The following is a 144,179-nucleotide window of genomic DNA, read 5'->3' on the forward strand; positions in this document are numbered from 1 at the left end:
GTTAAAGTGCTTCTGAGGCTCCAGAAACCCCCTGGGACAAATTGAATCGCCGCTGAGACCCCCTGAATCGCCCCTGAGAATTTATTAAACTTCTTGAAGACCCCTGAGCGGTCTCTGGAATCTCCTGAAATGCCCCTGAGACCTCAGGTACCGCTTGAAATCCCTTTGTTGTAGCGGGATTTGAGGACGTCGCCTTCGTAGTTCGCGCCAAACATGAAACCCAACTATTTCTCTATTGAATCTCCCAAAATTTCTATCTCTCTACCTCAATACGATAACACGCCTCTATTGAAATGTATCAGCTAATTGTTTTCGATATGAGATGCACCTTATATAAAGAAGCCGTTGAAATACATACCAGTTCAGTTGAAATTGTAAACCTAAACCGTCTCGCGAAAACTATTCCCCATCCGTTGAAATTCCCCTGGCTCGCCGGCATTTTTTTTGGACCTCACGGAAACACCCTTTATTCACCTGAAACGCACCCAAGACCTCCTAAAACGTCCCTGAAACCTCCTGGAATGCCTCTGAGATCCCCTAAAAGGTATCCAGATGAAACCCCCTTGGATCTTCTAAAACAACCCTGAGACTTTCTAAAATCCTTTGGATCGTCCATGAGACGTCACTATTACACATTGATACTCCCTAAAATGCCCCAGAAATCCCCTGAAACGTCTCTGAGACCCTTTAAAGCGTCCTAGAGGCCCCAGAAAACCCATGCGACCCCTTGAATCGCCCCTCCCTGAGACCTCCTAGAACAAATTAAGGCTCGCTGAAAGAACCATGAAGCCCCGCTCATATTTCAAGTTATTTTAAAAGTTACTGCCTTACACCTACTTCCCCTACATTTTCTAATGCTCTGCCTCTTTTAATGCAGGGCATAAAAAAGTGCATACATTAAAATTTATAAGACTCATTTATTGTGCCCAGGACCACTCCGTTTCTGAAGGGAACAGACACAAGCTCCCGCCTGCTGGTCTTAGCCGCGGCAGGCGATTGGAGTGGGCAGTCAAGACCTCTTTTGGTCCCGGGTCTCAGGGCGTTAGGCGTGGGGAATCTTCGGAGTGCGAGAGTCCTGATTGTTAAGGAAAATGCGGTGTACAAAGGGGTTTATTGCGGTGACATGCGGGTTGATCAATGGATTGGTTGCGGCGCTGGTGGCGAACTACGGATAATCTGGGCGGCCGCCGGGTACGAGGCGGGCCGGAGACGACTGCGGGGCTTGATTAGGATGCCGGACTGTCGGGGTGGCCTTCGGGCACGTGGCGGGCCGGAGAATACGACGATGGGGCTTGATTCGGGCGACGGACTGTCGGGGTGGCCGCTGGACAGGCGGCCGGCCGGAGAGGTCTGCGAAACTAGCTACTGGCGACGGCTCGTAGTTGTGCCCGCCGGGCTCGTAGTTGGCCGGAGAAGGTCCCGGTGATTCTAGCGACTGGTTGTCGCGAAGACCGCCGGGCACGTGGCGGGCCGGAGAAGATTACGGAGCTTGATTCTACAGCTGGTTTGCCGACGGGCACGTGGCGGGCTGCAGAAGACCATGGCACTTGCCACTGCACTTGATTTCGATGGCAAATAGTCCCTGTGGCCGCTTGGCACGTGGTGGGCCGAACACGGCGGCGCTACTGGCTTCAGGTGACGTGACGAATCACCGCCATGATGACGGTGACCGACTTGGTCGCAACTTTCACTGGACCCCAGGGTCGGAGGTGATCCTGCTAGATGACCCAGTAGCGATCGGAAACGATCCCTCGGGATGAACTGGTAGTGTGTCGGTGGTTATCAGGCTCCGCATTGCAACAGCGGTGGCCGGTCGGTAAGTTGTCGACAAACGGGCTTCCGTTGTAGTTACCGGTGTCCGCTATGGACGATTCGGCTGGGGATGATGACTTTTCTCAGAATCATTGTCCCAGGAATCTGGACCTTTAGCACTACCAGAAAAACACGATCTCGAACTTGGGCACGCATTAGCACGCATAAATCGTAGCAGTATTGACGCATGGGTAATTGTGCGTTTCAGTGAGCAGTATCACAAGTGGAGCAGCTGAACAAAATTCAAAAGTTTCCAACTGAGTACCGTCTACCCTCGTTGGTTTGACCTCATCTAATCCGAACACTTTTTAATCTGACCCCCTCTAATCTGCACATCGTTCAAACTAAAAATGGTTCAAACGTCATTCTGCTCATGGAACGGGGTGAAACGGAACGCAAAATCAAAACAAAACAGCAAAAACGGTTACCATCAGTGTGTTTTTCGATGTCCACAGGGTTACTAGAAGTTCAAATTAAAAAACGAACCTCGTTGGTGTCGTTCAAACCAACGGGGGTAGACGGTACTCAAGCCCTACGCCGCACATAACTTGGTGGTCACGACCCATGCCATGCCGCAATATTATTATTATGGATATCCATGAATTTAGAGACGTGGATCGTGACCACTAAATTGAGAACCTTTGACAAATCTAAGGTTCTCTTGGGTATCAAAACTAAGACCGTTCTGAAAATTCTCATACTTTATCCATGCTCCATTGCTGGTTCTGCTGCACAGAATGCCCAATTTTAAAATCAGTGTACCCACTTCCTCAAATTTCCGGTTCTCGAGTTAACAGGTCTGTTCATAGTCTTTGGAACCACTGGAACTCTAGGTTTACATTGCAAACCTGTCATTTCTTACTACTCTTGATCTTGACTGTGCTACAATCATGATGCCATAGTTCCATATCTTACATTCGCGGCAAACAACATGTTTTATTGCAATAGGTCGTTGATGTCTACATAAATGATTTTTTTCTAAAGATTTTTCCTTTCTAGGGGAAGCTTTTATCAGAAATGGTGCATTACGGAGAATACCATTCTTCGGCATCTCATATTGGAAAATGTAGTTCCCGATCAGTAGTAGAATGTCAAATAGGAAAAATACAACTTCATTCTATAAGGATATTTATTCGTTCAATATGAAGAATTTATTATATTACAGTTATATGATAATTAAAAGTTTGTATTATTATGTAATTTATGTGCAGATTTATTGCCAGGGTTCATGCAAATCATTGTTTATTAGTCTATTCTTCAACTAGATCGTGTTTTTGAAGATGTTCCTCGACCCATCGTGGATCGAACTGACAAGTTTCAGTATTTCCGTATCCACACACTCTAAACTGAGGATAAAAGATGTGCCCTGGGGGACACTGATTTACCGTGGGTTGACCAAGAACACAGACGATAAATTTAGTGCAATCCCTGGGATGTGGCATGGCATCGATAACAACTCCTCGGCAAATGCCTGGCGGAAGATCTCCCGGATGAGGTGGTCTCGTGGGCGCTACAGTGCACACTGGGCCACGAGCGGGATCTAGCAAGTAAAAACCTCTAGCGTTTTGGGAGTGCATTTTTTTGAGTTGGTGTCTTCGGAGACTTGTATTTATTTTACCTGTACTTTTATGTGGTGAAGAAAATTAGTTGGTAATTTTGCCGCATAGGTGGCGCTGCGATACTAACTTGTTTGCTTTACGTCCTAGAGGTTTCCCGTCTTCTGCAAAGTTGTAGAGCGTGCAAAAATAAGTAAAGTCGCCGAAGACATCAAAGTTGTTTGACTTCAAACAACAAAGTTATACCAAAAATTACTATTTAAATTACGTGCATTTACGTGAAAATCACGTTTTTATGACTATTTTGAATGTTATTAGCAAATTCATCAGTTTGAGCACTTCACACGTGTTAATCAAAGTAGCCTGCATCTGATGATACCAGCTTTGCAATTTTTCGGGACATTTAAAATGTTTTTTTTTGGCAAAATAGTAAAAATTACTATGATTTTCACTAGCAGCTTTTTTTTTCAAAAAGTTGCAAATTTTGGCAAAATTTGATGCTTGCTTTAAAATATACCACTCAAGATTTATTAAATCTGAAAGTTTGCCGAAGGTATAATTTGGTGTTTTTGAGATATCTTGTTTTAAATGTTGATGTTTTTATACCTAAATTATTTTCAAAGAGAAGCAATTCTTTATTCCGGAGTTGTCCTACCATTAGATCCGCACGAATCACTTTTATATTAAAAGTTTTATGTTTACCCAACGCCTCAACTACTTGGAATTGACGTTTTATGTTCAATTGCGCATCAATGTATTTAATCTGCAGTGCACATAGTGAAAGGAAAAAAATATAATTTTCAGTTAACTCAACGTACATACCGTAATCCGGGGTCAAATTGATCACTTTAAAACAACTTTTGCGCATAACATCAGTGGTAATTCAAATATTACCAAAAGAATTTCTGTAAAACCAGTACCCAGTGGATCTCCATGGAACCATGTGTTAGAATTTTGTTCAACAAATTTAAACTTTGAGTTAAATAACTCCAAAAATAAAAAAAAATAGAAATGCCACTTTGGGTCGAAATTGATCAGTATACAATTAAGCATCAGTTGAAATGGAAAATTTCCTTCTCCGCTTAATTTTGCTCTTCTAAAACCGAATATAGCATCTAAAATCTTATAACTAGTGAATGTAATACAGGTATTCTTCGATATAACGTACCCTCGATATAGCGTACCCTCGATATAGCGAATTCGATATAACGTACATTTTGCTTCGATATAACGTACAACATTGAAAATTTTTATTTTTTCCAGGAATAACCCTCAGATAAACTACAAAATCACTCAAATCATTGTTTTATTGCAGCATTAGCCTTTTCACCCAGAATTAGCGTAATCTGGGGAAAATTTTAGTGTACGTTATATCGAAGCATGAGTTTTTCGAGAAAACTTATGATTTTCATTGATGGTTTTGTGAATTTCACCGAAATAATTATTTAGGATTAATTTCACGTCGAATACATCAACACTAGCATAAAAAATATAAAATTTTTCTCTGCTTCGATATAACGTACACTTCGATATAACGTACAAAGAAAATAATTATTTGTACGTTATATCGAAGAGTACCTGTACTTAAAATACAAAATTAAATTTAAAATTTTTATCTTAAACGCCGAAAGGTAGGCAATTTAATTTGAAATAAGTGATTTCTATTACAACAAATGACTATTTCATCATAAAATTAACTTTTTTAAACTATTTCATGTTCAGAATAGCTACATTACTACCCCACCAAGGCTCCATAAAAATGTTAAAACAGATAATTTACGGGAAGTCCTATTAGCAATCGATTGTTTAGGTGCAATAATTTCAGCCTAATGAGAAATATATTGCAAATTCCTAAAAAAATAAGGTAAAACTAACTTTTTTCTAAAAAAATAAAAGTCTGTACTCATCTCTAGACACCCACGAACCAGATGACGTAAAAAGTTCAGGATCATTACAACGCTTAAGAGTTCCTTGTATGGAATTACAATGTAGTACCCGAATGATCAATTTCACCCCGCTGATCAATTTGACCCCGGTTTACGGTACTACAAATGTTTAGATGGATATTGATGAAATTATGAAAATAAAACTTAGCTCATCAATGCCGTGTCATTAATTGACACAGTTACTTAGTTAGTAAAGCACTTTCCTATTGTATAAGAGTCATGAATTCATATCTCATCTTGGGCTGAGGATTTTTTTTATAATTCAACCAATAATTTATTCGTTTTTACGTACGTATGTACGCTGAGTTAACTGAAAATCATAATTGACCACACGGATTGACATAACGAAACTTTGCACTTGCGTGAGTCGCTCACACAGGGCCTAAAACGATTATAATTTCTTTCTTTCAATAGACCAATAAATATATGAGCACTGATGATTCAATAAATTGATGCACAAAACAATTGAACACAAAACGTTAATTTTAAGTAATCAGAGCGTTGGGTTAACATAAAACTCTTAATTGAAAAGTGATCCGTGAATATCTACTGGCGGGACAACTCTGGAATAAGGAATTGCTTCTCTTTGAAAATAATTTAGGTATAAAAACATCAATATTTAAAAACAAGATATCTCAAAAACACCAAATTATACCTCCGGTAAACTTTCAGATTTAATAGATCTTAAGTGGTATATTTTGAAGCAAGCATCAACTTTTGCCGAAATTTGCAACTTTTTGAAAAAAACTGTTTGTAAAAATCATAGTAATTTTTACTATTTTGCCCAAAAAACCATTTTAAATGTCCCCAAAAATTGCAAAGCTGGTATCATCAGATGCAGGCTACTTTGATTAACACGTGTAAAGTGCTCAAATTGATGAATTTGCAAATAACATTCAAAATAGTCATGAAAACGTGATTTTCACGTAAATTTTACTATCTTTGGTATAACTTTGTTGTTTGAAGTCACACAACTTTGGTGTCTTCGGCGACTTTACTTATTTTTGCACGCTCTACAACTTTGCAGAAGACGGGAAACCTCTAGGACGTAGAACAAAAAAGTTAGTATCGCAGCGCCACCTATGCGGCAAAATTACCAACTAATTTTCTTCACCACATAAAAGTACAGGTAAAATAAATACAAGTCTCCGAAGACACCAACTCAAAAAAATGCACTCCCAAAACGCTAGAGGTTTTTACTTGCTAGATCCCGCTCGTGGCCCAGTGTGCAGTGGTAACATCCGGTCCAGGAGTAGTTCCACTACCCGGAGTCCAGCACACGACGTTTTCCGGAAAATCACAAACTTCTCGTTGATAGTCGAATACTGTCCCTTCAGGGACGCAGGTAATTTCTTCGTCGTGTTCCTCGTTCTTACACACGAAGAAGTTTGAACATTCAACAGACGGCACCAAAGCTCCATCCGGTTTTCCTATGCACAAGTTTGGACTGGATGAACCCCAACATACGACGTTTGAAGGATGATCACAAACACCACGTTGATAGTCGAACAAGGTTCCAGCGGGAACACAAGTGATTTCTTCACTTTTCAATCCATTTCGGCAGATGATGAAATTTGAGCACGTCTCCGACGGGATGATTCTTCCGTCCTCTTCAACGGAGCACCGATCATGTTCATAGCATTCGACATATTCCGGGTGATCACAAACTTGGCGTACATGATCAAACAGGGTTCCTTCAGGTCTGCATTCGAGTTCTACTTCCAAACCATTTTGACACGTTACAAAGTATGCACAGTCGTTTATAGATGGAAACAAAGTATCATTTGGCTGTCCTTTGCACCGATTACGAGTTGGGATAGGCGAAGGCGTCGTCGAGTTGCCTGGCCTTTGCGTTGTCGGACGATGGAACTCGTCATTCACAGGAGCGAGCGAATCCGCTTGGATGCCTCCACTCAGAAGGAGCAATGCCCCAATTACAATCAAGCGGCTCATGGATGATTTTTTTTAATCTGAACTTCCAACTAAGCGGGAAAAACGTGAGTTATCGTTTTTATACAATGCCGAAATTTATAATCTACGAAGAACCACTGGAAATCTTTCCGGTGAAAGATATAGCTGCCGAATGATAGGGTTATCGCCGAACCTATTTAACAAAGTGCTTACGGGCACATTTCTCTAGCGACTCTGTTTACAACTGATCAGCTTACAGGCCTTGAGGTCGGTCAATTATCAGCCAATGATTATGATAAGATTGAGCCTGCATAATTTATGTCCCTCTTAGGCGCTATTTGCTTATCGAGATCCACTCGTGGCTCATTATGTACCTACTGTAAGTTTTACCAAAACATGTCCCTCAACGATTTGTATTACACATCAGAAAGCTATGTTCTGTCTCGTACGTCATTCGTCTAGAGATAGCAACTATACGATTTCCAGAAACTTCACGTGTGTGAATCTGAAACGAAGCCAACGCAACACAAGATAAGGAAATCGCAACTTCGGGGACGCTACGACGCCAACATGTGATTCGTATTTTGAATAGCTCGTGCCACTAATTTGTGGTGATAACGAACGCAAAACAATATCAACACAGATATTGAATTTGGCTAGTGTAAACTTTGAAAACTGTGATACCAAAGTTTAAACGACATTGAATTCATTAAAGGAACACAAAACAAGAATCTAATTGGTAGACGCCATTTTTTTTCTGATCGAAACAGAATCTTGTTTTCTTGACTATGAACAAAATTTGAGAAAGTAAGTAGGGTAGGAAATCAAACTTTGAACTAGTCAAATTGTAATCTTAATTTGAACCATTTCGAAATTCATTAAAACGACGTATTTTTTAGGCAAATATTGTCCCGAAAAAGATGGTAAACAGCTTTCCGTAATATAACCTGATAACATGGACTTTAAAAGCATTGAAAAATGCGTTTTTGTCATGGAAAACAGGCAATTGAAAAATCACTGAGATTCCACCCATTTCCCCTCAGAGAAAGCACATTTTCGGTGCACTCGTACAGCTCATGCATTGTATCACACGCAATAAGTGAACACGTCAAATGAAAGCTTATTTATCGTAGAATCGACCACCCGAATAATATTCCGCATTATTTGTCATAAAATTATCAAATTTAAGTAATTCTTACTTGGAGAATCTTATCTTGAATTGAACCATTTGAAATCTAGATTTGAACTAGTGAATGGGGGCGAGCTTCCAGTGTTGACCTGCAGACTGCGCTAGTGGTTGCTTTGTTTACTCTTGAGCGATGGAAAATTCCAAATTTAGTTTTCGAATTCCTGAAGGATTCCGAAAATTCTGAGTTGAAATTCCACTGCCTAATGAAAAAGAGTTATGAGAATTAGCAGATCCATGTGATTTTTAGTTGTTTGGCATGGAATTGGCTGTTGCTGGAATTGCTCGAGCTGCTGCCGCCACTAGTTCAAATCTAGATTAAAATTGGTTCAAATTATGATTACGATAGTTCAAATTAAGATTAAAATCACTATTGACAAATAATTGAATTTCTCAATGAAATTTGGTGCAAATGTTAACTTTATGCCACTTTACGGAAAGCTAATACCCGTGGCTTTCATATACGTGAGACCTTACCGTAGTAAATTATAAATTCATAAATTTGGTTCAATTCATGATTACCTACCCTAGGTTGTTACCTAAAGTAATTTCAATAATAATAATAATAATAATAGGGGTATGTACTCACTACACAGATTAAATTGCTGCGTAAGCCATGATTTTCTGCTTATTTGAAATGTTTCATGATTTTGCGTAGAAATATAATTGCCTTGGTGATCACGATGTTTAATCAGTTTAATCAGTTTACGCTGTTTAGTGATTCCCCCTAATAATAAATATACACTGAAGTTTTTTTACGACGGTTATGGTACCGTGTAAAAAAAACCGCGTTATTTCGAAAAACGTCGTAAAAAAACCGCGTTATTTCAAAATCCGTCGTAAATAAAAACGCGTTATTTTAAAAAACGTCGTAAAAAAAGTCAAAAAAGTCAAGTTACGTTGGATGTCATCCTGACTATTTTGCGCGTGTTTTTGAAATAACTCGGTTTTTTTACGACAGGTTTTGAAATAACGCGGTTTTTTACGACGTTTTTTAAATAACGCGGTTTTTTTACGCGTAAAAAAACGCGTAAAAAAAACTTCAGTGTATTCCAATTTCTTATGGAAATCTATTTGAAAAACAGCTATCCAAGGCGTCTCCAGTTAGCCTAATGGTTAAGGCTATGGATCGCCAATCCGGAGACGGCGGGTTCGGTTCCCGTTCCGATCAAGAAAATTTTCCCGACTCCCTGGGCATAGTGTATCATTGTACTTGCCTCACAATATACAAATTCATGCAATGGCAGGCAAAGAAAGCGCTTCAATTAATAACTGTGGAAGTGCTCAAAGAATACTAAGTTGTAGCGAGGCAGGCCAAGTCCCAGTGGGGACGTCGAGCCATAAATAAGAAGAAGAAGTGCGGGTGAAATAACGGAAGGATTCCCTAAAAAAAATCCCAGAGGTAATCCGGAAGAAATCACGGAATCTCTGAATGAATCAAGAAGAGCATTCCTAAAAGATTATTTTTGGGATTTCCTCAATAGGACTCAATACATTGAATACATCCGGGATTCTGTTAGGCATTTTTCCTTGTATTTCAGGATACCTCCATGGATTGCAGGAATCCTGAGTGGAATTTTTGAAAGAATTCTGCAAGGAATCCAAAGAAAAATCCCAGGAAGAATCAATGAAATAGTTCCTTGAGGAACTTCCCTGAATGAATTTTGGGTACAATCTGTCTAAAAATTCCACGAGCAATTCACCTGAAAGGAACATGAATAGAATCTTTGGGAGAAATCCCAGAAGCAATCCATGAAACAATCTTTAAAAGAATCCTGAAGGCATACCAAGAAATCTCCCTAATCAACAAAGAAATCCCAGGAGAAATCAATAAAATAAAAATTCCTAGGGCGAATGTATTGATTAGTTGGAGGAGGAATCCCTAACAGAATCCTATAGTAATCGTGGAACGAATCTCTGGAGTGATACACAAATTATGTCACGCAAAAATCCACCTTTTTAACACCCCCTCCCCCCTATGTCACACTTTTTCTATTGGTCCTCATAATTTTTCGTATGAGTCGTCACGCTTTGCAAAACCCCCCTCTCCCCTAAGAGCGTGACATAATTTGAAATAACCCCGGAGAGAATCGAGAAACCATGAAGTCATTTTGAAGGAATCCCAGGAGATACCCCTAAGTTATACGTGAAGGCATATTGAGTAAATTCTCTGAAAAAATCTCGAAAGGAAGCATTTTATTGCTCGAATACATATATATATTTTTTAAGTTTTGATTTATTTATGTATTTTTTAATTTGTTTATAGAATTTTTGTTGTTTTGGTTTTTTTTTCTCTTTATATTAACGCGATTTTTAAGCGAGGGGCCCATACTTATTGATCTCCATGGCTTTACTCTCCTTTCGAAAGAAAGAACTCACATTTTGTGAGTTTGCCGCGAGTGGGATGCGATCCCTGGTGATGATGAAAATGCAATGTTTAATACTACGCGATAGTCACGTGCTTTAAACACCCCACCAGGTCCGCTGTTGTTTAGTTTCCACTTCAATTTTTCATTGTAGATTTTAAATGGAAGATCATCACTTATTTATGTGTCAATTATATTGAAGTCCGGGTGCAAGCATAATCTTATATAGTTGTTGTTGTTTGCACAGAAGAACTAAATTATATTGCATGATAGATAATAATAAATACATAATGACAAATCATGAAAAATCACAAAAAGTCAATTTTTACCGTCTTCAGTCAGTGGCTGTACAGTAGGCCGTCCCTTATTTTGCAAAATTTAGAAATGTTATAAGTTCGTTAGTGGAAAATGATCGTTTTAGCTAAGAAATGATCGTGTCAAAATTTGAAGTCCGTATCTCAAGGCTAAGTGGTCCCTCAAGGGGTTAAAGTTGTCAAAAATTGTATGGGACCAAAAAAACATGAAATTTTTTTCGACAAAACAAATACGCTATTCCACTAAAACCGGTGATTTTAGGACCCTATAGGGCCAAAAATGTGCTTAGATTTGCGATATCTCTACTCGTTTCCAAGATATTGACAAAAAAAACAACTAAAAAATCAGCATTTTTGACCATTTTTTTAGACTCCGAAGGAAACTTACCCTATTTTGTTCAATAACTCAAAAACGAGTAGAGATATCGTAAATCTAAGCACATTTTTGGCCCTATAGGGTCCTAAAATCACCAGTTTAAGTGGAATAGCTTATTTTTTTTGTCGAAAAAATTTCATGTTTTTTTGGTCCCATACAATTTTTGACAACTTTAGCCCCCTTGAGGGACCACTTAGCCTTGAGATACGGACTTCAAATTTTGACACGATCATTTCTTAGCTAAAACGATTATTTTCCACTAACGAACTTATAACATTTCCATTTTTTGCAAAATAAGGGACGGCCTACTGTACAGACTAGACAATGGAACACCCAGTATGGCAGTGTCTCGTTTGGCGAAAAGTTATTACCGACCTCAGCGGAATCGAACTCACATTCCAAAGCTTGCGAAACGCCTAGACCAGGGTTTTTTTTGAGGTTGCGACCCCCTTTAAGAATTGTCGAAACATCTGGGGCCCTACGAAATTATTTGGAAAAAAAATTGAATTAAATGAACGAAATCGAGTTTTGTTTGGGTACAGTGACGTCAGAGTTGATGTACACGTCCTGTAGTCCCATGTACGGGAGCCACATTGCGGGCAAGCTCCCAGGAGCACAGTACATTTTGAGACTGAAAGTTGTGCGCCTCATTTTCCTCAAGATGTGTCTCATGAGCTTCGTCTCATGCGCTGATTAAATTGGAAAATTTCACGACAAAAACTTCCTAAACGAACGAGAATTGAAACCTCAACCTTTGCATTGAGAGTCCTTAGTCGTAACGCATACACCAACCAGACACTTGTGTTGTGTACGGAAAAAAGTTGTTGAGGTTCTTTGTTTGTTTTTTACCTTAGATACCAACAGCTCACACAGCGCATGAGACGAGCTCCCCGGGAGCCTAGCTCGCACTCACCAGATTTTCGTGAGCCTCCTAACAGCGCAGCACACTGCGATTTTGAGGAGCTGGGAGACAATTTGGTGGGAGGCTCGGTGTCACATTTATGTACACATGAGCAATGGGAAACTCTGAGTGACGTAGCCAGAAATTTACTGTGGGAGGGTTTTTCGACGATCAATGATACCTTTTTTTTATATTCGACACTCACATTTCGTAAACATTGATGTCATTTCAATTTGAGTTATATGTTGCTGAAAAATAGCGGCGCAGCCGAAAATTTTTCTTCTGAAGGCGTTTTATACTGAAAATTTGTTCCTAAAACTGTGGCTTTTGGGGGTGGCGGTTTACAAAATTAAAAATTAGAATAATTCGCACAAAATCGAACAAAAGTTTAACAAGTTTTTTGGTAACATCGCGGCCCCCTTGGACTGGCTTCACGCCCCCCCAGGGGGCCGCGGACCACCGGTTGGGAACCCGTGGCCTAGATGACTAACGCCACTTATCACACGGACACACAACCCACGAAAAAAAAAAACAAATCTTTGACAAAAGTTCGAAAGGACAAAAGGCCGAAGTGTTAAATTTGAAGAGACAAAAGGTCGAAAAATTATAGCAAATTCGACCATTTGTTACAAAACCAAAAAAAAACGCGTTCCTTGTGAAAAAATAATATCCTGGCATCTAGATGCACATCCTAAATAGGGTATGAGTGCCTTTATTAATCTAATGCTCCCTATTTCATCCTGTTCGACAACAAGCTATTACGACACCGATGAAGTATGATTAAACAGGGAGTCATATGCTTAATAAAGGAACCGATACCCTACATGTGTTTTCGAACGATATGAAATCTTCATTCGAATACAAAATCCCCAGCTGGACAAATTGATGACGTTTACTGTTCTTGCTTGTTATCCGTTGCTGTTTCGATTTTATGCTCAACTGGACCGCTTGTAGCGATATGACACCTCACCGGGGCGATGAATTGCATAATCTGCGTTGGTCTATAAATGGACAACTATAAAATTTAGTACATACTTCCCATTGTTATCACCAAAAAGGTTCATATTGGTCGGAAACATAAACGGAACTAATTGGTGGGAACCGAATCGATTGCCGGCTATAACAATTAATAGCACACAAATTTTTGACCGAAAGTAGCGGATGGTCCGCTTTGAAATATAAAAGTCCATTTTCTGGCGATCGCGCGACATATTTTTCGAAGTGGATCGCCATGATGAGAGGTAACGTTTTATAATTTACCCTGACCGAAAATCTAGCCATAGAGGTATAACTCTACTTTATTTTTAGTTCTAGGATTATCACTTCTGGCGCTGTTGGGGTTCGTATCCCTAGGAAATGCTGAAAAACGTAATTATGATGAAGTGTGCATTGGAGCGCCCAATCTTTCATACGTGGCGAGCAGAATATCCTGTGAATATTACTATGCTTGCATAGACGGTGTTGCCTATGGCTATAGTTGCGAGGATGGCGAGTGGTTCTCAACGGAAAGACAACAGTGTGTTCCTCCGAGTGAATCTGATTGTGATATTGATCAGGCACCAGAGCTACCGACGGCTCCTCCTGCAACTCCATCGCCAATGTGCGATGGTGTTGAAGACTATCGTTACGTGAGGTCGTATGATAATTGCCAGTATTACTATCAGTGCATTGATGAGATTGCTTATAAGCTATCATGTCCGAGGTACTTCTGGTTCAATGTAAGTGCTCTACGCATTCTTTTCTCATGGATAAGAGATTGAGGTCCGTTTCCAAATATTTCAGGAAGAACAACAGCGATGCGGAAATCGGTACGAGTTCGACTGTGATCTAGAAGTTTCCACAACCTCACCACCTCCACCACCAGATAACCGATGCCTTGGACAACCTAACTTTGGACTCATCTATGACCCCGATTACTGCTACAGGTTTTTCAAATGCATGAACGGTGTAGCATACCCCATGATATGTTGGGATGGTTTGTGGTTTGACTATACGCGTCAAACTTGCGTAGAACCTTCGGAGACCGACTGCAGTGCAACAACACCGCCACCCAATCCTCCTCCCGTTCCGAATATCTGCGAAGATGTAGAGGATGAACACAGCGTTCTTCATTACCGGTGAGTTGTTTAATGCGGAATCATAAACAAGAAGTTCAACAAACATTATTTCATTCCACCAGGTTCTGCAATGCATACTTCACCTGCGAAGATGAAGTTGGAACTCCAGGCATATGTCGTGATGGTCTGTGGTTCGACGAGGATCGCCAGGAGTGCGCTCACGCAATGGATGCCTACTGTCCACATGGATTGGTCCCGCCAACCACTCCTACGCCGGATGTTTGTAGAGGCGTTGAAGATGGCAGATTAGTTGCATCCCCGGACAGTTGTAACGTGTACTATGTGTGCGCCAACGAAATCGGATACCGAGCATACTGCCCTCCTGATCAATATTTCGACGAAGAGAGGCAAATGTGCGATGACCAAGAGGATGTGGTTTGTCTTATCTAGGTTATCAAATTGTAAAAAGAAGTTCAATTGGGATTTGGAGTCTCTTTGATGTGCCGGTCAGAATAAACTCATTGATGGCCCGATAAAATAAGTTTACAATCCACTGTTTATGAATCATTCGCTTGAGTTGTAGTATAAATACTATATCACTCAAATGTTGATCCTTAGTGTAACATTCCCATCTAATGATGAAGTTAGTACTTATCACAGCCCTAACATTACAAGCCATTATCCATGTGGCAACAGGATTCTGTACCGGAGTGCCAGATTTCTCCTACGTACGCAGTAAAAATGCTTGCTATCTATACTACAGCTGCATCAATGGAATTGCGTATCCACAAACTTGTTCCGATGGACTACACTTCTCGATGGAATTGCAGCGTTGCGTAACTCCCGAAGAATCGGACTGCGAAATTGAAAATCCGCCAGAGCTTCCAGAAGCACCCACCCCAGAGACGTCACCCATGTGCGTTGGAATTCCCGACTACCGCTACGTAGAGGAACCATCGAGCTGCGAGTGGTATTACCAATGCATCGATGAAGTAGCCTACATGCTGTCGTGTCCAAAACATTCTATATTCTCCTATGAAAATCAACGCTGCGGAAATCGATATGAGTTTGATTGTCATCTGGATAGTGAATAAACCATTTTATGAAAGATATAAGCTTTTTAGCAATGTCAAATTCAGGGTTTAACCATTCCTGTAGCACATGTTGAGAATAATTTGTATAATAAAGCTTAGATATTTTGGACTCAAGTGACTCAAATCTTTATGAAAGTTGTTTTTACCTGCTTTGACAAACTTCTGAAAACTGGATTCATCGAGGCGAGTATCGAGCTCTTCAGCTATTCTATGCAGCCACATGCCAAATCAGTATGTAAAGTAAATCACGGATGACACCTGAAGAAAAAAGAACAGTAAAGAAATATCGCGGTTGAGCGAGCGAAAACACGAGGAGCCAGAGCCGTAGTCTGTCGATACTATTAGGTTCTCAAGAGGGAAGTGAAACTCTCATGAACAGACTCTTGAGAAAGCCGCAAATACCGGCAACATTCGTCTCTTCTATCAAAACTTACATCGCCTTAGACGATGCCCACCAATGCGTGAGTTAACCCAAATTGGCAACTGCCTTCATAACGCATGAACCCCACCAAATCGGTTTTTAAATGACAACCTACCTTCCCTGTGAACAGTGGATTCATATATTTGGCAACCAGACCCAACCGTTGCACATTGGTCGGGCTCCATACAAAGGGGCGGCCAAAACTCTCAAAAAATGAAATTGATATTTTTAAACTTTATTTCACCTTAAAACAAAGTCAATGTATTGTACTTTTATGATTCTTAATTAAAAGCATACCAGCTTTTGTATTTCAATGACATTTTCACTGCCAAAGTGGCCTAAGTCAAAAAATTGAAAAATGAATTATTCGAAAAAAGTAAAATAATAATATTTTGAGAATGGAATATATGTTTTAAGTTATCCAGCATAAGAAAGCTTGTTATTGGACTGTTTGAATGCACATATTGTGCAAAATTAATATGTCACAAAACTTTTCAAATTTTCATATATTGTACCTTAAAAATTTTGGTAATTTTTAAGTTAAAAAACGGTTCGTGTCGTCACGTGTCGCCGCAATTTCGAATAATACATCCTAAACATCATGCTTGGAGCTGCCTAAAAACGTTTAAATATTTTGCAGAAATTTGCAGTTTTTCAAATTAGAGCTATTTAAAAAAGTCATGTTTTTTCATATATTTTACGTTATTTTTCCATTTTTTAATGAAATAAAATTTATCTTTCCACATTTTTCATACGTCTTGAACAAACTTGATTGGATTTGATCGAAAGATGATCATATATTAAAATTCTAATTGATTTTCTAACAAAAACGCAAAAAGTATGGGGTTTACTGATTTTTACCGTTTTTGAAATTATTGAAATTACGTAATTTTTGAATACCCCTTTTTAAACACTTAAAATAGTATATAACATATCTAGGCAACCTATAACTTCGATTGAACACATAAAAAGAGTTTTGGCCGAACTTTATCTTTTTCCGACCATTGTGCGTTGAAATCGCGGTTTATATAATTTTCTTCGTGATTTCTATCTGACTAACAAAACAAGACAGCTTTCTATAAGTAAAATATAAAAAGTGATTATCTTTGATAATGTTGGAAACTGTTGTTCTCTCATGCATTTAAGATTGCGTTTGTCACAAATAAGCACATATTAAAGATGAAACTGAATGCTAAATAGGCGAGATTTGATGTGTCGAAAGATTCGATTGTCCAAACGAACCGAAGAATGGTGACTTTTTATAACTGAACATACGAAAACTTCCTTGAAATTTCCAATGGAAACGTGCATATGGCATCGTCAATCCGCAAGCCCGGAGTGGAATAAAAAATAGGTGACACTCAATTAATTAAAGCGTCAGCAAATTTACTGACTGCATGGCTCCAATCAAAACTCGTCCGCAAAAACGTGCTTCAGCAATTCTTTCTGGGATTTCTCCAGGAATTTCTTGGCGAACTTCTCCAGGTGTGCCTTGAGATTCTTCCACCAATTTCTTCAGTGTATCTTTTAGGAGTTCATTCTTGGATTACAATGGGAGTGCCTTCCGAGAGTTTTCCAGGAGTTCCCTCAGAAATTTCCTAGTCATTTCACCAGGAAAGCTTCATCCGTTCGTCAGAAGTTCTTCCCCAGGGATTCCCCCGGTAATTCTTTCCAGGATTGCTTCGAGAATTCCTTCCGAGATTCTTTGGAATTCCTTTCGAGATTCCCGGAAATTCCTTCTGAGATTCCCCGGGAATTCCTTCCGAGATTCCCTCGGGATTTCCCCGGGCATGTCTTTTGGAATTTCCCCGGAAATTCCTCTCGGGGACAACTCCTTCCAGAATTCCCCCGGCATTTCCTCCAGGAATTCCTGGGATTTCCCGGAAATTGCTTTCGGGATTGCCATGGGAATTCGTTCTAGGACTCCCCCGGCAGTTTCTTCAGAGATATCTTCAGAAATGCATTCAGGGATTTCTCCATAAGTTCTTTCAGGGATTCATCAATGAGTTCATACAAGGAGTTCTGTCATGGGTTCTCCCAGGCATTTCTTCAGGGGTTCCTTCAAAGATCCCTCCAGGAATACCATCAGAGATTCCTCAAAGAATTTCTTCAGGGATTACTCTAGAAATTTCTCCAAGGATTTAAAAATTTGAACGAAACACTTGAGGAATCAATTATCAACATTCAAGGACTTTCGTTCAATCGAATCTGGTAATATGAGGAATAAAAAATGATATCAATTATTTGCTTCTCTGTACTTTGTTTACGATATGACCCAAGCAACCAAAAGTTCGGATAAAATAGCATGTTTGGGCTTAATCAGCTATTCGAAAGAAAGATTAATTGCATTCTATTCAGCTCACTTTTTAAGTAATTAGCCGAACTAGATTTCACAAAAAGTACACTTGTGTTGCTGAAAGGAACGCTATTCAGCTTAAAAATAAGCTTCGAAAAAATGAAAAAAATAATGTGTTTAGTCCTCAAAAGTAATTTATTATTAAGAGGACATTACCCAAGTAACACAACTTGTTTTATATTAGTTTAAAATTCACTATTCATACTTAATCGACTGTTTTTTTCCTGAATTATGGACTTAATATCGAACACTTATATAATCAAAACAGCGCAAAAAATGGCGGCTTATAAAACATCTTCATCAGTTGTATAAGGTGTATTGCTATACACCAATTGAACTCCAATGGTACGTTCTAACCAACTCTATAATATTGATTGGTTAAAACCAAGTTATTTGATAGTTGTTGAACTTGTAGAATGCGATTATAATGCAATTACATTCTTAGGTTAGAATGAAGCTTACTTCAAGTTATTCAACCTGTAAAATACGTTAATATTACATTCCATTTCAACTCTTGTAATTAAGCTGTTTTTATTGTTATATAACTTGGAAAATCCACTTATACTACCTGTTGCTGAGCCCGACGGTACGTTAAGTGGAAAAAAATACAGAAAAAAAACAATAACAAAATGTTTTTTTTTTTTCATATAAATGCAGTTGGCTTCTGAATCGTTAAAAGAATTTCCAAGTGATGGAGTCGACATGATATATTTATAATTCGGACAGCAAACTAAATAATGGGTTATACTTAGTGGCATTAGTATTGTTTTATTTGCGCTTCAAGATTTATGGAGAAACTTTTAATTTCACTCATGTATAAATCATGCGCCACTAGGTTGAATTCGAAAGTGTGACCCAAATATGCTATTTGATCCAATTTCATGATTTTTTTTTCCATAATGCACTCGAAAACGCAAAATGGCACATGATGGATGGGGCTTACAGTGCCATTTAAAATGTTTTGAATAATATTCTATTTTCAATAATAATTATAATCAAATCTATGACTAAAAAAAAGTCGTATACTATGAAACATTTTCCATAAGATGATAAATGAATCTAAATAACAAAAATGTTATTTAGTTCGTAACATATTCTTGTTTGTGTACTCATTTATTTACTCGGTACTGTAATTTGTTTCATTTCTCTAATGAGGTGAAGACAGAAAACATTTCAACCCGGTTTGTATTTCGATTAAAAACTAAGTTGAAATTGCTTCGAAATTATGTCTTGCGAGCAACTATACAACAGTTTGAGCAACATTTTTTTTATGACGTTAATCATGCGCCTTGATAACATCTTTTCTACATACTTACATATTAGTGTATTTGGCGAACATAATTACAACGTCAAAATAATTATATTACAACAGGTTTCTTGGCCTGGCTTTATCTGTCATAATGTCGAAATTCTATCAACAGATAATGTAAACAAACCGCTCTGCTGATGGTCCGGAATTTCTTTGCTATTTTATAGGTTCCGCGAGATTGTAAATTTACAGTGAGCGATCTTAACGATTATTCCATATCCGGTGCCATTCCTGATCCGTTCGCGTGTTGGAAGGATTGACCTGCAGTTCGGCAACGACAAACAACGAATCACCCGAGATTGGAGCTTTGGAAGTCTCCGTGGTTGATGTGCGTACATAGATTCGTCGAAAGGTTCCTGGAAATGCTAAAGGAGCATAGCGCCGGTGCAAGTCAATGTGGTGATCGGATGTTTTCCGATTTGTGAATGTTGAGTTCATCATCGGAGTAGGATGTTTTACGATTAATGGGAAGGTGAACCGGACGAAGTGGCAACCGCTGCTTTTCGGGCAGGGCGCTTGATTATTCTTGGAAATTTAACCAGATATCAGAGTGTTGAGCGTGTTAGAAATTCTCAAATCCTGCTATAGACATGACATGCTTATTCTCACATCTTTGCGGTGGCCTTCCTAAATGTAACAGATAGCCGCGGAATTCATCGGATAGCGTTGATAGCTTCATCAAAACCACAAAGTCTCATGCAGTGGGAACATTAATATTGGCTGTCAAAAGTGGATGATGATTGATGGATAATGCTCTAAAAGTGTTGAATAATTGTATTATCGAAATATTTCTTTACGATTTAATGCCATTGGTAGTTGTTTTCTCTTTGTCATTTGCCAACATTAAAAAATCTTTAAAATAACACAAGATGTTTTCGCATGCACTTATAGTGCAATTATATAGCATCTTCTGATGTTTTGATTTTTGAAGATGTTTTCTGTGTTACTTGGGTAGTTCATGTGGAATTCAAATTGACTAATCCCTTGAAATAATTTTCGAAGTTTTTTTACTTACTGAGATTTGAACTCGGATTCTCCTCGTTGAAAACCGGTGCCTAACCACTACTCCATGTATGTGTTGTTAGGCACTGTGGGATTTTACTCAATGTGCTGATATCATATAGTAGAGCTCAATCAGGTTCACGTGTGAATTTTCTCTGAACTTAGAATACTTTTTGAAGTCGAAAGTTCGAAAGAAGTTCACGTGAAACTTCTTGTGAACTTACACAGTTTGACATTTTTAGTTTGATGTGTTTCGCAGCTCAAAGTAATAAATTAGGGCCAGTGTATCGTCTTTAAGAAAAGATTATGAGTTTCCAGCTTGGTTTCCAGTGACTACGATCGCGTCGATTACACAAGTTTACAAAATAAAACGAAAGTCGTGAACTTCTGTCAACGACCAAAATTTTTGAAGCACTATTTAGTGCTGATTTCGTAACTGACCTTCAAAAAATTTTAAGTAGAGCAGTTTTTGAGTTTTAGCTCAATATCGAGTTTTGAAACTTTTCAAAATATGTAATTTACTAAAATTCAAATATATTACGTTTTGTTCAACCAATTTTAAATCTTTTTCTATAAATTAAAAGCTGAATACAATACCATTCGATCATCTGAATACAGGCTTTGAGTCAGATTGATGAAATTCAAGATATTGGCGAGTTTCAGGGACAATCTTCTTAAATTTTAGCCAAATTCCCAAAAATTTTTGAAGAAATGTATTTTTTTCAATAAGAAAAACCCAACTTAAAAATTCTTTCTCGACGTTTATTTGACATATCATATGTAAGCAAGTTACAGTAAAAATTTTAGCTCAATCGGAGCATTGATTACGGAGAATGAGATGTTTGAAGTGAGCGACTTTGCTTAAAAATAGAACAAAAATCGATTTCAAATCATCAACCTTGTATGGAAAGTCGAAAAAAATTCCGCTCTACTGTAATTTTTTTCCTTCGCGTTTTCGAACTCAGGGCATGATTCTACACCAAAAATGATCATCAGCTTACCGAGTTCAAAAATGCTGTAAACTAGTGTTACCGGCGCGCTGCAGCGAAAAGTGAGACGGGGTTGGAAACATCCAGCAAAGCTGAAAAAAAAATGCACAGCCAAAAAAAAAAACTCCGGCGGAATCCGAGGTGGAACAGTTGTCCGCTGCGGGGGCAGCCTTTGAGCCACACAATACGGATGCTTTGCGCTGATTACCAGTAAGTACGTTGAAATATTAAAGTGAAACAAAGTGTACTTGTGAAATTAACACAAGCTGTGGCTGCTGAGCTCGATTTCCAAGTGATTTAATTGAATGAGAACTTCTCCTGAGCTCCGCTGTCGCCGAAGTTCAAGTGAAGTTCACTTTTGGTACGGTTAATATTTATCCGAACTTTGAGTAGTAAGTTCAAAACAAGTCCGAAACAAGTTCGGAACGGAACATTTCAAGTTGTTGTAATATGGACAAATGAACTATATTTGAGTTTTAAAGGGACGAAAAAGTTCAACATGAGTTCGGTTAATATTTGATTGAACTCGGTTTTAAAGTTCAAAATAAGTTCTTTCTGAACCTTTTTTCGACTTTAATGTCGTTTTGAAGGGATGTCAAAAGCTTGTACATGTACTTCCAAGTTCATAACTAATGCATAAGGAACTTTTTGGAGATTTAAGTTCAACGAAACTTGAATTGAACCAAACTTATACTTCTGAGTTCGTTCTTCAAGTGGTATCCGAACTTTTGGTTGCTTGAGTATTCTGTGAACTTTTCAAGATGTGGTTTTTCTCCGTTCCTGAGTTATGACCAATTTTATGTTAATTTTCCAGATGTGCTATATGAGCGGTTTTTTTTTAAATCATAACTTTTGAACGAAGCATCGTAGACACAATGTTTTTTTTTTGTGAAATCCTAAGCAAATTTTCTCAGCAATCTAAAAAAAAAATAAAAATACAAAATGAAAATTGTTTTCCACAAAATATTCCACTGTTGAGGAAAATCGGTTGGAAAAGTCGGAAAAACTATTTTCGAAGTCTGAAGAAATTAAAAAAAAAATTGGGTAGAGAATTACATAAGCTATATTCTGTGAAAATTTCAAGGTATAGTTTTTCTCCGTACCTGAGTTATGACCAATTTTGTGCAAACTAATAATCAAGACGGTCGAAAATCAACCAACATCTGGACCATTTTCAGAAAATTGGTCATAACTCAGGAACGGAGAAAACCACATCTTGAAAATTTTGCAGAATATTGCTTATGTAATCCCCTCACAAAAATATTTTTTTTAAAGATTTTTTCATAACTTCGAAAATAGTTTTTCCGACTTTTCCAACCGTTTTTCCTCAACAGTGTAAAATTTTGTGGAAAACAATTTTTGTTTTGTTTTATTCAATTGCTGAGAAAATTTGCTTATGATTTCACAAAAAAAAAAACATTGTTTCTACGATGCTTCCCCAAGTAACACAACTTGTTACAATACTGTATTATAATGATTCATACAAACGTCCATGTTTTGTTCTGAATATGGAAAACTTATTTTCGTACACTTATATCACCGAAAAAGCGCAAAAAATGGCGGATTATAAAACATCTTCGATGTTACTAAAGATGTTTTTCAATACATTCTTATAACATAAAATTAAGTATCGCATATGTTCTCAGCAACATCGTAAGAACTTACTTTTTGCTAGCAAGAAAATTATTCTTTATCAATCGCACACTGTTGAAATAATGTGACATGTGATATTTGGTAATGGCTCAAAATAATTGTCAAGCCTTACATTTCATTTGTAATGCACCATCACGATGTTTGGTCACTATGACTTAAATACATGTGCCATTCAAAATTTATGGTGAAATAAACACATTCACTTTTCATGAATTGATTCGCCTCCCATCGGATTGAAAACAAGAAGGGAGGGTTTTGTCATTTCTATGGTTTTTGTGAGATTTTCGAGTACATTTTCAGATATGCAACATTGTGGATTCTTGACACAGTACCTTCAGAATGTTTTGGAATGCTATTTTCAATTATAACGTATTATTTATGTGCTTTTACACTGTAGAATTTGTATTCGTTATCATTAAGGCAACTATATTATGTATTACATTGAATGTTAAAATTTTCCCAGATAAATAATTATTCAGAGAAAAACTTGTAGATAAACAAACTGCTATACAACTATAAAAGCGTTAGTGTCAAATCTTTGAGCAGGCACTGTAATTTGTCTGGCCTGATAGGAAAGTATTCAAAATATTGGAAAAACGTTCAAATTACAATTTTTGTACATCTCAATAACATGTTTATCGAGTACTACTTGAATCGATTGAAATACATTGAAAAAACATCTTGGCAACGTACTTGCAACATCCATTTTCAAATAGCATATAACGATGTGATATTTGGTTCTTGATACCTGTTTTGAACATCAGTGCAACAATAACAAAGTTAGAGTGCAGATCGTGGGATCAATCTAAATAAATTCGTGTCTAATTTTGCGGTATCAAAAATTATGTTTCTAAGTGAGTTTTAGTCGTCACGTAAGTACTCAAAGTGTCCGCACAACATAAAATATGAGTTTTGGGTGCTATCATAGTAAAATGTTGGTGTAGTTTTATGTGCATAAGATGTATCATAAATTTAAGTGAGTGAGGGGAGACAGAGATCTGATAACCTTATACATTAACGTATTGAATACGTAAAAATAACGTATTCGTAAGGGTATGCGGTATGGGATTTTTTCAAAGCGATACGAAACGAAACGGAATGAATTTTTTTTTTTTTTTTTTTGGGACGATGCGGTACGAAACGAAACGAATTTAAACAAGTTTCGTGAGTTCGATACGAAATTCGGAAGAGACGAACCAGCCAAGGGCTGAAAGTCTCTCTAATAAAGACAAATCAATCAATCAACGAAATTCGGATTCACTCGGTATTTCTCGAAACGAAACGAAATTTCCGTAAAAATTTCGCGGAATATTGTAGGTATAATCTTTTTTTGTGAAAATTGGTACTGTGTGCTTACATTTGTCTTTATCATTGATATGGTTGATGCTTTCTAAAACATGATTGACTACGACTACAGAAAAGGAGCAATATGGTATTCATGGTGCAATTATTTTTATTTCTTTTTATTCATGAATTTTAACTGAAGCTAATTCTCCATACTCAGCTGTGTTATATAGCCATTCCTTTTGGTATCAGTCGTCAATCTACCGTCACCTCACTGTTAACCTATAAATGACCGACTTTTAACCTACTTCCCAACTAACAATCACTTATTTTACAAGCACCTTAACGATGGACTAATTCAGTATAATGCTGAATAACATTTGATAATTTTCAGGCACAACCTTTGTATAAAGTATAAAGCATAGTTTAAAGCAAAGTGTTGTGTACCAACTGAACTGTTTGTTGTTAAATTGTTTAACAACTACAGTAAGGACCCGATTTTCTCAGCCCCATTCTGCGACAAAGTTTTTGCTCTCATTATCTTACGGTAATATTTTAACCATTTTTTTAGGGTTGTTCATCAAACTATAACTGAGATGCAGAACGTAGACGGAAAAAAGTTTGAAAACTACTTGATTTAAACACAGCAACAAATGTGTTCCGAGAAGGGGCTGACAAAATCGGGTCACTTATGTATATAATAAACCTGTTATTCAACTCTATAAAAAGAGAACACCAATAAATTTATTGCAATTTTTTTCAATTTCCACGAGAGTTTATCATTGGCACTTATGCTGAGAACAACTTTTGTGAAATAATAACTACACATAAATTTACATATATCAAGATTCAAACTAGAGACCCGTCGATTGCCAGCCGCATGACTTCCTATCTGCGCCATTCTAGAGATTATGAATTGCAGCGTTCAAATCAAACCATAAACTTCTCGTGGTTTAATAATGATCAAACTTCGACTCCTATTCAGCAGTGGTGAATTAGCACAACATTATGGTTAACAACACATTAATTCAGCTGCTGTTCAAGAAAAAACACGTGTTTTTCATCCTGTACTCTGAGTCGAAGTAAGATGAAACGAAAGCGCTTATTTGACTTGCGCAAAACAAATTATACAGTTGCAAGTGCTAATTTTTACATGAATTTAACAAGAAGCAGAAAAAGGTCTTGTTAAATTATTTTGTAAAGGAAATATTGCGAGTCGAATAAAAATCTTATTAAACGCTTGAAAAGTGTTTTACATTATCATTGTTATACCAATACGAACATGAGCTACTTTTTCAATTGAAAAATCATTTGTACTGCATAATTTTAGTTCAGATATCATTACTATTATAAAGCAACAGTTCAGCATGCATGCGTGTTTGCGGCTTGCGATTGTTAGTTGGGTTACGATCAACTTACGATTTCAATAGGTTTGTCGACGTTTTTCATTTAATTTTACTTAAATACACATAAAATTTTCCTGAAAGTCCGCTGAACATTGTTTTTGGCATTTTGTTCGAGCTTCCTGTCAAAATTTACACTATAACCTCTTTTTATGCACTTTTGATTTATGCAGCTTTTTTATGCCCTGGGGAAAGCTACTCATAAACATTAAACAATATTGTGTATAGGAATGTTTAATAATGACGGGAACTATTGCAAAGGTGACTAGGGGGTGTTTTTAGGGAAGAGCAAAGGAAGGTTGCAAGGGCGTTTCAGGGGGCCCAAGGGGTCTTAACGGGGTACCAGGAGTTTTCAGTTTCATATTTTGGAAGTCTGAAGGGGTTTTCGAAAGAATTGCAAAGAGTTTTAGAGGATTTTCTACGGGTTTTGTATGCGTTATAGGTACGTTTTAGAGGGTTTCCGAAGGTCTCGCGTGCGTTACATGGGGTCCGAGTGGATTTTAAGAGGGTTTCGGAGGCATTTCAGGAAGTCTCAGATCATTTTAGGCTGGCGTTTTTGGGGGTTTCGGAGCTTCTCAGGTGCGTCACATGGAGCCCAAGGGGGTCCGAGTTGGTTTCAGGGGAATTTTAGAGGCATTTCAGGATGTTTCAGAGTATTTTCGGCGGGGTTCAGAGGTGTTACGGAAGCGTTTTCTGGGGTTTCGGAGCCTCGTAGGTGCATTACATGGGGTCCAAGCGGGTTTCAAGTGGATCTTGGAGGTATTTCAGGAAATTTCAGAAAATTTTAGGACCCCATCACACTATCTTTTGAAACGCCCCTGAAATACCCTTTGATTTAAAGGTGTTCTTGAAACCCCCTAGCCCTGACCCTTAATGCCTCGAAACGTCCCTGAAATGCAATCAAACCTCTAGGAACGCCCTTAAAATTATCCTGAAACACCCTGAAACTCTCATAAATGACTCTGAAATACCTTAAAGCGCCCCTCACACATTCACTTTTCATGAATTGATTCGCCTCCCATCGGATTGAAAACAAGAAGGGAGGGTTTTGTCATTTCTATGGTTTTTGTGAGATTTTCGAGTACATTTTCAGATATGCAACATTGTGGATTCTTGACACAGTACCTTCAGAATGTTTTGGAATGCTATTTTCAATTATAACGTATTATTTATGTGCTTTTACACTGTAGAATTTGTATTCGTTATCATTAAGGCAACTATATTATGTATTACATTGAATGTTAAAATTTTCCCAGATAAATAATTATTCAGAGAAAAACTTGTAGATAAACAAACTGCTATACAACTATAAAAGCGTTAGTGTCAAATCTTTGAGCAGGCACTGTAATTTGTCTGGCCTGATAGGAAAGTATTCAAAATATTGGAAAAACGTTCAAATTACAATTTTTGTACATCTCAATAACATGTTTATCGAGTACTACTTGAATCGATTGAAATACATTGAAAAAACATCTTGGCAACGTACTTGCAACATCCATTTTCAAATAGCATATAACGATGTGATATTTGGTTCTTGATACCTGTTTTGAACATCAGTGCAACAATAACAAAGTTAGAGTGCAGATCGTGGGATCAATCTAAATAAATTCGTGTCTAATTTTGCGGTATCAAAAATTATGTTTCTAAGTGAGTTTTAGTCGTCACGTAAGTACTCAAAGTGTCCGCACAACATAAAATATGAGTTTTGGCGGGAACTATTGCAAAGGTGACTAGGGGGTGTTTTTAGGGAAGAGCAAAGGAAGGTTGCAAGGGCGTTTCAGGGGGCCCAAGGGGTCTTAACGGGGTACCAGGAGTTTTCAGTTTCATATTTTGGAAGTCTGAAGGGGTTTTCGAAAGAATTGCAAAGAGTTTTAGAGGATTTTCTACGGGTTTTGTATGCGTTATAGGTACGTTTTAGAGGGTTTCCGAAGGTCTCGCGTGCGTTACATGGGGTCCGAGTGGATTTTAAGAGGGTTTCGGAGGCATTTCAGGAAGTCTCAGATCATTTTAGGCTGGCGTTTTTGGGGGTTTCGGAGCTTCTCAGGTGCGTCACATGGAGCCCAAGGGGGTCCGAGTTGGTTTCAGGGGAATTTTAGAGGCATTTCAGGATGTTTCAGAGTATTTTCGGCGGGGTTCAGAGGTGTTACGGAAGCGTTTTCTGGGGTTTCGGAGCCTCGTAGGTGCATTACATGGGGTCCAAGCGGGTTTCAAGTGGATCTTGGAGGTATTTCAGGAAATTTCAGAAAATTTTAGGACCCCATCACACTATCTTTTGAAACGCCCCTGAAATACCCTTTGATTTAAAGGTGTTCTTGAAACCCCCTAGCCCTGACCCTTAATGCCTCGAAACGTCCCTGAAATGCAATCAAACCTCTAGGAACGCCCTTAAAATTATCCTGAAACACCCTGAAACTCTCATAAATGACTCTGAAATACCTTAAAGCGCCCCTCAAACCCCTTGCTAGGCTCCTGAGATTGCTTGAATTGCCCTTTAAGCCCCTTAATTATATTAAAATGCCCCTGAATTCCCCATAATCCCATTGAAACGCAAACAAATCTTGACAGAACGCCCTTAAAAGGCTACTCAAATCCCCTAAAATGATCCCTTAAAACGTTACTGAAACCCCTTGTGACCCCCTTTTTTGACTCTCAGGGAACTTTCTGGAAACTTCCTTAGCCCCACCTCAAATTCCCAGGAGTAAGACCTGTTCTCGCGAACTTGATTCCCTTTTAAGCCCAAACTTAATTTATGCATAAATTTCCCTCTTTTATGGCTTTTTTTTCAATTTATGCAGCCCCAGCCATGTGTAAAAAATAGATTCCAGTGTACCTTCAATTGCTTTTACAAGTCCCTTCATAAAGTTTTCCGGGATTTTGCAATTTTGTCAAAATACTTCTTCCAGAGTCGAAAACTTCTATATCAACTGCGTTTTTTTTTGTATTTGCAAAGATATTTTTCCAAAGATATCTCTTGGGTGCGATTCGATTTCTAATAGCATCGTTTCCCAAACTTGAGCCTTGTCTATTGTCATCTAGCTTTTCTTAGAACAATCCAGATGCGTTTCGACGTGGTTAGAATCTTTATGGCATTCATAAAGTTGGCTTAGAACATTAACTATCTTCTATCCTATATTTTATACTTTATCCTATCACTTCAAATATTTCGAGATATTGTTGTAATTTTTATCAGTAACTTTAGGTGACGAAGATTTTTAACCGATCAGCATTCACACTATATAGATTGTTTTCGAAATTATTTGGCAATTTCGCGGAATTCCGTTTTGTTTCGTCAAAGTGTAGTTTTAGAAGGCGAATTTTTTTGAATTTGACGAAACGAAACGAAACTCAAAATCATAAATTTTGCTTAGTTGAATTCCGTGGAATTCCGCGGAATTTCGTTTCAAGGGGTATTTGGCGAAACTTTTCGGTATACCGCATACCCTTACGTATTCGTAACATATGGGAGCCTAAAGGTTATAACTATGTGCTGATGATGTTTTACATATCATCTTGAATTGAAAAAAAGACAACGATACACAAATCAAGTTTAATCAACGTTATATTTACGTTGCTGTAACGTGTGGTGAGGTTGATAAGATTTTTATGTAGCTTGTTAATGCCAAACATAGTTTAAACCTGATTTCAACATAAGATGTGTACAGATACGATTAAAGTACTGCATTAAAACATCTTTTTCAAATTTCATTTCCAAAGATGTTTTCTGTGTTACTTGGGTCGTTCTTGAGTATTGATTTTTCAAAGTAGGTGGTGTCTGTGGAAAATGTCGGTTTCCGCTGGAGTTTTCCGGAAAATTAGCGACCCTGATTTTTTCAGTTTTGCTTTTGTTCGTATAAATATGAACCCTACCTGTAAAAAAAATCATTGAATTCTGAGAACCTTGGTACCAATTTGTACGATAATACAAAAAATCCCACGCTGTTTGAGCCGCACGTCCTTTGTGAACAGACGCTCGGTCTCTTAATTTAGCTGAAGTCAGGCTTTACGATACGAGTAAATGTTTTACAATATGTATTGATATGTTTGCTTTTCTTGTTTTTTTTTTTTTAATTCCAGGTCATTTATATTTCAGTATTGTGTTGTTCTTTGCTGTGCATGCATCGCTCCTGTAGAGTGACGCAGCAAAATTGATCGCGTTCACTATTGTCTCGCGAGGAAATCAAAACAATAGATGCGCGGGTGTTTAATGTTCAGCATTGTGTTGTTCCTTGATGTGTATGCGAGTGTCGAAAAATAGTGTCGCGCGATCTGATTTGATCCGTTATTATGCGTCAGTATTTTGCCTAAACTAGTGCGGTCCGTCACTGTTAGTGTCGGAATATTGTTTTGTTTAATATATTGAGGATGGTGACAAATCCTAAGCCCCAAGCCTATTGGTTCTCTGTGCAATTTCGTTGACTCAGGACAATCACGGAGTAGCAACTACGAAGTGTACGGTCACCAATGCTCATGCTCATGCTCAGGGCATTTATATTTTAGGTTATAATCTTTTGCTTTTAACCCTCCTTGTGCATTAGGGTCATTTTTGACCCAAAACGGGTACTACGTCAGCGAGCTGCTGCCAACGTGATGCATAAGGAAGGTTGAATGAAAGTTGTTAACAATAAAATGACGTCATATATTTTCAAGGCGCATCAACCGGTGGTAAAAAGGCAGATATTTTGACAGCCACAAAGCGTTCTCAATGATTAGTCACTGTCGCGTGCTGTTCGCCAAATTGATCCCGAGCAGAGAGGAATATCAAATTAATAACTACGAAATTACAAAACCTGTTTTTATATCTCGTTTTGTTATTATTGTATTATCAAGGCATTACGTTTCCATAACATATTTTGTTAGACAATCTTATTTTGTTATGACCAAGCTATTGGTATATAGCCATTAAATAACATTTCAATATTATATTTTGTTGTGGAACAAGTTTGGTTATTATTGTATTATTGAAAGTGTACAAATACTATCAAAACTATTTAAAACAAGTTTTGAAATAAATCCTACGTCATTCAACAACATTATTTAAAGTATTTCGCGAGTTATGCTTACGGTATCACATTTGATAAGAGGTGTGGTATATTACGTGCCATGGAGGTACTGTAATGTGTACAAAACCAAGTTCCTGATGGGCGCCGCGAGGAAATTGACTGAGTTGTAGCTGAAAAGTTCCCAAAATATCAGCCACTGCCCAAGCGGCGCAGCACCCTACATACCTACATCAAAACGAGAAAATAGCAGACGATATTGAAGGTGGGATTTGCAAGGGATGTTCCAGATTCCGCCTTTGACATGAGAATTTCAATGATATAAATGTCAAACTTATTGAGTAAACTTGTTTGAACGAAGCTAATACAGACAGCTGAATCCAATATTGTAGATGGTTTTGAATGGGATTTTTCAGAAATATTTTGTATTTTCACATGTTTTCCCTGTCGTTACAAAGGATGAAGTCGGATCTACTTATTTGTGCTAAAAGATTGCATGAATAGTTAAAAATACGCCTATGAGGGAAGAGAGAAACTGAAGTTTCCTTGACTTCCTTGGGCATAGAGTATCTTCGTGCCTGCCACACGATATACACAAGCAAAATGGTCATTGGCAGAGGAAGCTCTCAGTTAATAACTGTGGAAGTGCTCATAGAACACTAAGCTGAGAAGCAGGCTTTGTCCCGGTGAGGACGTTACGCCAAGAAGAGGAGAGGAGAAACTGAAGTTCGCAATGAGTGTTCCGCCATTCTCACATGCTGGTCTAAATATGTATACACGCAGAAAAATAAATTGTAAACACAATTAAATTCTAGTTCAAATCAACCGATTTTTCAGTTTACTATAGCGACAAACTGATTTCTAGTTTAAACTGAACTGTTCTATTGTTCGATAATACAATTATTTTCATTTGTCGAAATTTTTGACAGTTTGTCAAAACAAACAAAGATATGGTATTTTTAACATGAAATAATGGATTGATTCAAACGACTGCACTTTTGCCACTACCATACCCGGAATGTGATTGTGTTGGTGACGGCAGCAACTGCGGCAGCTCGGAAATCTATTTTTAGATCGTCGGTAAGCGGATGGGGAGGAGAACGACTAAAAAAGACCAAAAAGTCGAAACCGATCAACTTTTTGTGGATGCTGTCGTGAGTACCTGCGCGTTATCCATCACGGCCAAAGCTGCACTTGGAAGTTGGCGTGATGGATTTGCTGCACTTTCTTCGTTGTGGCGATGTTGGGGTAAGCATTTTATCGAAGACGGCTAATAACAAGACAGCCAGCTCCCACCCTGTCGCAGGCGACATGGTTGGAACGCCCTCAACGATTCACAGGAACATTAAAACATGATTGTGTGCGTGCACATGCTAATACGTACACGTAAATTGTAGTATCGCACGCACACTCATTCATGATGTTTTTCCCTGAAGTCGTTCGCGGCGCTAGTGTGCTTGTAGCTCCCAAAGTATATGGAGCAAGAGGGTAGATGTCTGTCTTGTTATTAGCCGTCTTCGATTTTATAGATGTGTGAGTGCTTTCGGACCATGTTTATGGTTTTTATTTTGTTGAAACAAATGAAATTTTTGACATTATATGAAATGATGGTAATCGGTAGTTTTTATCGATAACCTCTAAATGAAAACAATTAAATATAACTATGGAATAAGTAAATTCTCAGTTTTATTGTTTTAAATAAGCGCCATTTTTCTGCGTGTAGCATTCTCAGCAAACACGAAGTCATATATGATGTAGAAAACGATGCTAATGTGGAGGCCAGATGCGTACATGCTTTCATTTAACCACGGCTAAAGCGTACGCATATCGCCTCCACTTAAGCATCCCATTCAACATCATGTGTGATTGTTAGATGTCATAACTAATTTTGCTTTCGGAATGTTATCAATAACTCTTTAATATCAAAATTTGTTATTGATTTTTTCCCCAAATTCACTGTTATTAAGTTGTTATTGACACTAACAAAACATGTTATTAAATTGATTTTCCTGGAACAAATTGTTGTTATGTGACTTGTTATTTTGCCGCTTATGACAGACAAGTTTATAACTCAATATGTTATGTTAATAACATAAAAATAACTAATTCCATTATGCAGTTATTTTGCCAAAATAACGCATTTTGTTATGCTGTTGTTATTCTCTTCTGCTCGGGATATCGAGGAAAGTCCATTAATGAAACAGATTCCCATTAAGATATTGAGGCACTTAACGATAAGGCCAACACTTTTATTTTTCGTATGGTGTAGTTGAGCGGTAAAGATATAAGCACTAGACACTTGTTTTCTTATTTCATTTTTAATAATTGACGAAAGACGAATCGAACTGTTGGCTGCGATGAAAGGTAATTAATTTTTTGGTATTCTGCAGTTTGCACTAATAAAATCAAAACACAATTTAACAGCCCTAATAATAGTCCATTTCGGACTATTGATGCACTTAACGGCGGCCAGATTTGTATCAGATAATGTAAGTAATATATCACATCATAACGTAGCCAAATTTTCAGAATTGTTTCTTTCCAGATATGTCTTGCTATGCCAAATGGCCAAAAATTGCCAGTGACAGATGATTGCAGTTCTTATATTGTCTGTGACAACAATGCACAAAGTATTAAATATTGCCCGAATGGATTACTCTTCGACCCACATGTTCAAGTGTGTAATTGGGCCAGTATGGTGAAGTGTGGGCAAACACCCACAGTTCCCGTAACGTGGCAGCCAGCAACGACCACTACCGCCCCAACTCCGGCACCTACCACAACTCGTCCAACGACAACGAAACCACCCACCACGACCACGAGATTAACCACTACAACGACGACCACCACTCTGCCCCCTCCAACCACAACCACTGCTGCTCCAACCCGAACGACCACTACGACGCCTCGTGCTCCTGAGAACAGCCCATATCCCCAGTGTACCAGCGACGGATTCTACTTTATTCCTCACCCATCGGCTTGTGAAAGTTACTACATTTGTGCCTACGGTATGCTGATTCTGCACAGTTGTGGCCAAGGAGTATACTGGAACTCGGAAACCAATCAGTGTGACTTCCCGGAACGTACGAACTGTTCAAACCTTCCCAACCCAGCAAAGCCGGAAACGTCCACGCCTTCAATCGGCACGACTACACCCTCAAAGCTACCTAGTAAAAACCCTTTCTCGAAAGCAAAGAAACCAAAACCTAATTAATGTTTCAATTGCAGATTGCAGAAGCACCGAGATCTTCCATCCAAGTATCGAGGATTGCAGCAAGTACTACATTTGCATCGGTTCGTCGCCCATTTTGATGAGCTGCCCATCGGATTACCTCTGGAACGCCGACATCTCTCAGTGTGACCGCCCGGAACAGGCACGATGTGCCACTTCATTCGCCTGACGTGCAGATGTGTATTGATATAGAACTTTAAATAATTTATTCCAAGATGTATAGAATAACTAAGTCGTAAGGATTAAAATGTTATACTTTCCTTTAACAACTGTTCGTTTCAGTGAACATGTTCAAAAAAGTTGTTCTCATTATCTCTAATGAAAGATTGCTTTTTCATAATTCCAACTACAGTTGTCTGTGACGGATTAAGTTGTACAAGGGTGATTTCTCAGTTATTTTGTTTCACAAAGATGAAGTGAAATTTTGATATGTTTCTGAGCCAGTAAGATAAACCAGAGTCGTTGAAGATGTGTAGAAAACCTTAATATGGAATCCCTGTGCTCTCAATCCTGATAATACATTTTCAAAAATGTTCTTTTATGCTTGAAATGTTTGCTTCTTTGGAGACACTTGTGATATTAGCGTTAGCGTTAGCGTTAGTCTAGTTACGGTATACTTCGTAGATTGGATACTAACAGCATTCATGTACCTTTTGCTAATCTTGCTCGGATTGCTTTTCGGAACAAGGGCGGGGAGTTAACTTTGCTCCAATCTTATGCAAGAATACCAAAAGCACAAATCGGCACCAACATTTCAAAAAGGCGTAACTGCATTTGGAAGTGATACCTTCTTTCAAAGCTGTAGGTCGTACTGCCTCCCTTACACTCAAACCACCGTGGTTGTTGGAAAGAGGAGAGTTTTTCCCATCTGGTACTTGTTGTGAAAAACATGGAAATCATAACACATGATCCACAGCTTTAAAAGAAGGTGATGATTCCAAAAGCAGTTACGCCCTTTTGAAATGTTGGTGTCGAAATGTAATTATTCCCGGCCACGTCCATCATTACCGTAACTTGGGATAGGGGAAGGAAGTGCTGATGTAACACTTATTTAAGAGGCCTCCGACTCAGTGACACTCTCATAAGTACTATGGAGTGGGTGGTTGGGAGATGTATTATGTAGGTCAAGGATTCGCCCGAAAAGCTGGCGATGAACCCCCGGCATTGGTTGTTTACTTGGTTAAAATTTAATCTTTTAGGCCGGCAATCAAAAGAGATTTTTTTCTATTTATTGTTTAAATAACTATGTTTCTGCTCAGTGAGAGGCCCAAGCAGAACCGATCCCTTCAGGGACATCGGAACATTACAATAAATGTTTGAAACGCGTAAAAAAAAGAAAAAAAAAATGATGGCGAGAAAAAAAAATGTTGGCGAGAAATAAAAAACGCGAAAACAAATCTCATTTTTTTAAAAAACAGAAAAAAAACACGTAAAACGAGTTGAACGAAAATAAATTCAAAAGATATTTTTTCTATTTATTGTATAAATAAGTATGTTTCAGCTCAGTGCGAGGCACAAGCAGAACTGATCCCTCCAGGGTCATCGGAACTTTGCAATAAATGTTTAAAACACGAGGAAAAAAATGGCGGCTCGAGATATAACAAAAAAAAAAGAAACAAAAAATCGCGCTAAACAACAACAAAAAACATCTTAATTTATCATAAAAAAATAGAACAGGATCTCGTAAAACGAATAAAAAAAGTGGGTGATCCGCAAAAAAAAAATCATTTTTTCTTTAAAAAAAAACACATTTACAACCGCGACATTACGACACTCGGCTCGAAGCAAAACGACGCGGACGTGATCTACCTGCAATCGAATGATATGGTGATCTTGATCCTTCAAAAAATAAGAAGGATGTTTCGTCGTCCCGACCGCAGGGTTGCCCGTTTGTACATCTGAAATAGAAAATAGTATTAAATGGTGATAGGCTCACAACAGTTACATAATTTTCAGAAATAGATCTCTCTAGACATAGCCAAAAATTACCTGAATGTTTTATTAACATTCAAAAATTATACAAATGTTTTATTAACAATGAAAGACATAATACAAAAAAATGTAGACCAAATTGTGATCTTGAATTTTTTTCTGCATTTAAATTAACAAAACTGAAAAATTACAAGATCAAAATTTGTTATGGTTAGATTTGTTATGGTAGATCTTACGCCGTAACGCACCATTATAAGGTGATCTACCCACGTTACGGGACCGCCCAATGCTAATTATGCTGTGGTACGCAAACCCACTGACTACCGCCATCTAGTGAGCAAACGTCAAACAGTAGCAAAAACGATGCGAGAGCCATGAGCGAGCGATTTGTAAACTACAGAATATTTGAATAATCCGTTAAAAAGGGAAACGATGGGAAGTGAGTAGAGTGAGACGTCTGTTTGTCTGTGGCTATATCATATCGTCATTCTACTCCCGATGTATCTGCAGAGACCAGGGATGGAAACACTCGCTTGCAAAGAGTTACACTCATTTGCTGTTTTCTCAGCTAAGAAGCGTGCAATCATGTAACAATGTATGGACCACTTTTGCCTTGTGGTTTTGTCTAAAAGTTTGTTGAATAGAGTAGGGATCGCACACGACACGAGGTGAGTGTAATTCACATTCACCTCGTGGAGAGTTTCCTTTGCAGCTCCCCCACGACTCTGGTATGTGAGTGCGACCCTTACTTTATTCGGCCAACTTTTAGACAAAACCACAAGGCAAAAGTCGTCCATACCTTGTAACATGATCGCACGGTTCTGAGCTGAGAAAACAGCAAGTGAGTGTAAGTCTTTGCAAGTGAGTGTTCCCATCCTTGGCAGAGACGCGACAAAAAACGAACGCTGGATTCGACAGGATTCGACGATGCCGCAGAACGTGAATGAGAGTCTACAAACGTTGGTAGATCGATGCCTGGGAGCACCTAGAGGAGACTGCACGAAGATCACGAAACTAGTGTCGAATCAATTGGATTGTAGTTTTTTATTTTAGATTACATTTCATTTAAGGTGGTATTGAAATGGAAATGAAAGAATTGTCACCGCCAGTGCTGAAAATTTCATTTCGTCATATCTAAATTCAATCACCTACAGCTCATTTTAGAAGCTGATCCTGAGAATATGGTATATGAATAACTTTTGCGGCTAGACCAGTTCTGCAAGAAAGTCACGGAAAAACCACTATTTTTCGAATATTTAAGGTAAATGTCACGGACTACTTAAAAAAAATGCCAAATGATATTCACGGTGAATATCATTTGCATTTTTCGAAGGTAGTCCATGACATTTACCTTAAATATTCGAAAAATAGTGGTTTTTCCGTGACTTTCTTGCAGAACTGGTCTAGCCGCAAAAGTTATTCATATACCATATTCTCAGGTTCAGCTTCTAAAATGAGCTGTAGGTGATTGAATTTAGATATGACGAAATGAATTTTTCAGCACTGGTCACCGCTCCGCAGAGGGCGCATGAGACTCGGAGACAAAAAAGTAGTAAAAAAGAAGAGTTGCTTTGGGCATTGGTCCCCCGACCCAATGACGTGACCCATAGCAAAAATCTGGTTCGATAAAAGGCGGAACCACACGCTTAGTTATACGAGCCATCCCAGACAAAAAAGAAATTTCAGTTTCCCAGAGAAAAATGTAGTATAGAGAAGTGTACTTACGTATATTGTTGGACTTATCCTAATCTTAGCCTACAGTTGGTTGTTATGTTGAGTGTAGTGTTCGTGTCCGCGTGTATCCCACGACGACAGCATATCTCGGTCTGTCCGGACAGTTGAAGAGGGGAAACACCACCGGCTCCATGCCGCAACCCCGCTGCTTGGCACGCCCATGGCGCGATCACCACCACGACACCACCTATTCATGGTACAAAGCACCACCATGATGTTGGATCCAAAGAAAATGCCTAAACAGGCATCAAAGAACACAAATTAAATCTCTGGTTCACTTTTTTGGGCTAGTAGGCTAGCTTAAGCCTTACCGATCTCGAAGAATTCTACTCTACTCCCTAAAGCACATAGCTGATCTTGGAGTACTCATGTTGAAGTTGGAGATTTCCGCTACGCTCTAAGGAGTGAGGAAACAATAGAACTTATATGTAAACCACATATTACTGTTTTGCACCACTGCACCAACTTACATCGGTCAGACCCGAACTCTATCCACAATAAAACTTTCAATTTTTACACGCGCGCGGTAGTTAACCGATAACTGATGGCTCTCGTTGATCCTCACAATTATTTTATTAGTATCAGAGATGAGTGTGATGAGTGGTACTTAATTGAGTGGTGCTCAAGATCGATCAGTCTAGCTGATAACGGGAGATCATCCTCGATTTTATCAGAGAGTGAGGGTCTCCAATTGGGGTTCCTAATACCGGTGCGTGGGTTTTTATGGCGAACTACGTTAGGTGATGTCGGGTTGAATTTAAGTGGTGTTGAAGCAACTTGCGCCCAGCGGAGCATACAAGGGGCATGCGGCGCGATCGACCGACAATTTGCAACGATCGATCCGATGATCATGTTGTGTTGTTCGTGTTGTATCAGTGTGATTATTTGACATGGCAATATATAACTGAAATTCCTATTTTGGTTGGCGAGGCTGGGAGCATCATAATCGGCTCGACACACGAGAGCAATGATTATGTACCACAGCCATCAAACCAAAGGAGCAGGTTACAGAATACGGCTCAAATTCCCATTTTTAACATACTTTCCCAATGAAAACTAATTGTTCGACAGATCATACTTATTGGAAATTTTACAAGGAACCCGAATATGTAAACATATTTGAGGCACAGAGAACAGACATTTAAGCTCGAACAAAAATACGTCGAAATCGTGTGTAAAGGATTTAAGCGTACCTCAACGCCACCAACGCACTATGGGGCGGCTCCATACAAACAGGTGGCCAAAAATATTTTCGCGTCAATTTTATAATGTCTTGCTCCTATTCGTAGGGTTTATGCCTGAAAATATGAAAAACATGTTGAACGGGTTGTTTCAACACGACAGTTTTAAACAGCATGAAATTACAAGGACATTGCATACTTTTAGGCGTTTAAGGATTTCTGTTTCTTTTTACAAAATATATTCCAATTCGTAAAAACGCGCTTCGCTAAGAGATCGACGATCAGATTTAGACTGTACTAAGATTGATCTACCGAGAAAAGCGGCCATGACGACCAAATGTTTCCTCAGAGGTATTTAATGGCCAATAGGGTGATTTTATATAGCAATATCCCAATCATCGCCGGCAACTTAATTGGAATTGTTGAATAGCAGCTAGTAGCAGCCAAATTTTATTTCAATGTCTCCCAGGGATTCTGAATAAAGACATAGAAACAGTCCCGGAGCAAAACTCAGCGAAACTTTTTTTTTGTATGGAACGGATTGTTTGGGAAAAATTTGAGTTTTTTAATGTGGCATCGTTTACTAGTTTTAAAATCAACATTTCTACGTCTGATACGTCATTCGAAAGGTTTATAAGCAAGCTTTTAGAAACTACTTTAAAAGTTTAACATTTTCCATTTAAGCCGAAGATATGCGAAGTTTAACATTTCGTTAATTTTACCAAAAATTGGCAATGGTCTCATCCTGCTGCCAATATCTTGATAAGTATCGGGAATAGCAAACTAATATTATGGGGTTTGCTGGTCCAAGTGGTCTACTTTCAACTACCGAACCTGAATCTCAAATTGAATGAAGTCAATTTTCAATTTTTGGCCACCTGAATCCCCTTAACGCAACGGAGACTGTCCCACAAATAAAGTCGATTTGACCCCCCGATGGCAGTGTTCATCGTAAAAATACACTAGCCCACAAAACGACACGAGCGCCAAACGTCCAAAAACGGCGAGCACTGAAACCAAAAATGACAACACAACAATGTAAGTGATGGGATGCTAGCGCCACGCAACGGGAGCATAACCACATACTCTGATATAGTTTTACAAAAGGCAGAAAGCAAAGATAGACGTCTGTTCTCTGTGATTGAGGGTTAACGGTCGAATTTACGAGTTCTAGTGGAATATCTGACAGAAAAAGCGTGAAAACCTTGCAATGTCACGGAAGAATGTGTCACTTAACTGTTGCGTTGGTTTCGTCCATCGTACAAGCTGGTAGATAGCAAATTTCGACGTTTTTTTTACCGGGTTACGTTGATGTGCGGATTGATACAAGTACGGATATAGTAGTTTACGCAACAAGGTGCAGAATGAAGATTTTTACAGCACGAGTTGTACATTTATCCAACGAGGCTTGCCGAGTTGGATAATTACGACGAGTGCTGTAAAAATCGAGTTCTGCACCGAGGTGCGTACAACGTTTTTGCAATTTCATAAATTACCACTTAAGGATAGTTTTTAACAAAACCTTCCCATCAAACTGCACACTGATGTGCATAGCCAAAGTCTGATCATACCAGGTTATGCTGTGCAGTTGTCACAAATTTTCAAACCTGCGTCCAGAAAGCATCAAGAAGTTGATCAAAACTGAAAACAGTGCTGTAATGGTTCATTACGCAACGCAAATCAGTGCTGTAATGAACCATTACAGCACTGCTAATTTGGTGTGGGAAAGAAGGCCTTTTCTCGATAGGTTTGCGTGAAGTAAAACAGCCTATTACGATGAGAAATTGCAAAAAATACTTTAAATAGCAGTATAAACTTTCGGAGCAAAGGAAAGCGGTTACACAACTCAAACACAACGACAATAGTTCAAAGAAAACACTATTACTAATACGAGAAAAAAAAACTCAAAAATGTTATTAGGTTCTGCTTGTATTACATATATCACAGAATTTTTGTAACAACTTATGAAATCATAAATCCAGAGGAATTCATTGAGAAGTTTCCTAAGGAATTCTAGTCCAGTATAGTCCAGGTTACACATGCACAACCATTCTTTGAATGATCCTAAAAAATGATAGAATCAACTACATCTACCATTTTTCTTGCAATTATCAATACTTTACAATCAATCTAGCGCAAGCTGACATTCGGTTCATCAGATTTGTATAGATTTGTATATATATTCAAAGTATAGCTTCGTAATGTCTTCACCTTAAGTGATGCAATAATTATAAGATAATTGTTTTTTGGATCTTTTTTAATATTCTAGTGTAAGATGGAAAAGCTTTCAAAGAAGTGCATATTTGAAGCATTATCATTGCGATAACAACGCAATCACAGTATTTTAGGAGAAGATGGGGCAAAATGGGCACTTCCAGTCAATGACACAGATAGAGGTGTGCCCCATAGTATGCATCTGTAAATGGAACAAAATGGTTGGTTAGCCGCAATCAGTTGGAACTATTTTTTTATTTCAGAAAAACCATGTTCATAAGGGGATATTGGGGCAAAATGGACACTTTCACGCAATTCCGGTGAATGAAACTATCACCATTCGATTCCCTGACCTTTTTCCATTCGGAAAAGTAGGGCTTCAAAGATGGCAATCATGCGCCTGCCATCTGCAACCATGCAACCCATACGAATGGGGGCAGGGGGTTATAAATTCCCAATTTTAGCTTGTCTTACTTAATGAATGAATGCTCTCTTCTGCGTATTCTCTGGTATTTTCCTATTCTGCTTCCCTTTAAGGGTTAGAAAACCGGTACAATCATCATGTTCCGAACTTTCAGAACCAAACAAAATTGCCATTACAAAACAGTCCATCACATGAAGAAACCAAATTCGTGGAATTTATGTGTGCAAATATATTTCGTAAAAACAATGCACGAATGCCAAAAGTCACGGATGTTGTGACGCATTTTTATCACATTTTATGATTCTGGATAACTGCTTCAGGCTTGCTTATCTGTGCAAACTTTTAAATTTGCTTTGCATACGTTTCTTATGCATTACAAAGAAAGTAATTGAAATCTCGTTTTGAATGAATAACAAATGTATTAAGTAATCACAACCCATAATGTCGAAAACGAGTTTATTATTTATTTTATTTCATTGAATTAACGTCAAACATTCTTACATCTTCTATTATCTTCTTAAAATGGTTGTGTTTAATTAATGAAAACAGCGATTAAAAACTAGAAAACATGTATAAACTTTATCAGTTTATGGTGAAAACTTTGAATTAATATTAAACATAAACCCAAGTTCAAAGCAAAACTTCTTACACTGCTATGAGTATTAGACTGGGTCAACAAAGTCGATTTTTTGGAACAAAGCTTTTTCGATTCATTTTAGCGTCCATAGCAACTGTACAAAATTTGGGAGCGATTGGTTGCTTCCCCGTATTCCGCATTGCGATTGAAATTTGTATGGAAATTTGTATGGGAAAACACGCTTTTTTGCATTTTTCTCATAAATTGAAATTTTTCGTCTAAAACGATCTAACTAATGACGTTAAAGTATAGCCTAAGATATGCAGAAAAACTTTGCCGAAGACCGCAAAGTGATTCGACACTTGTGAAAAAAGTTATAACGTACAGATTGCCAGGTGGTGCTTAACATTTAACATGTAAAGGAATAACATCAATAATAAAATCTCAATTTTTGGCCTAAGTTACCAGGCGAATAACTTTTTTCACAAGCGTCGGATCACTTTGCGGTCTTCGGCAAAGTTTTTCGGCATATCCTAGGCTATACTTTAACTTCATTAGTTACATGGTGTTAAATAAAAAAAATCAACTTATGAGTAAAATGCAAAAAAGTACGTTTTCCCATACTAACTTCCATACAAATTTCAATCGCAATGCGGAATACGGGGACGCAACCAATCGCTCCCAAATTTTGCACAGTTGTTTTGGACGCTAATATACATTGAAAAAGCTTTGTTCCGGGTTGATACGATCAAATTTAAAGTTTCTCCATACAACGTTGACCCACTCTAATGAGTATTCTTGACTGCATGAAATTATTTGAGATAAGTGCCAAGCCAAGGGAGAGAGATACTCCAGTGATATAAATTGAGGGTGAATATCGTCTGCGTTGCGTTAATCTGCATACAGACTCCATTCATAAAATCTCAAGATGATTCAAAGTAAGTTAAAACTGCAGTTCAGTTCAAGTGATATGTAAGCAGTTCCTTTCTTTCCCTAGGACTTTCGTTCATCATTATTTTGAGCATCATAAGCAGAGCAGCTTTAGCGAATGAATGCTCCGATGCTGGCCTTGCAACAGTAGATGGATTTCTGCCACACAAAACCGAGTGCTCAAAATATATTAGCTGCTATAAAGGCCAAGCGTATGAAGTGTCCTGTCCCGCTGGATTCAACTTTAACCCGGATCTGAAGAAGTGCGACCCCAAATACGTATGCGTTGTGAACAACTGCCCGTCAACCGGGATCGTCAAGTTACCGGTAAATGGATCTTGCACACAATACACCCTTTGCATTGGGGGCGTACAATACCCTAAGGAATGCCAAATCGACTTGGCTTTCGACTCGGCCACGGGAAATTGCGTGCCGGCTGCGGAACTTCAATGCATGCAAAACCAGTGCGATCCTGCAGCTGTGCCTCCGCAGTTCTACATAAACTCATTCGATTGTATGAAGTATTATATCTGCGATGAAAAGTACGAACCGATTGAGTTCCAATGCGCGAATGGTACTATTTTTGATGCAACGGTCAATAAATGTATTTTGGGAGCTGCCTGCCCTGCTGCTTAAATTTGATTTATTGAACTTGAATCTGTTACCCATTTTACTATAGGTGTCGCAATGAAATAAAATTTAGTGAGTGTTTCGCTAGAAAAGGTTGAATTCCACCATGTTGAAGAACTGGTTTATAGGATTTATTTAGGAATCAAGCGGTAGTGCAAATAGTTTGGTAATATGTAAAATCCTTCACGATATGTTACGCCAGCAACACAGATTGCTCGATGGCTAGGTATGCGGAATGCGAGAATAAGTCTCGACTAGACCGGCCCACATTTGTATGGCGAGAAAGAAAAGTTGGAAAAATTCACGGGGCACCCTCTAGAATCGTGCCATCGGATGAGAAGAACAACCTGTGAAAGATTCAGCTCAATCGGTTTAAAACTGAGCTGGCGCAAATGAATTGAAGGTTTGTATGGGATTTTCAGGCCAAATATATGGGAAATTGGATGACCTACAGTCTCTCACTCAGTACGCCGGTTCAGCGAGTTCGATTTAGCTCAGAATTGAAAGAATGGTAGTTGATACTCTAAGGAACAACTTTGTAGAATACCATATTATGATAAAACTTAATTTAGTTGCGATTTCAGCTAACGAAAGCAGGATGAGGACATCTTCCCCCGTTTACTCTCGGTTGTTACATGCAGCACGTGTGTGTCGGTCGAAGCTTGCGCGCAAATGAATTGAAGGACAACATAGCCGCCTGTGATGTAGAGCGCAAGTTTCGAACAGCAAACACGTGCTGCATGTAACAACCGAGAGTAAACAGGAGAAGAAGTCCTCATCCTGCTTCCGTTAGCTGAAACCGCAAATAAATTAAGTTTTATCATTATATGATCTTCTACAAAGTTGTTCCTTAGGGTATCAACTATTATTTTTTCAATTATGAGCCAAATCAAACTCTTCCAACCTGAATGCTGAATAAGAGACTGGAGGTCATCCAATTTCCCATACATTTGGACTGAAGATCCCATACAAACCTTCAACTCATTTGCGCCAGCTCAGTTTTAAATCAATTGAGTTGAAATTTTCTCAGATTACTCTTCTCATCCAAAGGCACGATTCTAGAGGGTGCCCCGTGGAATTTTTCGACATTTTTGTATTTGGGCCAGTCTAGTCTCGACTCCATAAAAACAATTCGTTCTCACTTGTAGTGTTCAAGATGACCATAAATTGTAACTACAGAAACAAATCACATCCTGAAAGATCAGTAGTATGAGACCGTTCGAGCTTGGTTTCAGGGACGACATGCCACTCGGTAATCAAAGGGGCTTCGCGGTTTACGTATGAAAACTTAAGAAGATTTACATTTTTCAACAATTTTTGGTTGAACACATGTGTGTTGTGTGTACCAGACAAAGTATGAGGCCCATTGGCGTAGCTAGCTTTTTCTTTCTTCTCACTCATTCTCCTTAATAAACAAAAGAAAAAGCGGGATGAAAAAGGGAGCTCGTGCCCCCTCTTGCATCCTTATCTTTCGAGTGTTTGCTTATTAGAGTCAGTAAGAGAAAAGAAAAAGCTAGCTACGCCAATGATGAGGCCTTGTGCTCCACAATGCTGCTGCAGACTCAACGTTGTTTTGACCAACACGGCTACTCCTGCACTACCGTCGGAATTTCGCTTGGGGACTGTCCATTCATTACGTAAGGGTTTATTGGGGGTGGGGGGGGGGAGGAGAGGTGGATTTGGAAAATTTTACGTGCTGGCTCCGACAACACGGACAATGGGCGTGTCATGGGATATCTTGGTCTTGAAGGAATGAGCGAAATAGGTGAGATGTTTGCCTGTTGACAACGACCTGTTGATTGGAGTTCGCTCATTTCCCATACCCAAGTAACACAGAAAACATCTTTGAAAGTTATATTTGAAAAAGATCTTGTAGTATAGCACTATAATCGAATCTGAACACATCCTATGTTAAAATCATGTTTTAACTATGTTTGGCAATAACAAGTCACTGAAAAATCTAATCAACCCAACCACAAGTTAGAGTTACGTAAGTTGAACATTAATTGCACTAGGGTTTTGTATCATTGTCTTCCTTCAGTTCAAGATGATATGAAAAACATCAACAGTACATAGTTATAACCTTCGGGCTGCTGTATGTTAAGAATACGTTAAGTTTACGTATCAAGTACGTTGGTGCATAAGTTCATCAATTCGCTATATCTCTTCTCTCATTTGAACATTTTTTTTATGAAAAATCCATTGCACTTGAAGCTTTCCATTTAATCCAACACAATATTTAATGCTTTGCGATTGTTGATTGCCTGGAGTTAATATTTCATTGTCATCCAGGCACCAAATTTGCTTAATGGGTATAAGAATAGTCTCTAACATTCTTGGCGATTGCGGAAGTCGCTTTGGTCCTAATGGGTCAGTAGAGGAAAGTCACCATTGTACTTCACCTCAGTGTCAAGCCTTATATGTATGTTATCTAAAAATCACTTCGGGTACTTACGTGACAGCTAAATCTCACTTAAAAATACTAATTTTGACTCCGCGATACATTAAAAATCAAAATATTTAGATTGGAGTAAGAAATTGCACTTATACTTTGTTATTGTTATACCTATGTTCAAAACAGGTATTCAAAAACAACAATCACATCGTTGTATGCTATTTGGAAAAAGATGTTGCAAAAACGTTATTATGATGTTATTTCAATGTATTTCATTCGATTCAAGTAGTATTCGACAAACATGTTGTTGTGATGTACACCCGATGTTATTAAAACGTTATTCTAATATTCTGGATTCTTTCCTATCAGGACTTATTTATTACAGTGCCTGCTAAAATGTTTCACACTAATATTTGTATATATAGCCGTTTGATCATGTACAGATTCCTATCCAAAAATATTTATCTAAGGCAGTTCAAACATTCAATGAAGTGATTTAATTTCCTTATATATATAACGAATACAAGCACATCTTTAGTACAATGATTAAAAGTAGCATTTCAAAACTTCCAGACGGTGCTGTGTCATGAAGCCACCATTCTGCATGTCTGAAAATTTGTTGAAAAATCTCACAGAAACCTCCCTTCTTGTTATCTATCTGATGGAAAGCGAATGAATGCATGAAAGGTGAGTGTGCTTATTTCACCATGAATTTTGAATGGCACATGAATTTAAGTCATAGTGACCGAACATCGAGATGGTAAATTACAAATGAAATTTAAGGCTTGAACATTATTTTCAGCCATTACTAAATATCACATAATAGGTGTCCCAATTATTTGCAGTGTTCATTTGATAAATCGTGATGTTTTTGCTACCAGCAACTAAGTTTTTATGATGTTGCTGAGAACATATTCGATACTTAATGTTATGTTATAAGAATGTATTGAAAATCATCTTTTGTAACATCATGAAGATGTTTTATAAGCCGTCATTTTTTGCGCTTTTTTGGTGATATAAGTAGCATAGCATAGCATAGCATGAATACTTGCACAAATCTTGGATGGAGTTGCAAAGTTGAATATTTCCATTGACATTGCAACTATCTACAATGTCATAGATTTACTCAGCTCCACACACCTGGCCATGTCCTTGCAAGCATTTAAAAATCCCTTCATCAACTTAGAAAGAGCCCAGAACTGAAGCATCTTCCAATAGATGAAAGGATGTTGAAAATAGCGAATTTTCAACTTATATTCAGTTAAAAGTAAATATACTGAAGTAGAATTATTTATAAATAAATAATATTGGAAAGATCTCACCAATTGTTGTGGGGTTTTTGTGTGGTTCAATGCCGATCATCTAATTGTCTTGATTAATGTTCTTCTCTGTAAATAACAACACAATACTCAGCAAAGAACAACAAAATACTGAACACTAAACACCCGCGCATCTATTGTTTTGATTTTCACTCGAGACAATAGCGAACGCGATCGATTATACTGCCATACTCACCCCCTACAGGAGCGATGCATGCACAACAAAGAACAACACAATACTCGCGCTTTTTCGGTGATATAAGTGTACGAAAATAAGTTTTCTATAGTGAGAACAAAACATTGTCGTTTGTATGAAGCATGTATTATATTCATTATTATAACAAGTTGTGTTACTTGGGTACTAAAAACCAAATCGACTAAATCTGCATCTCGGATCTAGCGACAGGTGAAAAGACTCAGACGATGATTCAACACACGCCGACTATAAGATCCAGCTGTGAAGAGATCGTTTATTGATGTACACTCAGGCAAATAAACCTAAGATTATCATAAGGTCTAACTTATGAAATTGCTTTTAAACAATTCATAACGGCTAGAACGATTTTCATAAGGTCGGTCTATGACGCAGAATCGACTCACAGTTTGGCTTTTATACACATTTAGCAACACGATATTCTCAAGCGTCGATAGGTTGGGCACGAGCTGAGTGATCTCAACGTTCATGGATCGATTACAGTCTGCATCATTTTGTGATTTTTCTGCTCTTTTCATAAGTTTATCTTATGTAATTATGTCATAATAAGCATGATCAATTTTCATAAGATATTCTTATGGCATCCATACTTTACAGTTATGGCTAAATTTCATAAGGTATTTTGATGAATTTCGATAGTTTACTTCGCTGAGTGTACTTGGAACTCGTGGATATTCCGGAAGGTGGCAGCGTAGAAGAACAGTGAACGGCCATCAAGAATGTCTTTATTTGAAACAGCGAGAATAACCCGGATGATCTGCACACTCAACAAACAGTTTCGGTCACTGATGCATGATGCTGAATGCTGGTGGTAACTGAGTCAAACGCTGGAGGATCAAAGTAGGCAGTGACCGCGAGTGGAAGTGTTTTTGTTTTTTGATGCTTTTTTTCGTGCTCGGCTCCCAGAGTCGATCACATATCCCTTTCGGGACGCAGCGCAAAAACTGAAATTTCCATACAAATTGCTCAACTTTAGCTCTTCAGCACTCTTAGATTTCCCAACAAAATACCAATTGTTATCCCTCATTTTGAGGAATTACTCTTAATCTTTCGATTCCTAGCTTTGACTACTTGATCAATAGAAAATAACAATATTTGAAAGATGAATCTTTTTCATGTTTTTCGTTTTTTGTCCACTTTTTGTTCAACTTGTTGTGGTACATCTCACATTCAACGTAAACAAAAATTGTTTGTACACATATAAGTAGGGTCTTGTACTATTTGGGCAGGTGTTCATATTTTGGGCACTTGCCACTATAACTAAGTCAATTTCAAACGGATTGATTTGAATTTTTGTATAGAGTTAGGCACGTACAGTATCCGACTCTATACAAAAACTCAAATCAATCTGTTTGAAATTGACTTAGATATAGCGGCAAGTGCCCAAAATGGGTACAGCTGCCCAAATGGCACAAGAAATAGTTCAATTACTAAAATAGTTTACAGCATATAAAACAAGGGCTAAACAGATAAAAAATATGCAAACCTGTTATTGTTCAACAGACAGCACAATTGTGCTGGTTCGTCACGAAAGGGATATATCCGCAGAAATGTGGGGCGATCTGAGACGCAAGGGAGTTCCGGATAAAATCGTCAACTTCATCGAAGCGCTTACCTTACCGGTCAGACTAAGGCCTGAATGCCTTCTGCTATACGTAGGAGTCGTTTCCGGTCTACTCGGTTCATGGCTGTGTTCGTCCTACACTTGATCGACTCACCTAGCTCGTTGCGCATCACGTCTTCTTACACCGGTCGGGTGACTCTTGAGAACCATTTTAGTCGGGATGCTATCCGACATCCTGATGACGTGACCCGCCCCCCGTAGCCACCCGATTTTCGCGGTGTGGACGATGGTTGGTTCTCTCAGCAGCTGATGCAGCTCGTGATTCATTCGCCTTCCCAAGTCCCGTCTTCCATCTGCAAATGATACGCATGTCTTGCATCTGTAAATGATACGCATCACCTTGCGTTCGAAACCTCCAAGGACGCGTTGGTCCTCTGCACGAAGGGTCTATGCTTCGTGCCCATAGAGAACTACTGGTTTAATCAGCGTTTTGTAGATAGCTAACTTCGTGTGACGGCGAGCTTTGTTCTATCGTAGAGTTCTGCGGAGTCCAAAGTAAGCTCGATTCCCGGTCACAACGCATTTCTGAATTTCTCTGATGGTGTCGTTGTCGGCGGTCACCAGTGAGCCCAAATACACAAATTCTTCAGCTGCCTCAATTTCATGACCGTCGATAAAGATTCGGGGTAGCGGGCGTAGGGTTAGGGTTCCCTGGAACCCTTTGCCTTCATGTACTTTGTCTTCGACACATTACCTCTTCAGGACGCGCGCTGTTGTAAAAAGTCCAACATCGCCAAAAAACCTTGCTAATCGTATGCAGCGCGAGCGCGTTGCAGTTTTCGTTGCTTGATGGCGCACGTCCTGAAAGGTTACTAACTCATCTGATTTAGTCGGTTGTACATTTCCGCCATCGTCTCAAATTTACAAGCTACAATATCAATATCATCATCGAAACTACGCAGCTGAACGAACTTCGTAAAAATCGTTCCACTTATTGTTTAGGCTTATAGTTAGGTTTTGATCCGCATTAGAGAAGTTAGTCTGTACTCTCAGAAAAAATGCAACAATGAAGTAATTGTAACCATCAGTAATAATAGATCATGTACATAAGCCCATTCATCACACAGTACAATGCACCAAAGGGTTCAATAGTCAGCCAAACAGTATTTAACCACTGCCATGTTCTTGTCCAAATCAGTATCAAGTATCAATCCATTAGTATTAGAGTATCAATATAGTTTTTGTATCGAAGTATCCGTCTATATCGTATCGTGTTGCAAGTCCCGCGCCCGTTGTAATGATTCCGTCCTCGAAATACAGCTACTGTGTTAAGTTAAGTACTTGTGTAGTAAATCAGACAGTCTAGCCTAGTTCCGTGTAAACCAGACCCGATTATTCCGACCAAAAAACGAAGTATTTAGACAGACCGCGTGCTATTCAGTGATTATCATTTGTGGAGCTCCAGTGATTACAGTCTGGTTTTTTTTACCCGGGGGATACGTACCGCGTAAAAAAAAACTCAGTTCAAAATCCTAAAAACCGCGTAAAAAAAGTCTCACCATTTCTCGACGAATCATGCAAAAATAAGACGATGATTTTTTTTTTGTATGGAGTTTTCATTTACGCGGCCGCGTAAATGAAAACCGCGTAAAAAAAACCTGACTGTAATCAGATACCGACAGATCAGTACAGACGCTATTCTGTGCGACAACATAAAATGGTCCTTCGAGCCGGATAATGTCGGTATGTCGTTCGTCGCGGTCCGAGAAGTCGAGTAGTGCCAAGTTTCGGGTCAGAGAATTCCAGTAGACACATTGACGATATCGAAGAACAAACCGTGTTCTATCCTGTGGAGAAAGAAGATTGGATTCACGTCCAAGAAGACGAAAACAGTGCAATTTCGCGTGATCGAAACCCTCAACGAAATTTCGGAACAACAACAACTGGTTGCATCCGTACTGCAACATAATTCACCGTCCTCGCCACTGTGAAAATTTTCTTGTGAAAATGTGTTTGTGAGATGTGAAGATTTGACTGTCCTGTCCTCTTCGAAAAATACCTGTGTGGACAATAATTGCAGTGAAGTGAATCGATATGCACGCATTGTGTGTCCTCCATTAGTGCTTCTATTACCAAGTCCATCGTTATGTGCATTTACCCCAAACCACGAAATCAGCCATCTTCCAAAGTGCACATAATTCCGACGTTTCGACTCACTATGATTAGCGTGCAATAGTAGCACCGACGAACCGACGTGACAGTGGTGTTTCAAAACTGTCCCCCCCCCAATTTAACGGTCAACCAGCGAAGCGAGCGAACGCTTCTGTCAAATCAGCGCAGACACGAACCTTTTCCTATATCAATACACGGGGGTTTAGAATCCAGCTATCGAACCATCGCGAACCGTTATAGGGGTGGCGGTAGTGTTTGGCTATTTTTCATCATGGCGTCGGGGACAACAAATTTGAATTTATTTGTTCTAGCTGTCACGTCGGTTCGTCGGTGATTGTAGCACAATTCGCAACATGCAAAAGTAGGGAATCGCGCCACTTGGGCGGTGGTTCTATATTCGTCTGTTTTCCATTATAACTCAGTCAAATTTGAACCGATTGGCACAACTTTTGGAATGTGGTGAGATAGGTATAGTATCTACCCGTGTACAACATTTCAAGTCAATTGGTTCAAAATTGACTGAGTTATAGTGGCAAACAGACGAATATAGAATCACCGCCCAAGTGGCGCGATACCCTAGCACAAATCAACTGTAGTGGCCGTCAGCGGCGAAAAAGTGACAGCTGACTGACGGCAGGCAAAATCATGTGTCAAACGGATCAGCTCCGGATGACTGTGCAATCATTGAGTTGATGCTGCTCAGAAGTGAATATTATTGCGAGATTGTTCGTTCGGCAAAACCAAACCGGTCTGAAACGATGGAACAAATTCACGGCGCGAGTGCAATTCCGTTGGAGGAAATTTGCGATCCGAATTCGTCCTTCCTGAAAGCGGTTGTTAAGTGCGCGGATGAATTGGCAGCCGGAATTTCCATGTCAGAAAGGGAATTGCGTTTCTCGCAAGCCCTTTATGAGCTGGTGAGTGAATTTCGTGAGCGCGTGGAAGAAGATTGTCGGCAGCAAAATCTATCTGTTGTCGAGACGAAGAAGAGGTTGGGACCAGTGCAGTGTCGTACGCTAGCTTCAGTACCATACAACCTTTGATCAAGGCCTACAAAATTCAGCGGAAGCCTGAAACGAAGTCGGTCCAATCCCAAACGGACTAATCGGTTTCAAACTCCAGGAAGGAAAGGGAGTCAGCCAACTCAAATGCGCCACCAAAGCCGCCGAAGTGCTATTTGTGTGCAGAACGACATTTCATCTATCGCTGCAGCAGCTTCAAACCATCACCTGTGCCACAACTGTATGAATCATCGTCATACTACGACCGACTGTGAGAAGCCTCCACGATGCATCTTCTGCGACGGAAAGCACCATGCAGAGCTGCACACGGGGCTGAACCAAGAAGCAGCTTGATGGAGTAGGTTCAGGTGTCGGACACAGCGCTGCTTAGGAGGAATTACGTCGAAGCTGCTGGGAGGAGTCAGAAGAAACAAGAAGAGAACAAATAGGACGACGAAAAGAAAGTGACATTGATATTTTGACGTAGGACTACGTCTTTCTTTTCTATACCGGGTGTCATTCTAAATTTTCAGAAATCGGCCGCGTTACGTTTGAAGTGGAGATTTTGAGTGTTAATAACTCGGCCATTTCTCGTTGAATTTTCAAAATTTTGGCTCCAATCGGTTGCAAATCTTTACACCAATTATGTCCAATATTAACATTTGCTGATTTTCAATAACAAACTATTGAAAAATTGGGAAAAGTAAACCCATGTTTATTCCAGCCAATCACGAACGAGCACATTTTGGATGCTCCCGTCGAATATAAAAGCTACTGCTTCTTCGCATCTTCCCTCATTTGTCTTTGTCGTCTCGAGGTGAACGCATCGAACGAGAGCTGTCGACTTTCTTCGTTTGCGTTTTCGCTCATTATTCTTTGACGGCCGTGTCGGCTCGGTGTCGGTGGTTGTCGGCAAGGGTGCGCTGGTGCTGTTGCACATTCGCCTTCTAACCGTCTAACGCGGCAGACCAAGGAAGGAATACTTTTCATCGATTGCTCGGCGGTGGTGGCAGAGGCAGCAGCAAAATTCACCAAAGAAAGATTCGGCTCAACGGATGTGCGAGTTGCGTCGCTTTTCCTCGGGGCTCGGTCCTTTCACGGATTGATTGACGGTGGCGTATTGCTGATAGCATGAGGAAGAATATCCAGGTCAGCAAGCGGCGGGCCAATTCTCAACGGCGTCCAGCATTCAACGCGAATAAAATCAATGCGCATTGGGTGGCATGATGAATTGATTTCAATTTCTACCTAAAACCGTCCAAAATTCAAACGGTTCTTTTCAGAACCATCGGAAATGCTTCCTAGAGAGTTAATTGGATAAATTTCCTGCATCGACCGAGAAAGTGTAGTGAAACCAAATAGTAAAAGATTGAATTCTTGGTGGTGGCTGAGCAACAGTGAAGGCGATCACTAATCTCATCCACGGCAGCAAGCGGCGAGCGAATTTTCGACGGCGTTCAGCATTCAACACGGGGAAATCTAACACGCATTGCGTGGCATGATAAATTCATTTTCAATTTTCTGTCTGAAATCGTCCAATATTCAAACGGTTCTTTTCAGGACCATAGAAAATTATTCCTCAAGAGTTGTGAATCAGATTTTATTCCATCGCTCGGTAAAAGTGTGGTGCAACCGAAAAGTGAAAAATTGTATGCTTGGTGGCCTCGCAACAATAATGATGCCGGCCACTAATGATTCCTCCAGGAATTTAGCAACGCTTTATCCTATCCAGACCATTTTTGTGAAACATTGTTTAATTTAACCATTTTTCGAATTAAAATAATCTAAATCTTCCAATATTTTGTTTACCGTCAAGGCACCATTCACCGTGGATTTAAGAGGATTCGGGGCAAATAAGGGCTGTCATTTGACACCAGTCTTATAAACATTGTTGGCGCCGCTTTTAATTGCCTTCATTATAGGTTAAAATTGAAGCAATATCCACAGAAGTAGAAAATTTTTCACAAAATTTGGTGATATAGTATAATTAGTAAAGGGTAGTAGGGTCGCCCAATTCCGTGGTAGGTCACCATTCACCGTGGTAGTAGGGACCCATTCACCGTGTATGAGAAATTGTATTCTACTTTGTTTAAAAATGATCAAAACAACCCAGCCAAGGGAATTTTCTTCGTTTAAATTCATTTCAAGTAATGACTTGCAAGATTTTATTAGAAAAACGAATTTTCAAATTTTCGATTTTCTCTAGATATACGGGACAATATGGGGCACGGTGAATGGAGACCATTGATTTTTAGGGTACCCATTTACCGTGCCTTTTTGGTTTCAATTAAAAAGTACGAGTAATCGTACTTTCTCGTTAAACTTATTTCGGTAATGCAAAATACATACCTCATATGAGAATTTAATTGCTTCTTGGTGGAATAAAAACGTTACTACATTTAGTTTATCGCTTAAATCACCTTAGCGCAGTTTTCGTTTTTTCACCATGAATGCAGTGAACGAGCAGAAACCCGCTTCATGTAAACACACTTTAGTGTCAAAATAATACTTTTGAATGTTTTTAATGAGCGTTTTGACATGGTAACAATACATTAGTGTTGTATTGGTGAAATTGAAGGGAAATTGTCATATGGTTCAATCATAATATGAAAATAATGAAAAAATATTCGAAGGCACACGGTGAATGGAGCCCCCACGGTGAATGGCGCCTTGACGGTACTTTATTCGTTAAATGAAAATTGTCTCATTTCTCGGTTGATTAACCGTTTCAAGAATCTGGTGCATGCGGGGCGGGACATGCAAACGAAATAAACTGGAAAGCCAGTCGAATGGGAGGAGCTTCATCTACCAATCTAGGGACATAAGGCGCCCTACACACCAGTCAAACGGTTTGACCAACATTGACTCCGCCCCCAGGTTGATGTTAAAGTTGGTGCTAAGTTTGACCGTGTGTGATGCTGTTTGACGAACTGATTTGGCAGTTCGTCAAACCGATTTGACGGTTGACGGTTTGGTCGGCAAAAATCAAACCAGTTTGATTTTACTCAAACCAACGGTGGGCGGAGCCAATGTTTGACGAACCGATCGTACCGTGTGTAGTGTTGTTGCACAAACATAGTGCGATTTCAAATGGGAGATGATGTTGGTGCAACCAAAGTGACATGTTGGTGCAACACGATTTGGCAGTTCGTCACGGTTGCAGAAACATTCGCTGGTTCGACCAACCTGGGGGCGGTGGCAATGTTGGTCAAACGGTTTGAGTAGTGTGTAGGGTGCCTAAAAGCTGTTCCCCCTGATTTCTTTCGTCATTTTCGTTGGATCAGTCAGGCAGGGTGCATGTCACCTCCACAGCTGTGCAGTGACACATCAGCCCAGCCGCAACTCTCGGCTAACGTGCGGATAGCACCAGGAATCTCATCCATGGCAGAAAGTGGCGTACCAGTTTTCGGTGGCATCCTGTATTTAGCAAGGAGAAAACCAACACGCATTGCGTGACATAATGTTTTCATGCCATTTCGTTCTTAAAATCGTCAATTAATCAAACGGTCCTTTTCAGGACCACCGAAAATAATTCCTCAAGAGTTGTAAATCAGATAATTTCATTCCATCAATCGAGAAAAGTGTGGTTCAATCGAAAAATGAAAGATTGAATTCCGGCCACTAATCGTTCCACCCAGAATTTAGCACCGCATTGTCCTATCAGAACCATTTTCCGTGAAACATTGGGGAGCGTCCAGGGAAGGGGGGGGGTCAGAAAAATGTGACGATCCATACAAAAAATCCAGAGGTCCCATGCAAAACGTGTGACATAGGGATGAGAAGGGGTTGAAAATGACAAACTTTTGTGTGCCGTAATTTAAGGACGATCCCTTGTTTAATTCTAGCATTATTGGAATTAAAATGATCTAAATCTTTTTATATATTGGTTACTTTATTTGTTAAATGAAAATTTCTCTCATTTCTTGGTTGAAAATCGTTTGAAGCGTCTGAAGCATGCGGGGCGGGTCATGCAATCGAAATAAACTGGAAAGCCAGCTGAATGGGAGGAGCTACATCTGCTAATCTAGTGGCATAAAAGCTGTTCCCTCTGATTTCTTTCGTCATTTTCGTTGGATCAGTCAGGGAGGGTGTAGGTGGATATCACCTCCACGGCTGCGCAGCAGCACGTCAACTGCGACGAGTGAGAGCACCAGGAATCTCATCCACTGATCACGGCTGCGGTGGGCCCGGCAATGGAAGTTACCTCCACAGTGTTGGAGTAGAGTAGTGTCAGCCCCCTGGTCGAGTTTGTAAAAGATGAGAGTAGTCAACCCCCTGTGATGACAGATGTTTATGTAGTGACGAAATAGTATGCGTATGAGAAAAACGACGAAGCATAATTTCTAATGTATTGTATTCATGTATATTTGTTTGTTATTAGTCCGTACTAGATCTTTGTTGACTACAGTTGTTAAAACACGCAGTCCGAGTTGTTTGAATACCTTTCTCGTATCACGAATCCCGGGTCGGTAATTTCCACTGCGCTGAAGTTCCCAACAGGTTTTGGGCTCAGATTTCGCGAGAAAGTGTATGCAAGTGTCCGATCGAAGAGATTCTGTGAATGGTGTTTAATTTGCGTTCGAGTAAATTGAATTGAATTTTCCCCCGGCGGGTGAAATCACACGAATGTTCAGTAGCGGGAAAGCCGGGAGAAGTGTCGTTGGTGAGAAGGTATAGGCCAACAACGAGATGGAATAAAAGTGTACGGACAAGTGAACTGCGCGTATTTTTCTGATTGAAGAGGAGCGATCGGCGATTGCGCCGATAAATGAGTCGAAACGTTTCCATTATTTCCATCATATGGACATTTTTGTGGTGTGGTGGTAGACTATCAGCGCTGTGAGTTTGTGGTGAGACTGTACGGACGTTGTTGACTTCAAATTGCTTTTGTGTGGAAAGGAACAGTGCATTTTTGGAAGACCGTTACACAGTGGTTCAAAAGGTTGAATTTGTGAATACAAAATAATATTGTGAAATGGCAGAATTAAAAGTTACATTCGACCGGTTGAATAATGACAACTGGTCAACCTGGCGGTTCCGAATGGAGCTGATGCTGATGAGGGAAGACCTGTGGATGATGGTGAAGGATCCCAAGCCAGAGCAGGCGGATGTCACTTCTGCTTGGACCAGGAAAGACGAGAAGGCTCGTGCGGTGATCGGATTGGCGTTGGAAGACAGCCAGTTGATCCACATTATGGAAGCGACTACGGCAAAGGAGATGTGGGAGAAACTCAAAAGTTACCATGAGCGAGGGTCGTTGTCGAACAAAATTCATGTTCTGCGGCGACTTTGTTCGATGCGACTGGAAGAAGGTGGAAGCATGTCGGATCATTTGGTGGAGGCCACGAAATTAGTTCACCGACTGGCCAGGCTGGGAGAAGCGCTGAAGGATCATCTGGTTGTAGCGATTCTTCTTTCCAGTTTACCGGAGTCATACAACCCGCTTGTCACCGCTTTGGAAGGACGTCCGGAGGAGGACCTTAGACTGGAGTACGTTAAAGGAAAACTTCTTGATGATTGGCGGAGAAGAAACGAGGACCGGGTTGAGAAGAGTGCTCCTGAGAAAGTCATGAAGTCCACAGTGCAGGGTGAAAAACCGAGAAGTTTTGTTAGAAAATGTTATTACTGTGGGCGTTAAGGTCATTTTCAAAGGAACTGCCCCGTTTTATTGGAGGAGATGAAAGCTAATTTGAAAAAGCAGGACCAAGCAAAAACGACAACTGTACGGAAACTGGACTCGGATAGCAACGGCGATAATCGTGGAGTGTGTTTCAGTATGACTACCAGAAGAGATGCAGATATCGCTGAAAGGTGGATCCTTGATACCGGATGTACGAAGCATATGACCAATTCGACAGCGAGCCTCGGTTGGTGGAATCCAGAAGCTGAAGAGGTCATGCTAGCGGACGGAAAAACGGTGAAAGCTAAAGGAAATGGACAAGGAATCATTGTTGGAGTTGGACTAGATGGCGATCCAGTTGAAGTGAAACTGAAGAATCTTTTGTATGTACCTGGATTATCCAAAAATGTGCTGTCAGTGAGCCGGATTGCAGAAGAAGGTTATACGGTAGTGTTTGGACCTAGCGATTGTAGAATAATGGAAGGCGAGAATGTGATTGCTGTAGGTAAGAAGAGCGGTGGTTTGTATTACCTATAAAAGTAGAAGAGATTCTTGAGCGTCGGCTTGAATTCAGGAGGAGTAAGTTTTTAGATGTTGTAGGAGACCAGTAAGGTCCAGTGGGCTGCACTAAGGAGGAGTGTTGGAGTAGAGTAGTGTCAGCCCCCTGGTCGAGTTTGTAAAAGATGAGAGTAGTCAACCCCCTGTGATGACAGATGTTTATGTAGTGACGAAATAGTATGCGTATGAGAAAAACGACGAAGCATAATTGCTAATGTATTGTATTCATGTATATTTGTTTGTTATTAGTCCGTACTAGATCTTTGTTGACTACAGTTGTTAAAACACGCAGTCCGAGTTGTTTGAATACCTTTCTCGTATCACGAATCCCGGGTCGGTAATTTCCACTGCGCTGAAGTTCCCAACACACAGCTGAGTAGCTGCGCACCAACAACCCAGCGACAACTGTCGGCTATCTATCTGATAGAACCAGGAATCTCATTCACGGCAGCAGGCGGCGGCGGCAGTTTTCGATGGCTTCTCGCATTCAGTGTGGATAATTTTCAATTGTCTTTCTAAAATCAACCGTTATTTGAACGGACCTTTTCAGGACCAGAGAAAATTATTCCTTAAGAGTTATGAATCGCATAATTTTCCGATATATTCCAAAGATCGGTAAAAGTGTAGTGCATCCGAAAGGTGAATGGTTGAAAGCTTGGTGGCTCAGCAACAGCAAAATCGATCACTAATCTTTCTACACGAAATTTAGCAACGCGTTATCTTATTCGGACAATTGTACCAAACATTGTTTCATTCTAATATTTATCGAATTAAAATGATCTTAATTATTCAATACTTCGATTAGTTTATCCGTTCGATTAGAAATTGTCTCAAAGAACGGTTGCAGTCGTTTGAAGCGTCTGACACAATGTGGGCGGGTCATGCAAACGGAATAAACTGGAAAGCCCGCCGAATGGGAGGAGCTTCATCTGCTAATCTAGGGGCATAACGGCTGTTTCCTCTGTTATCTTTCGTCATTTTCCTTGGATCAGTCAAGGAGAAGGGAGTTGCCACCTCCCAGCTAGGCAGCAGCACACAAACTCAGCGATGGCTCTCGGCTATCGTATTGTCGAATGAGTTTCACGTTAAACATCAATTGAAAAGATCTATCTAATGCCGTTCAATTATCTAATAATTTTATCCGCTCGATGAAAATTCTCTCGTATAACAGTAATTTAACCATTTCTCTTCAAAACGAAATAACTCTTGAACTAGTCAACATCTTTCCAAGTAACCGAATCAGCTGAATAACAGCTTCTCGAACTAAAGTTAGCTTAAGTGATTTGTTTTACTCTTATACAGCAAAAATGTTTGTTGGGTTATTAATGCGTTCAGCGAAAGCGATCACACAACAACTTTACTCAACACATCAGTCCACCATTTGTATTATCATAACAACAAGCATTGTATTATTGAAATATAAAAGTCGAAATCTCGTTCCAGCCTTTGTCCTACGTCAACATTGCGGTTATGTCTCAGACATTACCCACTCCTAGTTTTTAATGAATTAAACATTGAACTTGAACTTATATTTGTGTTTTGTTGTTTGTTAAGCATTCCCTGAACTCGTATCTGCATTCGCGGATAAATTATCCCCAAATCTGTTCCGGCCATGGTTCAACATGTTCCATGGAGAATCTCGACGAAATGGTGTTCGTCGGACAGCATCCAATACCAGGCGGTGCCCAGGGCACCCGCGGAGGCCAGAAGGCCTCCGCTTACAGGCAAGTCGTTGTTATTTTGGGTTATATTGGATAAAAAGCACCCTCTCATATTTTTCAGAGTTGAGGTTCGCTTCTGGAAGTCGAAGCAGTCCGCTTTGACTTTCATTTGGTTTGGTTCACATTGAATGAGGACACTCTTCGGGAATAGAGCCGGTCCTACAGCCAATCTTGTTAGCAGACAGCAAGATTCAACAGCTCCCAGAAGTATCGGTTTTCGGACATTGGATTCAGCTCGAGATTCAATCAAACGGAGGCTGGATGTTTTCGATCCAGCAGAGACAAGTCTGTTGGAGCCCTTGGAGTCAAATCCAGTTCAGGCATAACTGGAATCCTTGGGATTTGTGAGGAATTCAAGTTCGTCCGAAGTTCATCGTACTCAACAGCAGGGGCCTACATAGTCGAAACCAAAACATGACGCTGAAAGCGAGCGCCAATCAGCATCGGACGGACGCCGACGACGGGAACATTCAAAACAACATGCATGCGCTTCGCTTCATCCGCTCTTCTTGTCACTTTCTTCGACGCAACGACGGGTGGCGGCTCATTTTCACACCGACTGGGATTCGATTGAAATTTTCGTCTAAAATGTATGTTTGCTTAATATTTTTATGGGTAATAAACTGTTTCAGTAAAATATGCATAGCATACATTAACATTACACAGATTTGACGGTTGTTACACTCATTAATTCAGGCCAAACATGTCTAAAGGTCCTATCTGCAGAAGAGAGGCTCTCTTTGGTTTCCCTCTCTTTCGTTAATATCTCAGCTGTTTATTTGTATTATTATTGTCTCCTTGCATTGAACGATAGTCAAAACAATCGTCTTTTGATTTGTACTGCAAAAATAGTTGAAAAATGTACCATTACATTGCAATAATTGAAAGAGAAAGTGAATAAAGAGAGCCTCTCGAATGCAGATAGGACCTATTGAAATGTTTGGCCTGAATTGAGTTATAACAGAGAAATTCATTCGATGTCGAACGAGCGTGCGTGAGCTTGTGAGTGCGAAACAAAGTGGCATCTGCGACGACGCAGCAGCGTCGGTTCATCGGTGACGATGACAGTCGGGCTGAGCGACGACGACGGCGCCTTGTTTCCATTGACGATTGAAAACATTGTTTACAAACTTCGCCTGAAAATTTCAATTGAAATTGAAAATGTAGGGCCCTGCTCAACAGTCGACAGCTCAGCTATTAGTTACTTCAAATGTGTTCGCTTTGAGCAAATCCCTTCTGATGTCAGTGCACCCGCACTTTACAGTCTTCGAGATTGTTGGTCATGCAATGCCAACATTATCCGAGCCAACGGGTAAAGGTCCGTTGGTGCCTCATACGCATACAGCCGCAGGCCAGCGATGAAGATCGTTGGAGTGTGAGGATTTGTTGGGAATAGTTCGCGCCAGCGGTTCATCATGGGAGACAGCTTCACAGACGTGAAGTATTCCGTCGGCTCAACTAGTGCCTCACTCGGAGGTAACAAAAACTAGTCTGTGTAACCGTTGGTTCCAAGGTAGTCTTGTGGCTCCTCCACAATTATTAGATTTTTCCAATTTCCTTTCCTAGATATCCCCTCAATACGCCCCTGGTAAATATTTCCCATCAAACTTCGGGTCTGTGACACTCATATTAGAAGTGGTGAGAGTATGAGTGTGTCACACTCTCATAAGCAGAGCTGTCATGTTGGGAGTGTCACTGAGGTCGAGCAGTTAGAAAATCGGGGCAAAACATTACCTCGCCCTTTTTGTTCTCGCCGATAGATGGTGCACACCTCGTTAATGAAATAGGGTGTGACACAAAAACTAATAAAACATAAATGTTTAGCATAAAACAATTGTTAAATGTTTGTACCGTCACCTATATAAACCCCAAGTTTCGAAGCAAACGTTCTCTTTGTGCTGGAAATGCTGAAACGTAATAGTAGTGCGCGCGTGTGTAGTTTGTTTGTAGAAATTGAGGTTAGTGTTATTTGTATAAGAAACCTCACTTTAGTGGAAGAATTATTAATTAGTGTTTTTTTTTCTCTTTTTGTTAGTTGTTAGTATGTCATGCACAATATCGAAAAGTGTATTAAGAATAACTGTTAGTACGTTAAAAGCCAGTGTTAGTTAAACAATTACGTTGGGTTAGTGAGTTAAAATGTTAAATGTTTCCTTAATCTAATTGTTAAAATTGTTATAGTTTCATGCAAGACAAACAGTTAATGTACGAAGAACAACCAATTTAAGAAAAATATCCACAAGAAAAGGTAATTAAGTTGTAAACACTATGAATGAAGATTTGGTGCGGTTAGTTTTGAAAACGTTCAGAATGCTAATACCTGGTGGTTAGGTCCAGACATTGGGCCTTTTCTTTTTATTTGTGGCCTTTCTTTGCCAGAAATTTGGAACCGCAAGCAATCCGGTTCGAAAGTGCGTGCACAGTGAGGAATCCAGCCAGCAAAACCCGCCATTGCGACGACCAGTACCCGCTATAGTTCGTCTACAGTTGCAAGACGCCATCTTGCCAAACGAACCCTGTCGGAGCATGGTTCCGACTCCGGTTGGCCAAATCTCCGACCATCACCATCCAAACGATGAGCGGACTGATCACCCGCTCGTCCATTTCCGTCAAGCCAGACGAAATGAAACAACCGCCATCCAACAGCAGCAGTTCCCACACCGTTCATCAACAACCCTGAAACCGCAAGTAGAACCACCAAAGAAAATGTGACGTCACAATAAATTGTATATATTAGTTAGAAATTGTCTTGAGCCCAGTTCTTTCAAAGAGTGAATTCCTTTTTAATTGTTTTTCCACTATTTTTGTCTTTTTCCGTATTTCCGGGTTAAAAAGTAACCATCAAGCCTCGACGTCCCAGTATCTCCCCATTAAGTGAAAGTTTGTTAAAATCTTGTACCATTTTTGTGTCATTTGCTTTATCCATTTTTGTGTGTGTGTTCCCTTTATTGGCCATCTTAACTATTACTACTCCTGCTCATATCAGTGCTTCCAACAGTCAGCCCTCCCGAGAAAATGCTCAAACCACAGTTACGACCCTGAAGATCCCTTACCCCTTAATCCCTGAGCTTGCAGGTTACAAATTGGCGCCCAACTAAAAATGATTTTGAGTTTTCATTTTCCCTCGGAGGGGGCGGAAAAACAGTGCCCTGTTTTAAGAAAATTTCCTTCGTTCTTCTAACGAAGATTTTGCTAAGATCGATTGTGAACCACAAATTGTTATTTGGTAACCCCTGCTTCGGTAAAGGGCACCGTAGAATAACCAATTTTGTACCACAAAGCGCTCGAAAAACTGTTAGGAAATATTTTAATACGCGTGATTCAATTTAGTAAATTTTCAATTGCTCGAATCCAATTGGATCCGAGGAACACCGTAGAATAACCAATTAGACCCCGAACGGAATTACTTCGCGGAAATCCGTGATTCTAATAACTTCGACATGAAAATCCGAATCGAAGTCGATCCAACGCACGGTCGGCATATCACGCGACGGAACAATAGATTTCTTCGGTTTCACGAATGAAACCAAACGACAAACATACACTTGCGGGCAGTTTCATCACGATGAAACGGTTAGTGGGATGGAGCGTTCGACGGAGAAAGAATCGTCTTTTCGAATCCCCTAATCCACCGGTATTTCGCGGAAAATTAAAGCAGCCATTCGTCGGTATGGAATGTAAACAACCACTTCAATCGCAACATCGATTCGCGGAGAACCGAGAACACCCGAAGGTTCAAGTGGCAAACGAGAAATCTGCGCATGCGTGAGAGACCGATTCGTAGATAACCCGACTAAAACTAAATACCAAATTAGGCCCCGAAATCTAAAAGTGAAATTTTAAAATGCTTTTCATTTTTCAATGAATGATTTGTACAAAAGGAGGCATGACATTTTTTTTTTTCAGAGAAAAACGCGTTTCTCGAAGAATTACTAAATTTATTCAGTTTTCTCCTGACAAGATCAGCGAGGTTATTAGCATTGAATGCTCGGGTACCGAACCCGAAGTTAATCAATGATGAAGTTGAGGGAGGTATCGTCATGAAGCGGACATCAGCCAATCTCTGTGGGAGTGACGGCTATGCTCTGCGGGAATCTCTCGAACCCTCTCGTATCGATCGGGACCAACTCGAAGGAAAGAGTTGGCGGTTTTGCATATCCCATCGCGTTCCATATTCGGTACAAGGTCAGCAGTTGATCCTGAAACCGAAACTGATCAATGAAATCTTCAGATCAGTCGTTATGAATGAGTACTCACCAATGAACCGTCCGGACGCGGGCATCAAAGAAGCACGAAGCTTGCTGAAAATAGAATAACAAATTAGTAGTCAACTCTAGTGTTTACATAATATTACCCTTACCTGACAAACCTCATTATCGCCTCCGTAGTTTGAAGAATTTCCTTGGGCCGATTCCCCTAACAGTTAGATGGAAGCCGACCGGTAAATAATGATAGCGAATTCGGACCCGCTTTTTCGGAAACTTTTTGCGCGGATAACATTTTGTTGTTTCTTTTTAGTCGGGATAGTCGCGGGTAAACGTCGAACAACTCGGTTTCGCGGACCGTTGTTTTCGCGTCGAACGTAAACATTAGCCAGTGTGACAAGTCAGTCGATCCCATATACCCATGTATGTGTAATGAGTTACCACTTGTACATCTTTATTTCCTCGCCTGGGCGAAGAAGATAATTAGATTTTGAAAAGTGTCAGACAGCAGCATCATGAATGCGAGAATCAGAAATAGAACATGTAAATCAAAATGAAAATTCTCTTTCATTTTCAGGAGGGTCGACGGGGCATTGTAACCGTTGGTTCCAAGGTAGTCTTGTGGCTCCTCCACAATTATTAGATTTTTCCAATTTCCTTTCCTAGATATCCCCTCAATACGCCCCTGGTAAATATTTCCCATCAAACTTCGGGTCTGTGACACTCATATTAGAAGTGGTGAGAGTATGAGTGTGTCACACTCTCATAAGCAGAGCTGTCATGTTGGGAGTGTCACTGAGGTCGAGCAGTTAGAAGATCGGGGCAAAACATTACCTCGCCCTTTTTGTTCTCGCCGATAGATGGTGCACACCTCGTTAATGAAATAGGGTGTGACACAAAAACTAATAAAACATAAATGTTTAGCATAAAACAATTGTTAAATGTTTGTACCGTCACCTATATAAACCCCAAGTTTCGAAGCAAACGTTCTCTTTGTGCTGGAAATGCTGAAACGTAATAGTAGTGCGCGCGTGTGTAGTTTGTTTGTAGAAATTGAGGTTAGTGTTATTTGTATAAGAAACCTCACTTTAGTGGAAGAATTATTAATTAGTGTTTTTTTTTCTCTTTTTGTTAGTTGTTAGTATGTCATGCACAATATCGAAAAGTGTATTAAGAATAACTGTTAGTACGTTAAAAGCCAGTGTTAGTTAAACAATTACGTTGGGTTAGTGAGTTAAAATGTTAAATGTTTCCTTAATCTAATTGTTAAAATTGTTATAGTTTCATGCAAGACAAACAGTTAATGTACGAAGAACAACCAATTTAAGAAAAATATCCACAAGAAAAGGTAATTAAGTTGTAAACACTATGAATGAAGATTTGGTGCGGTTAGTTTTGAAAACGTTCAGAATGCTAATACCTGGTGGTTAGGTCCAGACATTGGGCCTTTTCTTTTTATTTGTGGCCTTTCTTTGCCAGAAATTTGGAACCGCAAGCAATCCGGTTCGAAAGTGCGTGCACAGTGAGGAATCCAGCCAGCAAAACCCGCCATTGCGACGACCAGTACCCGCTATAGTTCGTCTACAGTTGCAAGACGCCATCTTGCCAAACGAACCCTGTCGGAGCATGGTTCCGACTCCGGTTGGCCAAATCTCCGACCATCACCATCCAAACGATGAGCGGACTGATCACCCGCTCGTCCATTTCCGTCAAGCCAGACGAAATGAAACAACCGCCATCCAACAGCAGCAGTTCCCACACCGTTCATCAACAACCCTGAAACCGCAAGTAGAACCACCAAAGAAAATGTGACGTCACAATAAATTGTATATATTAGTTAGAAATTGTCTTGAGCCCAGTTCTTTCAAAGAGTGAATTCCTTTTTAATTGTTTTTCCACTATTTTTGTCTTTTTCCGTATTTCCGGGTTAAAAAGTAACCATCAAGCCTCGACGTCCCAGTATCTCCCCATTAAGTGAAAGTTTGTTAAAATCTTGTACCATTTTTGTGTCATTTGCTTTATCCATTTTTGTGTGTGTGTTCCCTTTATTGGCCATCTTAACTATTACTACTCCTGCTCATATCAGTGCTTCCAACAGTCAGCCCTCCCGAGAAAATGCTCAAACCACAGTTACGACCCTGAAGATCCCTTACCCCTTAATCCCTGAGCTTGCAGGTTACATCTGAGTATCCAAAGGAGCGCAACTTGCAGTATCGAACCTACCAGTCACAACATTCGTGCCCCACCGAAGATTTGTGAGCATCAGTTCGAGCGAAAAAAATCCATTCGAAGAAGTTATCAGCGAGAAGCTTCTAGTGGTCAAGTGTCCAGTCGACAAACCATTCCGATTCGTCTAGTCAGCGAATACAGCTCCAAAGTCCAGCAATCCAAGAACCTGAAAATCGTCGATACTCGAAGCAAAATCCGTCAGCAGAGAATAGAGAAGGAAGGCGCCGCAGAGGGCGTTCATCGGAGGCCTGAGGGCCTCCATCCAGGCAAGCCGTTTTGTTGTTAACATGCCTTGAACATGTTGAAGAAGCCTTCTCTCATTTTATTGACCGGACCGAATTGTCCGAGTCATAACACCGCCAACCGAGTAGGACTTCAAGCCAAGCAAAGTAGCAACCATTCCGAATTCAGAGCAACGAATCCGCTGCAGTCCAAGCACGATATAGCCAGATGAAGTTCCTGAACCACAAGCGAAGAACCGTTTCTTCCTGAAGCCTGAAGATCAACCTACGAAGGATTCAACAGCAGATCCCAACCGTATCGTACGGAGTCCGGATGAATCACGTCATCAATCAAGTCGAGCATGGAGGCAAGGCGGTTCCAGCAAAACCCCGTCGTCACGTCCTCCCGGAGCAACCGCTCCGGGACACAGATAAGTAGAAGTTTCCAATTTTCAATCTGCTTTCTCCAATGTATTCTAATGCCATTCGACATCTGCAGGCATGCATCGATCCCAGGGCGTTGACGAGACTGGAGCCAGCCATCTACCCATCCCATCCACCGAAATATGCGATTCTGAATTCAGCGTAGGAGAATCCGTGAAGTCAATCTGGAATTTCTCCACTTAGCCAGCGAAGTGAGGCTGCAAACCGCAGTGTACCAGACACAAGTGTAATCCAGCGGAAGGAGTCCGTTGGAGTATTCTATCCACCGTTGTCGTTGCTATCCAGCATGCACCACCATTGAAGGCCGTTGCGCCCTACAGATCCAGATCGAAGAACACTCAACGAGCAGAAGCAGCATCTTCAGTGCAACGAACAGACATCTACAAGAACCATCAACGCGTCATTCAACGAGTGACTACCCGTCAAGCAGATTAGTAAAATCGTCCAACAAGGTGTCAGCAACACCTGCTTCTACGACAGACTATCAGTGCAATACTGTAGCTATAAGATCACATGTTGAGGGTAGTTGTTGCAAGAAGTAAGTTGCATTTACCATCAGTAGACAGACACCAGACACACTAAAAATCGAACCATGTTACTGTTGAAAGACTTTGTCAAGATTTTCGCCTTTCAAGGCGGGGTGTATGTTTAGGCTTGAATTGAAGTTAGGTTTTGATCTGCATTAGAGAAGTTAGTCTGTACTCTCAGAAAAATGCAACAATGTAGTAATCAGGCTTGTCCGCACTGAGCACATGAAAATTCTGCTCTTTTGATTTACACCACCAAGACCATTGTATTTATGCAATCTTCCTATCTTACCTGATAGAAGGATGTTTGAATATCCTAAATGTCATTTCGAACTGTCAAAAAATCGCACCGCAGTGCTGCACTGAGCGTGCAAAGAGAAATTCACTGGAGTGAATTCACCCGGGTTAAATTCTCTTTGCGCACACAGTGTAGCACTGCGGTGCGATTTTTTGACAGTTCAAAATGACATTTAGGATATTCAAACATCCTTCTATCAGGTAAGATAAGAAGATTGGCTAAATACGATGGTTTTGGTGGTGTAAATTAAAAGAGCAGAATTTTCATGCGCTCAGTGCGGACAAGCCTGGTAGTGATTGTAACCATCAGTAATAATATAGCATGTACATAAGCGCATTCATTACACAGTACAATGCACCAAAGGGTTCAATAGTCAGCCAAACAGTATTTAACCACTGCCATGTTCTTGTCCAAATCAGTATCAAGTATCAATCCATTAGTACATTAGTACATATTAGTGTTACAAGTCCCGCGCCCGTTGTAATAGTTCCGTCCTCGAAATACAGTTACTGTGTTAAGTTAAGTACTTGTGTAGTAAATCAGACAGTCCAACCTAGTTCCGTGTAAACCAGACCCGATTATTCCGACCAATAAACGAAGTATTCAGACAGACCGCGTACTATTCAGTGATTATCATTTGTGGAACTCCAGTGATTAATCAGATACCGACACTGTTTACCCCCGCTCTCCTTATTACACCTTCTAAGGCGATGTTAAACAGCAACCACGAAAGACCATCACGTGTGAGCACGTTGTATTCGCGACATTTCTGCAACACCTGACGCATGACGAACATCGAAGCACAGTACGAGACTTTTATACGCAGAATCCTGCATAGCGGGGCTTTGTCCGATTCCACTGGAGTAAGTCGCTGTATGAGGCCAGGATGTATATATACTATCAAACAAGGCATAACTACTTAAACGCTATCGCTAACGAAAATCTCACAGCATTGCTTCAAAGTCTGAATGAATGCCCCACCCCAGTAACTCATTATCACCGACAATATAAACGCTTTATGCGTTGAAATATGGTCTCGGTCTTTCAAAGGATCAATGATACGAATTTACTTTCTAATAAGTGCCAATGACGTTATCAAACATTTCATAGATTGGTTCCATGTTTTCAAGGAAGCATCCAACCTTCAGTTTTGCACATACGCTGAAGAATTGAATTCACGTCATGTTATTTTCAGATTACATAGCTATCTTTTTACACAGGTATGACGAAGGCTAATCGATTTAACTATCAACATGTAACTATTCAGTCACGTACAGTTTTCAAACCAATACTAATCCTTAGTAACTACATCACCAAGCGGATAAGAATTGAGTTTTATCGCATGACTGTGTTAACTAAAGCCAAATCATTTTGCTAATCTTCTATATGTCGATAAGAGTGTCTGAGATAAACTTGGTATATATTGATGTAATATATCGCCTGTTTGGATTCAGTCTCAATTCACTTGTTTTTGAATAACAATGGTTTATAGTAAGCTTTGCGCACCTGCTTATTGTTTGAATTATAATCAAACTTGTATTTTTTCAGAACTTGCAATATTTGTTGCCCTGGCTGCCCTGGTTGGCACCGTATCGGCAAACGTATGCACTGACGCTGGTCTGACTACCACCGATGGGTTCATTCCACACCCAACCAATTGCTCCATGTATATAAGCTGCTATGGAGGACAACCGTTTGAAGTTGCCTGTCCCGTTGGATATAATTTCAACCCTGAGCTGCTGAAGTGTGACTCCAAGTATGTGTGCGTTGAGAACACCTGTCCTCCAACTGGAATTGTATATCAGCCTGTCGAAGGATCATGCACTGACTATACTCTGTGCATTGGAGGAGCAGCATATCCACAACAGTGTGAAGCTGGTCTATCATTTGATCCGGCAACTCTAAAGTGTATCCCTGCCGAAGAAGCGCAATGCGTGGATAACGAGTGTGATCCAGCTATTCCGCCACCGCAGTTTTTCGTCAATCCATTCGACTGTACGATATTCTTCATTTGTGACGAACATTTCCTTCCGGTTGAGTTCCAATGCGCCAATGGAACCATCTTTGATACAGCTGTCAATGATTGCGTTTTGGGTGACACATGTCCGGTAAGAAGGATTTTTTGATAATTCATTTTACTTTTTTCTAAATTGGACTGCATTTCCTAAACCAGTTAAAGTTACACTGCAATATTGCTACTTAAAAAATTGCAGTTTCCAGTATGGATGATGAGCGAAAACTGACTGTAAAGGATCACAAAATATTAACTAACGAAATATATTTTCATTTCTTTCTTCCAGACAACCGAAACAACAACTACAACCGTTGTTGATACTACCACAACTACGGGAGACACCACAACAACGGAAGAGACTACAACAACGGAAGAAGTCACCCCTACTCCGTAAAAAAATGTAATGAACTAATTTGAATGTTCGATTATTAGGAAATAAATATTATGTTAGGCAGCAACTTATAAGCAATATTTCACATACTGAACTCTGTGATTATCGTTTGATGAACGAAATTAAACCTAACACAATCGCCCATAGTCTACCTACGTAGCTGTATCCAGATGTACACCTTTTTGAATAAAAATAACTGAAAAGTCTCGCAACCAGAAAATCGCTTCGCATATCCTTGATATTTTCAATGGTAAGTAACTCATCATAGAATAACAAATTTTACATTTGGTCAATTACGTTATCAATTGTTGAGAAACTCCATAAAGCTTAGTTGTTACAAAGTCATATTTTCGTTGTTTTGGTAACTTTGATGCACTCAAAAATATAATTTAAAGTCTAGTTTACTAAAGACTATTCTAGATAAGACTGGACTAAATATAAATATTAAAAAACTTTTGGTAATCTAAACATCGAAAATGTTATTTTTTTAAAACAAACAAGATTCATGGAATCCCTCATCAAATGATACCAATGGCTATAGAAATGAAAATAATGTTAGTCTATGATGGTTTACTCTTTACTTCAAATGTTTTTTCACATACTCCAAGCGACACACATGTCTCAAAAGATTCACGGCAGCGCAGATTTTGGTTGCGCAGAAGCCACTGGTGATTTCTTCTAACATGTAAATACTTATTTATAAAAAGTAAGTCACAGTAACTTCAGCGCAACCAAAACCTGCACTGCCCTTACTCTTTTGTGGCATGTGTGCTACTTGGGACAAAGTTGAAACTTGGAGAAATCCCAAAAAATACGCAGTGCTGAGCACCACTGTTCTAGACCATTACTAATACTTGCAGTACATCGGAGATGTAGTACAACCATAGCGATCAAGCATATCGTACTGCACTACAGCGTAATTTTATATTGTTATTGATATATGTTTTCTCTTATAAAGTAAATATCTTCTACAACCAATCTTTCTTTTCTTCGGCTAGACTTTTTGGTGTCAAACAAGGACCTGAACAATTGTGCTGATTCGCTTCAAGGCGGTCGATGTTCCATAAGAAACTGCCTACTTTTAGGCGTTTTATGGAATAGAAGATTAATTGAAAATATTAAATAATCAACTCTGCTTAGTTTATAAAAAAAGTAGGCATATAATTTCTTTTCAGGGAACACGAATTTAGTTTGTACGGATTCATCAAGTCATAGAAGTGAAGAAGAAGAAATGAATTAAATCAAATAGGTCCCTGTTCCACTCAAATTTTGGCAGCGTTGATTTAAATTTGCAGTTTTTTTTTATAATAATCTAAACGTAGGCTTCGTACGGAACACCGATCTTCTTGGGGACGGACCAGCAAAATTGTGCTGATCTCACCTGTGCCGCCCAGAAATCCAGTGCGTTTCAAAAAATTGCCAGCACAGTAAAAATTCCTTAACTATTCAACATCCCAATCTTACTTACCTTACCGGTCAGGCTAAGGCCGGGGTGGCCTCTGCTGTACATAGTAGCCGCCTCCATTCCACTCGGTCCATGGCTGTTTGCCTCCAGTTCCGCACTCTGCGTAGGGTCCGCAGATCGTCCTCCACTTGGTCGACCCACCTAGCTCGCTGCGCTCCACGTCTTCTTGTACCGGTCGGATGACTCTCGAGAACCATTTTAGTCGGGTTGCTATCCGACATCCTGATGACGTGACCCGCCCACCGTAGCCTCCCGATTTTCGCGGTATGGACGATGGTTGGTTCTCTCAGCAGCTGATGCAGCTCGTGGTTCATTCGCCTTCTCCAAGTCCCGTCTTCCATCTACACTCCGCCGTAGATGGTACGCAACACCTTCCGTTCGAAGACTCCAAGGGCGCGTTGGTCCTCTGCACGTAGGGTCCATGTTTCGTGCCCATAGAGGACGACCGGTCTAATCAACGTTTTGTAGATGGTTAACTTCGTGTTACGGCGAACTTTATTCGATCGTAGAGTTCTGCGGAGTCCAAAGTAGGCACGATTTCCTGCCACAATGCACCTCTGAATTTCTCTGCTGGTGTCGTTGTCGTCGGTCACCAGTGAGCCCAAGTACACGAATTCTTCAACCGCCTCGATTTCATCACCGTCGATATGAATTCGGGGTGGCGGGCGCGGTGATTCCTCCCTGGAGCCCTTTGCCATCATGTACTTCGTCTTCGAAACATTAATGACTAATCCGATTCGCCTGGCTTCACTCTTTAGTCGGATGTGCGTTTCCGCCATCGTCTCAAATTTACGAGCAATAATATCAATATCATCGGCGAAACCAAGCAGCTGAACGGACTTCGTGAAAATCGTCCCACTCGTGTTTATTCCCGCTCTTCTTATTACACCCTCCAAAGCAATGTTGAACAGCAAGCACGAAAGACCATCACCTTGCCGTAACCCTCTGCGAGATTCGAAGGGACTCGAGAGTGTCCCTGATACTCGAACTACGCACATCACTCGATCCATCGTCGCCTTGATCAACCGTATCAGTTTATCCGGGAATCCGTATTCGTGCATAATCTGCCATAGCTGTTCTTTGAAATCGTTTGAAATCGATGAACAAGTGATGTGTGGGCACGTTGTATTCGCGGAATTTCTGCAACACCTGGCGGATGGCGAACATCTGGTCCGTTGTAGCGCGTTTACCCATAAATCCAGCCTGATATTGCCCCACGAACTCTCTTGCAATCTGTGATAGACGGCGGCATAAAATTTGAGAGAGTATCTTGTAGGCAGCGCTCAGTAGTGTGATCGCGCGGTAGTTCCCGCAATCCAACTTGTCGCCCTTTTTGTAGATGGGACACACGATACCTTCCATCCATTCCTCCGGTAATACTTCCTCCTCCCAAATCTTGGTAATGACCCAGTGTAGTGCTCTCACCAGTGCTTCTCCACCGTATTTTAGAAGCTCGCTTGGTAGTTGATCTGCTCCAGCGGCTTTGTTGTTTTTCAACCGGCTAACCTCCTCCTCAATCTCTTGAAGGTCCGGGGCCGGAAGTCTTTCGTCCTGTGCACACGCCACCTTCGGTACTTGCAACGTCGCCATTGAGGTGCTCATCGTAATGCTGCCGCCACCTCTCGACCACCTCACGCTCGCTCGTGAGAATATTCCCGTGATTATCTCGGCACATGTCGGCTTGTGGCACAAAGCCTCTGCGCGAGCGGTTCAGCTTCTCGTAGAACTTTCGTGTGTCCTTAGCGCGGTACAGCTCTTCCATCGCTTCGCGATCTCGTTCTTCCTGCTGGCGCTTCTTCATCCGGAAGACTGAGTTCTGCCTGTTCCGCGCCTGTTTGTAACGTGCCTCATTCGCTCTCGTACGGTGTTGCAGCATTCTCGCCCATGCTGCATTCTTCTCGTTTTTCAACTGTTCACATTCGCCGTCGTACCAGTCGTTTCTGTGATTCGGAGTCGCGAAGCCTAGTGCTGTAACCTAGGTACTACCTATGGCGGATCGGATGTCCCTCCAGCCATCTTCAAGTGTAGCTGCGCCAAGCTGCTCTTCCGTTGGTAGGGCCACTGCTAACTGCTGCGCGTAGTCTTGAGCCACTTCTACGTTACGAAGTTGCTCGATGTTGAGCCGCGGCGTTCGACTTCGACGCGTGGTGATAACTGTCGAAAGTTTTGAGCGCATGCATACAGCGACTAAGTAGTGATCCGAATCTATATTCGCACTGCGGTATGTGCGGACGTTGGTTATATCTGAGAAGAATTTACCGTCGATTAGAACGTGGTCGATTTGGTTTTCTGTTTGATGGTCGGGTGATCTCCAGGTGGCTTTGTGGATATCTTTGCGGGGGAAGAAGGTGCTTCGGACTACCATACCACGGGAGGCTGCAAAGTTTACGCATCGTTGGCCGATATCATTCGATACGGCGTGCAGGCTGTTTCGCCCGATTACCGGTCTGTACATTTCCTCCCTTCCTACCTGCGCGTTCATGTCGCAGACAACGATCTTCACGTCACGCGGCGAGCAACCATCGTATGTTTGCTCTAACTGTGCGTAGAACGCTTTTTTCTCGTCATCGGGTCTCCCTTCGTGTGGGCAGTGGACGTTGATGATACTGTAGTTGAAGAAACGGCCCTTAACTCTCAACATGCACATCCTTGCGTTGATCGGCTGCCACCCGATCACACGTTGTCGCATCTTGCCCAACACTATAAATCCTGTTCCCAGTTCATTGGTGGTGCCACAGCTTTGGTAGAAGGTAGCCGCTCGATGCCCGCTTTTCCACACTTTCTGTCCAGTCCAACAAAGTTCCTGCAACGCCACGATGTCGAAGTTGCGGGGATGTAGTTCGTCGTAGATTATCCTGTCACATCCTGCGAAACCTAGTGGCTTGCAATTCCATGTTCCAAGTTTCCAATCGTCCTTATTTCGTCGCGTGGGTCTTTGCCGATTGTATCGAGTCGTATTTTCTCCTATGTTATTCGCAATGGGGATTTTTACGGGTGGCTTATTGGGCCTACGCCAACACTCCTGTCTCGCCGGAGGGCCATCGTGCCAGTTCTGTTTAACGTCCCAACCAACACTGGGACGACCACGCTGATGGGGCTACCACCTTGGATCTAGCTGGGCGTGGTGCAGCGTTTCTTACTCAGCCGCTGGATGCCAGAACAGACGCTGTTTGAGCCGCACCTCCTTGGTGAACAGACACTCGGATCGTACCTCCTCAATCTAGCTGAAGTCAGAAGGACAACAGTGCCCAGGCTGCACTACCAGCTAAGCACACAACTCTTAGCTGGCGGTCTTTGTCATCGCTTGACCCGTGGAAGCATGAGGTAGGAACTTGTGAGAACCAGAGCTATATTGGACGTTCTCCTTATCGACTCACCGTTTTGCAGCCCAACAACAACAACATGCATCCCAATCTACATGTCAGAAATGCCTTTCCTCTGAAATCGCAATGCTGTCAGTGTTGGTTTCAGATCCAGAACAAACCCACCGGGAAACCCAAATAAAAAAAATAGTGTACAGAAATCTATCGCGAGAAATCCGCGGAGTTCAAAGAGTTTTTTAAAGCGCGGTTCGGTCGAAAACATTAAGCGGTACGCTGCCCTTGAAAGCAAGTTCAAGAACTTGATCAAGGCGAAGAAAAGCGGCTACTGGCGTCGGTTCGTCGAGGGTTTGTCGCGCGAGACTTCGATGAGAACTCTTTGGAACGTCAGAAGAAGAATGCGTAACGCGTCGTCGGTTAACGAGGATCGAGAAAGCTCTGCTCGGGGGATTCTCAAGTTCGCAAAAAAAGTTTGTTGAACTTGTTCAATCAGTTCCTGGATAACAACGTCGTTCCGGATGATTGGAGGCAAGTGAAAGTAATAGCTGTTCAAAAACCCGGGAAACCCGCGTCGGATCATAATTCGTACCGTCCAATCGCGATGTTATCTTGCCTACGGAAGTTGTTGGAGAAGATGATTCTCTTTCGATGGGGGGTTCGACAAATGGATTGAATCGAATGGCATGTTGTCTGATACACAATTTGGTTTCCGCAGAGGCAAAGGAACGAACAACTGTCTTGCGTTGCTTGCTTCAGAAATTCAGCTTGCCTTTGCTCAAAAGCAGCAAATGGGCTCAGTGTTTTTGGATATTGAGAAAGCTTTTGATTCAGTTTGTGCCGATGTTCTTTCTGACAAACTACACGGAAGTGGCCTTTCACTATTTTTTTTGTATAATTTGGTGTTTGAGAAGTAGATGAGTTTTGCTCATGACGACTTGACAGTTTCACGAATTAGCTACATAGGTCTCCCCCAGGTTTCATGTCTAAGCCCCCTTCATTTATGTTAGAGACATAGATGATTGTCTCATGGAAAATTGCACGTTAAGACAGCTTGCGGATGACTGTGTTGTTTATATAACGGTATCAATAGCAGTCGATCTGCAAGGACCACTACAGGATACTTTGGACAATTTGTCTACTTGGGCTCTCAAGCTGGGTATCGAATTCTCTCCGGAGAAAACTGAGATGGTTGTCTTTTCTAGAAAACACAAACCGGCAAAGTTTCCGCTCCATCTGATGGGTAAGACAATCTCTCATAGCATTTCTTCTCAATATCTCGGCGTCTGGTTCGACTCCAAATTCACCTGGGGGAAGTACATTGTGTATCTGATACAGAAGTGCCAAAAGCGAATCAACTTTATGCGAACTATTACCGGAACATGGTGGGGAGCACACCCGGAAGATCTGATCAGGCTGTACCAAACAACCATTCTGTCGGTTTTAGAATACGGCAGCTTCTGTTTTCAATCCGCGGCGAAAACACACTTGCTGAAGCTTCAACGGGTTCAGTACCGTTGCCTTCGGATCGCGTTAGATCGCATGAACTCAACTCACGCTATGAGTTTAGAGGTACTCGCTGGTGTACAGCCTCTGACACACCGCTTTGCGGAGTTATCGTTCCGGTTCCTCATCCGATGCGAGGTTGTGAATCCATTGTCATAGAAAATTTCGAAAAGCTGCTCGAACAGAATTCTCAAACTCACTTTATGAGTGTGTACTACTGGTATATGACGCTGGAGGTAAGCCCATCTCCGGTTAACACCAATCGTGACAACTTCTCGGACTTCGACAGCTGCTCAGTGGATTTTGATCTCTCTATGAAGGATGAGATCACCGGTATTCCGGAATCTTTTCGTTCCGTGGGTATTCCACAGATTTTTGCAAGTAAGTTCGGACATGTTAGCGGGGACAGACAGTTTTTACAGACGGTTCGAAAACCGATGATTCGACCGGTTTCGGTGTCTACAACAAATTTCACAGCGCCACCTACATGCTTCAAAAGCCATGTTCGGTATACATTGCTGAGCTAGTGGCTATATACTACACCTTAGAGTACATTCGCACTCTCCCACCTGAGCACTACTTCATTTTTACCGACAGTCTAAGTTCTCTGGAGGCTGTTCGGTCAATGAATCGGATGAAGCACTCAGCGTACTTCCTGAATGGAATACGCCAAGTATTGAGTGCTTTGACCAAACGCTCATACACCACCACCATAGCTTGGGTCCCTTCACATTGCTCCCCAAGCAACACGACTTGTTGCTAATCCATTAACAGCAACCTTAGTGCAATTTATTCACTGTTCGTATTACGGACGACAGAACACAATTGCTTCTTCTTTGAAACCCAAAAAGCGCAGATTTTGAATTCTTATGCAACATAAACGAGGAGGAATGATAAAAAAGATGGGAAAAGATTTTGTCCAGACTCGAACCATGGACACTAGGAGTATTATCTACTCACCTTACATACTACACCAAAAGCTCTGTGAGAGAATCGATGCTCAACTCACCATAAAAGGTACTGAAGTTACTTGTTACTTTATTGCACCTTCTTTGTCACAAGTTAGAGAACTGTCACAATGAAAAGACGCTTAAGTTTTCTGTAACGCATATGGAACCTAATCTGAACAAACAAACCAGAGTTAGATGTTTCATGCATGTTTCATAACACATTTAACGTAAGCTGACTGTATTATCACTTGCGAGCAATATGTAAGCTCCGCCTCCACAGATCGATGTCAAACACGTGGTCATTTGTGATTTTTATGAAACAAAGCCGCAACTTTATGGATTTCGGAGTTTAAATGCAACTCAACTGACAAGATGGAAGTTTCGTGTGCTTTAGACCAAAGCATAGAGAGCCACAATCTGCATGATGTTGCAGGTGCTGCTTGGGTCGATTCCGGGCAATGAGAAAGCGGACTCGCTGGCTAAGGTGGGCGCTAGCGAAGGTGCTATTTACGAGCGTCAAATCGCCTTCGACGAATTTTTTGCATTGGCCCGTCAGGAGACCTTGATCAGCTGGCAACACAAATGGAGAGATGGAGAGATGGGTAGATGGTTGCACTCCATCATTCCACAGGTGTCGAAGAAGCCATGGTTCAAAGGGTTGGATTTAAGCCGCGATTTCATTCGTGTAATGTGTCGGTTGATGTCCAACCACTATTTGTTGAACGCACATACCTTCCGTATTGGGCTCTCAGAAAGCAATCTCTGTGTCTGGTCTGTGGCGTGGCTTACCAGGGTATCGAACATCGTGAGGTCAGATCTGAGCTGCATGAAATTCTCCAGGTCCGAGGAAAACAACAGAAACCCGTTAGAGAAGTGTTGGCAGACCTTGATTTGGAATACAGGGTGCGGCAGGAAAAAATGCGAAAAGTTCAAGGCACTATTACACGCTAAATATGGGATATATATGACTATGTTTTCATGACAGTGTATCAGTCAATGTCTATATTCTAGCACTGAAAAATAAAAATGAACACATTTGATGTTTAATATGCGATAATGTAGGCCTAATTATCAAAGATATCAATAAACTGCGCGCCCAATGGTCATTAAACAAAATGACTATAACAGTAATAAAATTAGCTCAAATTCGATGAACAAGCAGACCACGCTGATCCAGAGCCATGTAGTATCACATAGCAGATGAAATAAGTACATATATTTGATGATATTGTAGAGAAAATCAAAAATTTTGTTTTATCAGATGCGAAATTTAGCGACCTGTGTGATTTTATGCGGTTTGAAAATTCTGGTTGTCTTCATCTTCAGGCGTCGCCCTGTAAAGGTGAGTGACCAAAATGGGATTTTTTTTAATTAACTTTACAGAAAACTAGCCTATTATAGATCATGGAACGTTGAAACATAGATTGGTTAATGTCAAATGGACGAACATGAGGTTTGAAGTTGAAAAACACTTTCGTATTTTTTCCTGCCGCATACTGTACATGAATCTCATATATCAGTTTTTGAAACGTGTTGATGTCAGAGTTTGATGTACGTTCCTTGTTCACGTTGTCCGCCGTTTGGTTTTGCTGTTCGCCCCTGTCTGTCGCCCCCCCCCCCTACCGTTTGTCTTCTTGTTGTCGTTGTCTTCCGATAAAGCCCTTTTTTGTTCCATTTCAGATAAGGACATTTTGTCCCATCAATGTTTTTAGTATAAGTTAGCAAATAATTTAGTTTAATATCAGTTGATACATACTTAAGTAAATTATTTCTATCCTATTCTTTCGAAATCATGAAGATTGATACGTCGCTCGGCATGTTTTGGTTGCAAATCAGAAATGTCCCCTATGACACCCTCGTGGAACCTGTGCTATATGTTCCGGGGTGGCCATATTAGTTGATACATACTTCAGTTTATCGTTTCTGACTCAGTCATTCGAAATCATGAAGATTGATATGTCGTACGGCATGTTTAGGTTGAAAACCAGAAGTGTCCCCAATGAGGCCCCGCGGAACCTGTCACGGGGATCCGGATGGGCCAACTTATTCAAAGCGGGTTATAGCAGTTGTGTTTCACTGTTCACGACAAAACTTTCGCTGAAAATCGATGGTTTAAACTCAACAACACATGAAATAATCACTTGTAGCCATTTTGACAACCTCCTGACCCCAGCATAATCCGGAATATCGCCGGAATTGTTCCGGATATTGCATGGCCACCTGAGTATTATAAACAAGCATCAATTTATGATTGAGGGCGACTTGAAAATTGACGAAATGCCAGCATTTTGATAATGAGTTGTCGGGGGTTGGGTACGTGTAGGTTGAATAAACCTCTTGATAAACCTCGAAACAGGCTCCCCAGGGCCCATTCCGAAGGCCACCATAGCCACACGAAGCGGGTTTGAAGGCCTATTTGTGTCCTACCGGACAGCAACCATCTCCCTGGAAAACATTGCCGAAGACACCAACATTCTATCTAGCAAAGCATCTGATCTACAACTAGATGCCTTTAGCCGTAACGGGACACCATTTAAATTTTGCAAAACATTGTTTTCACGCGAGCGTAACGCTGCGCTCTCTAAACTCAATCAAGAATATTTCCAAAACTTTACATTTCTCAGTAAAGCTCACTTCGGCAATCTTTTTCACATCAATCCAAAGAAGAAATGTCTAGAAGACTCTATTATTCAAAACCTCATAACAGAGCTGATATACGCATTTCAGTTTGAAAATTTTAAAAAGATGATTTCTGCGATGGTGTCCCGTTACGAAATGTAACATGTTATACAAAGTAAATTGGAACCAAAACCCCATGAAACAAGTATTGCATCAGGAAGTATATCCAATAAGCTTGTTATAAAACCTGTTAAACCATATGGTCATGAACATTATATTCGATTGCAGACGTCGTTTGTTCACGAAAGTTAGTTCCTCGCGGTGTCCCGTTACGCTAGAATGTGTCAAATGTAAAAAATATTGTAAAAAACAACAAATGATTTCGGCTCAGTTATGCCCATGAGGCGCCCGAGTCTTCCAAATAAACGAATAAGTAAAAAAAACTCAACTAAAAATCACTTCGATTTGCACTACTGTATAAAGCAGTACGATTCAAAGTGAAAATCTATTGATTTTGTAATGACTGTTTTGGGCATGAAAGCAAATATAAATGTTAGGTGGTAGAAAGTACTTCGCTTCGATATATAGCTCTCTAACAGATGTGAAGTAGTGTAGTGAGAAAACAGATGATCGTGAATCTCAGGGTCCTGGTATCGAATGTGGGTACGGTGAAAACTTTTTTTTAAATCTAGTTTTGAAATCAAAACATTGTCAACAACGAATTGAAGTGAAATTCCATTAAAATTGAAGATGCTTTAAATGTTCTTTTTCGAATGATATTTATTTAATAACAAACTGTTTGGACAGTAGTGCGAATTCGATTGCCAATCAGTTTATATCAGAGTGCAGATTTTTTACAGTGAGTTTGTCTTCACTGTTTCGCACATATTGTGGCACATTTTGTAAAAAATAATAATTGAGGCTGAGGCACAGAAATACAAGTATAAGTAATAACTCGATAATAATAAAAAAAATATGATCACATAACATACTACAGTACGGACCCGATTTTGTCAGCCCCAGTTTGCGTCCAACTTTTTGCTCCTATTATCTAACGGTCAAGTATTGACCAATTCATTTAGGATCATCATCAAACTACTGCTTCAAGGCAGAACATACAGGTATAAAAAGTATGAATATCTGTTTATTTTTTTGAGGGCAGCAAAACATGTATACCGGAAAGGGGCTGACAAATCGGGTCACTTATGTATAAAAAGAGGGCAGTTGAATCCCCCCAATGGCCTAATGTATTAAACTAATGCAGATAAACAGCACAGCTGTGCTAATTCGTTCCGAAAGGGATATACGACTTCGTCTTGGCTGGGTAGTACAGGTTCAGCGAGCTTGTTTGGTCATATTAACCCCAGCATCCTACCATGGATTTATTGTTCGAATCACTGTTGTTTCAAAGAAGTATTTTTTTGTCCGGAAGAAGGTATTCCACAGCAGACATGCGCATTGTAGCTAACTGATATGAGGGGTATTTCATTTGTTTCCATTTCTCCATTCTCCATTTCAACAGGGCCGTTAGTTTGCACGTAAATATGTACATCCAATGAACTGAAAGAAATCTTCCTTGAACCTACAGTAGAAATTTGTTGCACGTGGTATCACCGAATTTAAGCCCACAAAGAGTTCTCGGCTAAAGCATACATTTAGCTAATAATCTTCCAATAAACAAGTGTAATTTCACATAACATAAAAATTACGCTAGGCGTAAAATGGGCGGCACCGTATATTTGACTGAATTATCCCAATCTTATAACAAATCACACTATTCCCCAAAAACCATACATTTTACGAAAAAGATTACAAAAGCAATGTTAGATGGATGAAGTGCATTCATTGAAAGGTGGATTCTATCATTTTTGCATGTAGTTTTAATTAGAAACTGTAACCACTACTTGGTGGATCTTGTTTTGTGCTGGTCGCTGTATTCAGTAATTTGGAAGTAAATAAATATGAAGGCGGTCGAGAAACATCTGTGTAGGTAATTTCATGCAGTCAAAGACGCGATTCGTATTAAAAACTCTTCATCCTCATGAAATGAGACAAGAACTATACGTAAATCACCATCCAATGTAACAAGTTGATATTTTATCAGGAATTTAGTACTTTGTTAATTGTTTACAAATACTCAACTAACAATAATTGACTATAGAGCAGCCGACTATGAATGCGGAGAAAAGTGAATGTAAATTAACGTACGACGAACATCAACGCTTTTACTCGAATATTTTGCGTACTTGGAGCAAAATTAGCATTTTTCTTTTGTATTTTGACGGTTCTTTGCCTTTAAACAGACATGTCCAAAGGCTTCTAATAGTAAACTGGATTTGTTTCGGTACTTCTCTTTGAGAAAAACCTTGCAGCAAAAATAAATCTGTATCTAGTTAAATATAATCCATGTGTGTGCAGTTTATTTCTCCTTCTTTGCACCTCCACAAGTGCTAGGTATACCGATATGGCATATGGTCACTAATCATAACAAAAAAATGTGCAAGAGAAGGTGGGGTAAAATGCACTCTTTATGGAATGTTTCGAATTTAACTTAAAACACATACTGACAAAGCACATATTTACAATCCCGCTTTTGGGTCATCCCCTAATGAAATCCGTTGCTATCCGTCGTTAACCACGTCCAACCTTTGCTCGGCAAAATAAGAGCAAACGGATTGATTCAACGGCAACAGTACAGGCTACGAATTATGGACAATTATTATAGGAAAGTCAGATTTTGGAACGTGAATGAACCCGCACGTGATAAGCTCGCTCTAATCACCGCCTGCTGATCCGACTTCTGGTTGTTCGCAACAACCACCTAAGTTTTGTGGTGAGACAATTCCAGTTTTCTAGATCTCATCTACTTCTCCATAACTGCGATCGAGTGGGCAGCATGTCAGCTCCTTCGATCGATTCACACAGTATACCTTCAGCGTAATATCGTTAGTGAAGCCAACGATGGTCATGCCCACTAGGAGATTTAATTTCAACACTTCGTCGTACATGACAATCCATGATATAACCGGACCCAGAATGGAACTATGTGGAACTCCTGAGGTTATGTGAAAGTGCTTCCGACTCACCTGTGTATCGTATACCAGTACTCGATTTTGCAAGCAGCTTCCGCAAAACTTGTACAGATACTCAGATATACTCAGACATAGGAGCGCTCTGGCAAGATCTGTCCAACTGGCGTTATTGACGGCATTCCTTACATCGAGAGTTGCTACACATTCTATGACCCAGGTATTAAGGTGAAGGTCCCTTGCGTCCACTTTCCAAATTCTACATTTTGCCTCATATTTTTATGAGCACAAATCGAGAGATCCGGCAAATGAAACGGGTTGAACATGTTACTCAATGTTCTTGGCGGGTGAACAAGAACCAAGTAATATTATCACTCAGTCTCGTTGGCTTGCAAAATACTAATCAGATTTGTGCTCTTGAAGTTTTGAACGAATTGTAAGTCGGCCATTGTGGCAGCCAGCTTTGGTTTCTAACAACCTTGTCCTGAAAGTCACCTACTATTTCCACCGGTTTTCGCTTTGTCAGCTCTGTTGTCACAGTCCAGTATTTTCGTGAACTGCTTGATGGTCCTCTGAGGATGCACATCAAAGTTTCAAAAGAAGACCCTTTTGATTTTGGTGACCATTTTGGCAGCGTTTATTTAGCTGCGTTTTCTGCAGCTGAGGCTTTTTTGAAGACCGAGTACTTTGGGCCTCCCGTCGGGTGAATAGATCAAACCTGAGGTCTTCGCCGCCACATCGCCTACGACTTGTGCCCCGGTTCGAAACACATGGAAGAAGCTTGTGGCAGATAATAAAGGCTCAACAGGCACAATGACCACCAGCCAATCTTGAACTCCACCACCTTAACGGATGCGTTAGCAATCGCCACAGCTAGCCTAATCAAGACCACCTGTGTCACTGGCACAGGCCTTTCCTCAACTTGACGGCAGCGGTGGTCACCTGCACCTTGCACTGTTACCGCAGTGCCGTGATAAGCTCACCCGCATCCAAGACCTCATTCAAGATCCACTTCAACAATGAAAACTCTCACTTCTACTCCTACTTCAAGGACCAAGCATGGAAGGCCTGGACCTTGGCTCGGCGTCCTTTCTAAGCTTGAAGATCATTTTTCCAGTACGAGTATGTCTGCAACTGCGTGACATTTTTTTCGTATCCGCTTGTTTTTTTTTGTCTTCGCGATAATGCTGATGGTTTGGCCGGTGCTACGCCATCCGGAACCGCGTGTGAAAGAGTGTTTGTGCTGTGTGAATTGTAACAGTGATTCGTGGCTTTGGGAAGAGTTATTTTCAAAACCAATTCCACGTTGCTTAAGATTTTGTCTGACAAATCATGATACGTCATCCGGAGGCGTTTTTATTGTCTTGTGTGTGATTAACCTTCATCCAGCCAACGTAAATTTTTCACCTTCGGAAAAGCACAAAAATGGTCATAACTTTTTTGTTTTTCGATGGATTTTGATGAAATTTTCACAACTTCCCGAAAAACTCTTCTAGTTTATTATGCCAGGGACATGGATGCCTGGTCCACATGGTTCCGGAGTTATTCCGGATTGTCTTGGGGTACCAAAATTGGCCACATACCTTGCGCAACGTATATCTCAAGATCCCGATGAGGTAGAAGTATAGTGTCTTCGGCAAATTTGTTCAGTAGGTTAAGAACTAACTAGCAACGGCGACTTTGGTTCGCGATTCGGCCGCTAGGCGGCGCCAGTGTAAAAATGTTCAAACCCTCATATCTCAGAAACCTGATAAGATGGAATGATGCTGTCTTCGGCAACATTCTTCAGCAAGCTCAGAACTATCTGATAGTAAAGTCTTTGGTTTGGGAATTATCTGCTAGGTGGCGCACTGTGTCTGAAAAATTCAAACACGTCTATCTTGATACCCTAATGAGGTACAAGCATGCCGTTTTCAGCAAAGTTGTTCAGCAGGCTAAGAACTATCTGGCAATGGCGTCTTTGGTTCGAAAATCGTCCGCTAGGTGGCGCCAGGGTAAAAAATCTTCAAACTTCTATATCTCAGAATCCGGATAAGATAGAATGATGCCATCTTCAACAAAGTTCTTCAGCGAGCTCAAAACTGTCTGAAACTTGAGTCTTTGGTTCGTGATTTATTCGCTCGGTTATTCGCTACACCGTCTTTGATCCCCTGCAGACAAATTTTGTCACCCACAATATTGCTCCGCTTTTTCTTCCGGTAATGTCTCCGGGAATTTCTACAGGAACTCTCCCGGGAGTTTTTCCAGCATTTTCGCCGAGAATTTCTCTAGGAATTCCTCTGGAAATGTCTCCGGGAATTCCCCCGGATTTTTTTTCCAGAATTTCTTCTAGGACCCACATCCGGAACTCCTGTGGAGATTCCTTCGGCAGTTTGCCCAGGAATTCTTCTGGAAATTTCTCCAGGAGTTCTCCAAAAATTCCTCGGAATTTTCTCATAGAATTTTCCCAGGAATACTTCCATGAGTTCCTCCGTGAATTACTCCATGAATTGCTCCGGGATTTTCCTCAGGAATTCGTTCAAGAATTTATCCTGGTTTAATTTCTCCGAGAATTTTTATAGGAGTTCCTCAAGGAATATCTCCGGGAATTTCCTCGGGAATTTCTTCAGGAAATCCACCAGAAATTGCTTCGGAAGTTTCTTCAAGAAGTTGTACGGGAAATCTTCCATAAATTCTTCCAGGTATTCCTCCGGGAATTCCCCCAGAAATTCTTCCGGGAATTTCTTCGGAAATTCCTCCGGGAATTTCTTTAGAAAAACTTCTGTTTTTTCTCAAAAAAAAAAATCCACTGGGAATTTCTCCAGGAAGTCTTCCATGACTCTTTTTTTTTTTCAGAAAACCCTCTGAGAATTTCTCCAGGAATTCCTCTGGGAATTTCTCTAAGAATTCCTCCTTTGTTTTCTCCAGGAATTCGGCCGGGAATTCCTACGGGAATGTCTCTGGAAATTCTTCCAAACTTTTTTCTGGAATTTTACTAGGAATTTCTTTACGATTCCCTCCAGGAATTTCTCCGGAAATTCTTCTAAGATTCCTATCAGCAATTCCTCCGATGATTCCTTCAGTAATTTCTCCAGGACTTTTACAGGGATTATTTCCAGGATTTTTTCGGGTATTTCTCCAGGAATTCTTCCGGGGATTCCTCCAGGAATTCCCTCAGGGGATTCCTCCAGAGATTCTTCCAGGAATTTCCTTTGGGGAAGGAGGATTCCCTGTAGAATTTTCCAGAGGCATTGCTGGAATTCCTAGAGGATTTCCTGAGCAAATCCCGAAGATTTCCTTTAAAAATTCCCGGAGATATTCCAGAAGAGTTCCCGGAGGAATTCCTGAAAGAATTTTCGTGGGATTTTTTGGAAGATTTCCAAAAGAAATTCCCAAAACAACTCCTGGAGGATTTCCTGGAGAAATTCCCGGAGGTATTCGTAAAGGAATTCCTAGAGGAATTCCGGGAAAATTTTCGAGGGTTTTGCGAAAAAAACAGATCACGAAAGACTTCCTGAAGAGATTCCTGGAGAAATTACCAGAGGATTTTCTTGAAAAAAAAAACTGACAGCTTTCCTTATAAAATTCCCGGATATAGTCCTGGAGAAACTCCTGGAAAAATTCCAGGAGAAATTCCTAGAGAAATTTTTGGAGGAATTCCTATAGAACATCCCGGAAGTATTCCTGAAGAAATTCCCGGAGGAGTTCATGGAGGAATTCCCGGAGGCACTCATGGACGAATTCCTGGGGAAATTGTCAGTGAAACTCGCGGAGAAAATCTTGGAAAAAAAGTCAGGAGGAATTTCTGGAAAAATTCCCAGAAGAACTTCCGTAGAAATTGCCGAAGGAATTCCCGAAGGAGTTCCTGATGGGAGTCCTAAATGAAATCCTGGGGAAATTTCCGGAGAAATCCCCAGAGGAATTCCCGGAGGAGCTTCTGGAGGATGTCCTAGAAGAATTCCAGGAAAAATTCCTGAATGAAGTTCTTGAGGAATTCCCGGTGGAATTCATGGTTAAATTCCCGGTGGAATACCCGGAGTACTTGACTTGGTTAAAAGTTATGTAACTAACAGGTTTACGTTGAATAATAAATTACAAAAATTCCCGGAAGAGTTCCTGTAGAAATTCCCGGAGACATACCCGAAAAAAAAAACGAAGTAAAAGAAGCAATATTGAAGGGCGAAAAAAATTGTGTTAAAGTATTGCCTCTTGTACCACCGTACTCGACCGTCTACTATCCTGCCAAATAGCTTTTAGCTTGCTGAACAACTATGCTGAAAATGGAATATTTCTTGTTCATTAGGGTTTTCATACAAATATTTTCCTAATACTAGACGGAATCTATCGAATAATATTAGAACCATCGATACCAGATACGTCTGACTTCCTTTTAACTTTCGGAAAAATTTTCTGGACGTTTTCCGATTTTTAAGATAAAATTGTTTGAATGTTTTGATTGCTAGTGTCACCTAGCGTCGCCATTGCCGGATAGATCTCAACCTGCCGAACAATTTTACAGAAAACGCCATGCTTTTAGCTTATTACAGTAACGAGATATACGTGTTTAAATATTATACACAAGTTGCCACCTAGCGAACAAATCACGAATCAAAGACTCAAGTTTCAGACAGTTTTTAGCTTGCTGAAGAACTTTGTTGAAGACGGCATCATTCTATCTTATCAGGATTCTGAGATATAGAAGTTTGAAGATTTTTTACCCTGGTGGCACCTAGCGGACGATTCTCGAACCAAAGACGCCATTGCCAGATAGTTCTTAGCCTGCTGAACAACTTTGCTGAAAACGGCATGCTTGTACCTCATTAGAGTATCGAGATAAACGTGTTTGAATTTTTCAGACACAGTGCGCCACCTAGCGGATAAATCCCAAACCAAAGACTTTACTATCAGATAGTTCTGAGCTTGCTGAAGAATTTTGCCGAAGACAGCATCATTCTATCTTATCAGGTTTCTGAGATATGAGGGTTTGAACATTTTTTACACTGGCGCCGCCTAGCAGCCGAATCGCGAACCAAAGTCGCCGTTGCTAGTTAGTTCTTAACCTACTGAACAAATTCGCCGAAGACACTATACTTCTACCTCATCGGGATCTTGAGATATACGTTGTGCAAAGTATGTGGCCAATTTTGGTACCCCAAGACAATCCGGAATAACTCCGGAACCATGTGGATCAGGCACCCATGTCCCCGGCATAAGAAACTAGAAGAGTTTTTCGGGAAGTTGTGAAAATTTCATCAAAATCCATTGAAAAACAAAAAAAATATGACCATTTTTGTGCTTTTCCGAAGGTGAAAAATGTACGTTAGCTGGATGAAGGTTAACTAGTAGCTAAAATAATGCATACGGTACCGGAATTCCTATCGGGAGTGTCGAAAATTTCTATTCCGCGTTTTGTCAATCGATTATTTTTCGAGTTTGAAGTGTATTGTTTTGAAAGCTAATATGACGTGTCTTCTAATGATGACTGACTGCGTGCACAGTAGATGTATGAGAAATTAGATCGCTCATGGCGCTGTAGCCAATAAATTAATATATTTTATTTCATGTATTCATCCATTATTTTTAAATACACATGTTGTTGTGGATGTTTTGTTTTGGTTATAAAAATTGGTTTGACACTTGTAGGACCGGTACTGACGCTGTAAGGGCGTGGCAAACTAGATGTTGGTCACACGAACGCTCGCGACATTGACATTCTGTGGCTAGTTATTCTACTGCGTGCACCTTGGTGGTGAGGCGAGAAGTCACCTGATTGCGGCAAGAGGAGGAGTAAGCCTGATTGCGGAGTAAAGACGTTCCCATGGTGATGGCAGCGCTACCTTGTATAGTTTTCGGTGAGATTGTTCTGATCATTGATTGTACAACAAATTGAACTAAATACGTGCCAAATTCGAAGACTATTTTTGAATCAGGAAGTGTGCTTGTAGTATCATTATTCATTTGATGCACGGTATGTGGGCAAAGGAAGCGCAGCGGACGAGCCGACCACAGACACCGAAGTGGACACGAGAACCGGAACGTGGAACAATCGGACGAAGAAAATGAATAAAAACGAGAGCTACTCTTTAGCCCGTTTAATAACAAGAAAAAGTCGCGTTACAATGATTAGCTTAGCCATCAACTAGTCCAATCTGTCCCAGCAGTTGCCGGAACTTGGTCCCTCCAAGATTGATTAGCGCGTCCGCTGTCATCTCTTCCGATGGGCGGTACTCCACTCGAGATTCACTTCTCCTCATTCACATTGATCCCTAATGAAGTGCCGCTTGGTATCAATGTGCATTGAACGTTTAGATGTTCGCTCTGCCTGCACGAAACTGAGGCAGCTTTGATTGTCGTCGAATACAGTCGTCGGACCGGCAAGCTTCTCTCCCAGATCGGTCATAAATCGCCGCAGCCAAATCAGCTCTTGGCAACTTGCCAATGGCAAGCATCGCTGAGGGCGACATATTCAGCCTCCATTGAGGAAAGACTGACGCAGTACTGGTTGCGACTCGCCCAGACAATGAAGCCGCTTCCGAAGAGAAATACGAAGCCTGTTGTTGATTCCTGGTCGCCGGCCCAGTCCGCGTCGGAGTGAGCTTCCAGCCATCTTCGGGACCGAACACTAGCCGCATCTCCTTTGTTACACTTGAATATACGCCAAGCTGCCTTCCAGTCCTTGCCCGTTGATGCACTCACTCTGTGGCCCAGTACATATTGAGACACTGACTGCTATATCCGGACGCTCTGTAACGGCCACATAGAGGAGCGCACCCAGTAAACTCCTGTACAGTGTTGTGTCGTCGAAAGGTTGACCAAGAACATCCGCTTTCATATAGCCGGCCTCCATCGGCGTCTTCAGCGTTTTACAATCGTCGAGTCCAAAACGCTTGACGAGCGCCTCGATATAGCTGGTTAGCTGCATACGGTAGACTCCTTTTTCACAACGAATGTTGAAACCCAGGAAGTACTTCACCGCTCCGAGATTTGTCACGTCCAACACTTTCGCCAGAGCTTCGTACACCTCCGCTATAATCGCCGGGCTGCGGCATCCCACCAGGGTTGATTTTTTATCGTCGACATACACCAATAACAGCACTTGGTCCTGACCAGTCTTGTGCATTATCACCATCATAACACAAAAAAAGCCGCAACATCAACATTGCCCTTCTTCCTCCATCAACGCTACAGCCGACCGTCTCTATGTTGCTATCGAACACATTCGAGACGAACGCATTGATACGGTGGCTGCCGCCGCCACGCTCTTTCTCTGCAAATCTCTTGAGTAGCCGAACGCTTCTTAACCGTCGTTCCGACGCAGAGCTACACGGTAAAAATTCTGCACGCTAGATGTAAGGGAAAAATCCCTCAACTATTCAATGTCGTAATCAACATGATCAGAAGTGCTTTTCCTTTGAGATCGCAATGCTGTCAGTGTTGATTCGAGGACCAAAACAAACCCACCAGAGAAATCAACAGAAAATCCCTTCGATTTGCACTACTGTAAAAAGCAATACGATCCAAAGTGAAAAGTTGTTGATTTGGTAATGACTGCTTTGGGCATGAAAGTAAATATAGATGACAGGCGGTAGAAAGTGCTTCGCTTCGATTCGCACCTCTCTAACAGATGTGAAGCAGTGTAGAGGTAAAATAGTTGATCGTGACTCTAAAGGTCCTGGTATCGTATCTGGGTGCGGCTGTACACATTTTTTTTTAATTTTAGTTTTGAAATCAAAACATTGTCAACAACGAATTGATGTGAAGTTACATTAAAATTGAAGAGGCATTGGATGTTCTTTGTCAAATGATATGTAATTGATAACAAACTGATTGAACAGTAGTGCGAATTCAAGTGCCAATCAGTTTATATCACAGTGTAGATTTTTTACCGTGTATGTCACTCACTGCTGGGTGACTCTCGTCTGGAAATGCCAGGATGAGGGTCAATTTGTTAAGTAGTATTGCATGGCGCAGCAAACACAAACATAGCACGCTCTATGAACAGAATGCAAAGCGTAGAACAAAAACTCGCTTCGGTGTTTCATCGTGTGGTTCGAAAACAAGAGACGATCGCTGCTGTTGGATGTGGTTGACTCTGCATTGAACGAGGGTTGGCTTGAGTGGCTTTTGCGTGAATCGATTATGTTTTGATGGGCTGCGTTTGTCGTATGAAGTGATGGTTAGAGCGAGTGTCATTCGACATTGACCATCCTGAAACTGTACAACCCTGGTCCGACTGGCATTGCCGGAAACCCATCATCACTAGAACCGCATGAAGCGCCCGGTTCAAGCAACACGCAGATTGCTTGAGGCCATAAATACTCTTTTGAAGTTTGCAAACACACTCCTCCTTTCCCGCGGCGACGTATCTTGGGGGCTTGGCGCATATAGATATCCTTGTTGAAACATGTAAATTTACGTCTTTCAAGACACCCCAAAATAAAACATATTTTTTCTTAGCGTCTAACAATCGCTTGACCCGATGTGACAGATAGAACATAGAAAAGTAAAATAATGCCATGCATGGATTCGAACACCGGATCTGCTGATCGTAAGCCACATCTCTAACCTCTCGGCTATTTTACTGAGTTATAAGGTGACTGATGAACATGATACTTATTCTACGTTTCCGGTGAAATGAATTTGTTGACATATAACGCAATTAATCGGCACTTACATGATGCGTGTAAAACTGAGTCCAATTTGTGATTCAGTCTTGAAAACGTTTTGGTTCTTTGGTGATTCCGTTTCGTGCAATTTTCAGAATTTCAAAGTGTGTATCAATCGAAGGTGTGCCCGAGCAGAAGAAAATATCAACAGCATAATAAAATATGTTATTTTGGCTTAATAACTGCATAATCGAATCTGTAATTTTTATGCTATTAGTATAACATATTATCAGAACAAAAAAATGCTCCTGGAAGACTTATTCAATAACATGTTTTGTTAGATCAATTATAGCTTAATAACAGGAAATTTGTGTTCTTGTTTTTGTTGTGTTCATCACATAATTGTACATTCTCTATAGTAGAATAACAACTAACCTGTTCTATAATAAAATATATTATTAAAATGTTATCTTGTGGATGTATCCCAGTAACTTGAACAAAACAAAATAAGATTGCCCAACATAACATGTTATAAAAAATATATAGTTTGATAAGTTTTTTTTTATTCTTAATCACTTAACCTAATTCACAGCTCTATTGACCACTGGGACACTACGTGAGCAATTTCAATTGACAGCTGCATTTACATTTGGTACAGCGCCTAGATTCTATTCTACTTTATCGAACTGGTTGCCTTTCTGCTGCTTTCACTTTTTCTACTTTATACCTAGTAGAATGATGAGCACAAGGATGATGATGGATGGCCGTTGTTCCTTTCCAGTCCGATTGGGGGTCCATTATGAGTAGCAGTTCGCCGATGTCCAGTCATCCGGGTTCGTTTGAGCCATGGGGCTCAGAAGAGGGTCAGTGTCAGTTGCTCTCGGGAGATAAGCAACTGACGAAAAATTGCAAGTGCCGGGGCAGGGAATCAAACCCATGACCATCCGCATATGAAGCGAACGTGTGACCAACTACGCCACGGGCCCCGACAATTTTGATAAGTTAACAATAACAAATTATGATATGAAAACATCCGATTCGCCTGGCTTCACTCTTTAGTCGGATGTACGTTTCCTCCATCGTCATGGGCTGCAAAACGGTGAGTCGATAAGGAGAGCGTCCAATATAGCTCTGGTCCTCACAAGTTCCTACCTCATGCTTCCACGGGTCAAGCGATGACAAAGGCCGCCAGCTACGACCAAGCCCACTCATGGGCTCAATCAAGCGTTTTACCGTTAAGTAGAGCCCCGAACAAAGAAGCGAACCGCACCGGTCGCTGCTAAGTAGGACTCGAAAGCGAAAAGTTTACGTACGGTTCGTAGCAGGGTTTAGAACATAGAGACACGCAAGGTACGGTCTCTATCCGTAGGCTCGTGAGCTCTCGCGCGTTTAGCTCTCGGGGTAGCGTGAAGAGGAGACGAAAGAACATGAGTATGGATTTGTTGCCAGGTATATAGTTACTAGAGAATGATTTTCTTGTTTTGTATAGGTAGAAATTTATTTTAGTTTGCATCAAATATTTAAAATTTGTATTTTCACTTGCTTTGAAATTTTCAACCAAACAATATCATAGATCGTTACACGAATAACACAACAAATTGTCCGACATACAAGTGTGATAGAGTGACAATACAAATGCAGAAAAATAATAGGTTTAAATTGATAAGCTTTGCTTAAGTATGTTATGAATAAAGTTTTCTCTTCTTCGCCAATTTTAGGATCATGCATAACGAAAATGTATTGATTTTCTCATAAAAATAGTTACGATTGTTCATAATCACACCTTTAGTTTTTGATTCGGCCGATCGTTTCGAAACTAATATTTATAGTGATTCAGTGAGTTTTGCTATTTTAACACGTACATGTTTGAGCCGGGGTTGCTACGCAGCAAGTAAATTTTGGTTTCGCACATTTAGAAAAATGTCCAAATAAATAACTCGCGAAGTTCGTTCCGACAAGTTCCAAAATTATCGTCATCCGTCGCAGATTCCGGTGAGAAGATGTGCGTATTTTCTAACCCGGAAAGATACCATTTGACGGTAATAAGTGACCACAAGGTTTTCTTTCTTCACTGTCCGGGCTGAGATCCCCCGCTTTGAAAGAGCTGTGCCTCGCCTTTCGTTTTGTCGTGAATATTTCGAAAAAGGCAAAGGAGTTTTGGTTTGATTGCTGTTTTTGAAAATGGTAGTCGTCAGTGGGTGGTTTATTAAATATAAATTTAAAAATATAAATTAAATAAACGAGACATTAGGAAGAAAGTGTGCGAAATGGGTAACTTCACCCTTGTAGAAACAATAAGGCAAATCAGAAAAAAAAATCTGCGAAGACCCCATGCGAATAACACCAATCATACAGAATAGGAGGTTCGACATTAGATCTACAAAAACAACCCGACAATTGGGGAGATCTTTTCAATATTACACATTTATTCACAGTTCTTTTATCCACATTTTCATATATTTAAAACATATTCATAAACATGTTATCTGGATCGTTTGGTACAATATGTCCACGCATCCTTCCTCCCCTGTAAATTCGAGAAGTACCTTGCCGAGAGAAAATATTCTGTACTCTAAGTATTTCGAAGTATCATCTTTGCGCGTAAATACAACGCAGTACACCTGGCCGCTTTGATGCATGTGTCATATCTATTATATGCTGCAAGCATCAATATTGACAAGAAAAGTAAAACGATTGCTTTCCAGAGTGATTCCAGGGTGATTCCGTACTGGCTGCGTATGTATAAGAGTAGATAAGAGTAGTTACGATTTTTCAAAGATGCTTTGACTTTACCTTACTCAATTCAGATATCATAGAAACACTTCAGTATTTTTTTTTTGTAAAGACAAACATTATTCATACCGATAATTAACTTAAAAAAATGTAGTTGAGCTGCCAAGTTTCATCAATTAAAATAGGCGGTGTGCTGGACTGCCATATTGTAGGTTCCTCGTTATAGAAAAAGCAAGGTGTTGGATGTTAAAATTCATCAATTATTGTATGAAGTGCCAAAAAGGAGAGTGGGCTCATTATGTACTTTGACAAATATGCAGTCTAGGGTAGTGAAGGTATTTTGGACCGGGCAGGTATTTTGGCCCACCTTGGGAGTTTTATGATATTTATCACATAATCTCTACTAAATCTTGGTAAATTTTTATTGAAACACGAAAAGTATTCAACTGTGTGATGACCTTTATTTTGGATGTCAGTTCAATATGCTGTTTAGTATCAAAAATAGAGAAAATGTTTTCACTTCCAATGAAACGCACGGAAAAGCACCAAAAACAAAAGAGGTGACAAATTTGTAGTCGGCTTCGAAGAGGTATTAAATTTTACAAATAAATATTTATTTCATGTGAATGTAGTTAGGGCCATGTAAGAACTCAAAATAAACTGTTCTTAACCTCGGCGGAGCGATAATATTCAATAAAATGGTGGTTCGAGGTATGGCCAAAATATGTTCAACATAATCAGATGTGGACATATTTTGGACCACCTGCCAGATCCATCTCTCCAGTTCGTTCTAAAGGGAGAAAACATTCATGCCAATCTAATGTAGTCCGAAAACAGATGAATAGAATAAGTTGGGACCTCCCGTGATCTAAGTTGTTATACGTTTATTTTACAATGAGATTGTTGTGGGTTCAATTTGTTCTAACAAATTTTCGCCAAGTTGTTTCATTTCGATTCGATTTGTGCTCTAACAACTTTTCGACAAGTTGAAGTTTTCAGGTGTTCAGTCGTCCAGTTTAGAAAAGTTGTCCTTTTCGGCAATTAGTTGATGACTGAGACACTGTGTTATCTATTGTATGTTTGACAAATTATGTATCATTCAAATTACTTTATTTTTGATGGCCTTTCCACTCATTACAATATGTGTGGAACGCCTTTATATTTAGCAAAATCACTAGACTTTCACACTTCCTATGAAGCGTTACGTAATTTATACATGGTGACTTACGTCATGAGATAGTTAATAAATATACGTTTTGCGTAACTTTTTTTATGAAACATCATACTACATACGTAAAAACTGGCAATAGCAACAACATTTCATCTTTTTTACCGTTACGTAATTTTTAAACGTTCCCTGCCTCAAAAAATGAATAGAAAAGATGTAATCGTCACGTAGTTTTAACTATGTTTAAATTTTTGCTGAGGTGGCTTTCATTTCATCAATAAATTGAAGTTTAATTTGGTGGGCCAAAATATGTGCACTTGGTGGTCCAAAATAAAGTCAGGTGGTCCAAAATAGAAGCCCGATATCCTTCAGGAGTTTTGATATTTCTTGTATTTACTACAACAATTTTGAGTTCTGTTTGGCCTTTTTCGACAGAAAACATGTTGCTCAACGTAATGCCTACTGAAATTATCCATGTTCAGAAGTGGGGACCTTCTTTTTTCGCTGAATTGTTCATCCACTTCCTAAAGCGGTCCAAAATACCTCCCTTACCCTACTTCAAGCGCATAGAATCTGCTTCCAACAAAATATTCATATACCAGTATATAAAAGATCGCAATATATATTAAGATTTCCGATTGATGCTTTGTAACTAAAAGGTTGTGACTGAGTATAGAATTATCTGATGTTAAAATGCACGTTTATGAAAAAAAGGGTGCGCAAACTTATCGCAGACTGTTAGAAGATAGGTTCTACTATGACCAGGATTCAAGAATCTTGACCTACGCGAAGTTGTAAAGGAGACAACTACGTTATAAATGTGTTGGAAATGCAAGGGATGTAATTATTCAATAAACCTAATTATTAAAAAGATGCTCAAAATCTCAAATTCAGATAAATTTCTTGCGAGAAAGGCAACATGGATATCGAAGAGATGGATATTATTTTAGATAAAATTCAACCTACAAGTCATACAGTAAGCAACAAACACATAATTTAAAAAAAAAAAAGATTGCTTGAATTCCGAGATTAAATACAATCATACATTATTGAGAAAATGATATCTTTAAACGCACCAAAACTGGTACAAATCTCCAAGTGAATTATTTATTTGAGTTCAATTTTTACTAACTGTTTTCAGTCTTATCGAAAACCCCTTCTTTCAAAATATGAGCACAGATTATTATACTGAATAAGATTTGCAATAATAACACCATAGAAATACACAAAATATTGCGATGATTTACAGAAGTGCAAAAAACCGATGGTACGGATAGAATAGAGACCACCGGTGCGCAAAGGCGACCGATCATTATTTTACTCACATGGAAACGAACGACCGGTGCGAAAATGCGTGGATAACGAAATTAAAAATCGATAACGACGTGCTGTTGCGTGTGTAGTATGAAGCCCACGAGTGGGCTTGGTCTAAGAGTTGTGTGCTTAGCTGGTAGTGCAGCCTGGGCATTGTTGTCCTTCTGATTTCAGCTAGATTGAGGAGGTACGATCCGAGCGTCTGTTCACCAAGGAGGTGCGGCTCAAACAGCGTCTGTTCTGGCATCCAGCGGCTGAGTAAGAAACGCTGCACCACGCCCAGCTAGATCCAAGGTGGCAGCCCCATCAGCGTGGTCGTCCCAGTGTTGGTTGGGACGTTAAACAGAACTGGCACGATGGCCCTCCGGCGAGACAGGAGTGTTGGCGTAGGCCCAATAAGCCACCCGTAAAAATCCCCATTGCGAATAACATAGGAGAAAATACGACTCGATGAAGCTACATATGTTAGCTGCAAATTTAGCGAGGCAGATCAGTCTCAGTTAGAACTTCAAATAGTCAGCGTGTACATTTATTACTATGTTACCTAAAAGTGAACTGTCGTGCATTGTGGTCATTATGACAGGCACGCTGAGCATACACTACATCAGCAGATCAAGAGCTAATACACGAAGAAGGTTAATTCCCTTAAGAAAACATAAAAGGAAAAAACACGGTAAAATGCACAGAAATTTTAAGCAAACAACAACAGCTGGAAATACAAGATAATTTGCTGCAATTGAAAATGGATAAACTAGTTTGGAGCATATTTTGAAAAATCTCTCCGGAAAATGATTTCCTAAGTGGAAAGTGGAAATAAGTAAGCTGTAAAAAATGAACGATTTCGGTTGATATTTAGGGGTGGCACAAAGGCCTTAAGTAAAATTTATGCTAGAGTAAGCATTGAATAAATATTTCAAATTATTTTTTCTTACCATGTCTTTTCAAGACTAAATAGTTGATTCTAGTACCCAATCGGGCCAAATTTTACCTTGAAATTGCGATATCACTTCTGATTTCCGAGGTATTTAAAAAAATGTCATATTTTAGTTTTCTTTGGGTAGAATACTAAAATATGACATTTTCATTTTCAAACATCTCGGAAACCAGTGGAGACATCGCAATTACGAGGTTAAATTTGGTCCAACTGGGTTCTAGAATCACCGATCTAGTCTAGATAAGCTATATTTTATAAATTTATTTGAAATGTTTTTTTTTTTCAATGCTTGCTCTAGAATAGATTCCACTTAAACTCTTTGTGCCACCTTTGAATATCAACCGATATTGTTCATTTTAGCACAGCTCATTTATTTTACCAGTAGATTACTTTGTACTTGGAAAATCATATCCTGGAAATATTTTGCATAATTAGCTCCACCCTAATGAACATGAAGAAATGGACGAAGAATTAGAAAAAAAAATTGAGGAGGATGAAAATGAAGCGAGATACTCATAATACAAAAATACAGCTCATTATTGCAAAACTAGTACTTCATCCGCTATACTCCATGCCCTATTGAAAATAAAATCAATTGATTAGAAATGCATTCTGTCCTGCACTGATGCATTAATGAGAGTGAGTTGTTCTATTCCAACGACGCATTTTATACGGGGGATATGCGCACTCCCTCCGTGCTCGTCACGACGATCGTCAGCGCGCGTCGTCATCAATGGTCACCATCAGTTATAGTGCCTGGTCCGGGGCATCATCGCAGCGCACCGCGCCGCCACTCGGGGTGTTACATCATCACAATAACTGCAGACTTCACGGTTAAGACGGCTTTTTATTAACCATATTTGTTGACTTATTTATTTCTCTTTCTGCTTCCACGTTTCTCCAGCACGTATTCGAGCTGTCTGGCGCGTGATGAACTTTTTCGCCGATATTTGTTTTGAGGGAGTACCTAGTTGAATGAAGCCAGTGCCGGTTGCGGATTCATCTCTGAAACTGTTCCGCGCGACAGCCAAATAGTAGAATTGGGAATGCGTCGGTTCTGAAGATTCCTGAAATTGACTTGCATGTCCGGTCTGTTTGCAGTACCGTTTGACGAAATTGAAAACAATTGATGGCTTTGTTTTGAAAAGTGATACATACCAATTGCTTGCGCCAGCAAAACTGATGCGAACGAGGTCGTTTGCTACGTATTATTCAGTAGTGGGCAGTTTTGGCACACATCCTGCGGTTCGTAGCGTGATGGGCGGCAAAATAGTGTCAATCAAAGTGAAATTCAGTTACCTTATGGTCCAAACTCGTCCATCACGTGTGTGTGTGCCATTGTTGTAGAACCGTGTGAAATCCAAATCAGCTGGTGTGTAGTTAGCCTCCACAGCAGGAATGAACTTCTGCATCGTTTTGTGGATTATACGCACCAGCATACAACTGAATCCGTAAATACGCGTGAAGGTGTGGAACGCCGCGAAAAGGCCGGGCGAGAACGAGCCGGTTGGTGATTCAACGGGGCCCCACACGAGATGCATCAAACGAGCAAGAGTGCCAGAGTGCGGTTGAAGCTGTCGTTCCACGAAACGGTGTGTTGTTGTTGTTGGCATTGTTGCATTGTGCAGTCTGGAGAAGCGAAGTGAGGGTGAATTGAAGACGGTGCGTGGAGAAGTCAACCTACGAGCATTTATCAACCTTACCTTGCTGTGCTCTGATAACGTTTCTGATAACGGTGACGCGACGCAGCCGAGGGAGCTATAGTGGTTTTATAGTACGTGATGCCATCAAAATGTTCCGAATTGTGACTTTTATTAGCGGGTAGAAGTCAACCCTTTGGGAGGAACGAAGAGTGATTGTTAGTGCATAGCGGCTTGTGAGTTTACGGTAATGGATTGGCAACGTACCGGGCTACAGAAAAACACGACACGGACAGTGAAGCAATCTTATCGGCAAGCGTGATGAAGAGTTGATAGTTAAGTGATGAAATGAGAATGGTTCTTGAAAATAATACACGTACGGAGTACACTTTGCAATGATGTTTTGAACAAGAGTAAGAGTATGACTCATTTTATTACAGTGGGGACCCGATTTTGTCAGCTTTTTTAGGTAGAGAAATAAAAGTGTTTATCAATCAAAATTTCCATTTTATAATCAACATTAATTCAGTTGATAGGCGTTATATAAAAATAACGCAATTAACAAATCTCGTGTAAGTTTTGCATGCTAACTAGCGTTGAGCAATTTTGAATCGATGTTCGCAACATCGATGTTTTTGTTCCGATTAATCGATTTTTTGAATCGATGTTGAAGCCCCACGAAATCGACCGAATCAATTTTTTACATTTGTTTTTTCTTTCGATTCAAAAATATAATATTTCACTTTTTTACCATTAAAAAAATGTACATAAAATTGAGGTAAAATGTACATGAAATCGAAATACATACAATCGAAGGTCCACTAAACCAAGGTATACATGTATATCTCGGGTTTCTAGGGCAATCCCTCCCAGGAGTCTAAGTAAATCTTTCTCAGGTTTCTGGTGGAATCCTTATTATGGTCTACACTCTCTCTTCATTTAGATTCCCTCTCAGGATTCTAGATGAATCTCTCTTAGTAATGTGGAAGATACCCTCTTAGGATGCCTTTCAATACTGCAGGAGAATTGCTCTCAGTGTTCTGGAAGAATCCGCCAGGGAGTTTTAGGGATATCCGTCTAAGCATTCTGGAGAATCCCGAGGAAAAACTTCTCATAGGATTCTGAGGCAATCCATGTTGGTAGAACCACGCGAGACACACGCATACTACTACACAAATCTCATGAAAATTTCTTTTGCACTAGCAAACGTCAAAGCGATCGAACTCTAGGAAGGATCGCGGAAACGAAATTTGAATTCATCGTTAAATCCATGTACCAAGGCCTTTCGAAGAGTGTTTGTCTGTGATTCTAGGGAATCTCTCTCTAGATTCTAAAGGAATTCATTTCAGGGATTTGGGGTATTCCCTACCAAGGGTGATATCCCTTTCAGGATTGTAAGTAATTTCTGGATGATCTAGAGAGGGATCAACCCCTCTTAGGATTCTTGAAGACACTCAGTTAGGATCCCATTCAGAATTCTGAGGATTTTTTTTGCATTCTTAGGAAGTCCTCTCATGATTCTTGGAGAATAATTCTCAGTATTCTCAGACTTGTGACGAAATCCCTCTCTGAATTCTGTGGGAATATTTCCAAGGATTCTGAGGGAACACCACACAGGATTCTAGTGGTATCTTTCTTAGGATTCTGCGTAAGATCCTTTTAAGATTCTGGGGGAATATCATCATGTACTCTTTCCAAGGTTCTCTGAAAATTTGACTTCCTGGGGTAATGTCACCAGGATTCTGGGAAAATTTCTCTCAAGATTCTGGGGAATTTGTCACACGATTCTGAAGAAAACCTTGGGATTCAGGGGCTGTATTTTTAAAGATTCTAGGGCACTTTCTTTCAGAACTATCAATTATTAAAGAATCTCTCACGAGACTCTGGGCAGAGTTCTCTAGAGAAATTGGGATTTTGAAGAATCCCTCGCATAGATTTTGTGATTCCTCTTAATGTTCGCAAGAAATTCTTCTCAGCATTTTACGAGAATTCTGTTTTCTGTATTCTGGAGCAGATGCTCCCTGAAATCTCTTTCAGGAATCTGGGAGAATCCCTCTTAGTAATCAGGGGAAATCCCTGACTTGGTTATAGGAAGATTCTTTTGAGATACTGGTGTAATAATTTGAAGTATTCTAGAGGAATCACTCTCAGAGTTCAGGGACAATCCCTTTCAGTAGTTTAGGGGAATCATTTCAAAGATTCTGGGCAATGTCTTTAAAGAATCTGCGCTAATTTTTCTGTTTAATGTGGGAATACTTTTCAGAATTCTAGAGAATCCTTCTCAGGATGCTAGAGAAGTCCTATCTAGAAGTTTTCGTAAACCCTTCCAGGAAGAATTCTCATCAGATTTACGGAAAAATCTTTCTTACGTTTCTAGATGTATTTCTCTCAAGAACCTGGAATAAACCCTCTTATGATCGCTCTCAGGATTCTGAAGCAATCACTTGTAGAATTCAAGAGAATATCTTTCTGGATTATGGCAGACTTATTCGCAGCATTTTAAAGGATTCCACCCAGAATTTGAGGGGAATTCTGGGAGAATACTTAAAAGGATTCTGGAGGTATTTTTTTCAAGTTTCTTGGGGAATCCTATCTTCCAGAATTCTGTGAGAGTATATCTCAGGTTTCTCCGGCAAACTCGCCCAGTATTTTGAGGGAACCTTTCTCAGAGTTCTGGAATCCTTCTTAGGGTTTTAAGCTACGCTTTTTAGGATTCTGGATCATTTCTTTTAAGTTTCATGGGTAATTCATCTTAGATTTCCGAAAATCTTTTTTGTTTTGTGGAAATCTCTCTCACAATTCTAGCTGAATTTATCTCAAGAATGGGAAAGAAAAGCTCCTGGAATTTCTCTCATGATTTTGGGAGGATTTATCTTGGGACTCTAGGATAATCTTAGTTGTTTACGGATCTGGAACATTTTGAGAGAATCCCAAGGGAAAGATTCACTTAGAATTACGAGACTATCTATCCGTCTCATAGATATGGAGTAATCTCTCTCAGGATTCTAGCAAAATCCCTAATAGAATTCAGAGTGAATTCCTTCCAAGATACCGGAAGAGTCTTGGTTTTCTTTTCTGGATAACGTCGCTCAGGATTCTGGTGTAATTATTTTCAGCATTCCGAAGAAATCTCTCTAATAATTCTAGAGGAACTCCTTTCAATTCCTTTAAATATTCCTCTCAGCAGTCTGCGGGAATATATTTCAGTACTATATGTGAATATTTCTCTGAGTTCTGGGGATGTTTTCTTCCGATTCAAAAATATTAAATCTCGTTTTTTTTAGAATGCACTTTTTTAACGTTATATTTATTTTCGAAGTCGCGAAGTGTTCCAATATTTTGGTATTGAATTTATTTAGACAAATAATGCAGCAAACTAACTATTTTATAGTTTTGTAATATTTTATAATATCGAATCGATGTGAAAACATCGATTCAAAGCATTCGATTAAATCGGTGAATCGATTCTGCTGATCCGATTTGAATCGATTCACAAAAATCGATGTCTTAGCCAGATTTGCCCAATGCTAATGCTAACACCATTTGTACTATTTTAGCGCTCAACCCTAGCCAATTTTTAGAACCAATATCGTTATAAATTGCTGAAAGATTCACGCTCTCTTTCTCTTATTGGCGTAACTTTCCAACTGGGACACCGCCTGCTGCTCAGCTTAGTATTTTATGAGAACTTTTACAATTATAAACTGAGATTCTCCACTACCAATGGCTATTCTGCATTTGTATATCGTGTAGTACCTATCCATGAGGATATATTGTACACAAGGTGAATAGTTAACCTTTCTGGATGCGCCGCCACCAAGTAGCTGAATCTGCATCGCGCTAGCACTGTACATGATGGGCGAGGTTGTTTGGTAGTGTTGTACTTTTTACAACGGCGCGCGTTCGGAAGGGTTAAGGAAATTCCCATTATGAAGCGTTTCTGGGCCATCTGGGAATTGAACCCGTCACCCTTAGCATGGTTTTGCTGATTGCATGTGCGCTAACCTTTTCGGCTATATGGGCTGAAAGACTTTTCTTCTTAATTTCCTCTGGAACAGAATAAACAATAAACGCTGCATGTTGCTGTGATTACAAGTCTTCCAATTTACTTTTTCTTTCCGGCATCTCTGAGATTCTTCCAGGTTTACTTATTGGGATTGCTCAACAAATATATTATGAGCAGTGCGCAAAATTTTCGAGCAGACGCTCTGAAGTTCACCGGGTGGCAATTTTCATTCACTTGCCTGCAAATTCATAGTCAGCTGCTCAATACGAGTTTGTCAACTGAATGATAGTCACTGAATATTTGTAAGCAAGCTACAAAGTGTTAAAATGCTGATAAAATACTAGCTTTTCGATTACATTTGATGGTGCTTTACACAGATCTTGTCCCATTTGATTGTTGTGGAGTGTTTTTGGTGGGAATTGTAGCCATAAACGTAGGTAGTTTTGAAGATGTTTCTCGATCGGCTTTGTTCAATGACCACGAAATGAATGACTATGTGAAAAGGGAGAGCGAAAATGAAAATGATTGTTTTGAATATTCAGTGCATAATCATTCAAATTCGTGCTGTTTTCAGTCAATGACTTTGAACATTTTGCACCCTAATTATGAGACTTATGTTGTAGATTTCCTGCATAAATTGCGTCAAAAGTTGCTGTTGGAATTCTTCCAGGGATTTATCCATGAGAAAACCTTGAGGATCTGTTGCTGTGATTCCTTTATTTTTTTTGCTTCGTTTCTTGTTGGTGTTTTTGCTGGTGTTTCTCCACGAATTCCGCCGAAAGTTCTTCCAGAAATAATTCTTCCGGGGATTCTATAACGATCCATTCAAATATTTCTCTTTAAGATTTTTCCAGGCATTCGTCCTGTGATTCCTCCAGGAGCCTTTCTTAACCTTTCAGCACGCGCGCTGTTGTAAAAAGTACAACACTACTAAAAAACCTCGCTCATCGTATGCAGCGCGGACGCGGTGCAGTTTCGCTTGCTTGATGGCGCGCGTCCTGGAAGGTTAAGATTCGTTCCGGAACTCCTGCTAGGATTTCTCCAAAAAATCTTGCTGGTATTCCTACAGGACTTTTTCCAAAAAAAAAAAATCTACATGAACTCCTACAGCGATGTATCTAGGGGTTTATCTAAGGACTTCTCCAATAATTCCTCCTAAGATTGCTATGTGGGTTTATCAAGAGATTTTCCTAGGGACTCTTTCAAGAAATCCTGGTGAGATTTCTCCATATATATCTGCTTAGACATTCCAGGAGCTTCTGCTCATCCAAGAGTTTTTTTTTCTGGAAATTTCATTAAGAACCCTTTAAGATATTTTTCTAGAAATTGCTCAAGCATTCTTCCTATGATACCCCAGGGGGTTTTTTCAGGCACACTTACTGGAATTCCTCCAGAAATTTTTGTCGGTATTCCCGCAGGAATTTATCTAGTAATTTCTACAGGAATTTCTCTAGTGATGTGTTGAGAGATTTCTGTTAATATTTCTGCAATAATTCCTACATGAATTACTCCGTGCATTCATTCCTGAATATATCTACAGATGGCACAAATTTCCCAATTGGAGAAGAACGTGCCGCTGGAGCTGACCTTTTCTAGGGATTTTTTCAAGAATTCCTCTTAGAATTCCTTCCAAATTTTCTAGGGATTTTTTCAAGAATTCCTCTTAGGAATCCTTCAAGAATTGAATGTTGCCCTATTAATGGCTTCAGTTATTACCTATATAGGAATTCATCTAGAGATTTCACTAGAATTCCTCTATTAGATTTCCCAATTAAGCAATATCTATTGATTTCCCGGGGGTTCCTCTTGGAATTTTTCCAGGGTCTTGGTATTCTTATACGAAAATCTCTTGTTATTGCTTCTGAATTTTTTTTTCTTTATCTGTATTAACGAGATTTTTAGCCCTGGGCTAGTTCATCTCGGGACCCACGCTTTACTTTCCTTCAGAAGAAAGAACTCACATTTTGCGAGTTTGTCGTGAGGGGTATTCGACCCCAGGTCCTCGGCGTGATAGTCAAGTGTTCTAACCATCACACCAGATCCGCTCCTCGCTTCTGAAATTCTTTTAGAAAGTCTTGTTAGAAATTCTCCTCTGCCGTGCCCCGGTCATCGATTACTTTCTTATGATACCTATGGCGTGCTTCGCACTAGCCCGGCCGGGGCCCGACCGATCCCCGGCACGATGTGGTGTGAAACACGCCATAGTAATCGCATATAATAAATAGATGACCGGGGCACGGCCGAGGCCCGACACAGTCCCGGCCTGGCGAAATGGGAATAGCCCTTCAAACTGAGCTAACCAGTTCCGCTTCAGCTAAAGTCAACTGTCTTCTGTAGACCACCATTTCTATAAACTGGGAGAAGACTTTGTTCCAGATGTTATAATTAGAAAAAAAAGAAGTAAAAAATTTAATAGTTCTGCTGTTGAGTCTACGCCCCATACAATTTTTCAATGTTTTGTATGGTCTAAACTCCACAAGGAGAGATGGGTTCTGAAATGACCAAAATTTAGTCTATGTGGTTTGTGAACCGAGAAACTCGCAACTCCTAGAAGATTTTGTAGTGGAACTTCTAGAGGATTTCCCGGTGAAACCCCTGGGGGTATTCCTGCTGTAAATTCTAGAGGAGTTTCCGATGAAACACCATACAGAAATTCTCGGTGGAAGCCTTCAATAAATTCTTGTAGGAACTTACGAAGCATTTGTGTGGTGAAGCTTTCTACAGGTATTCACAGAGAAATAGCTAGAAGTCTTTCTGGTGGAGCTCGCAGTAGAATTGCAGCTGAACTTCTAAACGTATTCACGATGGAACTCTTAGAGAAATTAGAGGGCAACCTCTTGAGAAATATGCAGTTTTGCTTCTGAAGGAATTTTCGGTTAAACTCTGGGAGGAAGTCCCAGTGGATCTTCTGAGAAGAGCAATACTTTGTGCAATTTCCAGAGTAAAGTTCCCGGTTGAACTCCTACGATAATTTTAGGAAGATCTTATAGAGAATCCAGGGTCTTGTGCAAGAATTTGTGGTGGAGCTTCTCATAGAATTCCCGATGAAACTACCGGCCATTGCAACTCTAGAGATGAATAAGGAATTTCTGGTGGAACTCTTAGAGGAATTTTTGGTAGAACTTTTGGAAGAATTTCCAATGAAAACCCTACAGAAACTCATACACCAATTCATGGTAACCAGTAAGCAGTTTAAAATGTGTTTATTCAGCACTATATGCGCCTTTACTGCAGGTTCTGCTACTGCTGAGTTGCTAAATGCTAATCTGCCGTATATGCGCCATAAGTGCTAATTAAATGTAGGTTTTGGCCCAATTTACGGATGATTAAATGCTTATTCTTCCTACCCCAAATTGTCAAAAAATAAAAACAAAAATATTTTGCCTGCTCATTTCAGCCGCTGAATATTCTTCCCTTTCTCTTTTCACTCTCCAATCTGTAATTTTTGAGGCTGTTTTCTTTACAGTTGTTTTTTTTTCTGATCCCGCTGAAATTGGGATTCGACATACGCGTAACTACAGCGCATTTGGCCCCTCAGCACGCATAGCAAGCGGGCACGACATTGGAGCTGAGAGGCCAAATGCGCCGTAGTTACGCGCATGGGATTCGATCACTCGATCCTCTGGTTATAGATGGTCCTGAACCGCGCTACAGGATAAGCTATAAATGATCAGATAATCTACGTAAATTTTATGATCTATTTAAGGCTTGAGTGTGTTTCGTTGTGTCCCGGGGTTGTTTAGGGTAGATCATATGAAGAAAATTCACGATGGAATTTCCTTGAAGTATACACAGAGAAGTAGTTTTAGGAATTCTTTGGAAAATTCTTTTTAGAACTCCTACAGGAATTTCTGATGTAGTTTTTGGTGGAGCTTCTGCCGGATTTTTTCATGCAAATTCGAGAAATAACCGGTAGAACTCTAAGAGAGATTCTTGCTGTATCTACTTGGGAAATTTCCGGTGGAACTCCTTCAGGTATCAGGTATCAAAAGGCCGGCTCCAGAGGCACGTTATCCTCCATTTGGGACATTTGTGCCATCACCATACATATTAGCCTATTTCATCATTTACCTGAGGGAATGGGACAAGGGATGGAATGGGATTAGGAAAGGGAAAGGAGATGAAATAGGAAGGGGTGCCCTACAAGAGGGAATGAACACATAAGCGCAACGAGAGCTCATAGCACATACCACAACGGGTTTAATCAGTGCCCTGAAAAGGACATTGTAAAACGCATAAGCGTAAAGAGAGCCTATAGCTCATTGGAGGTAGCTTGCGACGTCATACGACTTTCAATATGACATAGAAAGGCACGTCATCAAAAGCATCCTCAATATTCAAGAAATCACCCAAGCAAAAACTACGTTTGAGCGAGTGCTTTCATGAAAACGTATACAACATTGTGTAAAGAGTCACTGTGGACATCCCAAATTGGGAGACATGCGAGTTCACATGAACAGGCATGTTAGCCAGACGAACATCACAGATAATGACAATGCGTTTCAAGCATTTCAGAAAGAACGAGGTAACCAGATAAATCTGGAACTTATTAATTCTCTTTACAACGCACGCACCCTTTCGGGATAAAACTACAGAGTAATTTCATGCCATGAAAATACCCAATAGAAAACTACAAGAGTTCAAAACATGTTTGAAAAACTCAAATCCCTCTGGAGAAAAAAAGGACAAAGCCCCATTCGCTCCAGGAGATTTGAAGTAAGCAGAGCTTTTTAGTACCCACTAAATCGATTCTATAGCTACAATCCTCGGGGTAGAAGCTAAAGATTCGTAGCTATACAAAAGACTGGTTTATCCGAAGATATTTAGAACTTGAACAGGTCAGAGTTCCATTCAGGAATACCTCTTTCGGTCCGCACAGACCGCAGAGGACAAGCTTCTTTCAAAGCAATAACTATGGTATACCACAATGAAGGGCGTTGTAATAACAAAACCACAATGAAACTCTCTTGGAGTAGCAATGGAAGCGAGTTATTCATAAAATGTGAACGCAACTAATTATTACAGGTTCCCTAGTTTATTAAGCAGGGACGCCTGAATACGCAAAGTTTGCGAAGGAACACTCAAAAGTGCAAAAAAGATCAAATGGAGATTCCTCATCTGACACATGCCAATAAGTCAACTCATGACAAATTCTGCTCATGCAGAGTTGGGTTAGGCGCAATTCTATGTTAAGTTAACCATGAACTGTACTGCCTAAGTATTCAATCAAACTGAAGCATCTCAAATCAATGTTTGAGCTACTTCAGATGATATAATGATCGTAGCAATACTGCCAAATATCACCAAAAAGATGCTGAAAACAAGAGCATGCTTGAAGGCACGACACTTCATCCATAATGAAAAAAAAACAAAGCTGAACTTTTTGAAGTAGATCCACTTGGGCTACACACGCTTTTTTACGCTGAAAATTGATCTGAGGTTTCCTTGCCATAGCCACTACCCAAACTAGACAGGATTACACTCTTCACAATCACAGGACAAAAAGGAAACATCAACGACGACCCAAATCGGTGTCAATTGAAAAACGCCAATGGCGAAAACGCGAACCCATATAGGTAGTAATGTAAGCTTATTAACAAGATTTGAAAAACCCCGCCCTTATTTAGCCTCAAATTTGAGACTTAAGAAGGGCACCTGATTATCTCGGAGAAACGCACGGTCCACTGCACCATTGCTCCGGTTTGCGCAGTAAGGGCGTAATACTGTGGAGGACGCCCTTATTCTCCACAGGCTCCGTTTGTGGTTAGGTTTTTATTAGACTCCCCTAACCATTCATTCTTTGGCACGGTAAGCATAAAGCCGCATAACACCATGAATTAGGGGTCACCTGTTTAGTGGACTCATACCACTGGATCAGGCGATCCGTAGTGCTATTCTTAGCCAATTGAGACAACCTCTACCGACACTACACAGCTATCTAGGCTGATCGGGAAAAGAAGTTAACATTGATGGTCAACTTCCAAACGAACCCGAACAGCCGCGGATGGTGGCCATAGACCTGTCCCTCATAAATTTGGAATTCAAAATTCGAAACGTATGGTATTCGAGTAATTCTTACTAAAAATTTCGGAGAGCAAGCTACTGAGAGCGCTCCCAGCCTTTTTTTAGAAACTTGGGAGACATATCGTACCCTCCAGACATCTAAATCCTATTTCAACCAGCTGTTGAAAGCTGTGATTGACTGCAACTGCGGGCATTTGAATTGGTTTTGATTATTAGTAGTAAAGAGTAACTGTTTAATTGCTATAAATACTGTCAAAACCTATGGATTTGGATTAAAAATTCAATTCACGATAACTTTTGATTTCGTAGATAAACTGTTTCCAAATTTTCAGTAAGAATACTCGAATACCATACGTTTCGAATGTTGAATTCCAAATTTATGAGGGACAGGTTGATGGCCACGATTGTGATAAAACCACGATTGAATATTAATAGTTCGAAGAGAATTTCATTGAAAATCGCCCCAAAATTTCAAATCGCTCAAACTGTCAATTCCCTCGATGAAACATTTCCAAAATTTCAGAGATGATACCTGGATACTATATCTTTCGAATGGTGGGTACCGCTTAGATGGGTATTTTATTTTGTTAATAACACACCGTGGATATAGATAAATAGAATCAAAGTTCACGTGAATAACTTCCCAACGATTCTAGAATGATTTCTGTTTACATACTGGTTTTGTTGCAAAGTTTTAGCTTGCTAAAGTTAAAGTCTCTAATGGGACTTTTCTCAGTTGCAGCAGGTTATCGGTGGTCACAGAGGCCAAATCCAGATGTTGCCGAGGATTTTGAAAACTAGAGATGTACTTCTTCCATGTCAGTCAAAAAGATCCAAAACCGGACAAGCCATTGGTTGATTTTTGCGAGTTGTCCAAAGTTTGGGGTCAAAAATGACCTCAAGGTCTTGTATTAAATTTTTCTTATTGACTAAGACTTTTTTCCATTAAAAATTGTGTCTAGAATCTTGTTTTGGTATTAAATATATTATTGATTGTTCACTTCTCTGCTTGTTTTAAAAATCGATGAAAAATTAAAATTCTAAAAGTTAGAACCATTTGACCATCCTAGCCCTAGGCTTTTTGTGGAATTTTTAGCCTTGGAGTCAGCTTCCTACATAAAAAAAAACTTCAAAAATGTAAGGGTAAGGTTTTTGGAAAATTAAAATTAAATTAAATTAAATAATCTATCCTTAAATTTTAAAAGTAGAAAATCAGTTTTTTTTTCGTACGCCCTTCTTGAAAGTTAGGTGAGGTATATTGCAAAAATGAAAATTCCCGGGCAGCACTTTCGGACAGAATCTTATATATAAGCAACATTTCATTTGAGTTTGAAAAGGTCGCGTCTACTCGATTCATTCGTTTAGCAGGATAAGCTCAATCAAATTGATAACGTCTCGATTTGTTTGAAACATTTATTATTTTCATGAACCATTCCTACCCAACCCACAAGTATTTTATCTCTCGGCGTTCGGTAAGCGCGCCTCGCGATATCTCTCTTCTCCGGACAAACAGACAGTCACACGGCGTGAAAGAATAACAAAAAACGAAAATAAAATCAACAAAATCCACAAGCAAGCAAGTGAATGGAATGGTGGCAGCCCGGTTTGTACCATCATCATGCGCGCCAGGTAGAATGGGTCAGCTACCAAGCCCAGCATGAGCCACGGGCCACCGCTAGTGAACTACACCAATGAGCTACATTCACAACAGCCCTGTGGTCGTAGTGACGGCGGGCAGCAGTCAGTGGTCAGCAAAAAAAACCGCAAGAAAATGTGTGCGATACCGCTTACTCGCTGGCTAGCCACTTGGAGTGTTGATCAACCAACGCAAGTGACATGCTTTGGTTGTTTCCTCACCGGGTTGTTACCTCGCTCCTCTCTTCTGCTCCAGCGAGCGCATATGGCACTTTGATGATAAGAAAACTTTTCAGCTAAATTACTCTCGATGTTCAACAGCTGCGTCGGTGTACCTACGGGAAATTTTATTTAGTGCAAGTGGATTCTTATGGTGCCAAGGCATTGGAAAACAGTGTGTAACTAATTAAAAAACATGAATCGTACCAAAAGTAAAAACCAACGGAAGGCGAACTCAAAACCGGCGAAGGGAAACTGTTCAGAGCAGGTTACCCAAGCGCCGGACCAAAGTGGAATGATGACGACGACGGCGACGACGACGCCGCCAAGGGGCAAAGCGAGTCATCGTAGTGGAAAACAGGGAAGTAAATTCAAGAATGTTTCTGCTAAGGTGGACACGGGTCGCTCGACTGACGTGAAACCAACCGAATGTAAACAGCAAGATGAACCAGTGATTGACCTACCACAAAAGATGGAAAGGGCAAACAGTTTTAGTCTTACGCGTAAACTGTCTAAAATCTACCACAAACTCAGTGCGAGTCGTGAAAGTTTGACTTCTAGTACTGGAGAAGAACCTACTAAACCGTTTCAGTTTACTCGAAGTCTCAGTTTATCCTCTATCCAACTAAAGAAGAACTACAGACGTAGTCAAAATGAATCCAATCTGGTGAAACTACACGAGGATGCTATTTTAGAGCACGCTGAACATAATGACGAGCCGCCTCCTGTACCGGATCGAAGATCAGTGCCTGTGAAAGTAGAAGTTCCTAAACTTGAACGTTCAAACAGTATTATTGCTTCCTTCCGTCGGAAGATCAGTTTTCGATCCGAAAGTAAACCAAAAATGCCATCCAAGTGGAACACTTCCCTTCAAAATCTGCGCCAAGAAGACTACATGGTCAGCTATCATGACCTTAGTTTTGTTGATTACGACCAGTTCAACCAATACGAGACCCATCTGGAGCGAAGATTAAGTGCAAGTCAGAGTGATTTATCCGCGAGAAGACCTGCGTCAATTGCTTCCTCATTACCTATAAATGAAGCGTCCAATGTTTCGGTAATCAAACGACGTCAAAAAACGGATCACGACCTACGGCGGAAGACGCTGGTTCGACACAGTTTCGATTTTGAAAACAATCTAGACCTGGACAAAAACCTATACCGCAACAGTATCGACGACGAGAAGTTGAAATTCCTGAGCAAAATAAACCGCAAATCGTTTCGTTGGAGTGCGAATGTCGAACGCGATGTGGACGCCCTCAATTTGGATAGTTTGGATCAGTTAAATGTGACGAAGAAGCCTTCCGAAGTTCTTGTGCACTCTGTATCGGCGGAAGGGGCACTCGATGTGTGTGATAGTGGCATGGTGGATGGGGGTGAAAGTGAAAGGGTTGTTGAGAAGCAAAAGAGCTCGCCAGATAGTTCAAGTGTAGGGTATGTGAGCCGCAGCGAGAGCATGAAGCGTTCAAAATCTTGCAACGACAACACTGTTGAAATGAACCGGCCGTTTGAACAGGTGAGTGCACATTTATTGGGGGAGTAGGAGGCCAGCAATAAAATAACTTCAAGCTTAGCAGCTCCAGACGGGAAGGGTAATCAATGTAGAAAGGCATTTTCATCGATAAGAATGGAATGTTATCGTGAATGATTCAAATTATCAATTTTAAAGCGAAATTACAAAAAAAAAAAGTTGGCTGCCGAAACACAAGCTGTAAAAAAAAGATATCAATGTACTGTAACATAAAAGAGCCACAGCGTGGCACATGTTACATGTTACAGCCCCTGGCTTCTTTATAAGTGTTGAGATAATTCCATATTCGGAATGCGTACGCGTAACTGGACCGGAACCCAAATTTTCATAAATCAATTTTTAAGTTTGTATGAAAGCGATTTAATGAATTACCCCTTATTGGGTTTTGTACTGGGTGGAGCCGTCAAGCGGTTGCGTAGCTGTCAAAAGGCAATACCAAAAAATCTCTTTGTAATGAATTTTAAGTGTCAAAAAAGCTCTAAAATTCTCAAAAAAAAATCACAGAGGCATTCGTAAACAAATAATTAAATTGTTTTCAAATTGAAAAATCCAATTGCAGTGTTTAACCTCTTGTTAAATTTAACCTGGTCGTTCTCAGACTTATTTACATTGGAGTATTGCCATAGTTTATTATTTATTAGTTTATTTCTTTTTTCTCAAACCGTATGATACGAAAGATGTACCGTAAACCGGAGCCAAAATGATCTTTCTTTCTGTTGGATAAAGTGTACTTTAAATAGCATTCCTTGCAAATATCGTATTGTACGTGGAATCAGCCCGACTCTTGAAGAGAAATTATTAACGAATTTCGCGCCAACTCGACCAGCGATTGGCAGCACCCTCTCAGAATCGAACGAAACTTGGTGAGCATAAACAATAGGCCTTTCTATGCAACTGTGCACACTTTGTTTTTGGAAATTTGTCAGGAGTAATATTTGAAGAGGGCCTAATTTTACCTACATTTTCTCCAAACAATGTTGCTGTGACATATTTAACAAAAAAAAGTTTTTCTAACAAAAACGTTTTCATATCTACATTGAGTGAATATTTTACATCGTGCTTCGTGCCAACATGGCTATATGTAGGCATATACCTATAGTCATATAGTTTTCCCATTACAAGATTCAAGCTCATTGAGCGCCTCCTTAGGATGCAGCCAGAGTAGACACGTCAAGCGACGCGATGCGGCGCAGCGCGATTTTAACGCGATTGCCAACGCGACTTGATAGCCACAGTGAACGCGATGCAACGCGTCTGTGCGCAAAATGTTTTTATTTAGTTTCCATCACATTTTCAGTATTCAATGATTTACGGTACGGGACACAGAGTGAAATGCTTTCCGATAGTTTTGTGATGAAGATCAATCACAACAAACACGCAAAGCAAGCAAAAACTAAACGGTTAATTGTGTCGATTCGAATTTAAAAACGGGATAATTTTCATTCAGTATATCCATTAAAATCATCATTCAGCTGTGTTATCTCTGTACGGTCGGGGTTTTCGTTCAGTGTATTTGATGTTTGGCGGTGCGATAATCGCAAATTTGTTACATTTATCGGAATTGCAGTTGAAAAACATTGTATTAAACCGTTTGCACCGACCGATCGTCAACTGTACCTTTAAACGCCTGCTTTCTTTCCCCACATGGTTTGCATAACATTTTTAGTACTGTAGTATTTCCTTTCTGTCATATATTAAACTGGTTCCGCGTCATTTGGCCGAATGCCACTTGGCCGAATGCCGTTTGGCCGAAAATAAATGATGAACTTAAGTGACCATTAGGCCGTCCCTTATTTTGCAAAATTTAAAAATGTTATAAGTTCGTTAGTGGAAAATGATCGTTTTAGCTAAAAAATGATCGTGTCAAAATTTGAAGTCCGTATCTCAAGGCTAAGTGGTCCCTCAAGGGGCCTAAAGTTGTCAAAAAATGTATGGGACCAAAAAAACATGATTTTTTTTTTCGACAAAACAAATACGCTATTCCACTAAAACCGGTGATTTTAGGATCCTAAAGGGCGAAAAATGTGCTTAGATTTGCGCTATCTCTACTCGTTTCCAAGATATTGACAAAAAAACAACTGAAAAATCAGCATTTTTGACCATTTTTTTAGATTCCGAAGGAAACTTACCCAATTCTGTTCAATAACTCAAAAACGAGTAGAGATATCGCAAATCTAAGCACATTTTTGGCCCTTTAGGGTCCTAAAATCACTGGTTTTAGTAGAATAGCGTATTTTTTCGTTGAAAAAAATTTCATGTTTTTTTGGTTCCATACAATTTTTGACAACTTTAGGCCCCTTGAGGGACTACTTAGCCTTGAGATACGGACTTCAAATTTTGACACGATCATTTTTTAGCTAAAACGATCATTTTCCACTAACGAACTTATAACATTTTCTAAATTTTGCAAAATAAGGGACGGCCTAGTGACCATGTCACTATTCCTCGCATAAGTATAACTCGAAAGAACAGCCTATGATTCAAAGAAGGGAAGATTCAAAAATTACGTCCATCGTTTTTCGGGATTTCTAGACCCCCCCTCCCCCCTCTCTCACGCAATTTCCCTATACCCAATACATGTACTGTCACACTTTTCTAGACCCCCCCCCTCCCCCAAATGTTGGACGTCATTTTTGAACGTTCCCGAAGAAAAAATCTTTGATAAAATATTGACAGGTTCAACGCCAATTCATCCCTGAATGTCATAACTAGAAAGAATAGCCTATGATTAAAAGAAGGAAATATTTCTGATGATCATATTGATAGTTGGAATGTCAAAAACTTCCTCTGAAATCTTTTGAACATAATTCGGCCAAACGGCATTCGGCCAAACGACCATTCGGCCAGATGGCATTCGGCCAAATGGCATTCGGCCAGATGGCATTCGGCCAAACGGCGTTCGGCCAAATGGCCGGACACCATTAAACTAGCGTGGGACACAAAAAGACATTTTACTCCTGCACACTTTTTGAGTTCCATTTTGGCCCCATATCAACTGTGCAAAATTTCAGTTCGATCGGAGAAACTATATTTTAGCGCCAGCCATTTTAAGTTTTCATACGATTTAGTATGGGGCTGTCCATATACCACGTGGACAGAAAATTCATGGTTTTTGACCCCCTCCCCCCTCCCCGTGGACATGCGTGGACTTTTCATTGACACCTACCCCCCCCTCCCCTATTGTCCACGTGGACATCACAAAAAAGTTTTTTTTTTATATTTAAAAAAAAATAGAGTGATTTTGAAAAGTTTTTTTTTAATATTGTTTTTTTTTCGTAAACCATGTCTTAAACATAATTGAAAACTTTATAGAATACAAATATTCTATAGCTTTACATAGAATACAAACAAGAAGCACAAAATAGGTACCTACAAGTTTTTAACATTGTTTTTAATTCAGCTCGAGAACCATTTAAATCGGGTAGCTTTCCCACATCCTGATGACGGGACCCGGCCGCCGTAGCCTCCCGATATTCGCGGTGTGGACGATGGTTGCTTAAATAACTCTAAACAAACTTCCGATGGAGGAATTTCTGAAGCAGTACATGCAAGGTACTTATAAGTTGCATAGAATTTTTGATATTGAGACCAGTGCTGAAAAATTCATTTCGTCATATCTAAATTCAATCACCTACAGCTCATTTTAGAAGCTGAACCTGAGAATATGGTATATGAAAAACTTGTGCGGCTAGACCAGTTCTGCTAGAAAGTCACGGAAAAATCGCTATTTTTCGAATATTTAAGGTAAATGTCACGGACTACCTTTGAAAAATGCCAAATGATATTCACCGTGAATATCATTGGGATTTTTCGAAGGAAGTCTGTGACATTTACCTTAAATATTCAAAAAGTTGCGATTTTTCCGTGACTTTCTTGCAGAACCGGGCTAGTCGCACAAGTTTTTCATATATCATATTCTCAGGTTCAGCTTCTAAAATGAGCTGTAGGTGATTGAATTTAGATGTGACGAAATGAATTTTTCAGCACTGATTGAGACATTACAGCAGAAGTCTATGATAGCTATTGCAAAATTTCGTTATAAATGGTTGCAGTCTTCTTTTGCTATGATTCAGCTCATTATAAGATTAGTTTAAATTAGAATGAGTTTAAAAAGGCATTCAGACACGCAGATGAAACATAAAGTCTGCAAAGAGCATAACTGCTACAGAAAATTATATGTAACTAGCTGTACCCGGCAAACTTTGTCTTGCCTACTGCGTTTTTTGACGTTTCAATTTTCTATCCAAGACCAAGTCCCCGGTCACAAAATGTATGGAAGATCGATTTTCAAAAACTCTCAATTTTTACATGCTTTTTGCCTCATAAACCTTCCTTGGGTGAAAACTAACAGAACAAAACTAAGGCGATCAAAATCGGACCTTCCGTTCGCAAGTTATGCGCGGTCCCACGTATGCCACGGCATTTTATATATATATATAGATATGTTATTCATACATATTTATAATAGCTTGAACCGTTCACCAAATGAGGAAGATAGTGTGCAACTATACACAGAACACCTAGTTTGATGTTCAGGTATCAGTAGGTCGGCTCCAGAGGCACGTTCTCCTCCATTTGGGAAATTTGTGCCATCGCCATGAATACGAGCCTATTCATCATTTACCTGAAGGAAAGGGAAGGGAGGAATAAGGGATGTTATAGGGAAAAGGAAAATAAGGGAATAGGGTCGACATAATCGCATAAGCCTACCACAATGGGTTCAAACAGCGCCCTGAAAATGGCACTGTAAAAAACGCATAAAGCGTAAAGTACAGGGGGTAGCAAAAAGGGTTGGGATAGGCAACTTTTTTTTTCTCTCACAAAAAAAGTTCAACATGCTGTAACTTTTCAAAGAGTGCACCAAAAAAGCCTATCGTATGTGCATCATTGGTACAAATTTGAGCTCTATTGGTTAATATATCGCAAAGCTAGAACCGTTCTCGTAAAACACTATTTTTTAGACAACTAATAAATGAACTGTCATATCTCGGGGACCAGTAAAACGAATTGAATGAAATTTTGAACGTTTATCAACAATATGTTAATGCTTGAAAGTTCATCAAAACATAGGTACTTTTCAAACGTTGAAAAAAGTTATTATGGATTGACATTTTTTGGAAATATCTCGAAAAAATGTAATTTTTTTACATCTTTGTCATTTAATTTTATTTTTGATATCCAAAGATTTTCTATTTCTATTCTTAAGATATCTATAATAAGATATATAAGAGCCCTTTTAGATTAAAGGAAGAACACATTTAGAATTTTTTGTGCGGTATTGTAAATTTGTCTCATTTTCCTCTATATGGGTAAAAATGTCAAATAATCATATCTTTTTTTTACGTTTAAAAAGTACTTATGTTTTGATGAATTTTCAAGCATTAATATATTGTTGATAATCGCTCAAAATTTCATTCAATTACGTTCACTGGTCTCGGAGATATGACAGTTCAAAAATTAGTTGTCTAAAAATAGTGTTTTACGAGAACGGTTGCAACTTCGCGTAATATTAATTAATCGAGCTCAAATTTGTACCAATGATGCACATATAATAGGCTAAAAAACAGTCAAAATTTGAGATTTTTTGATGCAGTCTATGAAAAGTGACTGCATGTTGAACTTTCTTGTGAGAGAAAAAAAGTTGCCTATCCCAAACATTTTGGCCACCCCCTGTAAGCCTATAGCTACTTGCCACAACGGGTTCAGAACAGCAAAACATCCTGAAGATTCAGGCATCTTAGTAAAGTAGTCGGAAACGCAGTTGCGTAAAAACTAAATAGGCTCAGTGTACCAGTTATGGCTATAGTACCTCAAATTCGCCATAGTTGATTTTCAACCTTTAAAGATACAAACCAACAAGAAAAAAAATCGTGAACAACAGATCACGACCACAATAGATGATTGCACCCTATTTCGCCATAGTGTACCAGTTATGGCAAATCCCATAAGGAACGCATGTAAATAGTGCGAAGTGGAACCGAAATTAACAAATGTGGCCATAACTGGTACAGGGTTCCTATCATTGCATTGGCACACGCCGTAATAAATACTAAAAGTAGTTTTGACTCCGTTTTTATATTTTTCCTGTTAAGTATGAAAACTAATCGATCATTTAAAATATCGATGACATTCGTTGGTCTTCTTGTTATTTTTGTAGAAATATTTTTTCTTAGATGGTGCGATAACTGGTACAGGCATCCTAGTTACATATCAAATCATACGAAGTTCCATAGTCAGCTAAGACATACATATGAAGCAGCCTGTTGAGGCTTGTGACGAACAAAATCATAAGTAGGAAAACCACATTGAGTTATCTCAATTGCGTTTCTGCTTCGAGATTCCTGAAAAATGGTTGAAAGACTCCCGCATGCACTATAGGATATCAGGCGGACAAAAATCAGAAAAGTGACTTCCACTAAAGCTTGTTCTGAAATTTTCTATCGATAATAAACATATAAACTAATATAAACTAAGAGAAATCTAGAATTTCAAGTTTCTAGCTGATGTAGTTACAAAGATATTGAGTATCAAAGTTGAGTAAAGCTAAAAAATGTAATTTTCGCAAAAAAACAACACATCATTATTATCATCATTATCTATTGGTTTCAATACATCAATGGTAAGATAATGAAGCAAGCTTTCCAACAAATGCGTGGTTTTGTGAAATAATTGAACCATTGTATGAAAAAGGTACAAGAAGAAGAAGAAGTTGAAAAAGGCATGAGATTCAAATTTTGATAATCGGCATCTTTTTTCCCAAACATTCCCAGGCTCAATATCAGTTTATGGTCAAGCTTTAGGTCTACTCTAATGATTTTGTATGCGAAATGCTGCAGTAAATTGCGGTCTTGGGAGATTCTGCGTTTTTTACGCACGAAACCGCCCGGGCGCAGATTAAACAACGATTCTCAAACATTCTAAGCAAATTCCCTTGGAATTCATTTTTGAAAGTAACTACACAATAGTGTTGATCATTCTAAGCACAAAAAAAAACAAAATAAAAATTTAAAAAATAAAATAAATTCAAACTTTTTATATATTATCAGTTATTTGACCATATTGAAAATACGCCCTTTTAAAAGCTTGGTCGTGATGTTAAATTTCATCCTCTCCTCTTCTTGGCGTAACGTCCTCACTGGGACAAAGCCTGCTTCTCAGCTTAGTGTTCAATGAGCACTTCCACAGTTTTTAACTGAGAGCTTCCTCTGCCAATGACCATTTTGCATGTGTATATCGTGTGGCAGGCACGAAGATACTCTATGCCCAAGGAAGTCAAGGAAATTTCCTTTACGAAAAGATCCTGGACCGACCGGGAATCGAACCCATCACCCTCAGCATGGTCATGCTGAATGTGTTTACCGCCTCGGCTATATGGGCCCAACAAAAAAAATGTTCATAAACAATATATTTTAGTCGAACCAACTGCAGAATACTAATAAGTCCTCGAAAATATGATGAAAATATTTTTGTCCGCCTGCTTATATGGGAATCCCCCATAGTGGCATGTAGGCATCCGCAAACACTCTATTTTTTAATCGCTGCTCAACGTAATGCCGTGAAGAGATGCCGGTTTTTTGAGCATATGGTAAATCCAATTGCAAATCATTGAAAGATAAAACAGGAAAACCCGTGCGGTTTTCAATATGGAATCAAAAGGTACGTGTTCAAAAGTATCCCGGAAATCCAAGAAAACATCCAAACAAAGTTACTTTTGAATGAATGCTTTTTCAATATCGTAAACAACATTGTGGAAACAAATCACAGTGGACTTTCCATTTTGGTTGGCATGTTGGTTCCCACGAAGAGGCATGTTTGCCAGAAAAACATCACGGATGTGATGCTCGACAAAGCGTTCCAATCATTTCAGTAGAAAAAGGTCAAACTAATAGGTCTGATCTTCATACGATGCATTATCCATTTATGGGTAAACTTGACAGTATAATCCCGTCAAAATTTGGGAATAGCAAGGCTGCAAACAAGCAGTTTAATCAAAACATGTTAAAAGAATTCACATTTTAGAGGTTTAAAAGAAGCAAAGCGATTTAGTGCACATTCAATCGATATCTATCAGGTTCATCCTGATGTAATATCCACACATCTGGGGAAGTGTGTATTGAATAAGCGTTTCAGGAAATCATCATCAGATGAAGTTAATTGCCGCTCGAGGCATGACACGCGAGATTACCATTTAAGTTTTATTGAAAGTAGCAAACATCGAATAAAACGCAAAATGCGAAACCATATAGGCATTAATTAAAGCTAAGACATCTATATATAAATCCCCCTACGAAAGTAAGGTTCTTCTACCAAAGTGTTCTTTTATGCTTCATTCATGAGATTTCCAGCTCAAAGCTGGTTCATCTCAATTTCAAAGGCAAATAAAGATTAATAAAAAACAAACGTAATTTCGTTGCATACACCACTTTCCGTTTTAATCACGAATGAAATGCAAACAACCTGCAGTGATCTGGAACTGTATCACCTATGATTATAATCCCATTCCCATTTACACAATGCCAATAGAAATGATGTTTAGAAACTACAAAAAATAATAGAGACATGCATTTTACACGAAGTGTCAGCATATGACCAAAAGTGACAAAGACTCAAGTCTACTCCACGCATTCGTGTTGAACCAAGAAAAAATATGGCAATAGCAGATTTTTTTAAAAGCGAATGAGGAAAGGAATAAAAAAGGGATGTTCGGGCAGAAATAACAAGCCTCCTATATGAAACGGTGTTTATTGGTAAATGAAATTCTGATTTTATCCTGAAATATAGCTTTGTTCAATATGACATTTATTCTTTACATCGAATTGTCCGGGTCTATTGCTTTTATCCGTATGGATTCGGCACATTGCATTTTCACGGTTTCTTACTGCTACGCTTATACACTTGTAGAATACTTACAGAAAATGTCGTTATTTGCCATTTGTCTTGGTAATTGTGCCACCCACCAAGCAAAAAGGCATAAAGTAGGTAAAAGTTTCGCCTCTTCTTATCTTAAAAACTCTTACGGCTTACGGTACGTAATGATATATGACAGTTTTTCCTCTTCGTTTGGACCTTACTTATGCTTAACATTAACTACAACACGGGGACACTTCCAGCGCATTTTTTGGGGAAAATCTTGATTGCACCGGGTGCAATATTTCAAGCTCACAACCGACCAGCCACACCTCTGGACCAACCGCGTTTCCGCAGTCCACGGTCTACCACTTAGTACTTGCTGTTCTCGTGCTTGGCGTAGTGGATGAACGCCAGGACCGAATCGGCCAGGTAGAGGGCACCGGTCACAACGCAAAGCGATCCCAGGGCAAGTCCGGCCTAGAGTTTTGCGGGAGAGAAGAAGGGAAAAAGAATAAGAAAGGGATGAGTTGAAGGGAATGAAAAATTGAACAAAGTTTAATTGCTTTGGAGGTGAGATTTCTTCTTTTTTTTTGAGTGGGTGTATGATGTACGGTGACTGATGAAAGAGCTTGATTCCGTTTCCAGTTTGCTTAGTGAAGAAAGGAATTTAATGGTCTTTTTAGATAATGGAATTAAAGGACAATCCGTTGCTGATATGATCAGCGTAACGTACCAATTGGGACAAAGCCTACATTGCAGCTTAGTGGCCTACAGAGCACGGCCTACAGAGCCTTGCACGGATATTAACTGAGAGCTTTTTCTGCCAAAGACAATTTTGCATGTTTGAAATTCCGAATACTCAAAAGCTTACCGCTTCAGCCACGTGAATTCAATGACTATCGAGAAAACAACAACATTCCATCGACATAGCATTTAAAATTTGATAAAAAGAAACAGTCTAAAAATACTAAAAATATATTGGATGGTCAAAAATCATTCGATTGTAGTTGTGTATTCTAAAAGTCAGTAAAATTCTTCGCAATCTTCATCAAATCATGTTGTTATACTACTATTGAGCGAAAGCTTTTACATTCAGAAAACTTAGCTTTCTAATAAAAACTTAAGTATTTTAGTCTTTATTTTTGTCCACTAGGTCATAATATGCCTTCACAGCCTTCTCAGTAGTTGTTGAATACGATGTTTTGTATGCATAAAATCCACGCACACATTTGCTTGCATTCTGCTTTGGACGAAAAAAACTATTTTGTTTACATTTTATCGACAGGAAAAAATAATTTATATTATCAATTGAACGGCTTTTACTGCATTCTGTACAGAGCTTTTGTTGGGTGTGACTTGAATGTCAGTTCGATAAGTTATATTTTGGCTAGCTGTTGCTTTGGTGCGGTTTCCTTCGTCATACGCAAAACGATTAAAATTGTCAAGTCCTAAGTGGAGTGAAATTCAGTGTTATTTTTCGATTTACAGTGCTATAAAGGCTGGTTATCGATAGTCTACATATTTTTGCTTTCATCTAATGAGGCATTGGCAAAGGTAAGTCGGAATACCTGTAACGATTGGCTTATTTCGTCTAATGTGACGGAGATCAGCGCATATGCTGAAGTAAATTTTTACTTTATATCTCCTTGTGTGAATCCAAAATCTTCAATTGAATGAAATATTGTCCGAAATACAAATTATCATGTCCCAAAAATATGGGCACAATGGATGCATGAACAAACAAGTTTAATTTTACACATATCATTCCTTAATTTAATAACAAAACGGCCGAGTATTAAAAGAACAATTTGACTTATCTTTGCATTAGGGAGGACATTGCTTAAGGTACCCTTCACACGTTCTGCACATGTTGCAATATTTTTCAATAACATTGCTTAGTAACATTGTTTTCTATACACTCATTCCATAGAAAATCGATAAAGTGCAACTCCGCATGTCACGAAATTTGGTGGGTTTGTAGATTGTCAAAAGTATTAAGACCTGTAATTTTTTCTTTCATCATAAGGGTGACCAATTTTATGATGGAGTGGTTCAAAAATCAAAAAAAAAAATCAAAGCAATATTTTATCAAAAAAAAAAACTATTGAACCAGTTGACCGATTTTAATCAGTGAAGAGAATTGTCAGACACAAGAGGCACAAAACAAGCAACAAAGAAGACGTGGCAATTACTCTTTATCCCAGTGTGAAGAATTAGCATTAAGTTAAAATTCACAAATAAAAAAAAAAAACTTTCTATCCCAACTGATAACAGATAATGACATGATCTCGAAAATTTTTGTTGCAGACATAAGGAACCTGAATTTGTTGCGTACTTTTCAACTCGTGAATAATCAATCATTACCAACCCAAAATCGAAACTTTTTGGTGATACGTCTTCAGCAGCGTTGCAGTGTTTGCCGACTCGAAGTTACCACTCGAAAATCACAATGCAAGCCTTTAAAATCTGTAAACTCGTGATGCACGATCATTGTCCTATTTTGTTCAAGTTGGGACAAACCTATGTCGCATTGGGTAGAATGTTGCAACAAATTCAGGTTGCGACATTGTTGTTATTGTTGAATTGGTTGAATTTTGATTCACTGATTTTAATTTTTTTTTGTTTATAAGCTATCGATTTTTTGTTTTTTAGAAAAAACAAGTTGAAGGGGCAAAATTGTGTTTTTGCGAAAAATAAAATGTTAATATATTAGTTTTTTTCACGTTTTTATGGTATCGGGACCTTAGAGAGTCATATTTCATAGCTAGTCTAAAATCATCGGATTGCATTTTTGAGTGATTCCTGATAGTTTTTGTTATCTATTAATCCATTCCACCAGCAAAACTTTGTACCCGATTTCGACCTGCGCAAAATATTGCAGATTAACCGGCGCATAGACCGTCAAATTTTGTCGGACCCAGTCGAACTCCTGAAAAAAATCCCAAACGGACCGAAGCGTCGGGAAAGATTTAAACAAGTCGGTTTTTAATTTATCTTGCTAAGCCATCGATTGTATGACATTTGCCAGAAAACTATTCACCAGAATAGACCATTTCCCAGAAATCCATTCCCCAGAATAGACCATTTGCCAGAAAACTGTTTGCCAGAATGGACCATTCCCCAGAATTAAATATGTTCTCTCATTTCTCGGCTTTTTCACTATCAAACCAGGGTGCGGAATCTATTACATTTTTTTCTAGTAAATTTGTTCTGGTTTAGAAGAATTAAACTAAAGAAATAGGGAAGTAAAATTTTAGAATTGACCACATTAAATGATTCTCTAGATATTTTACAAAAAGATGAATCCACAGAAAGTTCAAAATTTGTATTTGTCTAACAGTTTCAATACAGTGGAGCGGTTCTGGTGTGATGGTTAGAACATTTGACTATCACGCCGAGGACCTGGGATCGAATCCCACTCCTAACAAACTCGCAAAATGTGAGTTCTTCCTTCGGATGGGAAGTAAAGTGTGGGTCCCGAGATAAACTAGCCTAGGGCTAAAAATCTCGTTAAAACAGTTATGACAATTATTATCTGGATATTATATTTAACCCTCTAATACCTAACCCCGCCCTTAAACGGGGTATAGTTTGAGCATTTTTTGTAATTTTTGTTTCGTGGACAATCAAAATTTTTATATTTGTGTCTGATATTTAGTACTGTTATGTGTGGATTTTGATGTCTTTTGAAGCGTATTTACATTTTTTTTAAATAATTGAAAAAATGTTGTTTTAGTCTCCTTTCAGATGTCATTGTTTATTCTGTATTTAATCGCTACATTTAATATATTTTAAATTTTTCCCAAATCAGTGTTCTAAAAAATCGAGAATTAAAATTAAAAATCATCTTCCAAAACATGTTCAAGTCGATTTTATATGACGAAAAAATGATACTTAGATCAAAATAAAAAAAAATGGGTATTAGAGGGTTGATAAAAACAACAACTTTCAATAGAAAAAGGAAATATTTCTGATTTATCAGCAGGCTAACGCCAACAGTTTTATAAGCAAATCTCAAAAGACCATACCAAACTAAGTTTTACTACGTAGCTTTTGTGCTACTATCAGATTAAAAAAAAAAACAAAACTTTAAATAAAAAGAAAATCGGGTTAGGTACTGTTCCTTTGAATTCCACTAAGAATTTGCATCCTTTGACAGATACGTATTTCGGCCTCAACTGTAAGGTCGTCTTCAGTGTCTTGTACTTGACTCGACTTTAACAAAACTTTAACCAATGTTGCGCGTGAGGTCACTGATGTTTGTATACTAGAATATTATCATAATTTTCAGTCGTTACCATGACTGTTCCTAGAAGCAAAAAAAAACTATTCTAGAAAATCGACTTTCATTTGCGGCTATCTCAGTCATTCAATTGATTAGATGTTTTATTTTTAAAACCGTTTTTGTCACTAAACAAAACCCTGTGACAAACCAGAGAAAGTGTTAACGCAAAAATTTTGTACAATTAAGCAAAGCCATGACCACTCGAAAAGCAGAACAGCAAAATCTTTAAAGACGAAGACGACAAACCATTTTTCCCTTGAAAAAGATCACACCCAATGACCGAAACGTCGGGAAAATAAATTAGTAACGTCTAATAAATTGCATGACAGACAACTACCATCGAGTTCTAGAATATCATTCACCAGAATTCTGTTGTGCCAATGACAAGGCTAATTATCTGGCAATATAAAAATGTAGCAATAATTCTGATAAATACAATGGTTTTCTGGCTACTGGCGCTATTTGGCAAATGGTTTTCGTGGAAACGATTCATTCTGGCAAACTTTTTCTGGCAAGTGACATTCTGGCAACCATCATACAATCAAGCTGTCTCCCAAAGTCAACACATCATTTGCACATACACATAAAAAAACAGTGAGGTGAATAGGGGTTGGGTGCTAGTAGTCGACCCTGCGCCTATAGTGGACCCTAGGGTGGCCCACACTTATATGAAAAACAAACATTTCGAAAAATGCCAAAGCAAAGTGAGGCAAAGTATTGCGATTTCTTTATTGATATTATTCCTTTACATGTATTGGAAAAATAACAATGACACATTCTACCGTGACGTTACAACGATTTGACGCCTTTTCTGTCAGATTTTCCACTATAACTCGTAAATTCGATCATAAACCATCAAATGTTTTTGCATATTCGGATTCCTTGTAAAATTTCCAATACGTATGATATGTTGAACAATAAGTTTTAATCGGAAAAATATGTTAAAAATGCGAATTAGTAGCGTGACGTTACAACTTTGTAACGTCACGCTACTAATTCCCATTTCTAACATACTTTTCCAATGAAAACTAACTGTTCAGCAGATCATACTTATTGGAAATTTTACAAGGAATCCGAATATGCAAAAATATTTGAGGGTTTACGGTCGAATTTACGAGTTATAGTTAAAAATCTCATTAAAATGGCGTCAAAACGTTGTAACGTCACGGTAGAATGTGTCCAATAAAGTTTATCCTCACTTTTCCTAGGGTATAACTTTTTTCACAGACTTTGGATCACTTTGCGGTCTTTGACAAAGTTGTTTGACATAGAGTCACCTACAATAATACCAAAGGGTTTGATTATTAAACGCTTACAGCGCCACCTAGCGGCTAAATTCGAAAACTTAAAATTTCTGCATACATTTGGCCAAGTTTTCCCATACAAACTTCAAGCGTTTTGAGCGCCCCCTTAGGCTCAACCGATTTTGCTAAAATTTTGAACGTAGCTTCTGGGAGTCCAAAACAACTGATTGAGAAGGTAAGACTTGGCATTTTTCGAAATTTTTGTTTTTCATATAAGTGTGGGCCACCTTAGTGGACCCCCTACAGAAAAACCCAAATACAAATGCCCAAATCAACTGATTCCAGCCAAATTCCACCGGGGAACATCAATTACATTGCTCCACAGCAGTACCTAGCAAACAAATTGCCCATTGGCCACACAAATCAATTATTTTAACTATTTAATGAATGTAAACACTCAAAACGGTCCACTATAGGCACATTCAGGAGGATCCGCTATAGGTTCCGTCGGCAGCGTGACAGATAACAAGGAAATCAAATGGGGGTCCACTATAGGCACCGAGATATTTGTAAATAATCCTATAGCTGACCCTGGTAGGGTCCATTATGAGCAGCGATCGATATTTTCAAATGGGTATTTCACTGGAATAATTTATTGTTGTTGTATGTTTGGCGGTCTTAACATAGAGAAAGGGCATAAAGCTAGTTATAAAATTCCACTTTGGAATAACCTCTTGACGTAACATAGCGAAAAAGCCGCAGAAGTAAATTTCGATGGCTTAGGGGGCCCACTATTAGCACCCAAACCCTATATGAGGTAAACAGGCATCTTCAGTGTGGAAGTGTTGGTAGAGTTTTAATTTTAGTAAACAATGTAACATCATCAAACTGGTCATTGCCGGGAAAGGGAAGCAAATGATGATGCAACCGCTCGCCCTCTGTAATCCTTATATACCGGATGAGCTTTTTGTGTAGACACATACATATGTCAGAATATTTTGAAAAAACAGTCGGATACAGATTGATGTGCTATGCTTATGCTATTTGCCTATTGCTAGCATAAGTTACATCCAAGGCTTCTAGGTAGGCAGACATAAAAAGGTTGAGTTTTATGTGCTATGAAGTTGGAGTGACACGGGTTTTTCACTTGTTTCTTGTTCTAACAATGGCTTTAAGTATAGGGTAGGGGCCCATATAGCCACAGCTATAAATGGATAGGTATTCAGCATGACTATGCTGAGGGTGATGGTTGAGATTCAGGCTTTGTTCCAGTGGGGACGTTTTGCAAAAAAAAGAGAAAGAAAGTTGAGAGTGGCATGAACATTGTATGAGATACAGATTGTTTTACATAAATCACCCGCTCTAGTAAATGATTTGATTTGGCACCTGTATGCACTAGCATAGGGAGCATAGGGAGCATTCTTCCTTCTCACTCAGTCTCCTTGAATGACACTAGAAAGAGCAGGATGAAAGTGAGGACAAGTGCCCTCTCCTCCATCCTTCTCATTCTCGTGTTTCCTTAGGAGGGTGATTAATAAAAAGCTGCCTACTCTAGTGCTTGTATCCCAAAAACTCCGAATGATTTTAACTTTGATGCACAATTATTTTTAACCGTCAACTTGCATCAACCATGGACCCCCACCCACCCCCGAAACATTTCCACTTACCGTTCGTTCCGAGGTGATGTGCTGGAAGTCGTGTTCCGCCAGATAGCCGTGCCAGTAGTGCAATGCGGTGCCCCCAACGGCGACCCACATGAACGTACCGACCACGTTCATGATGGTGTCCGATAGCTCGCGCTTCAGCTTGGTCGTACCGAAGCAGAACGTAATCAGCTGCACCGAGGTGTAGATGAAGTAGCCGACAAACACTCCGGAGGCCACAATTTCCGCGTCGGGACTTTTCTCCTCGTTTAGGTTCCATGTGCCACCGACACCGAGGAAGTCACCCCCGTAACCGGTCCGGTAGATGATGAGAACCACCAGGTTCAGTGCCTGTTCAGGGGGGCGCGGTGGGACAGTTGCGAGAATAGAGCAAGTGCAAATAGAATTAGATTAGTGCTTAACGACGCGCAATGATGGTGGCAATTTGAAAAAGAAGGTGATAATCCGAGGACGATGCGATGGTTTAATAGAGAGAGCGCAGTCAGAGGACTGTTTATTGGACTTCCGAGCATGAATAAATTTACCGCTTGAAAATACTGATGAAAGATATTAAATCGTTAATTGAAACTTCTTGATGCGGAGATCGCAATTCAACTATCCCCGGAAGATGTTGACTTGGGAAAGTTGTTTCTCCGTTTCACGCATATTTTAACAAATAAAGTTATAATTTGCATACAACTTTTACCAAAACTTCTTGGAAATTTACATTTCTGGTCCCGAGTCGAAGGGTAATATTAAAATTAAATACAATCCTCGATGCTTGATCGCACAGCCGCAGCTGGACGCATTTGAAAGGGTGCGTTGTTCATTTCCTTTCCGGCGAAAGTCAGACACCCATGAAACATCCCGACCGAGCCAATTTCTCATCTGTAATTTTCGCACTTTTCGGGGAGCTTAAACAATTAAGAATTTCGGCGGAAATTTTGGATGAGCCCCCTCGCAGCATCAAACCTGTGTGCGCCGTGAAGTTTGAATAGACATTGTTTGCATTTTCCGAAGAAATTTATGAAGGGCTCGCATCGTGTATCAGTGTCAGTCGGTACCTGTTTCAAAACGGTGGAATTTTATCCCGCGTCGACTGTCGACTACTAACTGGAATGAACGGTTGGTACCTGCCTCCCAGTGGGATGGTCGGTGTAATTTGTGCGTTGGTGGATAATGTATGTTTTGATAAATTGTTTTATTCAGCTCCAGAGGCGAACATTAAGAATTGAAGCTTCGCCGTGGTGCTTTTTTCAGTAACAAATGTTGGATTTATGGGTTGGATAAATGGTTAGGGAAACCTGTAACGAATTCACTGCATTGATTGTGGACTTTTGAAGCATTTCATAAAAAAAACTAAAACAGTATTTGAAGTATTTTAAAAAGAATTCTGATGAAATAAGCAGATGTACTTGACGAAGCTCAGTCACTAGAGTAATAATTTAGAGAATTAGTAGATGAGATCGGGATGGTTATCAGAATAACTGAGCCACTGAGTCTAAACAAAAAAATGTGGCTGAAAGTATGGAACAAACATACTATCCGAAGATACATTTTTATATATAGCATCTCTAGTACCGACTCTCTTTTGAAGGTAGCCGAAAATTCGTGGCATTTTTCAGCGTATTTTTCATAAATTCTACATAATTTATGAGTATTTCGTCGATTTGCTACTCATAAGCAGTTATCTGTATAAACTTAACACGCGATGTATCACTTCCTATCATAACCTGTTGAAGTTTCCATCCCAGAACTGCTCCAAGTTTCCAAAGTCTTCTCAAATCAAGAATGTTAAACCAAATTTTATGCGCGATGAATGGTCGCGAAACAAAGTCTGCGGCACTTAAAAATCCTTAAAACAATTGTAGAATCTTTATGGTACAGGGTATGGGTTATCGATGTCATCCAAACTACTCTGGAATGGATTTTTGAAGATTCACAGGCTCTAATTGAATTACTGGGATCTTAAACTTGAGAAGGCTCGCAACATTGAAAAAAATATCAGTGCACAGTTTGAAAATTGTGAGGCTCTGTCTGGTAAGTGCATTCAAAACTTGAGAATTATTGTGACGTTTGTGACAGATAACGCAAATGTTCTCACCAAGGTTTATTCCGAGCCATCAAAATACCGTATATCATGTTTATAAAGTGGAATTTTTGAAAGAATTTCAAGAGAAATCATGATAAGAACCTAAGCCAACTATTGGATGAACTTGATCTCACAATCGAACTGAAAAGCCAAGAATCCAAGTCGTAATCCATCAATGAACACCAGTATAAATTCTCGAAGCAGTTTTGAAAAATTTCTAGAGCAAGACTTGGAGAAATGCATGAAGGAATTCTTGGATAAACAGGACAGGGAATTTTTAGGGGAGTTTTTGAAGAAATACTTGAAGAGTTGACTGAAAAAATCCGAGGAAGAATTCTTAAAAAAATCTTTGAAGTAATTCTTGGAGCACCTCAATGAAGAACTCAGGAAAAATCCTTTAAACATTCTTAGAGGCATCCTTTTAAGATTTACTTAGTGAATCATTTGAGGGGTTTCCGAAGGAGATTTCTCAGAAATTTCTGAGTAAATTGTTGAACAAATTCCTAAGGTAAAGACTTGGATGCATTTATGAAAGAACCTTTAAAAAATCCCTTAGTTTTCCTTGGAGAAATATCTGGAGGAGTAATTGTAAGAATTTAGACTTATGCATGACTTTTCATGGAGTTTGTGGAATAGTTCCAGTAGAATCCCTTGGAGGAATTATTGACGGAATCATAGAAGGAGTTCTTTAAAGAATGCTTAAAAAACGAGTACTGAATGGTTTATTGAAGGTATTCCTAAAGAAATCCTTGTAATAATTTATTAAGGAATTCCTGCAGATACCCGTGTACAAAATCTTTTGAGATACCTGGAGCAATACTTGGGGGAGAGCCTGAAGGAATGCTTGGATAAAATTCTGGTGATAACAGGAGAAGGAATCCTTGGGAGGTTTTCTGAAGAAATATTTGAATAATTTACTGAAAAGTTCTAGGAAAAAAATCTCTAAAAAATCTTTGACAAAGTTCCTTCCACTCTATGAATGACTCTGGAATACATTTTTAAATGAGTTTTGAAGAAATTTCTAAAGAATTTTCAAAAGAAACCTTTGGAAAAAGATTTACTGAGTCGAGAAGTTCCGGAAGAAGTTTACTCAAATATTTCTGAAGAAATTCCTGGATAAATTCTTGGAGGAAGAATACTTGGAATTCATGAAAAAAATATTTCTGAGAAATCCTTTCATATACCTTGGAGAAAGACCCGAAGGAATCTTTGTAAAAGTTTCTGAAACAATAAGAGAAAGAATTCCGGTATGAATCTTTGGAAAAAATTTCCATGGAATTTGTAGAGGGGTTCCTGAACAGATCCTTGAAGAAATCCCTGAAAAATCCTTTGGGGGAGTTTCTCAAAAAATTCTTGAAAAGGAAATGCTGAATGATTCCGCAAGGAAATTCCTGAAGCAATCCTTTTTTAAATTTCTAAGTGAATTCCTGGAGGAACTCCTGCAGAAACCTCTTGGGGAATTCTTTAGAGAAGCCTTGGACGAGTTTCTGAAGAAAAACTTGAAGAATTTACAGCTGCAGTCCTGCTGAAGGGATTTTCTAAGAAATACTAGAGGAAGTTCTTAGAAACTCTTTAATAATGTTTAATTGAATATAAAAGTGGAATACTTGAAGAAGTTTTAAAAGAACTATTTGAAGAAATTTCTGAAACAGCCATTGGATGAACATCGGAATTATTCTTTGAAGGCATGCTCGGAGTTACTTCGAAAACATATGGAGATGAAATGCCTGAAGGAATCCATGGACAAATTCTTGATGATAACTGGAAAGGGAAACCGTGGAGGAGTTTTTCATGAAATACTTGAAGGATTTACTGGAGTAGTCTCTAAAGGCATTAAAGGGTGAGTCGATAATTATTGTGCCATTTTCAAACTAACGTAACTTTTTTCCTGCTTCACCAAAATCAATCAAATTTTGCACAGTTTCTCCTTATAGTATATTGTTTACATATAATGAATTGAGCAGTTATCAGTGAGATTCCGGTCGATATAGAATAAATTTAGTTACCCGTTCTGAAAAAGATGTTGTACAATCACGTGCTAAAATCAAAAATCATGGTATCGCGCCTTGGAACAATTAATGATTATACATTATCGGATCATCTTAATATTCGTCAATAGGTTTCAGGAACGGTTGACAGTGAAACATAAGCTTGGAGCCGGATGAAAACCAGGCACGATGCGCATAAACAAACCTGAGAGCTATAATTCATTGTTTCAAGTGGAGCCTGAACATGTCCACATGGAAGGCGTTAATTGAAAATGTCTTAAATTTAATTAAAACGCATTCTAAATTTGAATCTATACCAAAAAGTTGAAATACATACATATACTAAACCACTGTAAAAATTTGGTTTCAATTCGTTAACTGTAGACAATTTGCGAATCAGTTGAAGGTAGGGTGGCACAATAATTAACGACTCACCCTTTATTAGAAGAACATTTGAAGAACTCCTTAAAATATTCTTGAAGAAATGTTTGGTGCAACCCTATTAAAAATTCCTGAATAAACCATTGGAGGAAATTTTAAGGAAGATGTAATGGATTTCCAAAAAATCCTGAAAACATATTGATGGAATCATTAAAAGATTTACTGAACGAATTATTAGAGGAGGTTTCGGATAAGTTTACTCTGAATGAAATTAATTTCTAGATAAATTGTTTAATCCCTTAGTATTCCTGAGAGAAATACTTAAAGGCATACTTTAACGAAATATTGCAATAGTTACAGAAAAACAACTATAGAAGGAATTCCAGAATAAGTCTTTAGTGTTCTTCTTGGTGACATTTGTGCAGAAGTACAGGTAAAGCCCCTTGCAGAAATTCCTAAGGAAAACTTTGGAGGAGTTTCTCAACAAATGCTTTCAAAAAATGATTTCTTAGAGGATTTTTTGAATCAACCATTGTAGGAATTTCTTTAGGTATTCTTGGAGGAACACCTATAGAAATTCCTAAAGAACTTCTTAAGAGAGGCCTTGGATGAGTTTCCAAAGAAAAATTTGAAGTAATCACTCATAGAGGAGTTTCTGAAGAAAAGCTTGGGGGAATTACTTAGGAAATCTTTGGAGAAATTTTTGGAAGCACCCAGGAGTGTACTCGTAAAGGAATCCTTGGATAAATTCTTAAAAGAATAGGTGAAGGAGTTTCTGAAAAAGAAAGGAATCTCCCAGTCAACCAATGATCGTATAAGATGTTGAATAAGATGTCAAAGTGGAGCCGATATGCATATATTTTACATGCGACTAAATGGAGGCATGCACGCATATGGCCTCCACTTTATCATCTTATGCAACATCCTATACGATTACTGGTCGCTGGGCTTATAGGAGTTTCTTAAGCAAAAGTTGAAGAAATCACTGCTGGTAAAGTTTCTGAATAAAAGCATAGGGAAATTACTTTAAAACTCTTTGAAAAAGATTTTGAAAATATCCGTGAGTATATTCCTGAAGGAATCTTTAAAGAGATTATCGTAAGAACACATAAAGTAAGGCCTGAAAAAAATTTTGAAATAATTTCTAAAGAATTTTTTTGATGAGTTCCTAAAAGAATCGTTGAGGGAATTCCTTGTGGATTGCGTGAATTTTTGAGCGAGATCCATGGAAAAGTTACCGAAACAACCGCTGGAAGAATTTCTAAAGTTATCTTTGGAGGATTTCTTGAATGTTCTTGAAAATTTGTGAAGGAATCATTGTGAGATTTCCCAAAAAAAATAATCTCTGGAATTTATTTTATAGAAACCATAAGTATAATAATTCCTGAAAGAATCATTAAAGGAACTCCTGGAGCAATCCATGGAGAAATAAGTGAAGGAATCTTTTGATAAATTCTTGAATATTTTGTGGAAGGATTTCCTGAAGCAATCAATCGAAAAAATCCCGTAAAATTACTTAGTGGGATTCCCAAGAGAATCCCGAGATATGTTCGTGATGGAATTTATTTAAGGAATTTCAGCATACTTGGTGGAATTACTGAGGATATCCCTAATGGAATTCTTATAGGAATCTTTGGGTGAATGACCAAAAAACTGTTTTAAAGCTTTTTGAACGAATATTTGGAGGAATGTGCAAAAATCTTTTAAGAAGTTTTTGAGGGAATCCTTAGAGGAAAACAAATCAATTGATTTTTGTATACTAGATTTAATAGACAAATAAATATTTCAAAAGTTCCATACAGGTAAAGTTCAAGCGTCTTTAAATAAATCGCTTAGAAAGATTACTGAAGATGTTTCAAGAGGAACAACTGTAAATTTTCCAAAGCGAATCCGAGGAGGAATGCTTCTCGTGCTTTGATTCGTAGGAAGATTTTTTTCAATCATCCCTTGAAGAAATCTTCAAACTTATCTTTAGAGGAATTCTGTTGATTTCCTTACAAGAATCTTTTGGCGAACTCCTAAAGCAATTATTGCAAAATTATATAACGAATACATAAAACAGTTTTTCAAAATATTCTTGGGAGCAATCCTAAAGGAAAAATTGAAAGAATTCTTCAAAGAAATTCTAGAGAATTCCTGGAAAATTTCGCGAATGATTATTCGGAGGAATAAAAGGAGGCATTTCTGAACGATTTTTGCAATAATTTGGGGGCATTCCTGAAGGAATTATTTGAAGCAATTCTAGAGAAGTACCTGAATAATTTTACGGATGAATTGCTGTAGGATGCCTTGAAGGATTATCCGGAAGAATCCGTGGAGAAATTTCTGAAAGACTTTTAGCAACACTTTCAGAAGGAATCCCTGAAAACTATTTAGAACGATTCGTTGAACGAAATCTTGAAAAAAAAAATAAAGGATATTTCAAAACTCGCCATCGAAAATCCACCTGAAGCATTTCTTTTTTTGAGAACTTTAGAAATTTCTGAAAAAAATCCTTGGAGATTTTGCTGAGGGAATCTCTGGAGTGGAAATACAGGCGTATCTACAACGATCGATTTTTCTTCATGGATTTTCTCTTCGGATTATTCCGGGAAATAGGACCGATATTCGGATTATCTCTCGGTGTATTTTTGTAAATGACGACTAGGTCTAGCTTCTAAACCAACAAAAACAACCGAAAAAAAAATGTGGAGTGGACCTGGTGTGATGGTTAGAACACTTGAATATCACGTCGAGGACCTGGGATCGAATCCTCCTCCCGACAAACTCACAAAATATGAGTTCTTCTTTCGGAAATTACTTCCGAAATAAAAAATAAAAAATAAAAAATAAATAAAAAAACGAAAATGCTTTGCCGGCCAAGTTGTTAACCAAAGAGAAAATCGATGAAGCGAAACAGATCATTGTAGATGCGCCCATATGATACTAAGCGCGAGAAATTTCCTTTTAGGACTTTTGAGTAAATACCTGGAACTGAACGTTCATCAGTGAGAATTTAAGTTGGAATCGTCGAGAAAACTCTCGGGGAGATCATTAGAGGATCCCCGAGTGAACTCCTCAAAATAAATTCAAGAGAAATCAAGCCTAACTTTACAAAACACTCTATGTAACAAAATCCATGAAAAAAGAAAACCGACTTTGAAGCTCATTATACCCATTGAAACTCATATGTTTCAGAAAAATTTAATTTGAGTGATTGTTATTTTACAGATCATTCTCATTGTTGATTTGAAGCGTAATACTTTAAAAATCTACAAAATCAATCCTTAAAAGTTTGGAATGAATGGCTAGAAGAAGGTTAAAATCCCTATAAACAAATAAACAAGAAATTCTCAAAAAATCTCCACGGCTAATGAACAAAAAACATGCATTGAAAATGTGCAGAACGTTTCATAACTCGAGAGCCATTTGGTTATGACCTGAGACAACTTTAAGTAGATACATTCTCATAAGTAACCGAGGCATCTATATCAAACGCAATACTACTTCGATGACTAACCCATTTTCCAGCTTAATTTCAACACTATCCTTCATGCTTATGTAAACTGATAATTGAATCACATAAAATATTTTCGTTATCACTCAAACATAAACAAACACTCGTTTTCATTTTCCTCCACAAGGCAGCCACACAGTCAAACAAGTGCTCTACCACTCTCTTGCAACTCCTCACTCGCCACAAACCGTTATCTGGGTGTGGCAAAAACGAAGCAATTTTATAACAATTCATAAGGCACCCTACACACTACTCAAACCGTTTGACCAACATTGCCACCGCCCCCAGGTTGGTCGAACCAGCGAATGTTTCTGCAACCGTATGACGAACTGCCAAATCGTGTTGCACCAACATGTCACTTTGGTTGCACCAACATCATCCCCCATTTGAAATCGCACTGTGTTTGTGCAACAACACTACACACGGTACGATTGGTTCGTCAAACATTGGCTCCGCCCACCGTTGGTTTGAGTAAAATCAAACTGGTTTGATTTTTGCCGACCAAACCGTCAACCGTCAAATCGGTTTGACGAACTGCCAAATCGGTTCGTCAAGCAGCATCACACACGGTCAAACACAGCACCAACTCAACCACCAACCTGGGGGCGGAGTCAATGTTGGTCAAACCGTTTGAGTAGTGTGTAGGGTGCCTAAGGCACCTTATCGCCTGCTTCTTCCTCTTCACATGAACACTGATTCACCGCTCAACCAGCTCCAAACCACTCGATCGGGTCCCGAACCGCCCTTTTTGCCAATAATGGTGAAACTTTTCCACTTTCAAGCGCCTCTCATTTGAGGCAAGCGTTAGTACTTTTTCGTCGACAATCTTCATAAGATTCAGTTTCCAATCCTAGCGCGAGAGGATGAAGTTTTCCACTACTGTTCCGGTTGGGAAATTTACACCACCCGAAGCACATCAGTGCAACAAACTGTGTCTTGTTTCCCCAACCATCACCGGCCAGAGTTGGAGTTCCTTACCTGGTCACATCATTTGCGACATCATTGCGTTTGCTACACTCTGTATGAACCATCATAAATGAAGAGTGTCATCCACTGTTTCAGTGTGCAGTCCAAAAAATGCGTCTGTAAAAAACACTGATTGATTTTACTCACAAGTTATCATTATGATTAATATACTGGCTCTTTGGTTTCGCCCATTACACCCATAGTAATTTTTAGCATGAAGACTGCCAAACCGGAAATAGCGATTTAAAATTTTGCTCTCGGTAGGTGTTTGTTTACATTCAGATACTCTGACCTCGTCGTCGATAAAGTACATCTCCGTACAAAAATGATTATCTGATTGATTTATCTTTATTTGAGAGACTTTCAGCCCTTGGCTGGTTCGTCTCTTTCTTGAGACGAACAAAAATGAATGGTTTTTAACGTTTCTGTATATCTAACTTATGACTGCTTCTGTAGATCTGTCAAATAGTGGATTCTTGGTTGAATCAACTAAACAAAATTGTTGAACCAGCATGAATATATGTTAAATCAATTTAAACAGATAACAGATTTGGAAATTAATTAATGCGTAAATTCTTGTAATGATTTCTCGGAGTAGAACGCTGTCGAATAAGTAATATAAATTGTCGCAAAAAAAACCTTTTGCCAATCCCATACTTGCCATCGTCACAATCAGGAATCGTAACCACTGAGTCAACGTGACGGCATTGAACTAAATCACTCAAATCAAACAACTCCCGCTTTGGTGACTCATCCCCAGAATGGGCTTCATCATCCTTGTGATCGTCGTCGTTTAGCACGTTCCGCTACTTTGGTTCGAGGAACCCAGTAAACTCTTATCCCCCTGGGCTTACCAATTTGAACACTTTGATGAATATCGAACCAATCGTTTCGGCGGACACCATTTTGTCCAGATGTGGGTGCTGCTTTCGATACTAATCCTATCCGGCAACTAGACGTATGCTCTGTGTGAGGCACTTCCGTTTTCTGTTGGTGCACCTGGTGGAAATCAGGAATGACGTTAGTTACCACAAACTAGGATAGTTCTCCTAATCCCAGAACCGGAATAACAATGACAGGGACAATGTTCTACCTTTTGCCACCTCCGACTTCACTTCACGCCCGACAAGAGTGTGCCTCAATGGACAATTAAATCGATTCTGAACCGTGAGTCTCTGCCTTCGGCAGGCAGGTATTCCGAACAGGTTGGGCTTATCTATTCGACACTTGCTCATTGAGCGCAAGCAGCGGTTGCAGCAATATGGCGAACCAGATAGGTGGGCGCGATAAGATAAGACTGGCGGTGGGACTCCAGCTCTACTGTGGGGGTACATGTGGTCGTGGAATAGTCGACACCAACATTGATCGGTAACGGTGAAAAAACAGTGGAACATGCTCGCCTGGGAGTGCTGGAGGTGATATCTGTTGAAAAGTGTTCCAAGGTGTGTGGAATGGGTTTGTTATCAATTGCACGATGTTTAGTAGTAAGATACAGTCATTGAAATTACTCAGAATTGGGTGCTGACTATGGTGAGGAATTTCAGTCACTCACCAACATTTGTGGCCTTTCATTGCAATGCATACTTTGGAGCAATACAGTGTGTTGCAAAAATATTGAACATAGTGTATGAAAGTACAGTCTTAATCCGGTTTTGTCAACGACATAGTTTGCGGACCTGATGTGATGGTTAAAACACTTGACTATCACGCCGAGGACCTGTTATCGAATCCCACTCCCGACAAACTCACAAAATGTGGGTTAATCCTACCAAAGGAGAAGTAAAGCGTGGGTCCCGACCCGAGATGAACTAGCCTAGGGCTAAAAATCTCTTTAATACAGATAAAAAAATGTTTGTTTTCCAATCAAGTCTTATTTTACGCTTAAATCTTAAAAGTTCTTCATCATATACTGCTTTTCTAAGCATACAGGGGATAGATGAAAAATACCAGGACAGGCGCAATTTTCACTTATCGAAATTATTTTAGATTAGTAGGGGAGACTGGAGAGACTTGATCCCTTTCTCTTAATTTCCCGACCAGAAGCTCCTAACAAGATTATAACAAAATTAGTACAACCGTTGTCAGAAATAACACAATTTGATATAATTTTGTTGGAAGGATTCGTATATGTGAATAACCATAACAACATTGTAACAAAATTTGTTATTATTTTAAAAACAAAACTATAACAAAACTTGTATTATTTATTCAAACAGATATATAACAGAATTTGTTACATTATGCATATCAAAATAATTGCCTATAACAAAATATCGTAACACATTTATTGTAGTATTTGCTACATTTTTTGTAACAAAAAAAAACAAAATGTGTTAGGTTTTTTTATATTGACGCGAAATAATTTAATCATTTTTGTAATACTGACCACTTGAGTCAAAGCCATAAAACAAAACTAAGAACGCAACACTAAAATCGTCATGTTTTAACAAACCCCCTCTTCCGTTACGCTTTTTTGTATGAAAGTCCTAAAATTTTTGTATGAACCGTAACGTTCGGTTGTACTTTTCCCTCTCCCTTGAGCGACGCGTTATTTGGGGACGGCGTCATATTTGTTTAAAAAAACTGCAACAGAGTTATCATTTAGTTATAATCTGCCAAATTCTTCCCAAACCAGCAGTGCTCCCGAGCAGAGGAGAATAGCAAGGTAATAACTACGAAATCACATAACCTGTTTTTATATCTTGTTTTGTTATTATTAAATTATCAAGGCATAGCTTTTCCATAACAAATTTTGTTAGACAATCTCATTTTGTTATAATCAAGTTATTGATATACATTAACTAAATTACATTTAAATAACATGTTCTGTTGAAGTACAAGTTTAGTTATTGTTGTACTATTTATCAACTTATCAGCAATAGCACAACAGTAACTAATTTTGAAATCACCTGTTCCTTTGAGTTTTTCCATTTTTGTATTCAGTTAAAAAGGAAATTCCTGAACGGCTTCTTTTAAGAATTCCTTAAATAATTTTCGGATAAGCACTTGGAAGTTCTGAAAGAACCTTTTGATAAATCCCTGGAGAAGTCTTCAAAAGAACTACTGGTGCAATTTTATTTGAAATTCCGAAGTTAATTCTTCTGAGAAATTATTGGGATTCTTGGCAGAATCTTTTGAAAAACTCTATTACAAGTATTATTTATGTGTTAAATGTGCTATTTTAACTTGTAAATATTCCTCTAATACTAATGCACATTTATAGGGTTCTGGCAGAATGGAAGCCCGCAATCCTATTTCGATCGTCAACATTCAGGCCATTTCGGGTCGTGATTAAGTACTAGAGATGTTAACCTTTCCCTGGCACAGACTTCAAGTTATAGAACTCTAGTGATGAAACCCGAATCGACATGCCCCCTTAGGATTAGAAATCCTAGACAAAACTCAAGCTATGAAAGCAACTAAGGCTGCGAACAAAAGGCAATCTGCCAAAGAAAATACGATTACAGGATTGACTGATGGACCAACAACATTTATGAAACCTCGTCATCCTGTCATCGGAAATTGTTATCCAGTAGGGCAACAGGGCAGGCAAAATATATGTTTTGTGTTGTGTTTGTCTATTGGTCATGTCCTAGTTTATTACGCATGTGTAATGTTCCACTGTTATGTCATATTTTAATGTGCATTTGTAGTCATTCATTATTTTTCGTAATAACTCCTGGAAAATCATTCGGAAAAACTCTTCACCATCCTCAAAGAAATTTTCAGAGAAATCTTAAGATGAACTAATGACCAACAGATGGACTAATGATCACAGGAAATTCTGAAGAAACCCTTGAAGGAATTCTATGCAGGATTCTGGAGGAATTTCTAGAGGATACTTTGAAAATCCATGAAAGATTCCGTCAAAGAACTCTCGGAGAAATTTCTGGAAGATTTTTGGAGTCATTTATGGAAAAGTTTATGATCAAATCTGTCGACAAATTTTTTGAAGAATTTTATGACAAAGTCATTTGATAAACATAAAAGGAGTTTTTGACGGAATCCTTAGAGAAATAAATAGAGGAATTTCAGAAAAAAAAAATATTGCAAACATTTCTGGTGAAAGTCCTGTAGGAATCATAAGAGAAAGTTCAGGAGAAATTATAGCAAAATTTTTGGAGGAATTCTTGTAGAATCCAGGAGGAATATCTATCTTCTATATATATAAAAATGCAGTGGCATACGTGGAAACGCGCATAATTTGCGAACGGAAGGTCTGATTTGGGTCGTCTAAGTTTTGTTCTGTTAGTTTTCTCCCAAGGAATGTTTATGAAGCAAAAAACATGGAAAAATTGCGAGATTTTGAAAATTGATCTTTCATACATGTTGTGACCGGGGACTTGGTCTTGGCTAGAAACTTGAAACGTCAAAAAACGCAGTAGGCAAGACAAAGTTTGCCGGGTACAGCTTGTTCGGTATAATTCTTGAATCCAGGAAAAAATTGGAGGAATTAAAACAATCTCTCCAGGAAAATTTTAATGATCTGTACAATATTTCCATTATCTTAAAAATTTTCTGCAAAACTATTGAGCATTCTAAATATTCTTCAGTTTCTATGCTGAAAAAAAAACAAAGGTCACACGTGCTCCGAAAACAATTAAAGTATAACAGTTTATAAATTACATGTGGAAATCGTAGCTCGTCGTATTCGATAATATGAAATTACTAAAGTTCGATTATCTTGCGACTTCAAATCTCTTAGAATGAATTAAAAGCTGAATATAGTATTCTTCGATCATTTGAAAATATTTCTTACGTCAGAGTTATGATCCTCATGTTATTGGTGGGTTTGTAAGACAAAGCGAATAATTTTATATAATAAGTATTATAACTTATTTAGTAACGAGTTTGATATCATAGCAAATTTTGCTCTCCGATTATTATCAATAACATGTTAATATCAAAATTTGTGATTAAAATATTTTCCGAATTCACTGTTATTAAGTTGTTATTAAAACTAACAAAACAAGTTATTAAAATGGTTTTCCAGGAAGATTTTTTTGTTATGGAATTTGTTATTTTGCCGCTTATGACAGACAAGTTTATAACACAATATGTTATGGTATGTTAATAGGTTTCGACTGGATGGTTGTTGATTTTCATGGAAAATTTCGGCTTGCAGTCTAACAATTTGCGTTGATTAATTACTGATCATCGCCGACGTTTCGGTCCGACTATTGGACCATGTTATGGTAATAACTTAAAAATAATCGTTTTTATTATTCAGTTATTTTGCCCAAATAACACAACTCCTTATGCTGTTGTTATTCCCTTCTGCTCGGGCTTTATAGCGTTTTAATGAACATACTTTCTGCTGGAAGCTGTGCCGAAGCACCTGTTGATCTAACAGCACAGTATTTGAAACTTTTTATCAGACTGTTTTCAAATTTTAGTAGGATATCAAAGATACAGTAGTAGACGGTCGATAACTGCAACATGTTTACGTTTCACTTAGCGAACAAAAATCCGATAACTGGAACGCCTGACAGTATCAACAAACCATCAACTGACGTTAAATGAACGTGAACTTCATCCGTCTGTTCATTTGGGCTAACATATGTATAATTTCTCTAGGAATTTCCAGTAATTCATCTAGGAATTCCTTCAGAAATTCGTCTAGGAATTTTTCCAGATATTCCTCTAATTTGATTGATTGATTGATTTGTCTTTATTAAAGAGATTTTCAGCCCTTGGCTGGTTCGTCTCTCCATATTCCTCTAGGAATTCCTCCAGAAATTCCCCTACAAATTCCGTCAAAAAATACTCTAGGAATTGCTTCAAAAATTCGTCTAGGAATTTCTCCAGAAATTCCCCCAGAAATTCCTCTAAAAATTCCTCCAGAAATTCCTCAAGGAATTCCTTCAAAAATGGCTCTG

General features: G+C 39.4%; 8 protein-coding genes and 2 long non-coding RNA genes across 12 annotated transcripts; 6 read left to right on the plus strand and 4 right to left on the minus strand.

Annotated features, from left to right (window-relative positions):
• Positions 1–3,037: 3,037 nt before the first annotated feature.
• On the minus strand, positions 3,038–7,378 carry LOC109403431 (uncharacterized). Its single transcript, XM_062860755.1, has 2 exons — positions 6,549–7,378; positions 3,038–3,330 (listed from the first exon to the last, which is right to left on the minus strand). The coding sequence occupies exons 1-2, from the start codon at positions 7,265–7,267 to the stop codon at positions 3,063–3,065; spliced, it is 987 nt and encodes a 328-aa protein (XP_062716739.1). The 5' UTR covers positions 7,268–7,378; the 3' UTR covers positions 3,038–3,062.
• A 6,077-nt stretch (positions 7,379–13,455) lies between these two features.
• LOC109403464 (peritrophin-48) lies at positions 13,456–15,030 on the plus strand. Its single transcript, XM_062858420.1, has 4 exons — positions 13,456–13,609; positions 13,677–14,086; positions 14,151–14,485; positions 14,548–15,030. The coding sequence occupies exons 1-4, from the start codon at positions 13,600–13,602 to the stop codon at positions 14,873–14,875; spliced, it is 1,083 nt and encodes a 360-aa protein (XP_062714404.1). The 5' UTR covers positions 13,456–13,599; the 3' UTR covers positions 14,876–15,030.
• Positions 15,031–33,202: 18,172 nt separating this feature from the next.
• LOC109403463 (probable chitinase 10) lies at positions 33,203–34,469 on the plus strand. The gene is made up of 4 exons (XM_019676295.3): positions 33,203–33,297; positions 33,358–33,422; positions 33,479–34,103; positions 34,162–34,469. The coding sequence occupies exons 1-4, from the start codon at positions 33,291–33,293 to the stop codon at positions 34,332–34,334; spliced, it is 870 nt and encodes a 289-aa protein (XP_019531840.3). The 5' UTR covers positions 33,203–33,290; the 3' UTR covers positions 34,335–34,469.
• An 8,568-nt stretch (positions 34,470–43,037) lies between these two features.
• Positions 43,038–43,886, plus strand: LOC109403425 (peritrophin-48-like). Its single transcript, XM_029857365.2, has 2 exons — positions 43,038–43,165; positions 43,225–43,886. The coding sequence occupies exons 1-2, from the start codon at positions 43,156–43,158 to the stop codon at positions 43,791–43,793; spliced, it is 579 nt and encodes a 192-aa protein (XP_029713225.2). The 5' UTR covers positions 43,038–43,155; the 3' UTR covers positions 43,794–43,886.
• An 18,193-nt stretch (positions 43,887–62,079) lies between these two features.
• Positions 62,080–65,908, plus strand: LOC134292058 (uncharacterized). Of its 2 annotated transcripts, XR_009999433.1 has the most exons (3): positions 62,080–62,476; positions 62,533–62,599; positions 62,683–65,908. It is a non-coding gene; the product is annotated as an uncharacterized LOC134292058 (long non-coding RNA). The 2 variants fall into 2 exon arrangements; XR_009999432.1 differs by having other exon boundaries at positions 62,080–62,599.
• Positions 65,909–69,629: 3,721 nt separating this feature from the next.
• LOC115257461 (uncharacterized) lies at positions 69,630–70,818 on the plus strand. The gene is made up of 3 exons (XM_029857059.2): positions 69,630–69,766; positions 69,824–70,383; positions 70,576–70,818. The coding sequence occupies exons 1-3, from the start codon at positions 69,757–69,759 to the stop codon at positions 70,681–70,683; spliced, it is 678 nt and encodes a 225-aa protein (XP_029712919.2). The 5' UTR covers positions 69,630–69,756; the 3' UTR covers positions 70,684–70,818.
• A 19,367-nt stretch (positions 70,819–90,185) lies between these two features.
• Positions 90,186–90,665, minus strand: LOC134290737 (uncharacterized). The gene has a single exon (XM_062857930.1). The coding sequence runs from the start codon at positions 90,663–90,665 to the stop codon at positions 90,186–90,188; it is 480 nt and encodes a 159-aa protein (XP_062713914.1).
• Positions 90,666–99,127: 8,462 nt separating this feature from the next.
• On the minus strand, positions 99,128–100,437 carry LOC134292074 (uncharacterized). 2 transcript variants are annotated; one of them, XR_009999441.1, is made up of 4 exons: positions 100,208–100,437; positions 100,004–100,134; positions 99,459–99,929; positions 99,128–99,391 (listed from the first exon to the last, which is right to left on the minus strand). It is a non-coding gene; the product is annotated as an uncharacterized LOC134292074 (long non-coding RNA). The 2 variants fall into 2 exon arrangements; XR_009999440.1 differs by having other exon boundaries at positions 100,004–100,434.
• LOC134292073 (uncharacterized) lies at positions 100,048–115,414 on the plus strand. Its single transcript, XM_062860803.1, has 2 exons — positions 100,048–100,187; positions 111,927–115,414. The coding sequence occupies exon 2, from the start codon at positions 112,021–112,023 to the stop codon at positions 113,365–113,367; it is 1,347 nt and encodes a 448-aa protein (XP_062716787.1). The 5' UTR covers positions 100,048–100,187; positions 111,927–112,020; the 3' UTR covers positions 113,368–115,414.
• A 6,669-nt stretch (positions 115,415–122,083) lies between these two features.
• On the minus strand, positions 122,084–139,546 carry LOC109433204 (protein snakeskin). The gene is made up of 4 exons (XM_019709605.3): positions 139,394–139,546; positions 139,155–139,299; positions 129,402–129,728; positions 122,084–122,682 (listed from the first exon to the last, which is right to left on the minus strand). The coding sequence occupies exons 2-4, from the start codon at positions 139,203–139,205 to the stop codon at positions 122,575–122,577; spliced, it is 486 nt and encodes a 161-aa protein (XP_019565150.1). The 5' UTR covers positions 139,206–139,299; positions 139,394–139,546; the 3' UTR covers positions 122,084–122,574.
• Positions 139,547–144,179: the final 4,633 nt, after the last annotated feature.

Source organism: Aedes albopictus, chromosome 3 (assembly GCF_035046485.1).
Source record: "Aedes albopictus strain Foshan chromosome 3, AalbF5, whole genome shotgun sequence".
Lineage (NCBI taxonomy): Eukaryota > Metazoa > Arthropoda > Insecta > Diptera > Culicidae > Aedes > Aedes albopictus.

Bases quoted from the DNA above. Each gene is read 5' to 3' on its own strand.
- LOC109403431 (XM_062860755.1), bottom strand. From the start codon at position 7,267: ATGAGCCGCTTGATTGTAATTGGGGCATTGCTCCTTCTGAGTGGAGGC. The intron at 3,331-6,548 runs CACTGCACACTG...TGGCCCAGTGTG, and splicing joins ACTCCTGGACCGGATGTTAC to CACTGTAGCGCCCACGAGAC.
- LOC109403464 (XM_062858420.1), top strand. The intron at 14,087-14,150 runs GTAAGTGCTCTA...CAAATATTTCAG, and splicing joins CGAGGTACTTCTGGTTCAAT to GAAGAACAACAGCGATGCGG. The intron at 14,486-14,547 runs GTGAGTTGTTTA...TCATTCCACCAG, and splicing joins CACAGCGTTCTTCATTACCG to GTTCTGCAATGCATACTTCA.
- LOC109403463 (XM_019676295.3), top strand. The intron at 33,423-33,478 runs GTAAGTAATATA...GTTTCTTTCCAG, and splicing joins CCAGATTTGTATCAGATAAT to ATATGTCTTGCTATGCCAAA. The intron at 34,104-34,161 runs GTAAAAACCCTT...TTTCAATTGCAG, and splicing joins TACACCCTCAAAGCTACCTA to ATTGCAGAAGCACCGAGATC.
- LOC115257461 (XM_029857059.2), top strand. The intron at 70,384-70,575 runs GTAAGAAGGATT...TCTTTCTTCCAG, and splicing joins TTTTGGGTGACACATGTCCG to ACAACCGAAACAACAACTAC.
- LOC134290737 (XM_062857930.1), bottom strand. From the start codon at position 90,665: ATGCACAAGACTGGTCAGGACCAAGTGCTGTTATTGGTGTATGTCGAC.
- LOC134292073 (XM_062860803.1), top strand. From the start codon at position 112,021: ATGAATCGTACCAAAAGTAAAAACCAACGGAAGGCGAACTCAAAACCG.
- LOC109433204 (XM_019709605.3), bottom strand. From the start codon at position 139,205: ATGGTGTCCGCCGAAACGATTGGTTCGATATTCATCAAAGTGTTCAAA. The intron at 129,729-139,154 runs GTAAGCCCAGGG...CCCCCTGAACAG, and splicing joins TCATCAAAGTGTTCAAATTG to GCACTGAACCTGGTGGTTCT. The intron at 122,683-129,401 runs GTAAGTGGAAAT...GCAAAACTCTAG, and splicing joins ACATCACCTCGGAACGAACG to GCCGGACTTGCCCTGGGATC.